The sequence below is a fragment of the Eptesicus fuscus genome, chromosome 5 (assembly GCF_027574615.1).
Source record: "Eptesicus fuscus isolate TK198812 chromosome 5, DD_ASM_mEF_20220401, whole genome shotgun sequence".
Taxonomy (NCBI): domain Eukaryota; kingdom Metazoa; phylum Chordata; class Mammalia; order Chiroptera; family Vespertilionidae; genus Eptesicus; species Eptesicus fuscus.
Window position 1 is genome coordinate 20,226,376 of NC_072477.1, and position 139,810 is coordinate 20,366,185.

Consider the following 139,810-nt stretch of genomic DNA (forward strand, 5'->3'; position numbering starts at 1 on the left):
AGATGCCAAGACCGCAGCAAAGGGCACTAAAGACTCTGAGGACGTCTTGTAGATCCTACTTGGAGGGGAAGGTACCAATCCCAGGGCAGGGATTTTAAGGACAGTAAATGAGTTAACCTGGAATGTGCATTGGAGTTGAAGAGCAGGTGTGTGTGTGTGTGTGTGTGTGTGTGTGTGTGTGTGTGTGTGTTCGGGAGGCTCAGGCAGATAGGGGTAGAGAGGTAGCCAGGGCCTGGGGAAGGAGCAGCATTAAGAGTGGGCATATCATGAGTCAGAGAAAGACAAATACCATATGGTCTCGTTTATATGTGGAATCTAATGAAGAAAATAAAATGACAAATAAAATAGAAACAGAGGCATGGATACATGAAACAGGCTGATGGCTGTCAGAGGGAGGGGGACTGGAGGCTGGATGAAAGAAGATGAAGGGATTAAGCACATATGACACAGACACAGATAACTGTATGGTGATAGCCATGGGGAAAGGGGAGTGGAGGTGGGCAAAAGCGGGGGTGGGGTGGGGTGGTGATTGGGACGGAAAGAGACTTTATTTGTGGGGATGACTGCACGATGCAATGTGCAGATGATGTTTTGTTGAGTTGTACACTTGAAACCTGTATGGCTTTGTGAACTGTCACCCCAATAAATTCAATAAAAAAGGAGTAGGTATCATATTAACAGGTTTGGGGTTAACCCCCGACATGCTCCTGGCCTGGTGTGGGGTCCTAGAGCTGGGCTGTGAGTGGCTGCAAGGGCTGTACCCGGGCCACTGTCCTCACCCTGAGGCTTCAGTTTTCTCAGCCAAGACCATGTTGCTGGTGCCAGCAGATCCCCAGCTCCCAGCCGGGCTCAGGTGGCCAGGCCTGCCGGGGGGGTGACTGCAGACAGTGGGTCTGGAGCATGTTAGGAATGCTTTTCCCACTGTGGCACCGAAAGCATTTTTTCTTCGAGCCCCACTCTCCACGGAGAGAGGGCCTCCTCCAGGTGAGATCTGATAACAGCTCAGACTCAGGCCCACGGTTCTCGAGTGTTTGACGCCCGCTCAGGTGACCGGGGTGACCTGGCTTTGGAAAGACCAAGCACTCTCCTCTGACCTGTGTCTTAAGCCATCCTAAGCATGATTGCTTTTCGCCTGTCTTAAAGGCTACCCTTCTGCTTGTGCACGTGTGCATGCATGTGTGTGTGTGTGTGGTGTGTGTGTGTGTGTGTCTGTGTGTGTGTGTGTGTGTAGTAGTTCCTTCCCTTTCTCAGCCCTGTAATCTCCTCTCTCCTGTATTCCTCCTGTTTATCATTCACATGTCCCATCTTATGCAAAGAACTGCCTCGCCCTGCACCCCTCTTCTCTCCCCAGCTCCCACCCTGTTACTTCCTTTGTAGCAAAACTCGTTAAAAGAGTTGTCTTTCTTGGCAATTTTTTATTTCCTCACTCATATGAGCAAACGGGAACCTACTTCAACCAGGCTTTCATCCCCACCCTAATCTGTTCCGGTCAAGGCCACCAACAACCTTTATCCTGTGAAATTCAGGGTCATGGCTCAGTCCTCATCTTGCTCTTCTGCTCAGCAGCACTGGGAAGAGTTGATCACTCTTTCCTTTATTTTTAAATGTTTTATTATGGAAAATTGTTCACATACACAAAAATCAGAGCCTCATGAATCTCCATGTACCCTTCACCCAGCATCCGTGGTGAGCACTCAAGATATCCCCACACCCCTTTTATTTGGCTGGAGAGTCTTACAGCAAACCCCACCTTCCTGGTCTTTCACCAGTAGAGTCTTCCATATGAACTTCTAGCTGATACATTTTTCACCTCTTAACCCATTCCATCAACACACCTACCCAGATGAACAGTATCTCCGCAACCTCACCTAATGCCCAGTGCATATTTGAAATCCCCTGATGTCTCAAAGATGTCTTTCTGCAGCTGGTTTGTTCAACCCAGGTGCAAGCAAGGGCCACCGACTGCATCTGGTTGTGTCAAACGTTTCATTCTCTACAGCCTCTCTCCCATCCCCCAGACCTTTGATTTGTGGGAGAAACCAGCTTGCTTGCCTAACGGCCTGCCCAGCATTCTAACTTGGCTGATGCTTCTCCGTGGCATCTTTGAACTCATTCTTCTGTGCCCGGTGTTTACTGTCAAGCGTGCTAGAGCTGGGGGTTCCCTCCTTCCTTTTTGAGTTCCTTCCTTTCCTGGCTCTAGGGACACAGGCTCTCCTGGTTTTCTTCCTTCCTCACTGCGACTCCTCCGGCTCAGTCTTCCTTTCGGATTCTCCTCCCGCTCCCTTGGATCTCCTCTGACCTCCACTTGCTCCCACAGAGGTCTCAGCCGATCCATGCTTTAAACTCCATCCATGCTGGTCAGAGCAGCCCACCCATCCTCGGATGCTCCAGATCTGTCCCCTGCATGCAGCCCTGTGTGCTCACATCACACCTCACTCCCAAGGAGCTTGACCCGCATCCTCCCATCTTCGTTCACTCCCCTCCCCCTATCCTGCTTTATTTTTTCTCCAAAGCACTATCCCTACCTGACGTCCACTGTATAAATTCCTTTTTAAATCCTCACCCGAGGATATTTTTCCATTGATTTTTAGAGAGAGTGGAAGAGAGAGGGAAAGACAGAAACATGGATGTGAGAGAAACACATAGATTGGTTGCCTCCTGCTGGCACCCCGACCAGGGCCCAGCCCAGGGAGGAGCCTGCAACCGATGTACATGCCCTTAACCGGAGTCGGACCCGGGACCCTTTGGTCCACAGGCCAACGCTCTCTCCACTGAGCCAAACTGGCTAGGGCTCCGCTATATAAATTTATCGTGCTGATAATCGGTTGCATTTGAAAAGGGAAGGCTGACAGTTCAGTTCGGCCACTTTGAGCTCTGCGTTTGGAGGGGCGGGGAGAGGGGATTCTTTACACCCTTGATGAGGTAGCCAGAAGTGACCCTGAGGCCTGGTGTGTGCCTGTGGCCCACACAGTAGTACTTACTGCAAAGTAAGATTACAGCAGGAGTTGTGCCCGAGCTGGGTACTAATCCCTCACCAGGCGGACAGCAAATGTTTGTTTGGGCCTAACCTTTGATTACCTACTAGGTTCTCCCTGGAGGCAGAGTGCAGGAGGTGTCCCGGCCTGAGGGCTGTAATTATTTCCAGGCTGCAGGGCCACTCCCTCCCCAGGTGAGACAGTGTGAGGTGCTGAGACCAGCTTCCCCCATTCCAGGGACTCAATTCTCCTGGCACAGGAGTCACCTGGGGGGCTTTTGTAAACTAGGCGTGCCCAGGTCCCGCCTCAGAAAGTTCAGTTTGTCCTGGACCTGGGGTTGTTGAAATCTCCAGGAGGCGCATCTGCAGCCAGGATGGAGAACCCAGCTTTGGCGGCTTGAGAGAGGCCGGGCTGGTTGTCAAGGCTGGGGGGTAGTCAAGTGTCCAGGAAACTTCCTCTGCCGAGAAAACCTGTGAACTGCCTTCCCACAAACAGGCTCCCCCAAGCCTGCCACGGAGCGGACTGAGACACCTGGAGATGGGTCTGCATGGAGGTCACTTAGGACGGACGTGAGTCGCCACCCCCCCGCCCCCTCCCCCGCCCGTGGCTTTGGGAGAGTGCTGGCCCTGGAGGGCCTCCTGGAGCCCAGGCTCTCCTGCCTCCTTCCCAGCCCCGTGGAGCTCCAGGGCCCTCTGAGGCAGAAGCCATCAACCCAGTGTCCTGGGCCTCCTTCTTGACCTGTCCCCGAGTCCCATCCCCTGCCAGCCCACCTTCCAGGCCTCCAGTCTTCACGGCCTGCTGAGGACAGAGGAGACTGACCGACCCCCCTCTCCCTTCAGGACTTAGCGCGTGAGGGACCACAGCCTCCCTCTCGAGCTTCTCTGTCTTTCTACGTCTGTCTCTGCCCGAGCAGAGTCAGTCCCCGAGAGGTCTGCTGGACCAAGGAACGGCCCTGGCGGCAGGGGGGACCCTGAGCCTGCCAGCCCCTGGAAGGAGACCCTGAGAGGCAGCTGTTGGGGTGGGGGTTCACGGGTCCCAGGAGAAGGCCCTTGTTCCCACAGCAGCCATCAGCCCCACCCCGTTTCCAGGCAGCCAGGTGGTCATCATACTTCTCCGTCCCCTGAGGCAGCCCTCATGCATTTCATCTGATTGACTTGGAAAAGATTGCTCTGAGGGGAGAAGGGTCAAGGGCATGGGCCCATGCCATGAGGGGCTTTGAGCCCAGGCCCACTGGAGGACTCTGACAGGTGCAGGAGAGAGTCCAGGGAGGGCTGGGGAACAGCCCCGTGCAGCCTGCCCGGAGGTTGTCCTCTGTCCCCAGCTGGACCTGCTGTGTTCGGTCATGAGGCAGAGCAGCCAGCCTCCTCCCTCCTGCCCCTCCTTCCTGGATGAGATGACCATCCCAGGGTCATCAAGCGGCGAGAGGAAGGCCAGAACGCTGGTGTCCTCGGCCAGGACACACGGCCCAAGGCAGGGCACTTTTCCCCTCTTTTCCATGGTTCAACAGCAGACGGAACTAGCACTGGCTAGAGCAGGGGTCCTCAAACTTTTTAAACAGGGGGCCAGTTCACTGTCCCTCAGACCGCTGGAGGGCCGGACTATAGTTTTTTAAAAAAAACTATGAACAAATTCCTATGCACACTGCACATACCTTATTTCGAAGTAAAAAAACAAAACGGCAAAAACACCCGCCTGTGGCCCGTGGGCCGTAGTTTGAGGACGCCTGGGCTAGAGGGTCTTTCTTAACCATTCAGGTCTGACCTGCCAGCCCACACACCTCCTAACACCCAACCTCTCCTCCACCTCCTCCCGCCCCCGGGTGCAGACCCGAGCCCTGCCTGCCTCGCTTTCTGGGGGCCTCCCCCTGACATCGTCATCGTGTCACCTTGGCTTCTAGTCTGGCCAACAGCCTGTCAGGGCCCAGCACTCACCCCGGGGCTCCTGCTGCCCAGGGAGGCTGCCCGAGGGCTGCCTGGGTAGGTCTCAGAACAGAGTTCTTTATGGCTCAGGGAGCTCTCAGGGGACCCAGCAGAAAGAAAGGGCAGATTCACTTCCCGTCTCTCCAGCAGACCAGGCGCACTTGTCAGGCCTTGCCTGGGAGGACGGGGGCCACTAAAGGCCTCAGGAGGAAGGGGGTCCCCAGGGGCCAGAGCCATGAAGGTGTGGTGCTCCTTCCCCTTAAGCTCATCCTTTCCAGGGGGAGGGAAGCCGCTGGGCGGGGCCCGAGGCAGAGACACAGGCAGCAGAGGTGGGAGGGCTGTTTATTCAAGGCACGGTCATAGCATTAATAACAAGAAGGTTCGGCATTCTGGCACATTCCTTCAGTGGTGGTGGCCAAGGGTAAGTCCATACCCCTCACGTGGGTCCCCAGAGGCGGCAATGCTGCTGATAGGCACTTTGCTTCCAGAAGCGTCCGAGGAAGGGGCCGGCAGGTGAGGAGCTGCTCTAGGCTGAGCGGGGCACTTCTTGGCGGCTCTATACCGAGTCCCCCACCCCAGAGGCAGCTCCCTCCAGAATGGGGCAGGTCTGAGAGGGGCGCTTCGGTGGACACATAGGGACGGGACAGCTGGGAAGTGAGCCAGTGGGGTAAGTGGAGGCCAATGCGTGAGGCAGGAGTGGGCTGAGAGCAAGCTGAGGGGGGAGGTGCCTGAATGTGGGGGGTCAGGAGCCAAAGCACACCCACACCCCACCCAGTGACGGAGGGAGGTCGAACAGCTGTGGTGGGGCCTTGCCAGTTGCCCTGGGTCTCCAGGAAGGCTAGCGAAGTGAGGACTCTGGAACTTTCCTAACATTCTTACCGCCTTCTCGCAGAACCAGTCTGCACTTGACCCCAATTCAGAGGGGGAAGCCCCCGGACATACGTCCCTGTCATCTGCTGTGACCTTTTGCATATGCAGCTTCCACAGGCTGCCAGGTGGGCAGGGGAGGAGAGAGGAGAGGTAGGTGCCCAGTGAAGGTGAGCCCGCAGGCCAGCTCTTGTCAGGGCGCCCCCCTCCCCCTGCAAAAAAAAACAAAAACCACAAACCACCACCAAGTACACACTCTGGGGGTCGGGCAGTGCCTGGAGCTCTCTGCTGAGGCCTGACCACCTGCCCTGGAAAGGACCTATGCCCTCGTGGCTGGTGGAATGCTCGGGGGAGGGGACCTTGGGTTATGAGGGACTGACTGGGTATAATTCCCTCCTTTTCCGAGCTGGAGTAGGAGGGGGAGAGACTGCTTCCTCCCTAGCAGACTCAAGCTCTCTGGAAAGATCCCTCAAGCCAAAGTCCGGGCCAAGGAGAATCTCTGGGGTGAAGCTTGAAACTTCGGGAGCTGGGATGTGGGCAAGGATGAAGCAAGGACAAAGTTGAGGGTCACCCATGAGCCTGGGCCCAGCGCGGGGACCGGGGCCGCCTTCGGCAGGTGGGCTGCAGGGATCCTGGCCTTTGGAGGAAGCAGCTCTAGGGCATGCAGAACCCATTCCACTTGGCTTGTTCTGGTCCAGCGGGGTCCCAGCTGGCTCTTCTCGGTGTGCACATCTGCTGGGCTCCCGGTAGTCCTGATGGGGACCGGTTCCCAGAGGCAGAGGCCTGCACCCCCCTGCCCGGGGCAAAGGTCCTGGGTGTCCCCAGCATTGGTTCTGCTCAGGATTTGGCTCCAGGCCTCAGGCGTGGCAGCTCTGGGAGGCAGCCTTACTCTGCCAGAAGGGGCTTCTCTGTGGAGGTCACCGCCCCGCCCCCGCCCCGCTCCTTGCTGGGCATCGGCAGTGTTGTAGCCGGGACCACCCTGGAGACCACCTGAGTGGTCTTCAGTCCAAGCATAGAGGCAAGGCCCTACCTGGAGGGCAGGGAGTGGCCAAGGGCTCCTTACCCTCAGCTGCTGCCCACCTTGGCCACACGGGGCCCAGGCACTGAGGTGGGCATGAGGCAGGAGCAGCTCCCAGTGGCCACCTCCTTGGCCTTTGGAGTCCTGTGATCAGGCCCTGGGGCTTGGGGAGGTGTGCCTGGTTTCCCACCAGCCGACGTTTTGGGAGAAGACCCCCCACTCCGTGAATTCTGCCTCTGCCCCTCCCACCTTAGAGTAACAGCCACGGTTTGCCTTTATCAAAATGCACACAGGTCCCGTTTAATGAGTCCTGAGTGATCGTGTCCCAGCTACCCTTACAGGAATAGAAAGGAGAGGGTCTCTACCCGGCCGCCCCGGGGACTCCTGTCGGGGGCAGAGGAACAGGAGGGCCTCAGTCGCCTTCTCTCTAGTCTTGGGTCTCAGCGGCCCCTTGCCCAGTGAAGGCAGAAGCGTCCTCTTTACAGAACCCCATGCAGGGAAGCCGGGGTGAGGTGGCCTCTGTCTTGCCGATGAGGCCCAGCACACGTACCTTTGCCTCCTCAGAGGGAGGGGCCGGGAGTGGGGCAGGGTAGGTGGGAGCAGCAGCAGAAGCTCCTTGGCAGGGCAGCGAGGACCCCAGGGCGTCGTCAGTGGGCTTCTTTCTGCCTCTTCCCTTAGGCACGCGTATCTCCATCTTGACCCCAGGAAGGTCCTGAGCCTTCAGGCTCTGTGTCCAGGGCTTCAGCCACTCTCCCAAGGTTTGCCTGTGTCCTCTACCCCATCCTGGGGTCCCTGTGCACTGCCCAGCACCTCCCATTCTCGCTGGTCAGCAGGCCGGGGCCGCCACGCGGCCAGTGGCCAGATGGACAGACGTCTTCCTCAGGCCTTTCCGAAGGCTGCGGGAAGTCGTGGGGAGGTCCAGGCTGCCCTCTGCCTCCCCCTGCCTGGCCCACCCCTGGCGGCCACTCCCGGCTGGAGCTGCCAGGGGGAGGCCTCGGGTCCTGGTCAGTGGTACTGGCTCGGGCCCTCCAATTCCAGGCCTTCCTGGAACTGGGCCGAGTCCAGCTCCTGTGCAAAGCCCCTCACACCGCTCTCCTCTTCTCCCTCTTCGGGCGCTCTGTTCATGGTGCCGTAGGTGTGCCGGGCGGGCGAAGAGGCTGGGGTCAGGTTCATCTCCGGCTCTTGCAGCACAGTGGCCACATACAGCTGCTCAGGACAGAGAGGGAGATCGGGGTGAGGTCACATTTGGGGCAAGGCCCTGGACATACCCTTTCTCTTACATCCTACCCCCAGAGCCTCTGGCCCCTCGAGCCACGGTCCTTCTTCACCAGCTGCCCACGTCCTGGCCATCCCCCTGCCCAGTTGCTCTTGGTCATTTAAGTCCTAGTCAGTGCACTGTCTCTCAGGCACCTGTGCCATTCATCCTGGGTGCCGGGTCAGGCTGAACCCGGGGCGAGATGCCAGTAGGCTGGCCTATGCTGTGGTCTGGGGAGACCCTCCCCCCATTCCTGAGCGAGTGCACTTTCTAATACAACTTCAAAGGCACATCCACAAGTCCCTCAGGCTGGGCCATTGGTTGGCTGGGAATCAGGATTTGAAACGGAGACTGCTAGCTGAGGTCTTGGTCATATGACCTGTCAAACCCAGGAAGACACACAGGAAGTACTAGGGGATAGCGCTTGGAACGGCTTTCAAACCAACTCCTTATTTTAAAAATAGGTAATTATGGGATAGAATGAAGCCTTTCCTGTAGGAATTCATTTCCGTGAAACCAAGCAGCCCTCGTTGATGAGGGAACAATTTCCCTACAGAAGAGTCTAGACATTTGCTTCACGCCAAAGTAAACCCCACCGATGACCTTTTGGTGGTAAGTGGGGAAATTGTAACTGAACAACAGAAGAAGCCAGCTGTCATCCCTAACCAGGGAGTCGCGCCAGCACCATTAATGGGAATAAAAGGGACATTACGTATCTCCTGGTGTGAGGCACAGCGCTGCCTGTAACGTGGTCTCGCACCTAGTGTCGAACCTGGATCTATCAAGCCTTTGGAACTAACTTCCAGTTTTTAGGAAGTGCAGGAGGCAGTGGGATTTGCTGTAAGATGTCGTGAAGAAACAGAAAAACCCAGAAGGTGGGACAATCTGCAGGACTACTGGCTTGGTTTTTCCAGCGAGCGTTAAAAAGACAAGGCGCTAGAATTAAAGGGACATGCATAAGGGCCGGATTGATGGGGCACAGAGAATGGATTCTTTTGGACAAGCTGTAAATGATATTTCTGGACCACGGAGGACAATTTGAATATGGACTGAGTATTTGAAGAGGTAAAAATTTATATGGAAAGGTGGAGATTATTTAAGAAAACACGAGTTACATATCAGTATACAGTATTATTTCACTTTAGCAAAAATTTTATATATGGAAGATTATAACTTAGGTATCACTGCTCATCTCTGGGTGGTGAAAATATGGGATTTTTGTTTTCTTATTTTTGCTTAGCTGTTTTCCCCCGTAATATCTACATATTCATATACCACTGTTGCAATGACGAAAGATTAGAAAAAATCTATTCCAGTAATTTTTATTTTTAAGCTCAATCTTTACTCTGCATTTCCCTTCCTTGTAGCACCCTGGGGTCTAAATTAATTGGCTCAGCCTCAGTTTTCCCAGCTGTAAAATGAGGATAAAAACCCTTACTGTGTGGGTTTATCATAAAGATGGAGAGCGAGAATGGCGGAGTTCTGCGCACCGGGGTGCGCACGCCCGGCACGGGTGTGTCTGCACGCCCACCCTGCTCTGCCATGACTAAAGAGCCTGCTCTCCACCGGGCCCTGCCGCCCACTCTGAACTTCCATCAGGCTGTCTTCGGCTCCCCACATGTTCCCGATCGTCTCTTCCAGGCCTTTGCACAGGCTGATCCTCTTCCTCGAATGCTCTTCCCCCACACCCTATTCCACGTGGCAACCCTGACTCCCATCCCGGGAGTTGGGTTAGATGTCCCCTCCTCCTCCGGGGAGCCTTCCCTGAGTGCCCTCTTCAGTGTTCCTTCAAGGTGCCCGGGCTTTGGCCTCGGTGGCCCTGCATCCATACTTGAGGCTGGGAGGTGGGTGAGTGCTCCTGCCCCTCTAGGCCGAGCCACCGTGTGTGAGCCAATGCTTAGCCTGCTGGACCCCGGCACTCTGAGTCCGGCCTCGTCTCTTCACATGCCGGTGGGCCCGCTCATCTGGCGCCGCCCCGGCCTCACCATTCCGTCCAGACCTGCCATAGCTCCCTGTAGCTCTGTCTGCGCACCTGTGCCCTTGGAGGCAGCCTTCGGTCCTGAGGCCGAGCCCCAGCACGTCCCTGCGTCTACACGACTGAGCTCTCTGTGGATGTGGCCGGGTTCACCCTGACCTCTCGCTTCCTCTTTGGCTTCCTTCTAGAGACTGTTGAGTTAAACATGGGTCTTCTATCTTCCCTGCTCTTCAGCCAGGGCCACGGCAGCAATTGGACCTGGGCCAAGTCCTGCTGCATCAGAGGAGGGAGCCCAGGGAGGGGGGCCCGTCTCCTCCCCAATACCCAGGGCGGGCACTAAATGCTGGTGCCCCCACAATGCCACTGGAGTAGCCCCCCTCTAGGCATCCCCTTCTGACCTGTCCCCCAGGGAGAAGGCATTGACTCACAAGGGAGGTGGGCGTGGAGGAGGTGCTGCTTGGCTCCATGTCAAACACAGTCTCCATCTCCTCTTCCGGCTGCAGCAGTGGGGAGAAACGTGGAGGGTCACAGAATGGGGGTACCTGCCCTTTGCCCTCTCCCTTCCCCACATCCAGAGGAGCCTGACCCTGCACCTGGGCCTATTGCTCCCTTTGAACTCAACTAATCTGTTTTCCCAGACCTGCAGCCCAGCTGAAGCCAGGGGAACAGAGAGGCGACTGGCATGCTAGGGTGACCCTCCAGAAGGCACCATTCCTGAGGGCCACACCAGGGGAAGAAAGTAGATTTGGGATTGGGGCTCAAAGATGATCCTGCTGTGAGTCTAGGAAATGCCTTTATTTCAACTCTCTCTTCTCTCCCCCCTCTCCCGCCCCCCGCCGGAATGAACCCCTCTATCTGGAACGCATCCTAAACCACTATGGTCTACGTTCCCTGCCACCTTCCTTCTCCAGAGGGGCCACGCGGACAACACGATCATGTGGCATCGTTGTATCGGGAAGACAGAGCCAGAGGCGTCATTCACTAGCCTGGCACTGGGGCCAGGGCAGGGAGGAGGGGGCCAGGAAGGGAGGGCAGTGAGGGCCTGTGCCCAGGGTCCCAGATACGGCAGATCCACTAGAAGCAAGAGGCTCCTCTTCCAAGAGGCTCCCTCCTCTGACTCGGCCGGTGCTAGTGCTTCAGATCAACTCACTTCTTTTCCTTACATAAGTGCATTTTAAAAGGAAACACTTCACTAGTATAAACAGAAAACTTGTGTCAGTTGCTATAAGCAGAAGAAGAAATAAATAGGAACCCGCAGAAAAATAAACGTGCGACCACGAAAAAGCATGTCAGGGTCCACTGGAAGCCATTGCAGCGCGCACACAGATGCCTTCCTTTGGGAATTGCTGGTGAGAGCACACAGCGCTGCTGGCAGGGCCCTCGGTGGGCAGGGGTTGGCTCCCTGCTCTACTGACTAGGCTGGGCCCACTGGCAGAGAGCGGAAGGAGTCACGGGGCCCGGAGAGCCAGGCGCCCCTCCAGACACCCTCAAGGTCGATATGCTGGAACTCCTAAAAGTGACGACTACCCCCGTCCCCAGGCCACTGTCCTTTGCTACCCCTGCCCTCTGGCTTTACTCCCTCCTCTTTTAGCTGTCCGTCCCCCAGGAACGATGCTGCCGGCTCAGTGCTCAGTGGATGGGCCAGAGGCCTGCTGTTGGGAGGAGGTGTCAGAGGGGAGAAGAGGAGAGGACAACTGTCTTCTAAATATCCCACCCTGTGAGGGGGGAGTGCCTGGGCCAGTGCAAAGGGCACACACACACACACACACACACACACACAGAGTTTGTGCACCCCATAATCAGAGAGAAAGGCAAGAGCCTTTCATCTATGTGGTGCTGTGGGTGCCCAGCTCAGCGCTCTGTCCCCCAGGGGCTGGGGAGAACCAGTGGAGGAAAGGCAGGCTGGCAACTCACCTCATAGTCCTGTGCCCTCGGAAGCCTCCCTATAAGAGTGCCCAGGAAGGCAATTACCATGGAAACGACAAGGGAGGTGAGGGAAAAGATGGTGATGCTGTGCAGTGAACCTGCCAAGGAGAAGGAAAGGGGTTGGTGCTTGAGGAGTGGAGCGGTGCCCATTGCACACGTCCTCCTCCACCCGTCAGTCACCTCCTCTATCACAGTCCCTGGGAAGTGCCTTTGAGTTACTCCTTTGTGCCACTGCCCCCCCTTACAGTCCGTGACCCACACCTTTCCTTGTGAGCCCTTCCCAAGTGCGCGCACACAGTGATCTGTGCTAATGGCACTGAAAAGCAACCCAGAACTCAGAAGTCACTTATGTTGCCCTGGCTGGTGTGGCTCAGTTGGTTGGAGCGTCGTCCCTTGCACCGAAAGGTTGCAGGTTTGAGCCCCAGGAGGGGCACGTGCGGGAGGCAACCGATCCGTGTTTCTCACATCGATGTTTCTCTCCCTCTTTCTTTCTCTCCTTCTCCCTCCCTCTCTCTCTTTAAAATCAATTTTAAAAAGGGAACTATTTATTAAAAATAAAATAAGTAAAAGTCATTTATGTTTTGCTTGGTGCTATTTGGTAACTTTTTTTAGGGTAGCAGTTAACTAGGTAAATATTAAAAATCAGTCTTTACGTCACTACTGCATAGTGCTTATACTTACGTTTTTATAACAGCAAAAAAATGGTAAACAACATGGATCTCCAACAACGGAGAACTGACTAAAAACTGCTGGTTTAATGCAGCCAGTGAGAGGCATGAGCTCAAACAGTATTTTAATAACACAGGAGGTTGCTCAGAACATAATGTTCAGTGAAGAAACTCGGGATACAGGACTGAATGTTATAAAGTGAATTTCAAAATTTCAAAAAGCAGCAATAAATCTATAAACTCCCTCCCACTTTGCCCCCCTTCCCCCTTCCCCCCACCCCACCCCCCCGGCTGAAAAAAAACCAAACACATGTGCACAGAATGAGGCCTGGGAGTAAGCTGCCCTCAGGCTCCAGAGGATTCAAATTATGACCTTTCTGATTTTGATCATAAACAGTCCTTCCTACTTAGAAAAAGGCATTATAAAAGTGAGATCTGTGAGGTGGCGGGAGAAGGCTAGGGGGATACGAAACTGGGGGTGACGACAAACGGGTAATGCACACGGTGAGCGAGAGCTGCGTGTTCACAGATGCCATGGCGACGGGGGAGGAAGAACCCATGTTTGTGATTCCCCCTTCTCCGTGCCACTGAGATGGTAAAGGGCAAGCGTCCCTGAGGGAAGGCCAGTGTCTGGGGAGGCAGAAAACAGTATGGGGCACGAGGAGGAAGGAGGGGAGGAGGTCAGTGTGACCTTCTTGCCACAGAGCGGATTTCCAGTCTCTGGCCCGTGGGAACAGGGACAGTAGTTGCGTGGAGCCAAAAGGAGGCAAAAGCTGGCTGCCGGGGCAGACTCGGAATCCTCCTCCGGGTTTTTGGCAACTCATAAGACCAGCCATCGTGTAGGGTCCCAGAGGGAATGTCATGGGAATTGAGCCTGAGAGCTAATATCTTATTTTCTGCCAGCCCTGAGTTAGAATGAAGGAATAAGATGTTTCTTCCCTGAGGGTGGTAAACCAAAATGCAAAGGATTGGGCTGGCAGAGGTGCAAGCCCTCCCCTTATCCTAAAGGCTCTACTAGAAGCCCCGAAGCCTAGAGAAGCCACTGGGCTTGGCCATGCTCAATGAGCAGCGCCTGCTCCTCTCGCCTTTTCTGTTCTAGCCGAGCTGTGGGGTGGGGAGGGGAGCGGGGCAGGCAGAGGCGGAGTAGCTGGGCAGGCCTGGTACCGACCTAATCGTAGGACGGAGAAGAAGAGCATCCAGAACAGACCCAGCAGCGGCGCGAAGATGGCCTGGTTGACGGCGGCCATGTGGATCTGCTCGTTGAGCTTGGTGGGCACGTAGGAGTAGTACATGTTATAGCGGTCCGTGATGTGCTTCATGCACAGGTACAGCAGCCCTGGGGCCGGAAAACAGAGCCACACTCAGTGGCTGCGCCCCCTGCCCGCCCCCCCCCCCCGCATCTCCGTCGAGGCTCATGCTATCCCAAGGCCCCTACACAACTGAGAAGTCAGAGCAGCAAGGGCCAAGGACAGGCGGTGGCAGCCCTGTGGTGCCAGCCTCTGGAACCAGCATCTTCCCATGAGCCCCAGACCCTATTCTGCCAACTCGGTGAAGAGTCATTCACTCATGCATTCACTTAACAAACGTCCCATGTCAATAGCCGTGCCACCTCCACCTCCTGACCTGGCCCTGACACCCCTGCCCGGCTGACAGGCCATCCTATCCCAGGTTTCCTCCTGTTCCTGGACGTGGCCTGATGTTGTGGGACTCGACTCCTCCTCCTTCCAGACTGAGGGTGTATAGCCCTGGGTGTGCCTGCGGGGTGACTCACCGAAAGGGACAATGACGGGGCAGGTGATGCTGTACGCCACCACCACACTGAAGACGTTCATCATCCACGCGTACTCACGCCCGTACTGGAACTCCATGGCCTGGTCCTGGGCAGGAAGCAGGAGTCACCGCAGGTGGCCCGGCTGCTCCTGGGGCTCCTTATCGGTCTGGGAGCTGGTCGGCCGCCTGCCTGCCAAGCCCAAGAAGCACCCCTTCCCCCACGCCCCCCACACTCGGGGCTTCCAGGAGGCCCCCTTCCTGACACCCTCCCAAGGGCCACGCTGAGGGCTGTGCTTAGGGGAGAGCCGGCCCTCACCCTCCTGATGTGGACTCTCGCTGGCTCCGACTGGGAGAAGAAGAGGCGGGTGGTGTACAGGACGAGGGACCCCGGGCGCAGCAGCTCCATGCCCGTGCCAAGCAGAGCCGCCGTGATCACGTAGTTGACGAAGAAGGCGCCGTTGTCTGGCAGGAACACACACCTGGGCGTGGCGAGGGTGGGAGACAGCAGCAGAGCCAGGGGAGAGGGAGAGGCAGAGGTGTGAGAGGGAGGAGGAGAGGGAGCGAAGAAAGGAACCAAAGGGGTGGGGATTACGTATTTGAAAACTGGGACTCTCAACGTTTGTAACCCTAAACTTAAAAAAAAAAACACAAAATCAAAACTGGCTGGACATCCAACATGACCTGCCTATTGCCTTGTCAAGATGGGGAGAACACGTTTCCGACACATGTGTTCCCAGCTCAATTTAAGTGACAAGGGCCCTTTGGAACAGGGATGGGGATGGTGTCCATAAAATGTGGATATGTTGGGTGATACATTGCTGGCTTTATCTAAAGCAGGCTGTTTAACCTGGACCATACACCCTGGAGAGTCCACAAGTAGAATTTGAGGGGGAGATGGGAGTTTCTGTGATTTTAAGTGGGGACAAAATAGCCCTAGCCGGTTTGGCTCGGTGGATAGAGTGTCATCGACCTGTGGACTGAAGGGTCACAGGTTCAATTCCGATCAAGGGCACATCCCTGGGTTGCTGGCTCGATCCCCAGTAGGGGGCGTACAGGAGGCAGCCGATTAATGATTCTCTCTCATCATTGATGTTTCTATCTCTCTCTCCCTCTCCCTTCCTCTCTGAAATCAATAAAAATATATTAAATGGGGAAAAATTACATCTTTATTTCCACTAACTTCTTACTGCAATTCAGCATTTCCTCCCATTAAGAACGTGAGCAAAGAACCACAGCATGTCAGCCACTGAAATCACATTGTTTCATATGACGCTGCAGCCACTGCTGACATCTTACAGTATCATTTGTGCTGATTCCCACTTCAAAAGGATGCTAGTTATCGGGAATGTCCCTAAACTCTGCCCGATTGAAAATTTCCTCTCTGCCAACGTGTATTTGAGATCACTAGCCAACTTCAGCTAGGAGTCATTCCGCCACCTAATGGCCACGCTGCCTGGTCTCACACTGGTGTCCCCATCTACACAGTTCTGCCGACTTCCTTAAAAAAGAGAAGTCAGTGAGCCCTGGACATATTTCAGAACTCCTTCTACAGCTGTCCTTCCATGGCATCAGAGTTGTCATGAACCCCCAGTGCTTTTCTTTCTCACATATAAACCGTGCTCACGATGTAAAGTAGCCAAAGATGAACTCCTTCATCTTGGGAAAACACATACAACTGATTGCAATGAGGGTTTGCAGAAAGTACAGAAACCTTGGAGAATTCCGGTGCTTGCTCTACAGAGCAAGCTATGGAAGCTTAGGTGTCATTTGCAACATTACATCTCTGAACATTGGGGTTTTCAACACTGGGAATCTTAAAAATAAAATTGAAATTGGCTGGATGTCCAATACAACCTGCCTGTTGCCTTGTCAAAGATCTCCCCAACATCCATTTAATGTTCTTCTTCCAGCTAAGTGACATCAGCTTTCACACTGATGCCGCTAAAACTATCAAGTGCCACTTTAGCTTGCCTACTTTTCAAATGCATTGTCCTGCCATTAAATGTGTTACAAAGACCGTGTTACAAATTTGATTTTTAAATTATTTGAGAACGAGACTTCAGTGCAGTTGCTATCCTTTGTAACCCAGGTATTTTGTGTATTTAAAGACATATACTTAGAGTATATGTAAAACTGGCCAAACCTGAATAAGCCCTGTGAGTTGTTTCAATGTCAATTTCCTGGTTATGATATTGTACTAGAAGTCATGCAAGATATTCCCATTGGGAGACCCAGGATGAAGGGAACACAGGGCACTTTGGGGGAGGAGGGACAATTTTCCTGTGAATCTGCAATTATTTCAAAAAATTCAGAGAAGGGGCCCTGGCTTTACCAGATTGCCCACAGCACAGGACAGGTTAAGAGGCTGCCTAATGAGGGTGCCTGCATGCATTCATGTCTACCTGTGTGAGCAAGTAAAGGGTGCACACATCCACATCCTGGTGCGAACCCACAGAGCCCCAGTGCACACTGGGAGTGCACCTGCAACATGCACTCGAGTACTCACTGGAACCTGATGGATGCCTCGTCCAGGTAGTAGATGTCAAAGAGCCAGCGGAAAAAGACATCCAAACTAGAAGCAAGAACAAGGCAGGCCCTTTAGTTAATGAATTTATGAACCAAGGCCTTGGGTTCAATTCTTCTTGGACTGACTTTCCTTGTCCAAGTCCCAAAGACTCCTGAACCCTAATATTCTAGCTGGCCAGCCCACACTGCCTCTCTTTCTTCCTAATGTTGGGCCATCCTGCCCCTAGCCCTTGGCCTTTCAGCTCAAGGCCATCTCCTTTAGCAAAATTTCTCCCACAGACATTTCTCCTACAGTGCTCTCTCCTTCTGAATTTCTACTGCGTGGTCCCCCGTTTGGGCTTTCAGTTAGCTGGTGGGCATGACTTGTCACCCCAGCTTGATGGTAAGCTCTGTGAGGGCAGAGTTTATGGCTGACACCTTAGAGTCAGCATGATACCTGGAACATGCTAGGCTCATGACAGGCCCCCTGGACTGCCAATCGAGGAAGGGATTTGCAGCAACTACAGGTAGACCTACAGTATTCGAAAGAGGAGGTTCCAACTCTAGGCTGAGCCTGACTGAGAAAGGAGAAATAATTAGAGGTGAGGTACCTGGTCAGTCCCATAGAGGGCAGAATGATCACCATGAACACGAGAAAGATGTAGCACTTATACACAATGACCAGATTCTGATTTGATCTGGAAGGGAACAGAGATTCATCGGTGAGTGAGATGTGGTAAGAACCGAAGGCTTAAAACTACAGAATGAAGAGACACAGAGAGAGACCGCTACCTGGCCTAGAAAATTGAATTACTAGCGCATACCAATGCCTTCTCCATGGAGCACTGTGAGGTGTGTTGTGACTGGCAGCAGCAGGAAAGCATCCCATGATCAACTAGTGATATCTACCCTGGGCACAGGAAGGGGAGGCATATGTGCCACATACTTGACATCTGTTGAAGGGACATTACCAATGATATTCAAAATGCCTTTGGAGTTTCAATGATCAACATAAGCCCTGTTCTTGGCCACAGGAGAGACCAGTAAGGATTTGTTAGGACAAACCTCCTGGCTTGCTGCCTGGTAGGATGGTAGGAACCTTGGTGCAGGAAATAACTTTTGAGACCCATGTAGCCCTCAGGCCAAAGCAGGTCCACCTGCCCAGGATATAAGAAATACTTTCTATCCAATTAGCCACCATAGAACTATTAGGGCTCACCAATGGGAGATCGTTCCTGATTGTTTAAAATGTGGGCCCTGTATGGGCTAGGTGGGTCCACAGTCAGTGTGAATTCACGGGCTCCTCTGCGCTGGCCATGGCAGCCTTCTGGACATTCTCCAAACCAGTCCTGCTCGTTCCTCTCTGCCCACAGCTCCACCCTGTCAGTGCATGGCTGGAAGCTCTCACCTGGTTTTGGCCCCACATCTCTTTATACAGTGGCCCTATCTCAGCATGCCTGAGGCCAAAGGCCTAGAGACAATGTAGCCCGCCCTTTACCCTTTTGGGATAGCTTTGGGTATCCAATTCCATTCCTTAGGCCAGATGGGAGGACAGAGCACCAGGCTAGTGGGTGATGGGGGGAGGGCAGGGGAAGGGCTGGGAAGAACAGGTCTTGGAGAGGAGGCCCCAGCTCACCTGGTCCAGTGGGCCTCCAGGAAGACAGAGAAGAAGACAATCAGAGGCATTATCACTGTAAAGGCCCAGAGCATCAGGGAGGGGAAGAACTGGGTTATGATGGGGCTCTGCAGGGGCGGGGCAGAAGAGGGAGAGAGACATCAGTTCAAGAAGACCCCTTCGCCTTCCAGGCCTCCTCTGCCTTCTCCCGCACACCTGGCCTCTTCTCCAGCTCGGTCCCAGCGCAGGCCTGATTTCCCTGAGCTGCACAGTGGGCCTGGCCTTTCTCACCTGCCTTCCTGGCCAGGGGTCGGCTCGGCTGGGGGCACACAGAGGCTCCCACCCTAAGGTCAAGTGGCATCCAAGGGGCATAGACCTTCTATGCTAAGGTCCCTGGAGGGGCAGCCTGGACCAGAACCAGCTGCTGTCACTCATGTGTCATACCTCGGGGAGATGACACTGTCTTTAATGTGATGCTGTGTGAGAAGTGGCAAAAAGGGGGAGGATGTGAATAAAGAATCCCCAGGGAGGCCAGCCTGCGTGGCTCAGTGGATGAACATCGACCTATGAACCAGGAGGTCACAGTTCGATTCCAGGTCAAGGCACAGGCCTGGGTTGTGGGCTTGATTCCTGGTGTGGGGTGTGCAGGAGGCAGCGATCGGTGATTCTCATCATTGATGGTTCTCTCTCTCTCCCTCTCCATTCCTCTCTGAGATCAATAATATATATAAAGAATCCCCAGGGAGAGCTGTGGAGCTCCTGCCTGGAGCCTATTGTGAAGATGAAAAAGGAGGGCCCAAGTAAGCAAGAGAGAGAGAGAGAGAGAGAGAGAGAGTGAGAGAGAGAGAGAGAGAGAGAGAGATGCTGAAATAGGGGTGAGGATAATCTGAAAAGAGGCCTTCTAGGCCCATGATAACACCCTGAGGTTACAAGTATAGAATTTGGAATGGGCCAGTTTGGTTCCTGGACCCCCTGTCAGTATGGAGCATCCTCTGACTCAGGAATGGCTCCTGTGGGCCCAGCACTCCATCTTGGAAGTGAGGGACCCAACACAGATCTGGGGTGTTCCTTCTCCCAGACAGCTGTGCTTGAGCTTACCTCACTCTTCCCACCCTCAACCCTATCCCTCAAACACGGGCCCAGCTCTAGAATGTGGGGGGAACAGAGCTGCCACACCTGCCATGCCCTCTGCTGCCCCTTCTTTACTGCTAGGCCTGGTTGGTGGATCTAAAGAAGCTCTCTGAGCCCACGATTGACTGGACCATTCTTCCCCTCCAAACTCACCCCAGAACCTCTCTGCAGCTCCCCTACTCTCCCTTTGCTTCTCAATCCCAGTCCCTAAGACGGGCAGCGGTGAGTATTCATCCCCTTTGGAACAAAGGTAACTCCATGCCACCATTTACCCTGATGCCACCTCCACCAAAGTGTTGGTGCATGGGCTCTGGATCCATGTCCCCATGGGCCCCCCATTCCATCCTCCTCTGAGTTCTTCCTTCACCTCCCTGGCACCCCAGGCTGGCCTGAGCAGAGGGGGTACCTGCAGCTTCTCGAGGGGGCGGGTGACGTTATACATGTCAATGGTGTTGATGATGATGGCGGGCGTGGTGAGGAAGAAAAAGAGGAAGAAGAGGAAGGTGTTGATTACGATGAAGCGGATCCACCATCTGAAGCGGCGGACAGACAGGTGTTTCCTGGGAGGGATGGACGAAAGAGATGCACTTAGGACCCCAGGTCCCAGCCCTTTGACAGAGCCCACGTGCCATTTCCTGCATGCCAGCTGTGGGCCGGGCTGCCCTGGTCTCATTCAGCCTCTTGGACCTAGACCTGCATGCCACTGGCCCCTGGCCCTTTCCCTCAATCACACCCTGTGTAAAAGCTCTCAATATATCACACAGGTGAGCCAAAAAAAATAGATGAGTTCTCTCTGCAGGAAAAGCCTTTTCCCCAGGAGTTGGTGCCATCCTCACTTGTGGTGGTGTGGGCTTGGGGGTGGCAGAGGCTGGGGTGCTCAGGAGAGGATATGGCCCAGCCCCAGAGGGGGCTGTAAATGGGCAACACAGTGGGCCCGATTCTTCTCCCATCCTGTTTCCCATTGCCTTCTTCAGTCTCAAAGGAGAGGGGGCAGAAGAGGGGGCTTACCAAATAATGTCTTTGGGGTGTGGGGCAAAGGCAACCCTCCAGTGGTGGGATTTGATGATGGTGGTCACCGAGGACTGTTGGGGGCGCACCCCACACTGGATGAACCTGTAGTCCTTTACGATGCTGCCGAGATGGGGGAAGGAGACAGAAGTCTAGGGGTGAAGATGAAGGGCTTGGGGGGTTTCATGCCAGGGTTCCCCAAGATACTTCCTGGGGCCTCAGACACTTCCTGGGGCCTCTTGAAGCCTTGGGTATGTCTCCCAGGCCCTTAGAGGTGGGCAGATCCTGAGGTCTAGTCGCTGGAGGAAAGGGGTGTTAGAGGGAGGGACTGCCCAGGAAGGGAGGGGACCACATGGCTCTCAGTTAATGTCTTGGCCCCTTGACAGCAGAGACAACACCAAGACATGTTCTTTCTCAGAGCTTGACAGGGGAGGCACTAATTTCACCCTCATCCGAATATCAATATCTACTAATCACGGAGTTCTTTCTGTGCACCTGGCACTGTGCTCGTGGGTGATTAACGTAATCCCAATGGCACAGATTACTAAATTGAGGTGCCTGAAGACATATGCAAAGAGGACCCCATCTCGGCCTTCTCCTCCACACTTCTGCCGTCATTAACAATGTCTCAGAACATAAGAAGCATAGTCTTATGCAGTGTTTCATAGAACACACACACTAATTAGAACATATATCCTTTCTTAAGTCCCTGGGAGCTGGACAGGGAAGATCTAAATAAGCAAATTTGACAGATAAGAAATGTGAGATTTGCGAAGTTGCACACAATTATTCGTGACTAAATGCTAGGCTATCCCACTGCTCTTTTGTAGGGCTGGGTGGGTGAGCACAGTGTTGTCCATGATCAGGGAGAGGTGGGCCCCCACGACCCTCAAGAGACTAATTCTGGGGCTCTCATCCTATGGATCTAAGGATCCTTCCAGAACATTCTAGAGTGGACATAATCTACTCCCTATCAAGGTGGGGCTGAGAGAGGAGGCTGAAGGCCAGGAGTGGGGAGGCCTGCAGCAGGAGAGGAGAAATGCAAGCTGGGCTTCTCTACCCTGACCGTCACTTGTGGTAAGGAGCGGATGATGAGTGATGAGGGAGAAAATGGGTGTCATTCTTGTCCCAGAATAGGAACCAAGAGTTCAAAGGCTACTCTGACCACCCCCATGCTGTGGAAAGGACTTAGGGGAGTGAGGTGCTCAGGGCCTGGTGTAACCAGAGACCAGCTGAGTTGGCCCCCTGGAGGGGGAGGGTGTGGCCCTCCTCTGGGCAGGAGATGGCGCTGCCTCTGAGGACAGACAGGGGCTGGGGAGGGCAGGATATTGCAAACTGGAGAGAGGCTCTCTCATCCCCCGCTTGGCTGAAATTCAGGGAAGGAGGTAGCTTCAGAGAAGCAGAGGCCCACTCCTGGGACAGGGCCCTCACCGCATCGTCATCCTGGTGTCCTGGAAGGTGACAAAGATCAGGTCCAGGCGCTTCAGCGGAACGCGGCTGAGCTCGGCGTTGAACTCATCGGTCAGCTGCTCCTCCAGCTCACTGTAATATTGCTCTGCATCTACCTGGGTGAGAGGGGCCCTCAGAGCTGGGGGCAGAGCTCCGGAGAGGCCTCGCCTGGACACGGGGCAGTGGGCCCGCGGCCTCCATTCATCCCCAGCTCCCAGGGAAGCCTGCCCCAGGACCCAGGTGGGCTCAAAGGACCCAACTCTAGAACAGGAAGAGGCTTCGACCCTAAAACTAGCTCCCTGCTTCTAAGTCTGGGGAAGGTGAGGCACAGCTGGGGGTTGGGAGTGCTTTCGGCTTTGGGTGAACTCCAGAGGAGTGAAAGAATACGTTTGCAGCATTTTCGGGAAAGGGGGTTGACTCTTTCTCTGGACTAGAGCTCAGTGCTGCCCTGAGGCAGGTGTTCGAGGCTTGAGGCTGCCTTCGAGCCACAGTGGGTGGGTGATAAGATGAAGCCCACTGCCTTCAAGTGTCCCTGCCCTATCTCTTTGAAAGCCCGAGGCCTGGCAGGCTACAGCAGCCTACTGTTTTCTTTCTGGTTCTCCCATCCAAGACTAGAAGTGGGACAGAGCAAGCCTCCCTGGTCCCTCCTCTACATTCTCTACGGGAGGCAGGAGGGGTGGGGAGGAAGGGAGGGCCTGGGGTCTGAGGGTGCAGGTTGGGCCACTTCCTGAGCCCTGGACAGAGCCTGGAGACCCAGGGCCCCAGCCCTTCCTCTGTTGTGTCCCCAGATACCTGTGCCACTTACCTCTTTGAAGCAGGTCCAACATTTGCAAAAGCACAGGCGGGAACAGGGGTGGATCCTGATCATCACCCTCCCATGCCTCTTGGCCTTGGCTGTGTAGTAGAGCCGGCCCCGCATTGCATGGCGCCTGTCAGCCGGCAGGCAATGGGGAGCGGGAGGGCCTTGTAGTCAGGGGCCAGCGGAGCCACACCCTCCCATTCTACCCCCACCCCAGATGCAGACGTCCCGCTGCAGCCTCACCTCTGATCGTCCAAGTCAATGAGGGTCCTGACGTTATAGCAGAAGTGGACTCTGGTCACTACGCACCCTGGATAGGCCTCGCTGCAGCCACAAACATGGATGCTGAGCCCGCTGTGGGGCTGAGGATGTGCCACCCCACCCTGGGCCAGAGCTACAGCCCACAGAGCTGGGGGCTCAGCTGCCTGTGGTTCCTGGGTCTTGGATGGAGAATCCACCTCTTGCTCTTAAAGCTAAACTTCGGGGTTGATCCCTGTAATCTGAGATTTGCCACCTCCTTCCCAGATGACCCAGAACAGGGCCCAGGGGCAGAGCCGGAATGGCTGCTCATGGAGAGATTATTAGCTCCTGAGGCTGGACACTTGGGTCACAAAAGATGCCCCAAGATGACCTATCCTAGGTGACTGTGGCCCAGGAACACCCTGGGCTCATAGTTGGAGCAATGAGGGAAAGGAAAACTAGCTCCCCCTGACACCCATACTAAGCAGGGAACCCCTGACTTTAGAAGCCCTGCTGTGGCTCTAGGACTCCCCCATTCTGAAAGGCTGATCCTTAGCCCAGTCCAGGGCGAGCCACCACCTGAGGTGTCTCTCACCTCACCCTCCTGTGCTGACTCACTACCCACATAAGAATCCAGGCAGGGTTACTGGGAGGAGGCAATCCATGCTCAGTCCACCCAACCCACTTACTGAAAATGCTTTATGATGATATCAGGATCTTGGATGTCTTTGGGGACATAGGTGATCATCAGTGTTCTTGTGGCCTAGGTGGGGAGGGTACATGGAGAAGGAAGACTGCTCACTCAGGACCTCGATGTCTGGGGCTTCGGGGGGCCCCGCAGCATCTGGAGCAGGCCTGCTACTTGCCATGCCTGGCAGGCAGAAGCCTTTGGGGTGACCTTTCAGGGGTATGTGGATTGGGGTTCTGGGGTGAAGTCAAGTCAATCATCAGGATGGATGGCCTCGAAGGAGCGGATTCTACTCCATTGAACCTTTGAAAGGCTGAGGGCAGGAGCCAGGGATGTTCCTCTGCACTGGTTCCCTTCCCCACCAGAGCCGCACCACTCGCACGCTCCTCCCCTTGCAGTGCCTGCCCACAGCCCCTGGGCGCTCGCCTCACACCCCAAAGATGCTCAAGCACTTCAAACACTGGCTCTTTCCTGACCTTGGCAGCTTGCCCAGCCCACGTGCAGAGCAAGAAGTGGAAAAGAGTTAAAGCCCCAAACACTGCCCTCAGCCAGCGATGGACAGGGAGTAGGTGGGAAAATGCACCCAACTGCTCCCCACTGGCTTGAGAAACTCTAGGGCACACACTCCGATTCTCAGAGTTTCCCATGGGATTAGGGGCCGATTCTCAGAGCTCCCATGGGAGTAGGGGCCGGCTCCCACAGTGGTGAATTGCCCCTTCCAGCCCTTTTAACAGAAGTCTTTCCTCCAAGTCCCACTGCCCTTGCCCACCCCCCCTTGGGTCCAGTGGTCTTTCCTGGGATCACCTCACAAATAAACCAATGCTACTCAGATCCTTGTCTCAGGGTCTGCATGGGAGATGGGGTAGGGATAACCCAAACTAAGACAGTGGGAGACACGGGGGCAGGACATAAGGCTTCTGAACTTAGGAAGACTCTGGAAGGCAAAGGAGGTTGGGTATGGCTGGAGTGGGCCAAGCTAGTGAAAATATTTACCCAGTGGTTCAGCAGGGGTCACTGGCCACTTAGGATGCCAGGCCCTGCTGGGCCAGGGGTTTCTTAACTTTGGAGTTTTCAGATGGTGAGGAAGTCCAGGGGTCCCTAGGGAGGGGACGGGCAGCAAGGGTGCAGGGGTAGGAGGCACCAGGGAGAAGCTATTTACCAACCAGTTTGGAAGTGATTCAGTGGTTTCACAACTGGGATGGCTGTGCAGTTCAGAGGGTTGGGGGAGACTTCTCCCCACAGGAGTGCAGAATGTGCCCCACTGAGAAGCCTTTGAGGCTGGGAGTGGGAGGTCCCGGTGGGGAGGGGCTCCAGCTGAAAGGGAGCCGTTCTGGCAGCTCTTTTCACTTACCCTGGAGCTCCTCCTGGGCACAAATCCTAAGCAGTGATGAGCCATGAAGAAGAGGTTGATGATGAAGTACAAGAAGGCAAAGAAGCTGTGCAGCCACAGGATCTTATTCCTGCCAGGGGAAAGACACAGGAGGGTGAGATGCCCTCTCTCACCGCAGTCTCCCCCGGGCCCCCTCTCCCACCCACAGTCTCCCCCTCTCTCACCCACAGTCTCCCCCGGACGCCCTCTCCCACCCACAGTCTCCCCAGGACGCCCCTCTCCCACCCACAGTCTCCCCAGGACCCCATCTCCCACCCACAGTCTCCCCAGGACCTCCTCTCCCACCCACAATCTCCCCAGGACGCCCCTCTTCCACCCACAGTCTCCCCAGGATACCCCTCTCCCACCTACACAGTCTCCCCAGGACCTCCTCTCCCACCCACAGTCTCCCCAGAACCCCCTCTCTCACCCACACAGTATCCCCAGGACTCCCTCTCTCACCCACACAGTCTTCCCAGGACCTCCTCTCCCACCCACAGTCTCCCCAGAACCCCCTCTCTCACCCACACAGTATCCCCAGGACTCCCTCTCTCACCCACACAGTCTTCCCAGGACCTCCTCTCTCACCCACAGTCTCCCCAGAACCCCATCTCCCACCTACAGTCTCCCCAGAACCTCATCTCCCACCCATACAGTCTCCCCAGGACCCCCTCTCCCACCCACAGTCTCCCCAGGATACCCCTCTCCCACCTACACAGTCTCCCCAGGACCTCCTCTCCCACCCACAGTCTCCCCAGAACCCCCTCTCTCACCCACACAGTCTCCCCAGGACCCCCTCTCTCACCCACACAGTCTTCCCAGGACCTCCTCTCTCACCCACAGTCTCCCCAGAACCCCATCTCCCACCCACAGTCTCCCCAGAACCCCCTCTCCCACCCATAGTCTCCCCAGGACCCCTTTTCCCACCCACAGTCTCCCCAGGACACCCCTCTATTGCTTCCAGACACTCGGCTCCTTGGAAGGGATGGCAATGGCGAGACGGGGTGTCCCGCTCCAGCTAATGAAGCCAACATTCATGGAGTGCTTACTATATGCCAGACCCAGGGTGGGACTAGATGCTTTATCTACATTTCTCACTAGACTCTCACACCAGGTGACTATCTTCGTGTCACCCTGAGGGTCAGGGTGGTACGTGATCTGCCTGAGGTTCCTCCTAGCCATTGCAGGAGCCCCTGGACTCTTCACTGCTATGTCATGCTGCCGGTGGCTGTGACTCAGATCCCCACAGCTACCCGACTTCTGGGATGAGGGAATCTGGGGTCATACGCAGGCCTGGAGGAAGGAGGACCCGCGGATTCACGACACCTCCCCTGGGGCAGGAAGAGTGGTGGCACTTGGGCTTTGGGCCCACGTGATGCTGGCCCCAGGCAACTGGCCAGGATAACTGTTCAGAAATAGGGCCCACCTTATTTGGAGCGGTTGGAGGAGAAAAAGGCTGCCTTGCTTCAAAATACATCCTCACCACTCGTCCTGGTGCCTGACATTCACCTAATATTCCCCATCTAGCTGGACGCCTCGACCCTCAGTTTCCCATGAGGAGGCAAGGTTATGTGGTCTCTAAGGAACATTCCGGCTCTCTGCCAATATGGATTTATGGATGTTGAAGAGACATTACTGCCTTATATAAAATTTCCAGGAAGGTGTAGGTTCCTCACACCAGTGATGGCTTGGGGAGAAGCTGGTAAGCTCTGCTCTGGGATTAGCGGCATCCCAGGAGGAGATGGCTGAAAGGGAGGTGGAAGGAGACCATGACCCCATTCTGCTGATTGGGGAGTTGGGTGCATTGCAGGGGTGCAGAGGCAGAGGCAGAGGGGTAGGGGAGGGGAGGTAGGGCAGGAGTTTGTGAACCCTCACTCACACCTGCTGGAACGGCTGCTTCTGCTTTCCCAGGAAGCTGGCCACACCTGGCCAAGACACCTAGTGCATCCATTTTCTCAGCATGACCAGCAGGGCTCCACTGGGCTCAGTACAAATCGATCTGGCCACCCACTGGTTTGGCTGAGGTTAAAACCCATGGTTCCTGGACCATGAGGGCTGGAGGGGGCTTAGAGATCATGTCCAACAGCCCTTCACCCACCACAAACTAGGGATGAAGCTCAGAGGGGTGGGTGCCCTGTCCCAGACCCAGGTCAGCTAGTGGCAGAGGTGGGACATGAGCCCAGGTTCCTCCATCCCTCCACTATGGGAATCAGGTCTATGCTTCACTCAACTACCTGGCCCTATTTGTGGGCAGGGAAGCAATACCTTAATTATTGGCTATTATGGGGTCTTTGCCTGTTGGGAACTGACTAAGCAAATAGGGGCATCTTTCCAAGTCTTCAGGAATGGCTGGTTTGGGCAGTTCCGCTCTTTATAGGGAACACTGAGGCACCAAGAGCTCTGCCCCACCAAGAGAATATAACTACTGGCATCTCACTTAGGGCCTGGGCTCCCAAGGAAATCAGGCCTTTCTTATCAGCAAAATGGTGCCCACGCTATGTACCTCACGTTGAACCTTCTCTCCCCACCAACACCCCCAGCCCGTAGAATGGGAGGTAAGAGGATCAGGTACCTACTCTGTGGAGACATTGACAATGGTGGTCCGACCAAAGTGACTATGCCAGTCTGCAAGAGAAGAAAGTTGCTGACCTCAAGCCTGGCTCCTTGATTGCCATGGGGAGCCAGAACTCAAGGTTCTCCAATGAGTGCCCAGGGATGCCGGCCTGCGACCTGCTATTCCTTCTAGCTCCCCAGAGCTTGTCCCCAACTTCCAACAGAAACGGCAGAGGCCTCTTCTTTTCCCTGGGCCTGCTGATGGGGGCTCCTTGGCCATCAAGCAAGACCAAGTCTTGGTGTGGCGTCCCCGGAGCACAACTGACACATAACTGACACCCTTTAATGCTTGTTGAGGGAACCAGCCATGAGTGGAATGATGAAATTAGCAACACTGCTACCAATGGCCAGGACCCGAAACTCCAGAAAATGTGATGCTCCCTCATGCGGACAGAGACAATCCTTCTGGCTAAGTGTGTTTGTCCATTTAGACATCTCCAGGCTTTGTGAGATGTGTCTAAAAACCCTGTGTTATACGCCATTGCCAACACACTAGCTTAGGATGAGGCTCTGGGAAGACAGGGTCAGAAGTTGTTTGCTCTGGTAGTGGTATTTGAAGGCATGGACACTGTGCTATGTTGAGTTCATTGAGGTCTGCCTCTGGCCCGAGGAGAAATAAGTAGAAACCTGAGCAATCAGAGTAAAGCTGGCCGTCTATTCTAGACCACCTCGTTGTACAGCCTTCCTACAGCTCTGTCCATCTTCCTATTTCTAAATGAAACACTGGCTGTTATTCACTGAGCACCTACAACATCAGGCACGTGCCAGGCACTCAGCACGCATTCTCTCCCAATCCTCACGACAGTCCAGGAAACCGAGCCCTGGGGAAATTGACTTACCAAATATAAGATCAAATAATTTGCTAGATTGGGCAAAGGTATTTTCTGGGAAGTAGAGGTGGGTCAACGTTGGGGAATCAAGGTTTTTCTGTCTTTGAAGCCTAAGCCCTCACCCACAATGTTAATTTGTCAAAAGGACTTACTCTGTTTTATAACAAGTGTGGGAAGACGCCTTATGAGACAAATTCTGCACTTAAGATCTGTCCATCCGAGTGGACACAGGAAGAACTGAGGTTCAGGAACTTTATGTCATAAAAGGGCCTCCAGGAACACCTGGCCAGGTGCAGTATGGGGTAGGTTCATTCAGTTCTAGACTGAATTACTCCTGGGTGTCTGCTAGGTGCCAGGCTCTGGGTTAAACTTGTGACGAAGGAGGTATCATGTCCAATCTCCAGGTGAGAAAACTGAAGTATAAATTGCTAGGTCACGTAACTAATTCTGAGAAGTGGAATTAAAATGTAGATTTCTAGACCCCCAGGACCTAAGTTCTGTCCCGCCTACCAGGTTGCCTCTCAGGTCTAGTGGCCCAGGCCCAGGGCCTGCTGAGCACTGCCTACCCAGCACATTCCCGTTGTAGTTGATGGGCAGAATAATGCCCAAGGAGGGGACGCAGAGGATGAGCACGTAGATGATGAGATGATACTGGAACATGATGTAAATGCGGGCATCGTCTCCACATTTGCTGATCAGATCTCTGTTCCTGGAAGAGACATAGACAAGGACACTCCTCAGGAGCCAATGTGGCCACAGCTTAAGTCGGGGGTGGGGAGAGGGAGGTAGAGGAAAGGGAGATAAGATTACTACCTTAATCTGAAGTTTGAATTTTTTTTGAAATATCACTCTTCTTTTTAAGGCCTCTGTTATGCCTGAAACGCATTTCACTGAATTTCACAGGCATAGCAAAGATAGAGGCTCTGCCACACTTAATGCAGACCACTCTTAAAATCAGGCATTCATTCGGTCTTGTGTCTTCAAGCATTTTGAGTGCTTGCTATGGTGCAGGCAACAGACAAACCACTAGTCCCATCAAGATGTGCCTACTTTTAAAAATTTGTTTCTTTTAATTCTTTACATTAAAAAGGAATACTGAAAATCACAATGAGATATCACTCCATACTGCCAGATTGGCCAAAGTTAGAAACTGAATATATGCCCACCCTACGACCTAGCAATTCCATTCCTAGGTTTATATCCAACAGAAATGCACGCACCTGTGCATCAAAAGACATGTATAAGGATTCCATAGATGCATTATTTGTAATAGTCCCAAACTGGAAACAACCTAAATGTCTATTAAAGGTGGAATGGACATAGAATTGTGAGATATACAGAGTGTCCAAAAAAATGTATACACACTTTAAGAGCTGACAGCTGTTAAATGTAATTTAATATATACTGCCTTTATAATTATTCAAAGTGTATGCATATGTTTTAAGGGATACCCTATATATGCATATATGTGAGATATACATGTAGTGATATATCTGTCTATTGTAGCCACATATACATACATACATACATACACACTGAGTGGCCAGATTATTATGATCTCTGAACGCATAATAATCTGGCCACTCAGTGTGTGTGTGTGTGTGTGTGTGTGTGTGTGTGTGTGTGTGTGTATATATATATATATATATATATATATATATATATATATATCTAATAATAGACAAATATGCAAATTGACCGCACATTCGCTACACAAGCCACGCCCACCACCCAAGCCACGCCCACCAGCCAATCAGGACGAGTATGCAAATTATCCCAACAAAGATGGCGGCTAATTTGCATATCAAGACAGCGTCGAAAGAAGCCAAGAGCTGCAGAAGGGAGTAAAGCGTTGAAGAAGCAAGCAAGCTGGGGGGGGGGGGGAGGAGAAGGGAGGAGCGAAGTCAGGGCCGGGGGCGAACGGAAAAGCAGGCGGGCTGGAGGAGAAGGCGGGGCGGGCGACAATGGCGGAGCGGAGGCGGGGCCGGGGGCGAAGGGAAACGCGGGCGGGCTGGAGGAGAAGGCGGGGCGGGCAACAAGGGCGGAGCGGAGGTGGGGCCGGGGGCAAACGGAAACACAGGGGGGCTGGAGGAGAAGGTGAGGCAGGCGACAAGGGAGGAACGGAGGCGGGGTAGAGTGCAGCAGGAAATCCTTGAGTGAAAGATGCCAGGCACAAACAATACATGCCATATGATTTTATAGACAAAGTTCAAAAACAGGCAATATTAAACTGTAGAGTTAGAAGTCAGGGTGCTGGTTACTTTGTAGAGGGGGAGGAGATAGGGGATTGATTGGGAGGGAGCAGGAGAGGACTTCTGGGATGTTGGCAATGTCCTAGTTCTTGATCAGGATGGTGGTTGCACAGGCTTTGCTCTGTGATAATTGAGCTGATTCCATCTCCCCCGTAAGCCTGGGTTATGCTCAGCAGCTTATTTTACCATTTCCAGGGGAGCCTGCATTTTGGAGTCTGTCTCTATTTCTTTACTTAATTCTTTCATCTTCCCACCACTCTTTAAAGTGCCACCACCAGCCATCACCCTTTCTCCTACCCACTATTAAATCTCATCTCTGCTCGAATCCTCTTTTCTTCTCTCCCTCTTTCTGGCGACCTACTGTATCCGGCATCCTTCTCTCTCATCTTTAAATTAACATCCACCTCTCCCTAACCCACCCACACTTCTTCCCCTGAAACCACAACCAGGTTCCAGTGCTTGTTACGCTGAAATCAAACGAGAAGCTTTTCAAGCACACCCACTCCCTGACCTGTTGCCCTCAAGTTCCACCCAATATCTTTACTTCCCTCCTCCTACCACCTCTTGAAAAACGTGACCTTCCTGCTCTGCCTGTACTTAAATATCTCCTTATCCTGGAACTGCCCTCCCAACGGAGACCAAGTAGTCAAAACCAGCGTCCTCTTCTCAGCTCTCCTTCCACTCAGCCTCCTAGCATTAGAGGCTGCCGGCCACCCCCTCACTGGAGCCTTCAGATGCTTGCCTGCTTCAACGAGCACATGGCCTGGAGGTGCCACCTCTTCCTCCTGCCCCAGCTACACTGTCCTTTTGGACTCCTTTGGTCTTGTCCCCTTGGGTGACCTATCTGCTCCCATGACTTCAACTACAGTCTCTGTGCACCCACCTAAATCTCTAGCTCCGACCTTTCTTCTAAGCCTGAATCCTCTTTTTTCAATAATTGCTGGTCAACTCACATGCTTGCCCTAGCCATATCTCATTATGTTCCCAACTCATCATATCTCATCATCTTCCAACTAGTGGCATCCCCATTCTCCCCAGAAATCAGACCTTGATTGAGAGAGAGAGAGAGAGAGAGAGAGAGAGAGAGAGAGAGAGAATCAAGGATGAGAGAGAATCATTGATCTGCTGCCTCCTGCACGCCCCCCACTGGGGACTGAGCCCACAACCCGGGCATGTGCCCTGACTAGGAGTTTAACTGTGACCTCCTGGTTCATAGGTCAACGCTCAACCTCAGAGCCTCACCGGCCAACCTCTCTCTTTTTTTCAACCAGGTGGAAGCCAGGTGGAAACCGAGATCCATGACCTATCTCCCCTATGCCTTCTCCCCATTGTTTCCCTGGTCACCACTTCCTTTCACCCGGATCCTGGAAAAGCCCCGTTAGCTGCTCACCTTGCCTTTGAACTTTCCTAGCTGCCATTCACCAACGCCCACCCCATACTCCTGTCTATAAACAGACATCATCCTGAGTTTTTTGCTCAGAAATAGTAATTAGATCGCTACTGCCTCTAGATCTCTATCATGCTGAGATTCTCAGTATGGTAGCCAAGATCCCAGCTGACCCTTCCAGCCCAAGCTTTGAGCCCCTCTCTTGCCATGTACCCCTGCTTCTAGCCACATCAGAAGAATCACCATTTCTGGACACTCCCTGCCCATCTCTGCCCCAAACCTTTGCTCACACACGTCTTTATTTTGATGGGCCTCCACATCACAGTGGTGAAATTCTTCCCATCCTGCAAGGCCTAGCTCAAAACTACGCTTCTCCTGATCCTCCTATAACTTCTTGCTCTCCTAAATGCCCTTTACACAGCAATTATAACCTTCTCATTATCAAGTATTTGTAGTAAGTCCTGTTAACCCTTTGCTTCTCCAACTGGACTGCATGGCCTTTATGCACTGGAACTCTGGCCTCCTTGTCCCTTCTTAGTAAGTGTATTAAGCTGTCTTCTAGACATTGCTCTCAAAGTCAGCAGGATGCATAGTGCACTGCCCAGCCTTCCTCCCTTCCCAAATCACGTGTTTCTGATGGAGGGGCCTTTGGGAGGGGTGAGGGAAGGGGGAAGAGGATTCTTACACAGACACACACCCCCTCTGCCCATACACACTGACTTCCCACTGACCTCCAGGTCCAGGTGTGCACACACGAACAGCTGTACACACAGATTTGCACCAACGTAGTGACCTGCATCTTTTACTTCATACTCACATGCACATCACACAGGCACCTACTACATAAGCTTTATGTTTTGCATGTATGTTCCTCCATCCCAACACAGACACTTTCTCCCCTGCCCTGTGTATATCCACTGACATGTCAGCAAACAGCAGAGAAAATCCAGAAAGTCAGCCTCAAATTAACCTTTTCTCCCAGACCTGAGGATGTGGTCAGCACGGGCAAGCCCATTCATCCAGTTTTTCCTCCCTCTTTCCCATGCAAAGGGCTGCCTGATTTGCCATCATGCCCTGCCCGTCATTCATGAATTTGCTAAACCCAGGAGCCTAGAGCCAGCCCATACAGCCTCTCAGGGTAAACAAGCTCTGAATGTTCAGATCGGTTGTTTTTAAAATGCAAAACAGTAAATACTTGTTGGAAAGAAAAGAAAATTCCCTAGAAACTCTTGACAGGGTTTGCCTCTGAGGAAGGGTTCGTGAAGAGGGGCATGAGAGACTGAAGGCAGACATGTATGTTTCTCTTAATGAAATGTATTTATGTGAGCTTGTGCATGCTTTAAAAATTAACAAAGAAAAACTAGAGGAGGTGCCAAGAAATAAAAGTCTCCCCTCTGCCCCCCCGCTCCCCCGCCCCCCCCCTCCACACACACACACCATGTGGCTAAGCTTCCTGAACCACACACAAATTTGCCACTTCACTTTCTGGGGACTCGGAGGAATCATGAAAGAGGGCTGGAGGCCAAGGCCCCGGGGAACTCCCCATCCGTGGGGTTGGGGCTCAACACCAGAGGCTGTTGGTCGTAAGCCTGGCTTGGATTCCCAAGGCCCAGCCAGGTAGCCCTGTGCTCCCACAGTCCCTGGGCCCTTCAGCAGTCTGGGAAAGAGAGCTGCCTTGGTGTGGCTCACCCAGTTGGGGCCTTGGGACAATGTGCGAATGCTCCCAGCAAAGCCCTTGAATGGTGGGTGTGGAGGCCCATGAGAAAGAAGTCCTCTGAGTCTTTGCAAAGAAGCAAATTAGCAGGCCTCCCCTTGTGTAGGTGGCCTGGGGGGCGGGCGGGGGGCGGCAGTGAGGTTGCAGCCCAGGGCAGGCATCACCAGGCAGGGAAGGGGGTTATTTAGGGAGAACCCAGGAGCATGCAGGGCTCTGAGCTGGAGTCAGAGCTGTGTGCATGTGTGCACGTGTGCATGCGTGTGTGTGCACATGCATACATATGCAGTGGGCTACAGAGCTCTGGAAAGTATTTGCTTGACTGAAGTGTTTGGCTGGAATGGGAGAATCAGGACAACAGTCACTAGGGGTCTGTCTCCTCGCCAGATGGGGTCTGGCACTAACGAGATCCCGCAGGTGAGGAGGGCGAGGGGCTGTCCCTCTGCCATCAGGCGCCGAGGTTGAGAGAGGAAGCCCACCCTTCTGCCCAGTGGGTTTTCCCCCCATTTGGACAAATTTGATGAATGATGGTCACAGAAACAAAGCAAATAGCACTGGGGAAGGCTGTCCTTTTCCTGGTGTGGAGTTCATGAAAGCATTTTTATAAGCATATGGAAGTGGCCCTTTCTTGAGGGCTGGGGCAGAGATAAAATGGGCTGTGGGCCATGTCCAGTTCCCATGTCACCAACGGCAACCCCGGAGAGCATCCTCTGCCTGAGCCATAATCGGGAGTAGGGGGTGGGGAGTGGGGATAGGGACACAGAACTCAGGCCCAGGCCAGCATGCAGGTAGGAGACTCCGCCCACCCTCCCCCAATAAGGCCGCTCTGCTGTCACAAGCTCAGGCACTTACTTCATGGTGATGGTGTTGATGAACCAGGAATAGGAGCCCTGGGGGAAAAGGAGAGGAAGCGTGAGAAGGTTCAGGCCTGGGCCAGCCCCACCCAGCTCTGGGAACCCAGGCAGCCACGGCATCCCAGGCAGCAGGCAGTGTCCATCCGGCTCTCCTTCCCAGGCAAGAGAAAGAGCCTGAGTCTTGGGGGGAGGCTGATTCGGTCTGGGGTCGGTGGTGACTGCTGAGGGAGATGTCTCCCCGTGAGTGAGTTGACATTCCTGCCGCCTGGCATCCCGTTACAGGAAATGATGCTTGGGCCAGAGGGAGAGAAGGGACTCTTTCTGGGGTGGACATCAGTTGCTTTCCATCTGCCCCTCAATGCTTCCTTCTGGGAAATGGCCCTCCCCCATGCAGGTAGCCCGGTGCCCAGGCTGTCCATCAAGTAGGCAGCTGCCAACATGGTCAGGTGACCCTCAGGAGCATGACCCAACTAGGGCCAATCAGGATTCTCCTAAGGGGATTGCTATGGGTGCTGGGAGAGAGGGTCTCTCTCCCTCTGAGTTCCTGCACTTTGGTAAATGCCATGCAGCCTGGAGTGGCTTGGTGCTCTCTTTGATGCCACATGCAGGATCTTGTCTGAGAAAAAGCCGGTTCAGAAGAGAGAGGACCAGAGAAGGGATCCTGGTGACAACACTAGACTTGCTGGATCTAGCTGTACTTAACGCAGGGGCTTCTCTTGGACCTCCCCACCTCAAGCCACACATTAGCCTTTGTTGTAACACTCGTGTGAGCTGGGCTTCTTCTCTTGCATCTGAGGGTCCTGTTCGCATGCCTTTCTCTGGGCTCTGGCTGTCTGGAGTGTCTGGGTGGTGGAGAAAGGTAGCGTTGGCCTTGGGGGTGGGACTGGGAGGGCCTAGAGCGGGAGTCCGCTTGGGAAGAGTGTTCATGAGGCTGGCTGGGGCCCAGGGCTGTAAGAGCTGCCACATCTGGCAGCTGGGTAAGTTACCCTGGTGCATCCCTCCTTCTGGGACCCCAGGGGTTTTGACAAAACCTTGGAAAAGGCTGCAGCTTTCGAATGGCCCCATTTGGGTCAGGAGCACATCTGTGACCCAGGCAGGCCCATTGGCTGCGGGTCCCTGGAGCCACACAGATTGGGAAGCGGGTGTGTCCCCAAAGGAAACAATGAGGGCAGGCAAACAAGGAATGAAGGATATTCCTTGCTCCCTTCCGCATAAGGCCCACCTTCTAAGTTCCTGTCCCTGTGCTGAGTTGATTGACAGTGGGAATGTCCACGCGGGGAGAGTGCACCTCAGGGGGCGGGGGGGACCATTTCCCCAGCAACGTCCTGGGGAACTAAGTAGGGTCAGATGCCCAGGGATGAGTCAGCGCCATGATGAGGAATAGCAGGATGAGGGCAGCAGCGACTAGGAAGGTCCCCAGGGAGGGGGGAACAGCTAGACGGGAGTTGGGCTGAGTCCTGCGGCCACTCCTTGCTGCATGGAGTCTCTCCACAGCCCACCCCTGGGCAGACAGGGCTGTGTTCACTAAGGAACAAGTAGGTTTGCTGACAGCCCCTCGTGGTTATGCACACACCTTCCCGGAACCACGTCACAGGGTACATACGTAACCTGGAGTTCACACAGCACAGGGCAGAGCTGGGAAGAAGTGTGGCCTGTGTTCCCATGGAAATCACTTCGACACAGATGGGTAAGTGAGCACGTGTGGACCCATATCTCTCTCTCTCTCTCTCTTTCTTTCCCTCCCTCTCTCCCTCTCTCTTTCTCTCTCTCTCATACACACAAACACACAAATACACACATACTTACACACACACATACACATATACACACACATGCACACACACATCGTAGCTCTGAGAGGCATTCAGAAAACTTAACAGCTGAACACTGGGCCCGAGAACCGCCTCTCATCTTCTCCCCACCCTATGCAGGAAATGGCCACAAGTTCCCAGGGGCCAGCTTAGCTGGCAAGACCCAGTGACAGTGGCCAGTTCACTGCACCCCTCTTGGTGGCCTCTTCCTCCCCACTCTGCCACACGGGGTAATGCCGCTGTCCTGACAGGCTCGGTCACCCTGGCGAGAAGGTTTGCTTCCCACACCCGTCAGCCCATCAGCCCAACTCAGACCTGTCACCCAGGCTGGGGCTCTCCCTCCTTGTCAAATGAACTTCTACTCTCTTCACTTTGACTGCCCCTTAGCTGCCATAATGATGTTTCTCTTAACACTTTAAAAAGGAAATGATTTTTGTCACTGTACAAAAATTAAAAAACCAACCCAAGTGTTGTTTCTAAAAGTAAACCCGAGAGCCACCTGGCAAGGCAGGTGTGACTGCCCTCGTTCCCATCGCGAGATCCTGGCAGGTAAAGGGACCCGCTCTCCTGGAGGGATGACCACGGAAGAAATATGGTTCTGCCAAAACCAGTTTGGCTCAGTGGATAAAGCGTCGGCCTACGGACTGAAGGGTCCTAGGTTCGATTCTGGTCAAGGGCATGTACCTTGGTTGCGGGCACATCCTCAGTAGGGGGTGTTCAGGAGGCAGCTGGTCGATGTTTCTCTCTCATCGATGTTTCTAACTATCTCTCCCTCTCCCTTCCTCTCTGTAAAAAATCAATAAAATATATATTTTTTAAAATGGTTCCTCTTACTCATTGGAGCCAACAGCTAGAGCTGTGTCAGGTCCTAATACCCCACGGGCTGGGCTGGTGCCGGGACAGCAGTGAGCTAGCCCAGGTCAGCACTGGCTCTCCCTGGGCTGCAGGTGGGTGTATCATTACAGACGGTGCTAGGGGCACTGAAGAAAAGGGGTGCTTTCCCCACCAGTATACAGCAAAGGATCTGGACCTCGATGGCGTGGGGAGTTGGAATCCAACAAGGGTGGGTATGTTGGCTCTGAGAGGGCCAGTGGAGGAGGTAGAGAGGGAAGAGCAGGGGAGGGAGGTGGCACTTCTGAGGCTCTAAAGCAGGGGTGGGGAACCTTTTTCCTGCCAAGGGCCATTTGGATACTTATAACATCATTCGGGGGCCATACAAAATTATCAACTTAAAAATCAGCCTACGACCTTTGGTCAAACATTGAATTAACTCACCCCTAATTAATGCCTTGGCAGGGCCAGACCAGATGATTCCGCAGGCCTTATACAGCCCACGGGCTGGAACGTCCCCACCCCTGATCCAAAAGATGGCCAGCGGCCAGGGGTGAAGGAGTTGGAAGGAGATAGACTGATAAGTGGGCAAGAGGCCAAACCACGAGGTCAAGGTGCACAAGAGCACGAGGAAGCCACTGAAGTTTTAGCAGGGGAACGGGTGTCCCCCATTCACGTGGGTCACTCTGGATGGGGTCCGGGGCCGGTGCGGACCTAGAGATCAGTTACAGCCACTGCAGTCACCTAAGCAAGAGGCTGGCAGAGGCCTGCACGAGGATGGGGCAGAGGTGGAGGGAAACAAAGCCGAGAAGGTCAAAGCCACACAACGTGGTCATGAACTGGTTGTGCCCAGGGGCCTGGGCAAGAGCACAGGAGGTGCAGCTGGAGGATGGTGGGGAGAGTCTGAGACCAGGGAACCAGGGAGGGAGATCGTGGCATGTGTGGACATATTAAATACAAGATGCCCTTACAATATTCATGTGGATATAGTTTTTAAAATAATGTATTGGTTGTTAGAGAGAGAGGAATGGTGAAGGACACACAGAGAGAAACATCAATGTGAGGACAGCATCAGTTGGCTGCCTCCTGCATGCCCCCCACCAGGATCGAGCTCACAACCCAGGCATGTGCCCTTGACTGGGAATCAAACTGACAACCTTTGGTGCCCGGGACGACGCCCCACCCACTGAGCCACACCGGCCAGGGCATGTGGAGATGTGTTGAAGGCCATTGGATAAATGGGGCAGGAGCCCAGAGGAAGGCTTAGAGGTGGCAACTGAAGTCATGAGTGAGGAAGACATTGCCCGTGAGAGGGGAAGGAGGAGAGGGTCTGGGGTCAGCTGTGGGAGCTCCCGGTGTGTGTGGGGGGGACAGAGAGGTAGAAGGAAAACTCAGAGAGCATGAGGTCGACAGAAGCAACCGGAAGTGCTTGCTCAAGACGGGAAGTTGGGCTACAGGGTCAGCTGCTCTGGGAGATGAGACGAGGACTGAGCAACGTCCCCTGGGCCACCTGGCCGGGGAGCACGATGACCTTGGGGCTGTCTGGACCAGGGCACCAGGGAGGGAGAGTAACCATCTGTGGAGTGATGGGGGTGGAAGCCACATTCGAGGGAGGTGAGCGGTGAATGGGAGGTGAGAAACCGGCACACACAGCTGGCTGTGGCAGGGCAGGGGGAGACAGGCCTTTTTGGAGGCTTAGGGGGTAAGGGAAGGTTTCACGGCTCCCTCCCTCTCTACATTTCAGTCCTGCTCAAATGCCACCTTATGCCCCACATCACCCTGACCCCGTCTGTGATACTGCAGCTCCGTTCCATCGAGGTTGAGTGTCTTCCTTGTCCCTTTTTCCTTCACACATGTACCACTGTCCTGTCTGCCTCTGTCTGCCTCTCACCCAGGAAGAACGTGCCGTGAGGCAAGGCTGGCTCCATGTTACTCACTGCCCAGTGCCCAGCCTCCAGACCAGTGGCTGGCCCCACAGCAGGCGCTCCCAGCAACTGGCTGAATGAACAAACAGGCCCCAGTGGGGGAACTGGCATTCGACAGGAAAGAGAAGGAAGGACGGGTGGATTGGGAGGCCCTGCCTAATATCTCAAATCTTCTATGTGAAGAAGGAGGTGAGTCCTCGGCTCCGAGTGGGAGCTTGAAGCAGGATTGGGGCTGCGAGAAGGGCTGGGGATTTGGGGAGAGTAGACATATTAGTTTCTAAAGCCCCTTTACAATATTAGCACCATCTCCTACTTCCTTGGCACCCTAGGAGGTAGGTACGGCTGCAATCTCCATTTTTCTGATTGGGAAACTGAGGCTTGGCAAAGCTGAGGAACGTGTCCACGGTCACATTGCCAGAAGTGGGTGGGTCTGGCTGACTTCAAAGCCCTTAATTAGGACCATGTTCCTTCCCGCACACAGTAGGGCTGCTGCTGAGCCAGGACCCCCACCCTGCCGGCCGGGCCTGCCCAGCACTCACCTTGTCCTTGTGCTCCACCTCCAGGGGAATATCGGAAGGAGACGTCTTCTCACTCTGCTCCCCGTAGATCAGCGAGGCCAGGCTGCCGGAGGAAAAGCATCGGGGAGGCAGGAAGGAGAGGAGAGGCCTCAGGTGCCTGCCTCGCTTCCCTCCTGCTCCCTGGGCCGAGGGCTGCAGTTACCTCCTGCCCAGTAGCAGACACACCTGAGCTGTTTGCTGAGCACACAGCTTTGGATACACACGGTGATCACCCCTCTTTCCAGGTGCCCAACACATCCTGAGAGTGGGGATCCAGGAAGCCTGAGTCTGAGAAAAAAGTGGCCTTGTGCCCAGAGATGGCTGCCCTCCAAGTCACCTTCGTGTAGGGAGGGGCAGGGCAGGGCAGGGGAGAGGATGGGGGATGAGATGCCACCCGTCGATGCGATGCCTGCTGACTGCTTGGGCACGGTCAGAGCACGTTCTCCAGGGAGCAAGCAGCTCTGGGCATAACCCCAGCGCCTCCTCACCTGTCATTGTGTATCAGCAGACCCAGGCGCCCATAGTCCCACGCGGCTTTCCGGAGGAAGGAGTAAATGAAAACGACGAGCTACAGGCCAGGAAGGGAGAGATGGGGCAAGAAGCTTGTGATGCCTTCCCCTGGGCCGGCCCCAGCATGTCCCTGCTGAGACCCTGCCCTGAGGTCCTGGGACTCCCCCAGGAGGTAGGCAGCTGTTGGGGAGGCACGCCTTTCCAACTCTGGAAGCGCAGTGCCCAGCAGCTTCTGGGTGCAGAGTGGATGCTCTGAGTTCGTTGAATGAAGGCGCTGGGGCATGTTTAGAACTACTGAGCAAGACTCCCCTTGAAGAAATCAGCAAGGGGAGAGTGCCGGCAGGCCCCAGGGCACTGCCAGGGGACCTCCGGACAATGGCACAGGGAGGGCAGCCTGTCCTTCCAGCCCCTCCTCCTCAAGGCCCACACTGTGGCTGGTGTCCATTGAACAGCCAGGGCCCCTGTGGCATCACTTGTGAAAGTGCGACTGTCCGCCCCCAGCTGAGACCTCCCGTCTGCCCACAGCCCTGCCCGGGACTCACCACCCACAAGACGATGTTGATGACCAGCACGGTGGGGATGCCGCCGAAGGGCTGCCCCTGCAGGACGGTGCTCCGAGAGCGAAAGCAATCACTCGCCGTCAAGTTCTTCGCCTTTTCCACCACATTCAGGTTGCCCGATGAGGCAGCCATCCTGGGGAACAGAGGGGTGTCCAGGTCAGACACAGGAATCTCTTTGCAAGATGCAGGAGCCTGCCGGGGAGTTGGGGGAGGTGCACCGAGTACCCAGTGCCAGCTTGGAACTGATGGAGGCAGGGGGGTTGCCCTGAGATGGCACGCAGTCCCACCCTGTAAGAGAACAACCTCCTCGAACCCGGGGCCTCGATGGCAGAGTATCCCAGCTCGCCGGGGAGCGTGTACATTGTGCACCACTTGATCCCTTTACAAAAATAATTGTGAAATGCACATCTCAATGGTCTTCTTAATTCTACTTTTGCAAAGCTTTTCTTGGATATAAATGATCAAACTTCATAAAGGTGGATCAGATCTGAGTGGAAATCTGAGTTTCAGAGGATGAAGCCACTGCATTCATGGGACCCCCAGGCAGACAGGGCTCCCTGGTGTTCTCCTCTAACATCCTACGAGTCTCAGATCCAGTTCCTAGAAGAGGCAATAGCTCCAAAGACTAAATTAGGTAAGAATGGGCTCAGTAAATGTCACTGTCTAACGTTGACCTTGAACCCGGGAGATCAGCACCTGCCAATCCAGTGAGCCTGAGCATTTTGGGAAGACTCGGTTGCAGGGGTCACGGTCACTGGATCCGTGTTCTTCAGGTATGGATAGGAGTGGAAAGCATGGGTAAAAACTGGAGGCCACTGATAGCTGCTTGGGTTTATCTGCAAAGTTGTCCTGATTTTAACAGATCATTTGTTTGGGCTCCAGACCTCATCTCACTCTTCATTTTCATTCAAGAAAAGTGGGCTCATTCATTCATTCATTCAACAAATATTTAGTGAACAACTGCCTTGCGCCAGACTAATGCTGGTGATTATCAGTGAACAAGACAAATAAAATCCCTCCCTCCTGGGATTCTGGTGGGAAGAAGCAGTGCAGGGGTGAGGGTGAGGTTAGAATTGGAAAGTGTGTAATTGGGGAAGGACACACGGAGAAGATGACATTTGAGCAAAGACTTGAAGAGAGCGAGCAAACCATGCAGCTACAGGGGACAGGGCACTGCAGGCAGGCCAATGCTGCCCGGGGTGCTGAGGCACAGCAAATAGCCCAGGTGGCTGGACAGGGGAGAACGAAGGGCACAGATGGGGCGGGGGCAGGGTGTGAGCCAGGGAGTGACATGAAATGAGTTATGTATTAACAAATTCACTTTTTTCTCTCACCTGAAGGTATTTTTTCTATTGATTTTTTTTTAAAGAGAGTGTGGAAGGGAGGGAGAGACAGAGAAACATCAATGTGAGAGAGACACATCAATTGGTTGCCTCCTGCATGTGCCCTGACCAACCAGGGCCGGGAATTGAGCCTGCAACTGAGGTACGTGCCCTTGACCAGAATCGAACTCACGACCCTCCAGTCCACTGGCCGATGCTCTATCCACTGAGGCAAACTCATTAGTCAACAGAGTGGCAAACCGCGGCTCGCGAGCCACAGTTTGCCGGCCACTGGCTAAGGCAACAGGTTTACTTTGATCCTTGTCTTGGGAATAAAAGGGTGGGGGGCAAGCAGAGAAGTAGAAGCAGAGAGGTCCGTTCGAGGGGATTGTAGTAATCCAGGCAGAAGGTAATGGCAGCTTGGACCAGGATGGAAGCAGGAGAGGCAGTGAGATGTGGTCAGGTGTTGGAGCTATTCTGAAGGTGAAGCCAACAAAGAGCGCTGATAGGTTGGATGGGGAGTGTTCCAATGCCTGGAACACAGGGAGTGCCCGTAGGTGTGTGTAAAATGAAAAGCGGACACAGAGCTCCAGGGGACAGAGTGGAATGGTTTCAGGAGCCAGGGCGAGTTAGGAGGTGGGGATGGAGAGGGAATAAAGGTGAAGGGCCTGGCATGCAGGAGATGGGCGGTAGCCTGGGAGTCTGGGCTTACTGTGCTAACTCACAAAAATAGGGAAGAAAGGGCACAGTGAGAAAAAGGAAAAAGAGCACAAAAGTCACCCTCCTCCCCTCCATATCAGCTGCTAACAGGAGCAGGGAGCCTCTTGCTTATCTCACCTTTCCCTACTTTCTGCTCCCCTCTCCTTCTGCCTAGGCTGTCCACTGTTTTATTACAACCAGGTCACTGGTTAACCCGTTTACACGAACACGGTTAGTAAAATGTAAACTTGTAGTAGTTTACATGGAACATGGTACGTTTTAGCAGCTTTCTGCCAGAGGGTCGGAGTCGCAGGGATGACATTTCTGGGGTCTCTTGGTGGATGCGACAGGCATCCATCCAGCTTATGGTCACCTGCGGCAGAAGCTACAGTTCTGCTGGTTGCCACTAGGGGGAGCCCGCGCTGAGGAAGCAGATGGGGAAAGCGGGAGGGAGGTGAATCTGGCGGGTCTGAAGGCCTTGGTGAGAATTCTTACCTGGGTCAGTTCTCCAATGAGGGTCCAACTCAGGCCTGGAGGCTCCACTCAGCTACCCGGCTGCTGCAAAGGAACAAATACAGTGGGGAGAGCAGGAGACTTAGTTACCCAGTCCTCTTCTCTGGCAGCGACATCCCTCAGGGCCCCTTTCCTCATCTCTATGCTCTGGAAGCTCGTCCTTTATCACACGCATGTTTTACAAATAGTCTTTCCCAGTCTGTTCATTTTCATCACAGTTTCTTTGGAAGCGTCAAGATTCTGAATTTTGACACAGTCCAATTCATCCAATTTTCTTTTGTGGACCATACATTTGGTAACATATCTAAGAAATCTTTGCCTGACTCAAGGTCTTGAAGATTTTTCTCCTTAAAATATTATAATTTTAGGGGGGCAGGAGCGGGGTGAATGGGGGGAGAAGGAGGGATGTTTGTAATACTTTCAAGAATAAAGATAAGTTTTAAAAAATCCTATAATGTTAGCTCTTACGTTGAAGTCTATGACCCATTTTGAGTTAATTTTTACGTATGATGTGAGATCAGAGTCCAAGTTCACCCTTTGCCATGTGGCTATCCTATGGTCCCAGCTCCATTTGTTGAATTCTCACCTTTAAAACGAGGCCAGTGGCTTATGCGCCTGTCTCGGGTCTGTCTGGGGACTGGGCCCAGGCCCAGGATGTGAGAGCACTTGGTGAACTGCTACACAACCGTAAGGACTCGGGACTGTTGTTATTATTTGCTTAATACTACGCAGGGGGAGAGGGGAGGGGTCCTGGGCTGAAGAGCTCTGGGCACCCATCTGGCTCCGAGAAGGAGGGTTGCATTCCGAATGCTGCTCTTTCCACTCAACTCCCACTCCCTCATCCTCTCCCATTCCCAAAGCATCCCTCCCCTCTCCTCCTCCCCGTTTCATCCCTTTCTCCTTTCCTTCCTTCCACAAAGAAGGTTTGAGTACCTACCCCAAGGCAGGCATCATGCCAGGCTCTGGGGGCCTGGAAGGGTGGTTCCCACCCACATCAGGCTGCGAGGCTCGCTGAGGAGACATGCAAGTGGGCAGGCAAAGGCTACCACATGCCCCCCTAGCCAATAGCTGGAGTAAAGGGAGCCATGGGAGAAGTCAGAGGAGCCTTCTGCAAGGAAGTGACCTCCAGGGGGAGCCGGGAGCAGGTGCAGAAAGCAGCACAGTGCAGTGGGGAAGTGTGGGTAGAGGGCGCCGGCCTGGCAGAGCGCAGGGGGGAGACTGAGCGTGGCACGGTAGGAAAATGGAAATGAAGACTCGGGGCCAGCGTGGGGATGGCTCACGGGTTTGTTCTTTCCTTTGCTCATTTATCCCCTAACAAGAATTCACCGAGTAGCTGCTCTTGCCAGGCCTTGGATAGACCCTGGAGGTATAAACATGAGGTCTTCTTTGTGGGGTTCACAGCCTTTGGGATTTGGGAGGAGGGTTGCTGTTGGCAGGTCTGGCCCGGGTTGCTGTTCTGCCCGGAGGCCCCCCATTACAAGGTCCCAGCGTCTGAGCTTGGAGTGGTGGAGTCCATCCAGCAGGCTGGGTCGGGCACAGGCTTCCACTCCCCTGGCCACCCAGCCTGAAGGGGAGGGAGGAAGGAGAAGAGAGAAGAGGGCTCACCCCCATCTTACCACCCTCCTCAAGCCGCAAGTGAAGACAGTAATGAGGGAGACTGTTGCCATGGAAATCTAGTAGAGCACCCCACCTTTTCTCTTTGCCCCTAAACTATGCCTGGACCTTCTTCCCTTCTGGAAGGAAAGTTAGCTTTTGAGTGTGAAGAAGAGAGACACGAAGCTTTCTGGTGATCAAAGCACCACAATGGAAAGAACGAAGCTTGACATCTGAGTCGGTTAAAGGAACATGGAGCAGAGTCACCGATCTGCCTGTTGTGGGGGTGTTGTGGGGGTGGGGGTGTAAAGAGGGGGGCATCAGGAACGCCTCTCTTTGGCGGTGAATTTCATTCACATCAGAGCTCAGGGAGGCTGTTCAGGGTGTCAGGGAGATGTGGGCTCTCTGGAACAGACCGACTGGGTTAAATCCCAGATCCATTCTTGCTAGCGCTGTGTGACCATGGACCATCAGACCTCCTGAGCCTCAGTGTCCACCTCTGGAAAGTGGGGATAATAACAGTACTGCCTCACAGGTCATTGTAAAGATGAAATAGAATAATTCCTATAAAGCCCTCTGCACTGTCCTTGAGAACTGTGTGTGTTCAGTATTAGCCCAGACTGGACCATCCCTAGTATCCTTCCACCTCCTCTGCTCTGGAACCAGCAGAGGAAAGCTGTGGAGTATGGGAAGAATCGTCCAGGACCCCACAAACTGCAGCTGGTAGGGGACTGCTGCCTCTGTTCTTGCTGTGCTTGGAGAGCAAATGGGAGGGCACACCCACCTCCTCCCCTAACCCTGTCCCCCCAGAGTTCACAACGCCAGAGCACCTGCATCCACCCACTCCCCACCCCCCGCTGCCACATGACCTTCTCAGTCTCTTCAATAATTCATCACCTTTTTGTTAACCACAGCAAAGGTTATTTCCCATGGTTCTGGACCTTGAGAACACAAACTGGAGTTCCTGGCCGTGGGCACCCCCTCCCAGCTCCCCTTCTGCTCTGGGATGCTCCTCACATCCGCTTCCATGCCCACTGCTCTCAGATCGGCCACCCCAGCCCCCTTTCCAGGACAGCAGCTCGGTGGCCCAGGTTCGCAGGTCCTTTGGAGGGGGGAGTATCACTGTAATGAGGGTTCCGGTTAATGTCCTTCCCGCCCACCATGCCAGGTGGATCGCCTCCTATCTTCACACCAAAGAATGGTTTGCCCAACTTAAACTGGGTTTGCAGAAACTGGGTTGCCAGGAGGCTGAGATTCTCCTAAGGCTGGGGTAAGTGGTGGATTTGGGATCAGAATTTGGATTTATGGCTTCCCATTCAGTGCTCTTGGGCTTGGATCAGTGAGTCCTCAGTGTGGGGTGGGGTACTGGAATGAGCTGGAAGGTGTTTAGTAGATCCAGATACTCACACCCCACTCCAGACTCTAAATGAAAATCTCCAGTCAATTCTTCTGTACAGCCAACATAGAGAAACACCAGCTTAACATTATGAGGGCTGCCGGCATCTGAATGAGTTCTTGAACATCCAAAATGTGTTCTAACTCCCCCCAAATAAGGAGGGAGAATAAGAGATTTGGGGGTAAAGGATGGTAGCTCAGTGTCCTTTAAACCAGTGGTCGCCACTTTCGGACCTCATGGACCACCAGTTGGTGACTGCTGCTTTAGACCATGTTGCGCCGGAACCGGTTTGGCTCAGTGGATAGAGCGTCGGCCTGCGGACTCAAGGGTCCCGGATTCGATTCTGGTCAAGGGCATGCACCTTGGTTGCGGGCACATCCCCAGTAGGGGGTGTGCAAGAGGCAGCTGATGGATGTTTCTCTCTCATTGATGTTTCTAACTCTCTATCCCTCTCTCTTCCTCTCTGTAAAAAATCAATAAAATATATTTTTTAAACCATGGTGCAACGGGGCACTCATGAGACCTGCCCTTATAGCCTCCTCTCAGGAGCTCTCCCCTCCCCCACTCCCAGATGAGTCTGAGGAAATCTGTCTGGAGACCTACAGAGGCCACACCCTCTCTTCACTTGAATCTGCAAACTCTTGCATTTCTCCCTGTGCCAGAGGTCACTGGCATGGCCTCTTCTTCACGGGGCACTACGCCTGCCCTCTGTCCTGTCCTCATGTCTCAGGGCTACTGGCACTGCCCTGACTGAGCTTGAGCCACTTCCTCTTGGGCTAGGCTGGAACCTTGGTCTCCTCAGCCTTTACAGCCCATGGGCCCAGCTCAAATCCTATTCCCCGGAACCTTCCTCCGCTGAGCAGCCCAGTGTGTGCCTGGTCCCCACCCTCTTTACACAGTTGGCCTTTGCTACCACTGCCTGGCACCATTCTCTCAATTTTGCAGGCACACGAACAGCCAGTTCCCCAGCAAATCTGTGGACTCCTTGATGGCAGGGCCCTTGTCACTGTGGTCCTCCCACAACGACCAGCATGTTGTAGGCCTTAAGGAAAGACAGATGCTCCTTTATCCAGGGCTACACTCAGGAGCAAGTCTTGCTCTCCAGCTCACAGCATGGAGTAGAGGGAACATATGATTTGGGATCAGGAGATTGGGTGTAAACCTGGATCTATTGTTGATTAACTGCACATTAACCTGCTGCTGCTCAGTTTTCTCTTCTATAAAATGGATATGATTATGTCCATCCTGCCTACACGAGGGTGGCTGTGAGAGTTAAAGGAGAAGATATGTGGAGACATTTCTGTAAGCTAGGAGTACCACAAATGTTGAATGTTGCCTTTGCTATCTTCTTCCTAGGACTGAGGTCAGACTTCCTTCAGACGCTCCAAATGGCCCCCTCAGATGCCCCTGAAGCCCCAGAATAGGATGAGTGGACTAGGGTTCCATCTTGCCATCCAGCCCACTACAATGATAAGGCAGCCAGCCAGCCAGCCAGCATCTGGGAGCAGCAGAAGGGCGCTCAGCACCAGGGACAGCGCCACACGCCTGCTGCAGCTACTGCTGTGGCTGCTGCTTTGATGCCCCTGGCCCAATAACATTAACCGCTAATATCTACTGAAAGATTTCTATGTGCCAGGCAGTGTGCCAGCTTTCTTAATGCACCTATCAGATGGCACGTTGGGTCTAGTCAATGGCCTTTAGCATCCATTCCCCCCTCTTTCTAACGTGCCTTGCTATCCTGCAGAAGCTGGAAAGTTAAAAACTACATTTCCAGCACTCCCTCGCAGCGGGGGTTCTGACTGCAGAGTGGGTTCCATCCATTACATGCACTGGAGGCAGATTTATAAGGCGGAAGGGAGGGGGGCCTCCTTCCTGCTGCTTGGGCTGTGTTCTGCTGACACGCAATGCCGAGGAGAGGAAGCAGTTCTCTGCAGCAGACCAGTGCCCAGCCTCTGGGTCCTGGAGGGCGAGGGGTGGATGAGGAGCCAGAGGCAATGGTGGTGCAGGCTGCAGAGGCTCCCTGACCCTGGCTTGCAGGTGAGGCTCCAGGCTGTGCTGAGGAGCTGTTTGTCTGGTGCGGCAGTTCTGCTCTGTTCTGAAGACCCGCATTTTAACTCTCCCGATGACTTTGTGAGCACAGAGTTCCCTGCATTAAATTCTGCTTTGCTTAAAGTTCTTAGAGTGGTTTTTGCTAATTAGAGTAGATTCTGCTAATATCCTATCTTATGGATGAGGAGTCTTGGGCACAGAGAGGGAAAGTAACTAGTCCAGGTAGGGCAGCCACTGGGCAGTGGGACCTGAACCTAGGACACGTGACTCCCCAGCCCCCTCCAGGAATGGTGCCCCCAGGCTGAAGACGGAAGCTAAATGGAGAATAAACACGGACAGGAAGTGCTGGGAACACATTCCAGGCCAGCGTGGGCACGGCCCCTGAGAAAGCCTCAGAGGAAGGGGGAGAAGACGTGGACATTGGCATGGGCCAGGCCTGGTACCGGGTGCCTCCTTATGGTGATCTCACTGACCATCATGGATGCCTCACAAGCAAGCTGAGAGGTCGCAGCCTAAGAGGTGGGCATCAGTATCCCCACTTCCCAGGTAGAGAAAACGAGGCTCACAGCGGTTAAACAACGGGCCTACAGTCACACAACTGGAGAGAGACAGAGGCAGGACTGGAATCTAAGTGTCTGGCTCCACTACATCATGGGGCCTCTGAGGCACCATTGGGGGTGGAGCTGCTTTGCCCATTCCAGGAGGGCTGTATTTCTGGGGTACAGATCTGTACTACCTCTAAGGGACTCCCCACTAACAGGAAGGAAAGGCTGGGGGGCAGAGGGAGCTGGAGCGCAGCAAGGGGAGACAGTGGCCATCTCGCCCTGGGCTGGAAGCTGAGAGTGTGGGCTTGCCCCTCACCCACCTCACCTCTGGGATCCCTCTCCTTGCCAGGAAGGTTCCCTTTCTTGCCCTCAAAACCCTGCACCCCCATCCAGGGGCCCATGCCTTTCTGCCCATGGCCCAGAGTCAGCAAGTAGCCATAATAGTTGCCAAATGGGGCCAGAGGCAGGAGGAAGAGGCAGCTGTGGGGACGCCATTGATGTCCACGCCCCTGGGAGCTGGGCAGTGACTCAGAGACACCAGGGGAGGGGTGACTCCCTGCTTGTGCTAAAAAGACAAGGAAGTAAGAACAGCACGATAGGATGCTGTTAAACTAGATGCTCTCAATTCTAAAAATAAAAAAGGGAAAGAAAGAGTAAAAAACTCAAAACCAAACCAAACCAAAATTATACCTGTAGGAAAAAAGACCATTTATCTCTGGGTGGTGGAAATGTGGGTTTTTTTTTTTAAACTTTTTTCTGAATTTGAAAAATTATTTAATATGAACATGCTTTACTGTTTATCATTAGAAAAAGTCATATTTAGAAAGGAAGGCTTGCCCTGACCGGTTTGGCTCAGTGGATAGAGCATTGGCCTTCGGACTCAGGGGTCCCAGGTTCGATTCCCGTCAAGGGCATGTGCCTTGGTTGCGGGCACATACCGAGTGGGGAGTGTGCAGGAGGCAGCTGGTGGATGTTTCTCTCTCATTCATGTTTCTGACTCTATTCCTCTCTGTAAAAAATCAATAAAATATATTTTTTTAAAAAAAGAAAGGAAGGCTTGATATTTCCAGGCATGCACACAATCATCTTTCCTTCTTTCTTTTGCATCAAATCTTTCTTCCCTCTTCAAGTGCCCTATTTTGACCAGCTCCTGCTCAAGCTTGTCGATGGGGTGGAGGGAGTGCAGGGGCCCGGGGGTTCTGTACAGGCTGCCTACTCAGAAAGATTCAAGGCCTAAATCTGATGCCACCCCCTCTTCCCTCCCCTCAGGGTCTGGCTGAGCCTGGTGCAGGAAGATCAAGGCTTAAACCTGCATCACGTGGGCCACCGTAACCACCACACCCCTGGGGTTCTGCTCGGAAGCCAGTGGTCCCTCCCCATTCCTCCCTCCCCAGATGTGGTATGGTGCTGGTCACAGCATCAAGACCCAGGTGCAGTGATCAGGGAGGGGGTTGTGTCCCCCAGTACAGTCCTCAGTTAGGCAAGTGGGGGCCAGCCTATCATCATGTAGTATTTCAGTCTGGGTCCCTAGGGAGACCTTGACTCTTTGGGTGCAAATTCTGCCTCTGCTATTTACTAGCCCCATGTCTTCGAGCAAGTTTCTTAACCTAAGCCTCAGTTTCCTTACCTGTAAAATGGAGTTGTTATTAGCATCTATTGGGTGAATGTGAGGATAGCATGAACCAATTCACATGAGACAGAACAGTGCTTAGCGCATAGCAAGGCCTCAGTGGGGTTAAGTATTATTTTCCATGTGAGAACCTGGAACTTTGCTGTTTATTTATGGGATGATGTAGCAAATGGCTGACTCCTCCAGTGGACGGAAAGCTCCTGATGACAGAGCCCATGGCTGTGTCTGCTCATTTTTTTCCTGCTGTGCTGGGCAGAGCTCAGTGCTTTATAAATATTTATTGAAGAAGGGAATGATGGGCAGTGGGGCTAAGGGGGTCTCATTTGGCCCCATGATCTCAAACTCAGAGTGTTATGGCAGGAGGGGCTCTTTCAAACCCTTTAACCTGAGCCCCTCCTGCCACAGATGAGCAGAGGGTGCTGCTGGCTAACACTGCCTTGGCTTCCCAGCGCACAGGGCTGGCAGCCCCTGCCCAGCTCTGTCTCCATCTCCCCCTGGCGCGCTGCTCCATCAGGGCATGGAGGACATGGTGAAATCTTGGGCAGAGGCTGCATTTCTGTCTTGATATAGAAAAAAAAATGTGGCACATCTCAGTGCTGTGGAGCAAATACATTCCCCCCAGAACCGGTGAAGCTGCAGGCTCCAGTTCAACTCTGAGTTATTGCCGTAATTCCCGTCTCCGTGGTAACAAGTCCAGACTAAGCCTTCAGCTAGCAAAGGCCTCCGGGCAAAGCTGCACTCCCCGCCCCTCACAGTGCTGTTCTCTTCCCAGCCTCTTCCCTGCCATCTCCCTACCCTGCAGGGGTCCCGAGTGGACTGAGAAGGGGCAGGGAGAGGAGATGCAGCCATGGCAGACGCCCCACGGATCTCAGAGCCAGCCCCAGCTAGAGCCGGGATGGAGGCGCTCAGCAGCAGGAGCACACAGGCAGGATGCTGCTGGTGCCACCCACCCCAGCAACGCCTGCTGCCAGGATGGGCGCTGGTGGATGGTGCCACGAGCCAGCGGAGACAGAGAGACCCAGGCTCTCGAGCCAGGATGCTGAGCCCCAGCCCACACAAATCCACCCAGCTACTGATGACTCGTCGATGTGTAGAGAGAACCAGCCTTAAATGAACACTTGCTCTTTGTGGGCACTGAGCTGGGATGTGCGGAGGAAAGATAAATCGCAGACGGCTCTGCCCTCAGTGAGAGCCCAGTAAGGTGGGGGGGAGACCCAAACGATGTGAAAGCAGCCAATCAGAATAAAGAGTAACAGATGCCTGTTCAGCGAAGCAAGCAGGGAGCAGGCGGCACACGGAGAACACAGTCTCTGCAAGCCTGCCCGCGGCCGGGTTTTCTCTGGAAGGAGACCCCGGAAACTCGACAGTGATGCCTTCTGGGAGAGAGACTGGGTAAAGGCCGAGGCAGGGTGAGGACGGCTTGCGCTCGTTATATTCTCTTTTTCACTTTTTGAGTTTTGTACTGTGTGTAGATCTAACCAAACCAAACAACAACGAGAAGCAAAGCCAACATGAAAAGCATCACCCTGTGACAGACACTATCACAGGGTGTGACCCACTTTGTGCTGGGCCCCGAGGAGAGGGCAGCTCTGGCACCGGGGGGCTCGCCCCGCCTCAGGCTCTGAGAGCTCTCCTCTGCCGGGGCTGGGTGTGTCTGTCCCTCTGTCTCTGTCCCTGTCTCTCCGTCTCTGTACCTGTGCGATTTGGGACGTGTAGAGGTACTGGGTTGAATAGTGTTCCTCCCACAGTCATGTCCATCTGGAACCACAGAATATGACCTTGTTGCTGTAACTATGCATGGTGTTGGATGTTACTATGGTGTTCAAGGTGGGAGCTATTGTGGCTGAAGAGAGATTTGAGCCCTGACAGTTTGAGTCCAGCAACCACATTCCCAGCTCTGAGTGCATATGGGGCTTTCCCCCTGAAGAGGAGCTGCCCTGTGGAGGCCAGGGGCAGGGCATTCCAGGAGGAGGCCACGTCTGCACCAAAGTGGAGGGGGAGCTGGACTCAGACTGTGTTAAGGTTTACCCCTGAGGGAGCTGGGGGTCCCCAGATGGGAACACACCACCCCTTGGGGCAGCAGAGATGGGAGGGACACCAGGCTCTGGCCCCATCTGTCTAAACAGGGCAGGAGACGCTGGCTGCCAAGGGTGGGGGCGGGAAGGGGGTTAGAGAGCGGTGGAGGGGCTCTCTCTGTGAGCTCAGCTGCTCCAGCGATGGACGGGAGCCAGAGGGCATAGGCTAGGATCTGGCTCACATGGCTTCACAGAGCCTGCAGGGCAGAGAGCCCAGAGCACATGGGCCTGAGAACCACAGGGCTCCTGTGGTGGGCGTTCTATTTATGGATTTGCTTGTCTGGAGGGTTAGCTCTGAAGAGAGGCTGAGGGGGTGACTGGCTGGCACAACCTCTGTGACCTATGGTGGCCCCCACGCTTTGGCCCCCAGGTAGTCTCTGTGTGGCCGCCTCAACTAAAGCACAAGTCCCTGGGGCCAGGGGTCAGTCTCATGGTGGCCTTGCTCCTGCCCCTTGGGCTAGGGGGTCAGGAAGGCCACTCTGATTCATGCTGAATGAGGATTCAAATAGCAGCCTGAATCCAGAGGATGGAGCCAGAGGAAATGAGCTCCAGCTGCAGCAAGAGGTATTCTAGTTAGACACAAGGAAGCACTGGCCCGAGATGCTGAAGGAAGGGAGCAATAGCCATTTCGGGGGGAGACTCATCCTTCTCTCTCTCAGTCTGCCTCTCTGGAGGACACTTGGTGTGGATTTCTCTCTCCCCTCCCTTCACTAGCTCCTTCATTTAGTTCCCTCTCTCCTTTCCTGCTGGCCTCCCACCTGCCTCTTTGTCTGAGCAGACCAGAAGCTCCCCCACCCTTCTTGTCCCAGAGTTGCTGGGGGCCTTAGAGCTCAATTCAGCCAATACCTGCAGGAGGTGAAAGACCTCCAGGCCCTGCCCAGGGCACTTCCCGCCCAGTGGAGAGATCAGACAGTTAAGCCAATGCTTACCCTCAGAGAAAGGGCCAGGCTCTAGAAAGGCACAAGCCAAGGTGATGGGGCTCAGAGACCACAGCCCCAGGGGTGTCAGGGAAGGCTTCAGAGAGGTGGCAGGTGGCATGTCAGGATTGACAGACACCAGCGGGAGCAGGCAAAGGGGACAATTGAGTGGAGGAGGGAAGCAGAGGGTGGAATATTCCAGAAATGGCCGGGTTGACCGGGTTGACTCACCCGGGTTGACTGGTAGGGTGAGAAGGATCTGCTAAGAAAACAGACAGACTGGGGCTAGACCGCGAGGTCCTGCATCTCAGGCTGAATGATCTGCACGTCACTTAAAGGGTTTTGGAGGAAGGGCGTGCCATCTGGGCTGGGACCAGGCCTTCTGGATTTTGCTCCTTTCCTAGGACCTCATGAAAGGCACTGGCCCTGATTCTGAGCCCACAGGCTTCCCAGGGGTTCCTCAGGGGAGCAGGTGATGGGCATCTCAAATGACACCTTTCTGTGAGGCCTGTCCTGATGACCCTGTTATTAACGCGAGTCCCTGTCACTCCCGATTCCCCTGTCCTTCGGTTCCATTGCTTGTACCTCCTTCTGACACACTTCACCCATAGTTTATGCCATTTATCGCCTCCACCCGCATTAGAATGAAGGCCCCATGAGGGCAGAGTCTGTGTCTGTTCTACCGGCAGCTGAATGTTCCAGTGCCAAGCGCGGTGCCTGGGATCCCAACCAATCCATTCATTTGTTGAATGAATCAAGAGAAAAACACCACCCTGCATGCACCAGCAGCAGGGTCTGTCACTTTACTTTTGGCTTCCTGAGTTTGGCACCACCCGAGTGGAAAAATCTCTGCGAAAACCAGACAGAACTACTTCTCCCCTGCTGCGCCTCTCATGCTTGCCAGGAGTCTGGGAAGATCTGGACAGTTCCTCCTCTCTTCCTCTGCCAAAACACCACCCCTTTCCTTCATCTTGGGGTGCAGGCCAGGCGAGGAAAATTTCTGCTAAGGAAAACAAGGGGCTGGCAGTCTGGAAGAACAACTGTGATGGACTGAGCAGAACATCTACAAGTTACTGAGAGCCCATGCGGGCACTGCACAGGTGCTCTGGCATTTGTTCCATTCCTACAAAATGGGTATTATCTTCCCATTTTACAGATGGAAAAATAGAGGCTTAGAGAAGCTCATTGACACGGACAAGTTCTCCCCATCAGGTGAAGAGTCTGGTTTTGAACACGGGCCTCCCTACTCCAACCCAGTGCCCCTTCCTCCACGGCACATGGCCTCCCTTCTGCCAGCTGAGATGCGGGGTGCGAAGCTTGCTGTGTTCTCTGTCCAGGGCTCCAGATCATGGGGTGTGTGTGTGGTTGGAGGGAGGGGGGGCGGCACGGTTTCTGCTGCTTTAGGCTTCCCACCTGAGCTATAGGAGCTGAGGTTTGGGCTCCCTCCAAGGGATGAATGAGAACAATGATGTCACATCTGCCACCTGGCTAACTGCAGTGACTGCCTGTTCTGGCCTTGTGGCCAGGCATCCTGTCCTCGCTCTGATGTGAATCATGAGGGTTGGAATCTGAAACCGGGCTCCCTGCTTTTGAGGCCCCAGCAAATCCAAGGGAAACCAAACCTCCCCTTGTGGGCAGACACAGCACCTGACATCCGGGCCTGTCACGGCCGGGCCACAATTGGGGAGGCAGAAGAGCCTGGATCAAACCTTCGGTTGTGGGGCCGCAGGTGGCCGCACTTCCGTTCCTGAGGGTCTCAGTTCTCCCACCTTAAGGGTGGACAGTCTCGCAGCAAACGTGAATGATTGCTTATCATGTGCAAGGAAAATGGTAGAGTTTCTGCTTTTGAGGCCCTTAGAGGGCAGGTCAGAGGACCGTCACCAAACGTGCAGTGGGAGCCGTGGGGGATTAGGTTAACGGGGCAGCAGGTGCAGTTGGGGCGAAGAGGCTTCCATCATGATCAGAACTAACATGGTAAGCACGTAGTAAGTGCTAGATGTGGTTTCAAGCACTTTACAGATCCTAACTTCAATCTCCATAGTACCCTTAGGGTACTGGCATTACCCCCATTTTACAGATGAAAGGACTGATGTACATAGAGATGACACGGCTCGTAGGTGATGAGCTGGGAATCAGACCCACCTGACTCCCGAGCCTGAGCTCTTTACTTCTATTTGATGCTGCTTCTCCCAGGAACCTAGGCTGGAGGGACAGGGTTCAGCACCGGGCTGGGCAGTGGGCATGGCCAAGGGACAGAAGTGACATTGGCCTGCGCTAAGACTCCCTGCCCTGGAGAGCTCTCACAAGGCCAGGCCAGGAAATTATAAGGGAGATGAGAACATCGACCACTTTGATCTGCACAGAAAAGACTTTACCTAAGATTACTTTTCTTGATAATAACAGCGATGGCAATGTTCTTGGCCAACAGCCCACACAGGGTAACTTCTTTCATAGAAAAGAGATTTTAGAGACATTCCCCATCAAATAAAGAAGGCGTATCACAGTTATAGCTTCTCTTGACCAGCCAATCCTTTCTTGATGTTATTAACTTGTCTACTTAATACGGAAGAAAGCCTCACTTAGATGCTAACTGCTTCATACCTTCCAGCTTTGGAGGTTTAATCACCTCCTGTCTCTTTCACAAGGGGCAGGGCGGGGAGGGGCGGGGGGGGGGGGGCGGTTGTTGCTAGGAGTCACCAGGTGGGTGGAAGGATAGGAAAGGAGGAGGGGCAGAGGCTGTGGGGGGCAGAGGCTGTGTGTGTGGGGGGGGGAGGGGAGTGGGGAGCGGCTGGGGGAGGCAGGGCAGGGAGGAGGCAGCTGAACCAGGAAGGGCTGCCTGAGACCCGGGCTTCCTGTGCTGTTCTGACCAGCTCATACCTGAGTCCTCTGAGCTGTTCAGTTACAACCTTTAAAAAAATTTTTTTGAATGTTTTAATTGATTTTTTTTTTAATATATTTTTATTGATTTCAGAGAGGAAAGGAGAGGGAGAGAGAGAGGCAGAAACATCAATGATGAGAGAATCATTGATCAGTTGCCTCTTCCACACCCCCTACTGGGGATCGAGCCCACAATCCCAGGCATGTACCCTGACCAGGGATTAAACCATGACCTCCTAGTTCATAGGTCTACACTCAACCACTGAGCCACATCTGCCAGGCCATTTTAAATGACACTAACGCTTGAGATTGAGGTTGACTGTATCACTAAGATCCCTCCCACCTCTAACGGTCTATGAAGATACCATTTGTCATAACCCTTTCTCAAGGAAAGGGGGTTGAGAGGCAGGGAACTCTCAGAACAGCCATGTCTGGCTGGGCTCTGGGCCTGTCCCAAACCAGGGCCAGCTGGGCAGGAGCTATTCTGGGGACCCAGCTGGCAGCCCTGCAGGGGGCATTTCTGTGGAGTAGGGGGCGTCCTAACCAGAGCCAGAGAGCCTTTGGCCCCCTCCCAGGCCTTGGGAGCCAGGGTCCTCTGGAATAGTGTTCTTTGGAGATGGGATGGGTCCATCTTGCACCCCCCGTCCCCCCTCATCAGGTTATGGGTTTGGGGGCTCAGGGATGGCCTTTGCCCAGCACTGACAGGAGAGCCTCAGGCCACATTTCCCAGGCTGAGGAAGGAGCTGGTGCGAGGGGCTTAGCCCTGCTGAGTGGGAGAATGGCAAGAGCACCTACCTGGGCAGCAGGGGAGGTTTGGGGCTCAGGCAGATGGGCTGTCACCAGTCGTCCCTCCTCTTGATCTGTGGTCAGGGGCTTCCGACGGGCCCAGCCACCGCCCAGCTCGACTCTTAACCACAAAGGTGGCTGGTGCAAGGCTCTGTGGCACAGGGACAATGAAGCACTGTCAGTGCCGGCGGGCATGGATCCCAGGCCTCCCCTGGCCTCCTCCCTCCACCCAAGCAGGCCAGGTCCCTCCCAGGTCCAATATGCTGGTCAGCATCTTTCCCCAAGGCCTGCTTCAGGGGAGTCCTGATGGGGTGAGGGGCACCCTAGATGCAGCTATGACTCTCAGTCTGCCCCCCACCTCCACATCCAGCTGCCCACCCCTGGGTGAGTGAGCAAGGGCCATCCTTCATCTCAGCTGAGCAGGGGCCAGAGGGGAGGGGGACCATGGATGGAGCACTGCCTTGGGGGTCCAAGCACTTCCACTGGAGCACCCTACTTTCCTCGCTGGGGTGGGGGACTTCAGCCTAGATACACAGACACTGCCAGCAGGACTGAGCTGGGGAGATCAGAGGGCCCAGAACCATCGGGTGACTGCAAGTAGGTCTTCGGAATCAGTTGGTGGGGACATTGCTAACATGCAGGTTTCAGGGCCCTGCCCTAGCCCACTGAATCAGACTCTTCAGGAAGGTGCCCGGGAATCTGCATTGTAATAGGTTCCCCTCGTAGATGCACATGGAATAAGACTCGCTGGACTATGTGCTGGGAAAAGTCCAAGGACGGAGCTTTGATCACATGCATAAAGGGGTCATCAGTCCCTCTCCTGAGAGCAGCATCATAGCAGCCCAGTCTCTGCAGACAGACCGGCCAGGGGACCTGGGCCGCTTGCTGAAACCCCTCTAGGCCTCCCTTTCCTCATGGACAAAATGAAGGTTGGAGACGGTCTCTTGGGCCCTTCCAGATGTAAAATTTTAGTGTCAAAACTGGTGAGCCCACTGAGGAAAGAATTTGAAAAGAAAGTTCAATAGTATTCTTCCTTATAATTGGCTCCTTTATAAATACTCTTTTTAAGTTCAGAAAATAATGTGCTTAAAACCATTAAAAATAATAGACATAATGAAAAGTCTGCCTACTATCCCAGACCTCTGTCCCAACCCCAGATATAAACACGGTCAAGTTCCTTAAGTTTTCTTCCCAAAGCTTTTTCATAAATATTGACAAAGACATATCTATGCCTGTGTTTTATTTTAAACCCAACCAGCGACACATTCCTGGCACTCTGTTAGTTAATATACATCACACATCTATCCATAGCAACATAGATCATTCATGTAGCAGCTCACAGAGTTCCCTTGAAGGAGGCTATAATTTACACGAATCTCTCCTGTCAATGGATGTTTCGGTTGCTTCTACATTTTTGCTGCACACACCAAGCTGCAATGAACGCCTATGACACATATCTTTGTGCATATGTGTGAGGTTAGCTGTAGAATAAATCCCGGGGTAAGGAGTCAAAATTTTGGTATATCTAAGATTCTGATAGATATTGTCAAATCGCCTTCAAAGAAGATGAACCAGTTTGTATTGCCCAGAGGTGCATGAGAGTGCCTACTGCCCTCCACCCTCGACAGCACGGTGCATTATCAAATTTCCAACATTGCCAATATGAGAGATGAAAAGTGATACCATGTTTCAATTTTTTAAAAAAGTGTTTTTATTGACTTCAGAGAGGAAGGGAGAGGGAGAGAGCAATAGAAACATCAATGATGAGAGAGAAACATTGATCAGCTGCCTCCTGCAAGCCCCACACTGAGGACTGAGCCCACAACTGGGGCATGTGCCCTGGCCAGGAATCGAACCGTGATCTCCTGGTTCATAGGTCGACTTGACCTCTGAGTCAAGTGCTAGTTCAAATTCCAAATTGAAACATGATATCACTTTTTTTTTTTAATATATAATACTTCTGCTCTCTCTTTTTTTTTTAAATATATTTTATTGAATTATTACAGTGAGGAAGAGAGAGGGATAGAGAGTTAGAAACGATGAGAGAGAAACATCGACCAGCTGCCTCTTGCACACCCCCCACTGGGGATGTGCCCGCAACCAAGGTACATGCCCTTGACCGGAATCGAACCTGGGACCTTTCAGTCCGCAGGCCGACGCTCTATCCACTGAGCCAAACCGGTTTCATCTCTCATATTGACGCCCAACCACTGAGCCATGCTGGCCGGGCTCAATGTGTAATTCTTAATTATAAGAAAGGGCAGACATTATTTTCGTGTTTATTGATTGGCCTTTGCATTTATTTTTCTGTGAACTGTCTGTTTGTATCTTTCCTACTTTATCTTACTGATTGTTAAGAGGTTTTTCTGAATGAAGGCAACTAACTTTTTGTCATGTGTATTGCAAATTGTCATTTGTCTCTTTTTTAACATTATTTATGGCATCTTTTGCTTACATGAATTTCAGATTTTTCTGTAGTCAAGAGCATTTCCTACTAGAGGATCCTAAAAATATTTGCTTGTGTTTTTCACTAGTATTGTTAGGGTTTTCTTTCTTTCTTTTAAATTTTTCCTTCCTTTTAATCTTTTCCTTCTAGAATTTACTAGTACTTTGGTGTAAAAGAGTGTGATAGGGCCCAGCTTTATTTTTTTTCCCAAGAGGCTAGGTAGTTGTTTCAAAATCATGTTTGAATAATCCATTTCCTTCCCCCACCATCAGCCTCCTTCTAGATTAAAAATCTCAATTTATCTGTGCAGTAGGATGGGTACAGAGAGCATGACCTCTGAGTCAAGTGCTAGTTCAAATTCCAATTTCATGAGATCTAGAAGTCACCAAACCTTCCTGTGTCTCTGTTTCCTCATCTAAAAGTGGGGACCACAATAGCACCCTGTGCAGAGGGTTCCTGTGAGGAGTAAATGAGTTATTTCAGGTAAAGGGTGGAGGAAGATGCAGCCAAGTGCTGTCTACAGGAGACTCGCCTCAGCTGTAAAGTCACACATAGGCTGCAAGGGAAAGGGTGGAAGAAGACATTCCATGCAAATGGTAACAAAAAGAGAGCAGGGATGGCCGCACTTATACTACAAAATAGACTTTAAGTCAAATACTGCCATGAGAGACAAAGAAGGGTAGTATCTCTCTATATAAAAGCCTAAGCGACCGGACCGACTGGAACGACTGGTTGCTATGACGCACACTGACTGCCAGAGGGCAGATGCTCAATGCAGGAGCTGCCCCTTGGTGGTCAGTGTGCTCCCATAGCCAACCTCCCCCGGCTGGCCAACCTCCCGTGGTCCCTCCCCTGGCTGGCAGGCCCCGGGAACTGGGGGTGGGGGGTGGTCGACGCAGCCCCTTTCCCAGGGGGCTGAGGGCCAGCTCCCTCCTCAGGACTGGTGGCCAACCTCCTGCACCCCATCCAGCCCCTGGCCTGCAGGCACCATTGGCACCCGCCCGCCATGGTGGCGGCATGGAGGCGAGGGAAGGAGGACGGGGGGGGGGGGGGGCTGAGGGTGAGGGGGGCACGCAAGGAACCACGATGGCGGCGTTGGCGTCCGGCATTCGTTCCTTCTGTGCCTGTCCTGGCGACCGTGGCCTCCTTTCCCAACCGTGCTGGGGCCTTCGATCCCCAGGCTGGGATGGGGAACTGGGGGTGGGTGGCAGCGGATGCCGCCCCTTTTCCAGAGGGGCCGCAGGCCACCTCCCTCCTGGGGCCAGCGGCCAACTTCCTGCAATCCCTCCCCCCTCCCTATCCTTCCCCCAGGCTGGCAGGCCACAATCGGCCCGGCCCCAATTGGCCTGGCTCCGATAGGCTCTGATTGCCGGCCAGGCCTAGGGGCCCCACCCATGCACAAATTTCGTGCACCTGGCCTCTAGTATAATTACAAAAAGTCAATTCTCCAGGAAGATATAGAAATTATGAATATATATGTAGCTAACAGCAAAGTACCAAGATATATAGTATGAAGCAAACATTGACAGAGGTAAAGGGAGAAATAGTGGTGCAAAAATAGATTTTAATAAACCACTTTGAATAATGGGTAGAACAACCAGACTGAATATCAATAAGGAAACAGAGGACTTAAATATCTTCAACACTATAGACCAACTGGACCCAAGGTGTTAGTTAGGCTGCAGGTGAGGGGTGCAGAACAGTGCCTGGCACATGGGAACCACCATAAGCTGGCGATTATCATGATCACCATTGCACTGCAAATGTGCTTTGTCTTTGTCTAAATACACTTTTCTGTTCCATTGATCTGTGAGTCAGTTCCACCACTGGACCAATATCTATAGGGTGGGGCAAAAGTAGACTTACAGTTGTTCCCATGGAAAACAATATAATAATTAATAAATAATACAAGAATAAACTGTTTCATGTACTCACAACTGTAAACCTACTTTTGCCCCACCCTGTATTTTTAACAAAATTTTTTTGGTTAATCCTCACCCGAGGATATTTTTTCCATTGATTTTTCAGAGAGAGTGAAAGGGAGGGGGAGAGAGAAAGAGAGACTGGTTGCCTCCCACACGCAGGCTGGGGTTTGAACCTGCAACCCAGGTACATGCCCTTGACCAGGGATTGAACCTGAGACCCCTAGGTCCGGTCCACAGGCCGATGCTCCCATCAACTGAGCCACACCAGCCAGGGCTACCCCACCCTGTATAGGTCTCAGGGCTGGGGAACAAGGAGTGAACAGCATTAATAAGAGCTGTTCTTGCCAACGCTGGTTAGACTTTCCGTTATGTTTAGCACTTTTACTGATATTGCAAATGCTTCTGTCCATTATATTTTAAGAGGCTAACATTTGTGCATAGAAAAGCTATACAATTTTTGTTTTAATATTTATTAGCAGTCATCTTAGTATATTTTTATTATTTCTGAAACAGTGTTTTCAATGGACTGTCTTGTTCTTTTTTATTCCAGGAGATCAATCTTATCTGCAATTTTAATTGATAAATTGGCCTCCTTTTATAACTTCTATTTTCAAAATTTGTATTTACTTGCATTTCTAGAGAAGTGTTAAAGAATAAAGGGAATGGTGGTCATTTTTTCCATGTATGTATGTATGTCTGTATACCACACATATACACATACACATACGTGCATAAAACCATATTCAGCAATACCCATCTATTTCTGCTAAATATTAGAGACATATGTTCAAGTTTATCAAATGGCTTTTAGGCATTTTTAACACTTACGGAGCTGTTTATATGATTTTTCATCTCTTTTTAACTATTACTTTGTTCAATTATATGAATAATTCTCCTATAACTGAATCTGTATTTCTGGAATATAGCCTCACTTACTTGTGGTGTATTCACTTTTTAACATAATGCTGTGTGATTCTATTTGTGCTTATTTATACTAATAAAAGGGGAATATGCTAATTAGGGCGGACATCTTCCGGACGTCCTTCCGGACAAAGCCACGGTGGCTGCGAGGGCCAAGGCTCAGGCAGCCACAGGCGGCTGTGAAGGGCCGAGGCGTGGCTGCGAAGGGCCCAAGCTCAGGCCAGCAGTGGCACCAGCAACAGGGTAATGGAGGTGGCATCTTCCCCTGATCTGCCAGGTTGCCTCCCGCAGAGGGAGGCCAGACTGTGGCTTAGGCCAGGGATCAAGGCAGAGGTGGTTAGGGGCGATCAGGCCAGCAGGGGAGCAAGTTAGGGGCAATCAGGCTGGCAGGGGAACAAGTTAGGGTTGATCTTACCAGCAGGGGGCAAGGTAGGGGTGATCAGGCTGGCAGGCAGAGGCAGTTAGCCTAAACTAGCAGTCGGACATCCTCTGAGGTGTCCCAGATTGGAGAGGGTGCAGGCCGGGCTGAGGGACGCTTGTGCATGAATTTTGTGCACCGGGCCTTTAGTTAATTCATAAAATGTGCACCAATATTCATAAATAAGATTTTTAAGAGTAATTTGTGTGTGTGTGTGTTTTGTGTGATCTTTGTCAGTGTTGTGCTGGCTTTATAAAATAATTTGGAATCTTTCCTTATCTGTGATCTGGTACTGTTGGTACAGTTTAAATGATATTGGAATGATCTCTTCCTTGAAGGTTTGATAGAAATTAAAACAGCCAAACCGGGATTTTTTTGGAGTGGAGTTTGATGAACACTCAGTTTCTTCCATGATTATTGGTCTGTTGGGGTTTTCTAGTTCTTCTGGAGCCAAACTGATGGTTTATATTTTCTCAGAAAACTATCAGTTTTGGTTGGTTTTCAACTGAATTTGCATGTGGTCAAGCATGGTATCCTCTAAGGATTCTATTTTCCCTGTAGCAGTGGCTAGTTCCCATTTTTAATGTTCGGTTTCATGTATTTGGCTATTAGATTATCTAGACTTAAAAAATCATCACATGACACATGATCCCCACGCCCCTACGAGCTGCCGGAGCCTATGCACTATGTTCACAGCCCAGAAATCGAGGAGCTGGAACCAGGGACGAGGGTGAGGAAGGTAGCGAGGGAGGGGCAGCCTGACAAACACAAGTCATTCATCAAACACGGAAAAGGGCAGAGAGCCTGCTCACAGAGTCCCTGGCCTTGAGCCCCTGCAGCTCCTTTCCCAGCTCCTCGCACCCAGTTCAACGCCAGCTCCCACCCTGCCTTCAACACCCAGCTGGTGCCTCCTTTCCAACCTCCCCTGACTTCCCAGGGAAAAGTTGGCACTTTCCTCTGACGTCCCAGGCTACTTTTTTGTTTAAGTTGGAAATAATTTCAACATAAAACAGGTAAAAATATAAAACCAACAGAATTGGCCAGTGGTAACATTCTGTCATTTGTGCTTCAGATCTTTTTTGTTAAGTGTTACTGGCAAATGAGAAGGCCTTCCTTTCCCCCTGTCCCAGCTCCCTTCCCTCTCTGAAGGTAACTAGAAGCATAAACTCGGTAGGAATGCAACAGGGCAACATGTCTGCATCCATAAATCATAAATAGTATTGTTTTGTGATTGTTATTAACATTGAATTTTCGCTAATGGCATTATTCTGCATTTCCCCTTTTTTGCAATATTGTTTTTGAGATTTATTCACGTTAATATGGAAATGTGTATGTATATACCAGCTTTATTAAGGTACTAGAGGCCCAGTGCACGGATTCGTGCACCTGTGGGATCCCTTGGCCTGGCCTACGGGGATGAGGCCGAAACTGGCTCTCTGACATCCCCCAAGGGGTCCCAGATTGTGAGAGGGCAGTTCTTTGGTGACCCACCCCAGATTCGGGCTGCCTCCTCTCTGGTTCTGGGTGCATCACCCGAGAACCACAGCTGCCAAGTCACCACAGCTCGGCAGCTCCTGCATTGAGCATCTGCCCCTTTATGGTCATTGCACATCATAGCTACTGGTCAGATGGTTGGACGGTCAGACAGTTGCTTAGGCTTTTATATATATAGATAATTACAAAACATAAAATTTCCCAAATATATATATATATGTATCCTAGAGGCCCAGTGCAAGAAATTTGTGCACTCGGAGGTGCCCCTCAGCCCATCCTGCGCCCTCTCGCAGTCTGGCAGCCCTCAGGGATGTCCAACTGACACAGTCGGACATCCTTAGCGCTGCCGCTGAGGCGGGAGAGGTTCCTGCCACCGCCACTGCGCTCACCAGCCATGAGCCTGGCTTCTGGCTGAGCGGCACTCCCCCTGTGGGAGCACACTGACCACCAGGGAACAGCTCCTGCATTGAGCGTCTGCCCCCTGGTGGTCAGTGCACATCATAGTGACCGGTTGTTCTGCTGTTCAGTTGATTTGCATATTAGCCTTTTATTATATAGGATTAACTGCTGTATAACATCACAGTTTTAGTTGTCTACTCCATTATCATAGATACTGAAGGTATTGAGGTTGAGACCTCTTTTTTGTGTTTCAAACATTGTGCCCTAGATATCCCCGGAACTGTCTCCTTATGCACACGTGTGAGTTTCTGTAGGTAATTATACTCCTAGGTTTGAAACTGTTGGTCATAAAATATGTACATTTTCAGCTTTAATTGCTATTGCCAAAATGTCCCCTGATGCTCTGTACTGCCGTTATTGTAGCATTTCTGAAGCTGTTGTCATGATCTGTTGACTTGCCTACCTGCCCCTTCCCCAGGAATTACCGGTGCACATGTGTGGGACTGGCACTCTCTGAGCACTTGATAGATGAAAGGATGAGCTCACTGTCTAGTAGAAGAGACAGATTGAAATGGGAAAAGTACATTAAAGGTTATGAGACCTCCTCTGGTTGCCATCCAAGAAAGGCTTCATGGAGGAGGTGGCATTCAAATTGGGTTTTGAAGGGCAAGGAGACTCTGAACCAATGAGGATGGAGAGGAGGACAAGGACAGGGCTGGAGGAGGAGGTGGATGAGACAGTTTGGACATGTTTGATTTGCTAGAGTAGTGGTTCTTAGCCGAGCAGGGAGTGGGCAGGGTAGAAAAGCAGGGTGTGTGTATTTTGTAAAAACTTCAAGTTGATCTGATCCACCCTGCCCACCCAGGAGAGCCCCGGAGCCAGAGCAGAGGGTGAGGGAAGGGCCAGGAAGCAGGAGGGCAGGCTTGAAACGATAGTTTGTGCTTAATCCCAGGTGAGTCTTCCACGGCAGGCTCTGGGGAGCCAGTGAGAAGTGGCCGGGTCAGAGCTGGGCTCAAAGATGATTCATCCAATAAGCAGGCAGACAGTCGAAATATCCAGCCCTGGAATAAGGCCTAGACCCGGAGCCTGCTCACCAGGCTCTGTCGGGAACAGATCTGAGCTGCCTGGGCTGGGTTTCCTTCCCGGACCCACAGGAGAGCTCTGGGACCTGGGTCCTCCTGCTCCTCCACTTCGCAGCTCTATGAGCCCAGAGTCAGGGGCTTGCACATTGCTTCCTGTCCCCTCCGTCCCCACGGCTCCATGCAGGTGCTTGATCCAGGGCCCAAGGAGCCCCTTCATGAAGCCTGGAGCCAGGGCCTGGCTGTACTGCGTCTCCTCTCCCTGCCTCGGCTCAGGCTGGGCCCCCTAAACACACCTTCAATGTGTGTGTCTCAGGGCGTGGAGTGGGGGTGGGTGAATCCAATCTTTCCATTGCCTGCTGTCCTTCCGCAGAACCCAGCTCTGGGCACCCTGCCCAGAGTGGAGAGGAAGGGGAGAAACGCACGACCTTTACTTCCAAGTCCTTTTGTCTTAAGCAACTTCAGCAAAACCACCAGCAGTGCAATAGGTGAGCTGGGGATGTGCCCGCTAGGCTCAGGGGGAGGAACACTCCCCTGGGGTCAGACTACTGTGGCGGAGGCGGGCGGGGTATGGGGGGGAGGACAGTTGGGTTCTGCCACATCTGTGCATGTGTGTGGTTGTGGCATTTACTGCCTCTCTGAGCCTCAGCTTTCTCATCTATCAAGTGGGCTACTCACACCCACTCTGCCTCCCCCTGGGGTGTGCAAAGGATTAAAAAGGGGGGATAAGGAATGTGAGGTGGCTGAGTGGCACCAGGACTCAGGCCAGTGACACTGTGCAGGCTGTTGTTCTTCTAGTACCTGGGAGGGCCTCCCCGAAGCCTGGCCTAATTCCCAGGCCTGGGCACACGAAGTCCCAGCCCAGGGATTCCTCACCCCCAACACTTGTGTGCTGTACCCCCATGCTTGCCAATTCCCCCAACACCCTCTGAGAAGATGTCCCCCTCTGCCAGGTCTCCAGGCATCTGGGGTTCATTTGAAGGGAACAGCTCAGTTCAAAGAGAGCCTGGAGGAATCAACATGTTGGTCAGCACTACCAGCCCAGCGACCCCTGGGCAGCCTGCCACTGAGCAGGTAAAGGGGCGAGCAAATAGAAAGAAAGGGGCTCTCAGTCACTAAGCACATGCTGGGCACCTTTCTGCTTCTTCCCATTCACCCGCCCCCCCCCCCCCGCCCCCGATGGTCCTGTGCTGGGATTACTTCAGCATGTTGTGAAGGAAAGATTCACAGAAGAGAAGTGAGCAGGCTTGAAGCAGGTGGGAACTCAGCTCCTCAGTGCCTCCCAGGACTTGCCTTGTCCTCCATGCCCCCATAACCCCTCCACAGCACAGCTGGTCTCCCACGGAGCCCAGGGTGAGTGTCCAGTGCCTTCTGTGGCATTTCCAGCCTATTATCAACCACTGCCACTCAAGACACCCCAGGCGATGAGGCCTCCACATCAAGAACTCAACACAGCCATCTCCCAGGCCAACCGGCCATATGTCTCTCTCCAAAGACCTCAGGATGCCTTGCTCTTTGCCAAGACCCCGTGGCCTGAGGCCAGTGTCTCTCTGACTGGACTCGATTGTGAACAGACTCAGCCAGGTTTGGGAGGAGGCTCCTGTCCCCAGGGCCACCTTCCTTCGTGAGACCACTCAGTGATGGGGAGGAAGGCTTGGCTTCCCGCTGGAAGCTGGCCTGGCCCCTCTGCTTCTGAGGATGACAGAGGCCCTGACTTGGCATGAACAAGGGTCTGCAGGCCCAGGGTGGTGTTGTATCTCCGCCACCCACAGCCCAGCTCTTCTGAGCGCGTCGTGAGGGTGCGGGTGCAAAACCGCAGAGTCGAAGGGTGGGAAAAGCAGAAGGCGAGAGTCTAGGACACTTGGATCCTGGTTTTCTAAGTAGGTTCAGGCTTTGTTCCCTTTGGGAACATTACCAATCACCAGGAGGAGGCAGGAGGTGACAAGGAGGCACCCTGGGCCATGAGCTGCCTCTACATGTTTCAGTGCCAGCCCCAAGGGTGCTGGGAAGCAACATGGCAGCTCAGGTGCCTACCCTCCCCTGGAAACAAAGGACGCAGAGTTCTGGCTGCAGGTGATCTTCTTCTAAAGAGCCACCCTCGGTTTGCCCAGAGCCATCCAGACAGATCTAGAACAAGAATACATCATACCTCTAGAGCTGCCCTCCCCACACCCCCTGTTCTCATCTCAGCTCCCTCTATGATCCTATTTTGCATGAGTTGCACCAGCCAACTCATGGGCAAGAACAAGAATCTGATCGATACCACTCATGCAGGTAGGTGTGTAAGCTGAGAAAACCATGCTCTCCCAGGACAGGGAAGAGGCATGAATGCTGGGCCGGCCTCAGGCAAACAATGCACTCAGAGCTGCTGATCTCACTTGAAGTTGAGCACTTCCCCTAAGCACTTTTGTTACAGCCATTCCCACTCGAGGCCCTGAATGCCCTGTGGGCTGCCATCTTGGACAACGTGTGCAAAGAGCTCCCAGAACCTTATGCCCATTATCTCTATGGTTCTCCCACCAGCTGCTCTTCAGGAAGAGAGTCCATGGGATTCGAGAATCAATGGGGAGGATATAGGCCTATAGGAAGGTCCGCTGTGCTGCCAGTCACCAGCATTTTATGGAAATCCTATTAAATATCACAGGCAGCGAGGAGGGGGAAAGGAGGTCCTGGGGCCAAGACACAGCTTGAAGTGGGGGTGGGGGGACAGCCTGCCTTCCAAGCCTAGAAGGGTGCTCTGGACTGGCCCTGGGGGTAGAGGGAACAGCCACCGTTCCCCCGTGGAGGCCGGGAACAGATGGCTTCAAATGAGCCCAGAGTCTCCAGGAATAACACTTCCCATCTCTAATGAGCACTTGACAGGTTTCCAAAGCCTGCCCATCCATCTGGGGACGGTGTTTGCATGCCCAGCTGTCAGGTAGGGAAACTGAGGGCAGAGTGCCAGCCTACAGGGGCTCTGGTCCAGAACGAGGCTGCAAGAGGCTGTCTTCCCACGGCCCAGAGGCCTCTGCCTCTGCCTCTGCCTCTGCTCGCTGGGAGGGACATGCCACCCCTTTCCCGGACTGTGAGGCAGTGGCCTTCCTCCTGGAGAAGAGCCGGCAGGGACCCTAGTGGCACCCCAGCAGAGGAGCCCGACACATGGCGGATCCTCTCCCCTCTCTGGCAGCCCGGTCTCATCTGGTTTCCTGGGAACCCCAACCTCTTCCACAGGCCACCCCAGTGATTACTGGGGATCCTCATGCAGCCAGGGCATGCTGTGATCCCCAGGAGCCAGCTTCCGAGCTCTGGGCTCAGAGGGTGTGTCTGAAACACACACAAGGTAACCCCCTTCCACTCAGAATAACGGGCTGGGCAGAGCCTCCGGTCCTGCGATGCCGTGGGCCCCTCCTGCTGTGGTCACCGCTGCGGGCACCAGGCAGGAGAGGTAGCTGCTCTTGGCTCCGAGAAGCCCCTAGAAATTGTGTGTCCCCTGTGGCTGCACAACGAGAAGACGACCCAGTCACTTTGGCCCCCTGTTCAATTTGCTTCTTTCCTACGTCACTTGAAAACGTATCTTAAAGGAAGAGAAAATGCTGGGGCTGTTATTGTTACTGACACCCCCTCCACTAACCAGGAGGCGCTCAGGGCCTCCTCTTACCAGGGCTGGGACTGTGGGGGGAGAGAGGAGGGAGGAGGAGGCCTTGTCCAGTCTGCCCTGTGGTGGGCAGGGAGTCAGGAGGCCTGCATGTAGGTAAGAGACCTGGAGAAACTTGCCTCATTTTCCTCATCCACCCAAGGAGGCTGGCAGGCTCCAGCCCTAAACTATCGCTCTCTCCCCACCTCAGTTTTCCTCCAAAGAAAGGCCTCTGCCCCATGGAGAGGGAGGGCAAGGTGAATTCGGGAAAAGCTCCACTCTAGGGCGAAATCCCAAGTCCATTTCTCCTGGGGACAGGAGCTGGGAGAGAGCAGGGATGAGGGGATACACCACGAGGGTGATGCTGAGAGAAGGCAGACTGGCCAATGTGGTCCTGCAGCCTCTGCCCCAGCAGGCGTGGGCTGGTCCCCATCCTTCCCCCACCGGCCTAGGAACTGCCACGTGGCTTCCATCAAGGCTGGAATCGGAGCCTGCAGCCTGGAACTGGGCACCCTCTCCCCGAGGCCCATATACCCTCGGCTCAGATGAGCATTTTTCATGAGCAATTTTTTCCTGTCCCCAGACAATTCAGATCCCTACAGTGTTCCCGTGACACCCTGGAGCCCCGTGCGGAAGTTGTAACTCCCTCCGGCCTCAGGGATGAGGAAAGGGGCGCTGCGTGGGGGAGTCCACTCCAGATTGGACTGGAGGTCTAGAGCGCAAGACTGGCCCCTGGCCCTCCCGAGAGCACTGGGTCACGGCAGTGCCTGGGAGGCCAGCTCGGTAGGACCTGCTAAGTGGTCTCCGCGAAGCCGCAGCACCCCTGAACCTCAGGCTCCCCAGGTCCATCATCCAAATGCAAACGTTCTCTCTCTAGGCCAAGGCAGGCAGGAAGCTTTCTTTGAAAGCATGGGAGAAAAGGCAGCATCCTTTGCCCCTGCGGGCCCGGGAGCCCAGCCCACCCAGCATAGAATGCGACCCCAGGCGGCGGCAGCTCAGAGGCGACGCGGTGGTACCTCCTCCAGGCGGCGGCGGCAGCGCGCACCCCTCCCAGCTCAGCCCGAGAGTGGGCGGCACAGCCCCGGGGAATCCCTGGGTGGGGGTGGTCCAAGGAGGCAACTCCCAGCTGGCTGTCAGCAGGAGGCCGGGGACCCCCAGGCAAGCCTCCCGCCCACCCTCCTCCCCCACCACCCAGTGAAGACGGTCGGCCCAGACACGGCCACCCAGCCCTCCCGAGTCGGCGGCTCATTCCATCCACCCTCCCCTGGGTCCAGGCTGGGCCACAGCCAGCGAGGCCGTGGCGTGTGGCGCAGTCGCCCCCACCCCCAACCCCTCCCACTCAGAGGTCCCTGAAAGCACAGAGCACGCAGCCCTCCCCCCATCCCCTCCCCCTCCCCTGTTGGAAAACCCGGATTCAGCGCTCCTTCTCCCAGCCGGATGGATGCCTGGCTCAAACCACCCGCGTGCTCACCACTTCTGCGCCCTCCGTGCCACGGCCCAGCCCCAGGCAAGGTGTTCAGGCCGCGGCGATGCGGTGACAGACACTCGCCCCGGATCTGGGAGGAGACTGCCAGCGGGTCCTCCTCCTCACCGGGTGGGTGAAGCCAGCCCCCCTGCCAAGGGACAGTCGGCAAATTCCCCCCTGCACCACCGCGGGAGCGGCATCCCGGCTCCGCCCGGGCAGGAGCCAACCTTGGCCCCGCCCCAGGCTGCTCTGACCCTCCGCTGGGGAAACCCGGGCGGGACCATCTGATACAGAGGCCCAGGCTCCGCCTCAGAGACCCAGACCAGGAACCGTCTGCAAATTACCACCGCAAACGCACAAGGCTACCGGCCCCTGTCTGCCGTCGCTCTGGGCCTCCCCTGCTGTCTTGCTACTCTCTGCCTACTCTCCAGCTCTCACCCCACCCCAAGCTGTCCACGGAGACATGTTCCTTACCAGCCTCCCCAACCCTGCCAGCCAAAGCGTAAGAACAGGACACCAAAAAAACGCACAACCCCACAAAGGTAGCAGCACTCGGCCCCACCCAGGGACCAGCTCCTGGCACCGGCCCAGTGGCTGTTTCCGCCTCCTTCTTCCCTAGCAAAGGGAAGATCCACACACTGGCCACAGCCCCGCTCAGGAAGTCCAAGGGAGTGGGCTGGGTCATTTCCAGTTTGCTGTGGGGCACAGTCCTGCAGGTCTCCAGTTTCATCAAAAGCCTGGCCACTCTACTAGAGGGGACTAGTTTGGAGGCAGGAGCCAGTGTTTGAACCCCCAAAGATCAGTGTGAAAAGTAAGGGGCAGTAGTCAACAGCCACTCTCGCTCTCTCCCAGGGAGGGGCCTAGGTGCGTTTATCTAACAGACATTATCCAGTACTTGCTGTACAAAACGGATGGAAGAGGAGGGGTACTAAACAGAATGTGAACGTGGCTCTCCATCGTGTTATAATGGGAAGAAATTGTTAGAGATGTGAGCAATATAATAAGAAAGTGATGGAGGAAGCAGTGTGCACACAGGGTTAAGGGGGTGGGGCTCAAAGGGTAGCTATGCTTTCAGGGGTTGGCTCCTCATAACCAGCAGCACAGCGCCCCCTGCAGGTGGGCACACCCTGATTATGTCTCTCCTTGCCATGCACCTGCCTCCCACCCCCACCTCCTACCCTCTGGTTCTTCTGATCCAGCCGCTCTATGAAAATTCAAAGTGAGCCACAAGACACATTCTGTCAAGATCTGTCCGTTTCTTCTCTCGCTCACCCACTCGTTAGTTTTTATTCTTTCATGAGACAGTAAGGCGTTTGGCCATCTATTGTACAGGAGCAAGAGGGCATCAGGGGAGTGGTTCTAGCCCTGGCTCAGCTGTTAGTGTGCTGTGCAATCTTGGGTAACTTGCTTGATATGTCTGTTTTCCCTGTCATCTACAATACAGGAAGCATTTGGGCTAGTTGGAGGTCTAAGGTCCCCCTGGTCCAAACATTTCTATTACTCTCTTCTAGGATAACAAAGATGAGCCAGATAAAAATAAGAGCAGTGTTTAAGAACTCTAGCTGCCTTGATTTGAATCACATTGGGCCACTTAAATATAGGACTTGTCCTCTCTGAGCTTCATTCTTTGCATAAATAAAATGGGGGAAATAATAATAACAACCTTAAGTCGTGAGGATTAAATGAGATGTTGTATACAAAGTAGGTGATGCTCAGTAAACATTAGTTGCTGCTGCTGTTATGGTACTGGGGGAAGAGTAGAACCTGGACAGAAGCAGTTTGTCCTCTGCCAGCTTCCTCATGACACGTGTCTGACCCCAGGGAGGAAGGACCAAGGAAGGGTCTTGTGCATGGAGGTGATTGCTGGTCCTTTAGAAAGGCTCTGTGTTAAGTGGGGAGAGCATGGTCTTTGGATACAGTTGAACCTTGATTTAAATCTGGGTTCTGCCTCTTACTTGCTGTGTGACCTTGTACTAGTTACTTAACCACTCTGAGATTAATTTTCACATCTGTAAAATGGGCACCATATGCAAATGAAAGGAGCCAAATCATAGTACCTAACTCAATGAGTGACTGGGACTAATACAACTAAGTTCTAGGCAAAGGAATGTGAATGGAAGGGATATGTTTGCTTCTGGGACACATTCTTTACTCTCTTATTTTTAATCCTCACCCAAGGACATGCTTAGAGAGAGAGGGAGGGAGGGTTGAAGGGAGGAGAGAGAGAGAGAGAGGAGAGAGAGAGAGAGAGAGAGAGAGAGAGAGAGAGAGAGAGAGAAGGAGAGAGATGTGAGAGTGAAACATCGATTGGTTGCCTTCCATACAGTCCCTGACTGTGAATCAAACCTGAAACCCAGGTATGTGCCTTGATGGGGAATCAAACTGGCAACCTTTTGGTGCATGGGACAATGCTCAACCAAGTGAGCCACTCCGGCTGGGCCACATTCTTAAAAAGAAGCTGCATGCTGTCCACTTCCCCTTGTGCAAACTGGACTGTGGGCATGGGCAGTGGTCGGCAAACCGTAGCTCACAAGCCACATGCGGCTCGTGAGCCGCGGTTTGCCACTCTGTTGACTAATGAGTTTGCCGACCACTGGACTAGACGAAATGTTACTGTGTAGTTGGAAGCTGTGAAGATTAGGCAATTGTGGCATATTGTGTGCAAAGAGGTAAAGGGTAGTATATGACAGTGGTCGGCAAACTCATTAGTCAACAGAGTGGCAAACCGACCACTGGGCATGGGGATGGAGGTGACGGGCAGCTCTGATGATGCCAACAAAGTCAACACCCTAGGGTTGGCCAATCAACAAGACATTAAGAACCTGAGTTAATGCTGACCTGGAGGAGAAGAGCCCTGGACTGATGACCACCTTGGTCTCTATGACAGCAGCTGAACCAGTAACCTCACTGATAAAACTAGCTTCCTGATTTTCAAGGCCACAGCAGATGAGCAGGGGCATACTGGAAGGAGAAAGGACATAAAATAAAAAAAATTAAAAAAGCAAGCACCATGAAATCAGCAGAAGTCAAGAGCAAGAGGAAGTAGGACAACTGTGAAAACTCAGAAGTTTGGGGCCATTTGGTTCAGAGTCACTCCATGAGGCTTGGGGACATCATTGTATTACAGGGTAATATTAGAAATATGCTACTGACAACAACCCTGAATCATTAGGAGAAATATAATGTTCTGATTGAAATTTTATTTTAAAAGGAAAGCAATTATCCTATCTAATAAAGAGGGAATATGCTAATTGACCATCACTCCATCACAAAGATGGCTGCACCCACAGCTGAGGCCAAGTTCCCTTAAGGAATCTTAACGAGCAATCAGCAGGGACCTGAGGCGACACCCTCCCCCGCCCCTGTGGGGCTTGACAGGGGACCTCAGGCTGCGACCCCCACCAGGTGGGGCTTGACAGAGGACTTCAGGCCACGCTCCCCACCCTGGCACCATACTGGGGGACCTCAGGCCGCACCCCCACCCCAGCACTGGGCCAGGGGACCTGAGGCTGTGCCCCCCTGCCTGGTGGGTCTTGACAGGGGACCTCAGGCCATGCTCCCCACCCAGCGGGGCTTGACGGGGGACCTCAAGGTGCACCCCCAGTGCTGGGTCAGGGGAACTCAGCCTGCACCCCCCGCCCAGTGGGGCTTGATGAGGGACCTGAGGCTGCTCCCCCCTGCCAGTGCCAGGCTGGGGGACCTGAGGCTGTGCCACGTGCCCTGTGGGGCTTGACAAGGGTGGGACTGGCTGGGTCTGGATCTAGCCCAATGGGGGGGGGGCGGCTGGGTCTGGGTCTCATGCGATTTTGAGGCGCATATGGGTGGGCAGGGACTTGACTCTGGGTCCCCCTTTTAATGTGCACAAATTTTGTGCACCGGGCCACTAATATATATTTAGAAAGCATTTTTGAACAAAAATGGTTAACATAAATAAAACTTGTATGCTTATGGGTAAAAATCTTCAGCATCTGAAAAACTCAGCCATCCAAGATGATACTTTTCCTCAAGGGGCAGAAAGATTTTGATTCATTGATATTTATTTTTATCTTCCAATAGATTATAAGTCCTGTGAAGGTCAGATGGTTTCTCCTTTTTCTTTTTATTCTTAGTATCCAGCACTGATACTTCTTAATGGCTATGGGAGTAAAGTCTGTGTTACCCTGGATGCCAGAGCTTGGCAGAGGCCTGCTAGCTGATTTGAAATACTGATTAATGCAATTGCTGGGGGCCCTAGACCATTCCAGTGAGAGCTGCAAAGGCACAGCCTCACTACCAAGAGCGTAATGCATGCACGGTGGTCCTGGGACCTCACCCCTGTTGTCTGGAAATCACTTCATCAGGAACTCTCCCCTGACCTCGGAAAGACCTGCATGCACAAAACTATTTATTGCAGAACGGGTTGTAATTGCTTAAAACAAACACAGCTGTGCAAAATCTACACCACTGCATGTGGCCTTTCTGCACTGCCCTGACCTGATGATCGGGAAAACTCAAAGTGAGAGGGAAAAGGTGGGAGGCTCGGCAAAGAGTCCGCAAGGCGTGTTCTCTGTTTCTCATCAGTTCAACTCCGGTGATTTAAGTTATTTTATTTTTAATGTTTTTATTGATTTCAGAGAGACGAAGGGAGAGGGAGAGAGGGATAGAAACATCAATGATGAGAGAGAATCATTGATTGGCTGCCTCCTGTACGCTCCCAATGAGCATGTACCCTGACCAGGAATTGAACTGTGAACTCCTGGTTCATGGGTTGACGCTCAACCACGGAACCACACCGGCCAGGCCAACTCTAGTGATTTTAGGCTTTGGGGCAGGAGAGTCACACTCGTGTCCTATCACTCCAGGGCCTGGTGCTTTGTGAGACTGATAGGCAGGGAGTGAGTAGGGTGAGGTGGGGGTTCCTAGTGGGGATGGGAATGAAACTTTGCAGATTTTGCTGTAGAAGTCAGAATGCCAACTATGTCACTGACAGGGACAGTATTTTCAAAGTAGAACCACATCACTGTTCACACATGAAGTGACACTCCAGACACTCTAGGGCAGTGGTCGGCAAACTCCTTAGTCAACAGAGCCAAATATCAACAGTACAACGACTGAAATTTCTTTTGAGAGCCAAATTTTTTAAACTTAAACTTTTTCTAATGCCACTTCTTCAAAATAGACTCACCGAGGCCATGGTATTTTGTGAAAGAGCCGCATGAGCCTCTCGAGCCGCGGTTTGCCGACCTCTGTCCTAGGGTATCCCCTGTCCCCAAGAGCCAGATCGAGACTCGCCAAGACAGTGGGCCCACTGGGGAGCTTGGGCTTCTGTCACACACTCTAACCTGCCTTTCCAAACGGAAGAGGATTTGACTTCCTGTAAGAAGGTAGGGGAGCAACGTATCGAAGCGGAAAACTACTTTCTAGTATCCTCTGATTAACCACACGTTGGGCTTAGGCCAGACCTCAGCTTTAGGTCCATAACACAGCACAGACCCCTGATTAGAAACTGGCATTCCCCCAGGTCGGTGGGACCAGAGTGGAGAAATCAGGGCCCTCTAACCACTTGGCCCTCCACGGCAGAGAATCTGGGCCTCCCCTCTGCCGGCACAGCCCGGCCTCCCTGTCCCCCTTGCCTCCGGCCTCGGACAGGGCCCCACTCACCAAGACCCCAGTAGGCAGACGCTCTTAGCTAGCAGAAGTCCCTTTCACCAGTACTTCTCTCCTGGAAGAGGGGAAACCCGTGATTGGTGCGAAGTCATTGTCAGCCACTCCCAACAGCCACCAGCAGTTATCAATATTGGAAACTTCTGATGGGCCAGGTCAGAGGCAAATGTTGATGACATCACAAAGGAAGTTCCACTGCTGTGTTGGAATTCTGATGACATTTGAGAGGGAGGGTTTCCCCAGGCAGAATTTACCTCAACAGCATTTCCAGATAGATCTGAGGTGGGAAGCCTGTGCCGCCTCACTTCAATTCTATCTTTCCCCTGGCTGATGCCCTGCCGGATTAGGTCATTAAAACACACTTGGGTCCAGCCTGGCCGGTGTGGCTCAGTGTGAGCATTGACCTATGAACCAGGAGGTCAGATTCCCAGTCAGGGCACATGCCCCGGTTGCAGGCTCGATCCTCAGTAGGGGGCGTGCACGGGAGGGCGACCTATGATTCTCTCTCATCATTGATGTTTCTATTTCTCTCTCTCCCTTTTCCTTTCTCTCTGAAATCAAGATATTGGGGCCCTTGTGTTGATATTTTATTGGGGTTAAAGACCCACCCCAGCAGATCCTCCTGGGACAGAACATGCCTTTCCTACTGGGTTTCCTCTGGGCTCCCTGGCCAGGGTCCTGAACGCAGCTGTGTTGTGCTCATCACTGGGCGACGTTGGCAGCTGCTTTCCGTAATGAACCCCGTCTTTGCTTTATAAACTATTAACTCTGTGAAATATAATACACAAACAGAAAAGTGTATAGGAAATGAGCACTGTAATGAATACTCATAAAGCAAGCACTTGGGTAACCACTACCCAACGCAAGAAATGGAACATCATCACCAGGTATTTCCTTATTTCCCAATCACACCCCTTTCTCCCTTTCTCCTCCACCTGTCTCCCACCCAGAGATAACCCTCTCCTGACCTTAGTGGTGTTTTTCCTTCCTTCCTTTTCTTTATCATTTTATCATCCCTCATCAATATAGTTTGGTTTGGTCTGTGTGTCTTATTAATATGTTTTTATTTATTTCAGAGAGAGAAAGAGAGAGAGAGAGAGAGAGAGAGAGGACATCAGTGATGAGAGGGAATCATTGATCAGCTGCCTCCTGGTTCATGGGTTGATGCTTAACCACTGAGCCATGCTGGCTGGGCGGTTTGGTCTGTTTTTTAAGCGGACATTCATGGAAACCATCTCTGTATACTTCATGTTGGGCTTCTTTTACTCAGCATTAACTGTTAAAGATCCGGTCATGCTGTAACATGCAGTTGTTGTTTATTCATTGCTGTTGCTGTGTGGTGCGCCCTAAGCTCCCTCCTGCGCCTGGCCTCTGTCTCTGTGCCATCAGAAGGCGAGCATGAAGGCACAGTTGTAAGCTGCCTGCCTGAGGTTTGGAGGCATGCCCCAACACAAACACAGGGCCCATCGGCACAGAGGGGAGAGATTTTTTTTCTGTTCCGGATGTTTAAAGAAATCTCTATCAAATCACTAGCTGCCCACAAAGCTAACGGAACAGGGATGTCGGTGGCCACATACAACCAAAAGTGTAGATTGTACAAAATTAGCTCAGAAAAGACTTTCAACACACAACACCTGCTACTACAACAAGCAGCAACAGCAAATCCTGAAGAGGGGAAGAATCTGATTCCCACAGAGTTGCCACATTATAATATTCAAAATTTCTAGTTTTTAACAAAAAAAATTATGAGGTATTGAAAGAAACAAAAAAATATGGCCCATATACAAGAAAGGAAGTGATTAAAAGAAATTGTTCCTGAGAAGCCCAGACATTGGACTTCCTTAAAAAGATTTTAAATCAACCATTTTAAATATGCTTAAAGAGCTCAAGAAAACTGGGAGAATGATGTCTCACCAAACAGAGAACAGCAATAAAGATACAGAAATTAAAACAACAAAAAGGCCCGGCCGACGTGGTTCAGTGGTTGAGCATCGACCTATGAACCAGAAGGTCAGGGTTCGATTCCTGGTCAGGGCACATGCCCAGATTGCAGGCTCAATCCCCAGTAGGGGGCGTTCGGGAGACAGCTGATCAATGATTCTCTCTCTCATTAATGTTTCTATCTCTCCCTCTCCCTTCCTCTCTATTTCACAGAGTTAATAGTTTATATATTTTAAAAACAACAACAACAACAACAACAACAAATAGACATTCTGAAGTTGAAAAGTATAATAACTGAAATTAAAATTTCACTAGATGAGTTCAACAGCAGAATTAGGGGGCCAGGCGTGTCGGGCATCTCTCAGCTAAAGAGAGGTGGGGATCACTGTGGAGTGTGGCACTTCCTGGGGCATTTGCAGTTCCAGAACCATAATTTGGGAGGAGGGGGCATGAAAAATAAAAATGAGTGAGCCCTTGTTAAAAAATTATGAAGAATTTCATGACAGCAGAGCATTAGACCATTAGCGTCGGGTGCTTCTGTTCATGGGGGCCTATACAACTGACTACACAGGTCAGAGGTTCCCAGGCTAGGGCAAGTGGGGGAAGGGCTACTAGAAACTTAGTCAAAGAGAGTGGGGTGCCTGTGAGGGGAGGGACTGGCATCCCATCTCTCAGCTTGGTACCTGAGGACAGGCCAACCAGTCCTGTGTCTTACAGGAAGGAGGTTGGGAAGGAGAAAGGGCCGAACCAGGGACAGTGGAGGTGACCTGTGTGCCTCCATGTGTCATTTGTCCAGGGGAGGGTGCAGGCGTTTCCTGTGGCTCAGGTAAATCCTGGGGAGGTAGCTGGGGAAGGGATTACAGTGGTGGGCCTCTGGGGTTCACGTTGCCAGGGTGTATTGGGAATAGTCTAGCCAGAGAAGCCCTTTCCCAAGAGAACTCAACCCCTCACTCCACTTGGAAGCCTGTCCCCCAAGAGACACTGATCACAGGAAGGGTTGGCCAAGAGTCTAGGCCTGTGGCTGCTCCCCTCTAGCTCTCATTTCCCTCTTACCTCCCCACCCCCATCCCGAGGTCAAACCCTGGAGGTGAAAGCACTCTGATGGGGGAGGGAGAGAAACCAGCCCCCTTCCTAGCCTTGCTTGGCACAGGGTGGGGTGGGGGGCCAAAGGGGACTTGCCCTACATTTGCATATGATGTTTAACTTTTAAATTGGCCTGGACTCACATGGATTCTTAATAACTGAAAAAAAAACAACAACAACTGGGAAATCTGATCAGAAAACTGAGAATCTACCAGGAATATTGTTCAGGGCCAGGAGAAGAGATTTGACCACGCATAGTTGAAGGCTGAGATTAGAGACAGAGCAGAAACATTTCCTGTTTGAATCCTGTCAGATTCAGACTTTTCCATAAACAGGTCCATATGAATAGAAACATGTCCAGAAGGGTGTAAAGCCAGGTGTTAGACAAGAGTCAGGTGCTGGAGTTTTGTTCTATGACAAAGAGGGATTTTTAGTGGAAGGAATCATGATGTCCCCCACGCAGCGTGCCCTCTGAGTCTCTAGCCCATCCAGAGCCTTGTCACAGGCAGACCCACCCCATGGACCCAGCACCCACCCAGCTCTGGCAGACAACTCCGTCCTCAGCCTCCTCACCCTGTACCCCCAGAGTATAAACCTCTCTGGGCACAGGGACCCAGCCTCCCTCGTCTCTGTACCCCACAGCACTAGTCTCATCAAAGTCAAAGCACCCCTCAGAGCCAGGAAGCTTCTATCACCTCCAGGGGTCATATTGGGGTGATGACAGGGGAACTGGACCAGGGGGCAGGTGCAGGATGAGGAGGGAAATGGAGAAGGGCAAGTACGGTGGCCAGCTTGTCCCCCAGGACTGTCTGTCATCCTGGGCCATCCAAGATGGTGGTCCTAGGGGCAGGGACAGGACTGGACAGTGGGTAAGAAATGGCAGCTGGGGGAGGGGACAGCTGGGGGGGGCGGCTGGGGGGGGGGCGGCGGGCAGCAGGAGCAGCCTTCCCTTTGTATCCCTGCCTTTTACATTTGATAGAGAACAAAGCCTCACTCTGCTGGGAGGGGCTCCTTCTCCTCAAGCTGGGAGGGTGGTGTGTGTGTGTGTGTGTGTGTGTGTGTGTGTGTGGTGCAAGTAAGTCTCTCTCCCCCTTCCTCCTCTCTCTCTCTCTCTCTCTCTCTCTCTCTCTCTCTCTCTCTCTCTCACACACACACACACACACACACACACACACACACACATACAGCAGGCCTGCCCCCTCCTTCAAAGCCCCAGGGGAATGACTCAGCAGGAAAGCCAGGCCTGCTCCTCACTGGGTTCCAGTGCAGCTGCTGGGCCCCCTGACACCCCCTAACTCACTCCCCTCTCTCCTCCCTGTGGCAGCCACACTGCTGGCCAGGGGCACAGATCTCTCTGGCCCAATCACAAGGGTGTGGGACTTCCCAGGCTGAGGCCCTGCGATCTAGCTTTGGTGGCCTTGAGCAGGGGAGCTGGCAGCCTCCTGCCAGGCAGCTGGGCCCTCACTGACCCCGTTCCTGGGCTTCTCCCCTCAGGAGCTGACATTTATGGTTGGTTGGGTTGGTTGTCGTGTGCTGGGCACTGTGCCAGCGCCTCCTCACCCTTTGCGGTCCATGCTGACTGTCTCCATCTACAGATTCAGAAAGGGAGGTACAAGAGGCCAAATAAGTGTCCCAGGTCACACCTTCACACCCACTCTGACAGATGTGCAGGCCCACGTGGGCTAACATGTACACACAGACGCTCCCTAGAGAGCAATACACTTCCTAGAGGACATAGGTAGCAGCAGATAAAGCACACAGCGGCGGAAACAGCCGTGCTCACCCGGTCAGGCACAGGTGCGCCTGCATGATGGGACACCAGGCCGCCACCAAAAAGGCCGAGGCGCTCTGTGTGTGCATGGACGTGAGCAGGTGCCGCGTCGCACAGCAATGGGGCTGGGAAAGGGTTTCGGCAACCTCTCAGCAGCCTGAGCCTGGCAGACACGCACAGCACTGCAGACGGCCCGGAGGGCGCATTCACACACACAGGAACTAAAGCAGAGTGCAGAGCATGTGCCAGTGGCCTACCGTGTGTGCGTGTGAGTAAGCATGTCCTGAAATAGAGGCTGTCATCTGAGACCAGCTCTGGAAGGAGACACAATGAAGTGGTGACAACAGTTGCTGCGGGGGAGGGAACAAGAGACGGGGGGAGCAGGGGGCGGGAAGTTGACCCTGCACTGACTGCATCCCCGTGTTGTTCAGATCTCACGCTGCCTTCTGAAACGAGAAGCCATGGTTTAAAAAGCTTTACTTGCAGTGTGGGCAGCACATGTCTGATCTCAGAGCTCAGACTCTGGACCACAAGTGTGTTCTGCCTTAGAAGAATCTGAACTAAAATGTGTGTGTGTGTGTGTGTGTGTGTGTGTGTGTGTGTGTGTGTGTGTGTGTGTGTGAATGTTTGGGTGAGTGAATACAAGCATGCTGGCATGTGTGTGAGTATGTGTTTGTATGTAGGAGCAGATGGATGTATATAAGCTTTCAGAACTTCCAGCTCCTGCTCCCCAAGTCCTGATTCAGGATGTAGGCTGAGCCGGCCTTAACCCCTAACTGCCCTCCCAGCCCCCCGCTTCTCTCCCTCCTAGATTGATGAATGGAGCTGCACGGGTGGTGAGCATGCTGCCCAGACAGGCCTCCAGGTGCAGGACTCTCTGGGGGACTGGCCCTTGCAGAGGGGTGAAGTTCCCAGCATGACTCTGATCTAGAAGCCCTGGGACTGGGGCGTAGGGAGGGAGGAGCCAGGTGGTGGAATAGGGAACTAAGGGCAGGGGTATGAGCCTCCCTTGCTAAGTGGAGGAATGATTGGGGGAGTGTGGGGAGAGGGGAGAGATGGCAGAGCCTGTGTCCCTGAGATCAGGGGTTGGAGCGTGGGGAAGCAGGCCAGGAAGCATGGGGCAGGCATCTCAGGGGGGCAGCCATGGTGCCTGCAGCTTTTTCTCTCTCAAGTGTCCACCCAAAGGGCAGGCCAGGTACGTGGCTTAATGCTAACATTACAGCAAGGTCGTGTTTTCTCTCCCTGCTCCAAGCTTATCCCTGAAAAGCAGAGAGTCGGGGGGAGGAGCGGGTGGGGAGGGGGGGTGTGTGGAGACAGTCACTGCTGCAAACACTTTCTTTTTTTTTTAAAGTTTTATTGAATTTATTAGGGTGACATTGATTAATAAAATTGTATAAGTTTCTCAGGTGTACAATTCTATAACACATCATCTGTGTATTGTTTTGTGTGTTCACCACCCCAAGTCAATCTCCTTCCACCACCATTTATCCCCTCTTTACCCTCTTCTACCTCCCCCACCCCACTTTCCCTCTGGTAATCACCATACTGCTGCTTGTGTCTACAATTTTTTTTTCCTTTTTTTAATCCCTTCACTTTCTGCAAACATTTTCTTGCCCCAGACATCTCCTCTGCCATCTGGCAGCCTGCTTGAAATTCTGCCATCAGAATCTTACCTGGGACAGATAACTCATGGAGGTGGTGTAGGCTTTATGGCCAGAGAGCTATTTCCATTCCCAGAGCCGCCACCTAAGATCCAGGGGAGCAGGGCCAACGGGCTAACGGCTCTCGGGCTCCGTGGCTTCATCTGTCAAATGGGGATGGAGTACCTGAGGTGCAGGGCTGGTGTGAGGGTGCAGCGGGGAACAGTGTCAATATGCAATCCTCCCTCCCACCCTAGGGTGCCTGAGGGCTTGAGGTCCCCTTCTCCCAGGAATAGGTAATGATCAGAGAAATGAGTGTTTTAAAAGTGGGAGAGGAGAGTCAAGGTGGGCCTGAAAGGCCTCGGCCCCCAAGAGATGTCTCCTAAGCAAGAAGGAGAAGACCCGTCAGGAAAATACATTTCACAGCATCCGAGGCCTCTTTGCCCAACTCACCAAGGCAACCGCCTCCCGATCCCGCTGTGCAGCAGCTGCTGTCGCTGGGCCTCCCCCTCACTGCTCCCCTGGATTTCATTCTAGAAAGGGAGGAGGGGACAGTGCTGGGTGTGTGTGGGGGTTGTGTCAGGGGTGACAGAGTGGATGCCGCAGCTGGACCGGCAGGATCAGGACTGTGGGCAGCTGAAAGCATGGGGGTTTGCAGTACTGAATGTTGGCAATGATGATAATCACAGCCAAACACAAATGTCATTTATACTCGGAGAGCACATAACCTCATTACTGTCTTTGTATAATTATTGTTTTGTGATCTTATGGTTATTAGGTTATTTTCCTGGCTAATTTAGTCTGAGGAGACTGCTAGGCTGAGGAGCCCTCTGTAGGCAGATGGAACCTCATAGGCAAGATGTGGTAGAGAATTCGCATGGTTGCTCAATAACCATTCTCCTTTTCTTCCCCAGGAATTGGACCTACCTGGAATAAAGACAAGTTTCTCAGCTTCTTTCTTTCTATACATAGTCATATAACTAAGTTCTAACCAATGGAAGTATCATGAGTAACTCCCAGGGAGTTTCCTTAAGCAGAGAGATTATGCCCTTGCTCAGCCTTCTTTCCTGCTTTATGCTACTGGAAGGTTGACCTGATGGCTGGAGCTTGAGCAGCCATTTTGGACCATGAGGTGGAAGCTACATGCTAAGAATGATGGGGAAATGATACAGAAGGAGGCTCGGTCCTGATATCACGAAGGGCTTTGCCAGCCCTAAACTGCCACCTCCCCCATAATGATGAGAACTACACCCAAGGGATGACAGAAGAGGGTGCTAGAAAGGGTTTGGGTCTTTCCTGATACTGTAGAGCGACCATATTGGCTCTGGATTGTCTGCCTCTGGACTTCATTTAGTTGAGAGGGCAATACATGTCTACCTAACTTAAGCCACCACCACTATTGGGTTTCTTGCCACTTCACAGCCAAACCAAATTCTAGGTGAACCCATAGTGAGTTTGTTCTCTGCTTCCCTGACTTGGGCATCCCCCAGTAGGAGAGGGGCAGGGAAGACCCCAGCTAAGCCACTCTTGGTCTAGACCTTAGAGGATGTTTAAAGTGGTGGGGGTCAAAGATAATGTGGTCATTAAGTGGCCTGGGAAGTAGGAAGGAAGGGGACTGGGCAAGACTGTTTTCTCCTTAGAGTCCCATAGGAATGGGATGAGGTCTGAAGATTCAGAAACAAGATGGTGACTATGCTAACTGTATTGCTCCCCTGGGACTGTAAGCAACCAGAAGACACTGGCTCAGCCCCCAGCACACAGTAGATGCTCAATGAGTATTTGTTGACTGGCTGACTTACTATACTGGACTAAGGAGTTTGGAGCAGAGACTGAAGGGGGCCAAAGCAATCCCTGGGGATGGGGTGATGGTGGAGACCAGAAGAGAGATCCCCTAGGAGAAGATGGCTGAAGGTGGCAGATGACAAAACTGGAGTCACATAATCTACAGTACGCCCCTGCCCCAATAGTGCCGAATGCCCTCCCAGGGTCACCTGGGAAATCCCGGGCAGAGGTGCTTTCCAGCCAGCGGTGCATGGCCACGTTCAGGGCAGGGATTGTTACTGCACTTTTTCCAGAAGAGGAAACTAGGTTCCAGAATTACAAGGTCATTTGCCCAAGACCACTCACTAGGACATGCTGGACTTGGACCCAGGGCTTCTGATCACAAACATTACCTTCTTTGCAACAAAGGATGTAGTTGGAGATTTCTGGCTCTAATGGCTCTTTCCCTTGACATTCCTAGGCCAACACTAAGGCCATGGGCATCGTTTAGAAAAGCCTTGAAGTGAAGAGGAGGTGGGACAAGGCTGGGAAGTGGGTATCAGGCAACCTTTCAACAGACTGGAGGGTGGCAGACGGATGCGCCCAGCACTGCAGATCGCCCAGATAGTGCATTTGCAATGGAAAGAAGTGCCCCAAACCAAGATGCTTTACTGCCATCTACTGGAAAATTGACACAATTACCATACAAATTTGTGATTACTGAGGTTTGAAAACAATGCCCCCAGGAACTGTAAAGAGCCTACCAACTGGTTAGGCAGCCCTAGATGCACCTTCTCTTACTCGAGAGAATAAAAAATGACGGGGCCCCTGCTGCCATGTCAGCTCAAGTCCTGCCCTCATCTTTCTTGCTGTGGCTCATACAGAGGATCTGTAGCAATCTGTCTCCCATAGTTTTGTCACCCAGGCCCCTGAGGAGTCCATTCATTCTTCCTTCCACTCTGTGCACATATCCTGAATAGCTTCTATGGGCCAGGTTACATGCCAGATAGTGTGGGTACCACATGGACAGAACCTAGTCCCTACTCTTCCTGAGGTCACAGTCCAATGGAGGTCAAGGGTTATAGAAATGAAGCAGGGTATACTTGCCTGTCTGGATCAAATAAAGTATGCCTATCTGTCCTGGATGATTCGGGTCCTTCACCATGTACTAGCCGTCAGCTCTTAAACATTTTCCTAAGCCTCTGGCTCCTGGCCAGTAAGATGTGGCTAATGGACCATGAGGCAACATGCTTCGTATGATGGAGCAACAAGATGGAAAGGGTCTGGGTCCCACATTATCATGAAGCCTCTACACCAGTCCCAGACAGGTGCCTTGAAACGTCTTTAATGTGAGAGTGAAGTAAGCTTCTATCTCCTTCTGCTCCTTTCTACCCTCTGGCCCCACCTGACACTTTTGCAGGTCTGTTTATGTTAACGCTACTTCCCGTCCTACCCCACTCCCAGTCTCCAGCAAAAAGCCCTTTCTCTCTTGGCCCCTCTTCACTGAGAAAAGGTTCTGACTGGCTAATTCATGCTAAAGTGTAAAAGATCAACAACAGCATCATGCGTTACCTCTCCATAAGGAAAATGGGCTCTTTATGTCTATGTCCATGTGAGGGTTGACGGGTGAGAGACACAGAAGGAAAAACACTGGGTGAGGCTTGGGCACTGAGATCAAGTGACCTGGATTTTGTTTCTACTGCCAGCAAGCTTTACAATCTTGGCCTATCTTGTAACCACTCTGGGCCTCCACTTCCCCCTCCACAAAACAGGAGGAGTCAGCCTCTCATTAGGCAGAGCTGTTGTAAGGGTTACATAAAGTAACCAAGGCGAAGGCACCTGGCCCTCTATCAACCTGGCACATGATGGGTGTCAGTAAACATGAATCTTTGCTTCGTTGAATTCTGTTTATCCACGGCTCCCTCTAGCCTATTTTTTAAAGGTCAGGTATTGAAGTCTAATTTACATACAGTAACATCCACCCTTTTGAGGGCTGTAGTTCTATAATTGGACAAACATAGTCATGTAACCACCATCACAATCAAGGTATAGATTTCCAAATAGTTCCCTCACGCCCCTTTGTCCCCCCAAACGGTTTCTTGTTTATTCTATTTTTTAAAAATATATTTCATTGATTTTTTACAGAGAGGAAGGGAGAGGGATAGAGAGTTAGAAACATCGACGAGAGAGAAACATCTATCAGTTGCCTCCTGCACACCCCCCACCGGGGATATGCCCACAACCAAGGCACATGCCCCTGACCGGAATTGAACCCGGGACCCTTCAGTCCATAGGCCGACGCTCTATCCACTGAGTCAAACCGGTTAGGGCTCTTGTTTATTCTAATATTTGTTATTGAGCACTCACTGTATGCCAAGCTCTGGGCTGGGTCTAGATTACAAAAACGAAGATGACGGGTAAATCTGTGTCCTTGGGGGTTTAGAGTCTATCAGATACAAAGGGGCAATAAACAGGCCAACAGAGGGATGAATAAACAAAGCCATCAAAGTGGCAGTAAGTGCTATTGGACAAGCAGGGTTATTTGGCAGCTGGTAGCTGGGGGTCATTTCAGTGGAAAGGGCAGGTGCTATTGAGATGGTATCTTTGTCACTTAAAATTCACGACAAATTCTACAAGTTATAGCTCTAATTAATTGATTGATTGATTAATTACACAGACAGGGAATTCGAGGCTCAGAGAGGCTAAGGAACTTGCTCAAGGTCACACAGCCAATGAATGGAAAAACAGGTCAAAGCTTACGCCAAAAGCTCATGCTTTTTTCATCACACCACACTGCCTCTCTCCTGGGCCTCGGTCACCTCTGCTGGAACAGGGCAGGAGATGGAGGCGGGGCTGTGAGCTCTGTGTGGCCTGCTGTTCTACGACCATAACACCATTTTACAGAGTCCTCTAGACAGCCAAGGGCACTGCAGTGACCTCATTCTCCTGGCCTCCCGTCCCTCCTCCTCTAATTGAGATGTTAACCTTCCATCTTGTTCCCTCCCATCCAGGACACCTGGCATTATAGGATTCTCAAGGAGACAGCTGGTCACCCCCTGCACTTCCTATGACCTTCGACCTTGGTCATGAAGACATAAACCGAGGTGTGTCAGATGAGCGTGTACTCTCTCAGCCCCCCTTTTTCTTTCCTTTCCTCTCTTCATTTCCCTCTCCTCCCGTCTGCTCCTCCTCTTTTCCCTCCCCAGGCCTCCTCTTCCTCCCTCCTGCGTGCTTGGAGATGAAAGGGCCCGTTAATCTTGCTGCCACCACCTCTGCTAAGCGGCGCACTGGTCCACAGACACAGGCCTCCCTACCAGGACTGCCTGCGAGCTCCCTGGAAACCAGTGCTAATTGGTAAAGGATCACTTTCATTCTCCTGCAGCCTGAATGCTCCAAAGGAGGCTCTGCCAAGCCAAGCCAAGATTTCCACCCTGAGGCATCAGTCACCAGGGAGACCGCTGGGGTGACCTGTCACCCAGTGGCTGGCATTCGGACTGGCTGTTGCTACCTTGACGTGTGGGTTTGGATGATGAGTGAGCACCACTGCCCCCATCACACATACACACTCGAGCGCCACAAGCCACAAAGTGCTTGAGAGCGTTTGATTAATGTGCTGTAGGCTTACTTATTTATATCATTTTACAGAAATATCTTACATAAAGAGAGATCATGCAGGTCGTTTATCCTGAGGGAGTCGATTATATATTAGTACCTGCTTCCTTGATGCAAGTGCCATGTTCTAGAAAATGTGAGTATCAATAAGATGTTTGCATGTTAAATCACATTTTCATTTGAACGTGGGCAAGGCTTGCAAATGAACGTGCAGCAAATCTTTGAACCTCAGTTTCCTCATAAGAAAAATGGGTTTAATCACTTTTGCTCCAGCTAGCTTACGGGGCTACTGAGAGACTCATGGAATGAAATTTTAATTTTTGTGGATGTATTTTGTAAGGTTACTAAAGCACTTTATTACATCAAAGTAATGTTATTGTTAACATGAAGACATGGTTGTCCAAGTAAATTATCACCTCCCAATAGAAAATCTGCGATAACCCAATTCCCATGTACTCGATTGGCTACGATGAAAATTACACTTGTATGTTGTCCACATCCAGGCAGGCCAGACAGCGTCTCACTAAGCCTTCTGAGACGTGGGGAGCACTTTGTGGTTGCCTCTGACTTGCTATCGGCAGCAAAGGGTATCCTGTCCAAGGAGGTCTATTAAAACCTTAATTTCAGGGCACTGGTTAACCTTGAGACCCAGCCTTTATCCTCCACGCCCCCTGATCAATCTGAGATAAGAGCATGAGAATGAAGGAAAGTCCCCAGAGCCTCCTTGGGAGTGGCCCCTGGCATCTCGGCATGTTCTCCACCCCAAACTCTTGGGAAGTTACAGGGCCAGACAGACATGTGTTAGGGGCTCCCCACCACGGCAGAAGTAGCTTGCTGCATAGACCGCCTCTCTTTGTGCACAACATTTTGAGACGAAATGGAATGACTGCCACTTGGGAGGGAACTCGTTTTATTCAAATAACGCCACCAAACAGCAAGATTTACGGCACGTATTTCTGGGAAAGCGCTCGCTCGACAGCAATCAGATGCCTGTCTGTGTTACTGCCCCCTCGGGACAGCCTGCAGGTAGAGCCAGAGCCTAACTATGAGAATATATGACAAAGGCAATGGAGACTGTGGTTTATAAATTACTTTCTGATGCTGTTTGTGAAGGATGAAACTACAGTTGGTGTGGGTGGCAGCGGACTGCAAGATCAATGGCAAATGTGTCCTCACCAGACATTTCAAAGACCTTGCAACACAGCTTCTCCTCTCGGTCAAAACACTTGAACTCAGTGTCTCTTCTGGGTAAGTCATCAGGCCAGGAGAGATGAAGGAGACCCCTCAAAATACTTCCAGTACAGACCAAAAGCTCTCATTTTAGTTGGAAAGATGAGACTTTCTTGTGGATAAAGATAAGGGCCAGAGAGAGAGAGAGAGGAAGAGAAAGAAGTTAACACTATCCAGTCTCCTGCTGGGCCTGTGACATTTAAATCACATCCTCCCATCGGATCATCATCACCATAAGGAAACATCTTCATCCCACTCTATGGATGAGCATACTGAGAACAGAGAGGTTAAGTGACTTGCTCAGGTCCCACAGCTGGTAAGTGGCAAGAAAGTGTTTGTTCTTAGGCTGCCTCACTCTGATGGGGCCAGAATCAAAGCGAAGTTTTTAAATTGACCTCCCTATTGCTTTTGTCAGGGGTAAGCACCAAATTTTGAAAACCAAATAGCATGAGACTGTCCTTCCTCTTACTCAATGCACTTAAGGGGAGAGGGCTACTAACTCCAGATCTGAAGCTTTAATGTCCTTTCCTGTTGATCAACTATATTTCTAAATAAATCATTGTTCCTGTCCATCCTGCAGCCAGATCTCTGTCTCTTTCCTGGCTGAATCTTCCCTTCCCCCACTGAAATCTTCCCACATTCATTTAGCTTCTCTCTCTCTCTCTCCCTCCCCTCACACACACACACCAATTCAGACACACACCTTCCCACCACACACCCATATGCAAAATAAAATTAGAAATACCACCAGAATTTCAAGGTTTTTAGGGAACAGAGATCTTCAATCAATACAGCCCAAACCAAGCCCTCCCGGCTCCTTGCCTCCCGGGCAGGTTGAGAGGCAGGCAGAGCTTGTGAAAAGGGCCCAGACAGCCATGATCTGACACAAAGAGGCTCTAAAGGAAAAAATGCCACTTGTGCTTCACCGTGACTGCCCTGCGGCCACTGGAACTCACAGGGCTCCCAGATCCTCAGAGGCCAACACCTGGCAAACGTGTCCAAGCCGAGTTTGTTTGTTTGTTTGTTTGTTTGTTTTTGCTTATACATAAAGTTTCCTGCCCCCACCTTTTTATTGTGATGCACACTGATAGAATACAGAGAGAACAGTATCTGATGAATCAAAAATATAGGCTGAGCTGATAAGCACATGGCCCTCATTTTAAGGGATTGCTCTTGTTCTAAACAACCGGTTGAGAAAGCAAGAAACAATGATTTATTTATTATGTCTGCCTTCACCCAGAGGGGTGGAACAGGGTGAGGGTAAGGGGAGGTGAGACATGACAGCCCGGGAAACTGAAGTAGTCGTGGTGGCTCCAATACTCCTGCAGTGTTTCTAAAGCCTCTGTGTCCCTCACCCCCTTTGACACACTCTGGCCAAGTGCACCCACCCTCTTGGTGTCCCTCAGCACCCACCTCAGAATAGTGGAGTCGGGAGGGGGAAGGAATGGGAACAGGGAGATGGAACAGGATGCCAGGCAGATGCTCCTGGTTCAAGCTCTGTTGTCCTCCCTTCTCCCAAATGAGCGCCGCCCTCCCCCCCCCCTTCCCCGGGTCTCAGAGTGATGCTGGGTGTGTGTAGAGGCTGAGAGAGGGTGCATTCGTTCAAACCCAGGCTCTGCCACTTACCTGCTGTGTGACTCTGGGTATGTGGCTTAGCGTCTCTGTGTCTCAACCTCCTCATCCATACAGTGGTGATCATTGAGCTTCTGCTGAGAAGGTTAACAAAGCTGCTTTATGCTAAAGGCTTAGCACAGTGCCTGGTTCTAGAGCCCAGTAAATAGTGACACCAACTAGGAGCTAATGCTCAACTAGTGCTTACCACGGGCAGGCCCCGTTGAAGGGCTTTACGTATATTGTCATGGAATCCTCACATCTCTGTTTTACAGATGAGGAGGTGGAATCTGAAGATCGCACAGTAGTGAATGGTGGATATTCAGACCCAGGGAGACAGGCTCCAGAGGCAGGGTCTCAACCCCTCTGTGACAATGACGCTGGTCTTTATGGGTGTTGCCCCTGGCGGGCTGAATTCTAAAACCCCCAGGCTTCTCTCTGCCCCAGAGTGGAGAGCAGAGAGGGCTGTCAGCCACAGCAGAAAGGCAAGAGCAGATGATGGTGAGAGCATCCACATCAGGGCTGAATCCAGATCCCAGTTGTAACCGGTGGCTGAAGTCAGGCAGGGCGCCCCAGCCCGCTCCAAGGGAACCAGGGGAGGGGAGGGGAGCCAGTCCCCGATGCTGAAAGGGGTGGTCAGAGAGCTGCCCCCCAGAAGGGGAAGAAGGGGCTGCAGAGAGAAGCCTGGGGGGTACTCAGCTGCCAACCCCGCTGCTTCCTGGCCCCCACTCGCTGGCGCCCAAGTGGGAGGACCGCAGCTGCCCGCTCCCTCCTCCCCACACCCCCGCTACCTGCCCAGTCCCCGAAGCAAATCGTGAGAAGGCTGCGAGCCAGCGGGGCCGAGCCCACAAGTTTGCAGGCTCGGAGAGGGCGAGAGCCGGCGTCCGGGGCTCCTCTTATCGGCGACCGGAGCTCGGTGAGTTCATTTCCTCACCCCTCTGCGGCGGTGCGGCGGCGGCGGCGGCCGCGCAGGGGGCGGCTTCCCGGGCGTCCGGGAGGCGCTGGCCGAGAAGCCGGCGGCCGCCCGCGCTGCCTGCCTCGCTGGGGCTCTGGCTGTGCCGCCCTCCGCAGCGGGCGAGGCAGGCTCCAGTGCTGAACGGACAGCTCCCCGAGTCCCCGGGCGGCCCCCGCGGTCTCCGCGGTCCCCTCTCGCGCGTAGGGCCCGGGCCGTGGCCGCCCGCCGAACGCCCCCCTCTCCCCCAGCCCCAGTCCTCTGCCTTCCAGGCGCCGCGGCGCATCTGGAGGCTGCTCCCGCGCCCCCCTGGCGACCGGCGTGGGGAAGACACTTGCTTCACCGGAGCCCGGGGCCGAGGGCTCTCTCTGGGGTGGGCAGCGCCGCGGCAGCGCCCAGAAGCGCATGGTCAGAGGCAGGACCGAGCCCCCAGCGACCACCCTGGGACGTGCCTGGCACTGGGTCCCTGCCGGAGAGAGACTCGCGCTCCCCACGCGGCCGCGGGTCCCCGGGGCACTGGCACCTTCAGAGGGGACTCCAAGGTGACCAGTCGCCCAGTGGGATGGGACAGCCTGGATGGTGGCCTCCTGGCATTCGCCCATCCCGGGTGCAGCAGCCTTCCCAGAACTTTTCTCGCGCCTCGGGCTCTCCCGACTCCTTAGCCCTTGGAAAAGTTCTCTCGGGCGCCCAGAATTCCATTTCCCGGTGGCCTCCGAAGCTGGGCAGGAACCCGGGCTGGGGGTGAGGGAGGTGGAGTGGGGATGCGGGTGGGGGCTGCGCTCTGCGGCCGGCGGCCGGCCGGGGTCCATCAGCCGATCAGCGGAAAGGCTGGCCACGCATCCACTCCTGCGCCCAGGGCGAGCTTGCTGGTGCTGAAAGGGTTTCGGCGCCATCGGCGTTGTTTGGGTTTCTCGCTCCAGGAGGGCGGGAGGCGGGCGGGAAGCGGGGGAATATCATCGCCTCAAATGAAAACGCTTTTTTTGCAAAGAAATAGCCAGGGCTGCCAGCGTGGAGAGGTGGGCTGGCCAAGACCGGCTGACACAGGTATTCCGGCCGCCCCCACCTCACCCCACTAGATGCCTCAGCGGCCTGTGTGAATGTATCGATTGTTTTAATTGATTTTTTAAAAAGCCAGGTGGCAGCGGCTGCGTGTGTGCACACAGACATACACAAACACAGACTCCCAGGCACACACAGATGACATGTACAGAGTCACACACACAGTCCCTCCCTACACACACACACACACACACACACACACACACACACCAAATATCACGGACCCCCAAGCACACATACCTCCAAAGAGTCACATTACCTGTGAGGTCCCCAAGATGGGGTGGGGGCAGGGGCTGAGCAAGGGGAGGTGATGCAGGACTCCCATAATTTCCCTCGGCCCCACCCCAGTCCTTTGCCTTCTCCTCCTGGGAGGTCTGAAGGAGACACCCCAAACCTGGGCTCTTTTCCACTGCCATAACGGAGCCCAACCCCCTGCCCCTCCTTTCCTTACTAACAAGCCCCAACCTCGCTCTCCTTGTGTCTGACTCCGGGGTGCCAGGGCGCGGAAGGCCCTCAAAAACCGACGGAGCCAGCACGGGGGAGTAGAGCCTGACCCCCAGAGGCCTTGGCGGTCTCGGGGTCTCCTGCCTGCTCCACCCGGGTTAGGAAAGAGAGGAGGGGCGGTCGAGGGACAAGGATGGGAGCGTGGACTGGTGCGAAGCTGGGCCGCCAGAGGACGCCTGAGGAGCGCCCTAGGGCGCCCCCTGGACACCGCAGTAAGTTCTCCTCTCTCCCTGGGCCCCTCAGGAATGTGATCGGAGATGCTGGCCCTGAGGCTGCTCAACGTGGTGGCCCCCGCCTATTTCCTGTGCATCTCCCTGGTGACCTTCGCGCTCCAGCTCTTCCTCTTCCTGCCCAGCATGCGCGAGGACCCGGCGGCCGCGCGGCTCTGCTCGCCGGCGCTGCTCCACGGGGCACTCTTCCTGTTCCTCTCCACCAACGCCCTGGGCAACTACGTCCTGGTCATCCAGAACTCCCCCGACGACCTGGACGCCTGCCAGGGGGCCTCGGCCAGGAAGGCTCTGTGCCCCCCGCCCAGCACCCACTTCTGCCGAGTGTGCGCCAGAGTCACCCTGAAGCAGGACCATCACTGTTTCTTCACCGGCAACTGCATTGGCAGCAGGAACATGCGCAACTTCGTCCTGTTCTGCCTCTACACCTCCCTGGCCTGCCTCTACTCCATGGTGGCCGGCGTGGCCTACATCTCGGCAGTCCTTTCCATCTCCTTCGCCCACCCACTGGCCTTCCTCACGCTCCTTCCCACCTCCATCAGCCAGTTCTTCTCTGGTGAGTGGGTCTTGACAGGCAGGTTGGGCCCTACACAAAGACCCCGCCCCAACCCCAACCCCAAGTTTGCCAGATTTAGCAAAAAAAAAACAAAAACAAAAAAATCCCACAACAGGATGCCCAATTAAATTATAATTTCGGATAAACAATGCATAGCTTTTAAGTGTATAAGTACCTCCTAAATATTGCACGAGACACACTTATACTAAAAAAAAAAAATGTACTGTTACCTATCTGAAATTCAGTTTAACTGAGCATGCTGTATTTTATCTGGCAACCTCTCTCCCTACCCCAATCTCGTTCATCTCCTTTTTGCTCTCCATGGTCCGTTTGCTCATAGAGATGTGGTGATCCAGGCAGTACACCTGCTCTGTGCCAGGCGGGCTGGGTGCTGGCTCTCCTTCCATGCAGCCTGTGAGGGGCACCCAGGTTTTGACCTTCCTCTGCCTGGACCCCAATGCTGCTCATGCGTCCCCTTAAGGACTTTACTTTCCAAACATCTTGCCCACCAACAGAGTGCCAGCCAGCCCCAGCAAGAGACTAAGTTCTGCCCTCCTGCCCATTATGTTTGACCTCACCAGGTGGTTCCAGCCCGTAGATGCCTCAGAGCAGGGGGCACCTTGTTGGAGATGCAGCCATGTTTAATGGTTGCATCCTTGCACCACAGTCATGGTTCTGGTGTGGGAACTGATCCTCCAGGAGGTTCGTACAGTTCCGGGAGCCAGACATGTGGGCCTTCGAAGTGGCGCTCAGCTGGGCACCCTGGTGAGGACTGTGTATAGTGTGCCCCGAGAACAGCTCCCTGATACTTGGCCCAGAGGGACCTGTGGCAGTTCTTACCACTTTACCTGGCCTTGCGATTTGTCCCTACCTCATGTTCTTCCTCTCCATCCTACCCTGGCCTTTGACTCTGATTGACCTGGTTTTTACAATTGATAGTGTGCACACATGTGTGTATGATATGGATATCTCTGTTTCTCAGATGAACAAACTGAGGCTCGAATGGGATTAAATGGCTTGCCCACAGCAGCACAGGGAACACAGCATGTTTCCTCAGCCGCTGACCTTTCAGGGACAGGGAAAGACAGGGTGCAGCTGCTTCCACTGAGAAGCCAAGATTGTCTTGATGGGCCTGGGCTGGACAGTCATAAAATTTTTGCTCTGCTCTCAGGGGAGCCATTATTTCAGCCTTGGTTGGGGCAGCAGCCTAATCCTTCGCAGGCATAGAACTGTTGTGCCATTTGGCAGAGGGAACACAGAGACCCAGGAAGGGCCCAGCTAGGGGAGATGCCTTGAGGGCTGGTGGCTGAGCTGGGCCCGGAACTCAGCGCTCTCAGGCCTTCTGGAACCTGGCGCTGGCATAGGAGGCTGCTGGGACTGAAATAACCAGGAGGAGGGAGGGTAGGTGGGCGAGCTAGGGGGTGGAGTGTGAGCACAGGCAGGTGGAGAGATGAGGAGAGCCAGAGAACCTAATTACACTTTCTTTTCCAAGTAGTTTCCTCACATAAAAATGGATGGTTTCAAAGGAAGGATCTTGAAATGGTTTGATTTGAGATAAGCCAGGCTTAGAGGCCTATCCATATGTGCTAAGTCTGGGAGGCAGGAAAGAAAAAAAGAGGGAATCTATTTATTTGCTCTGGTGGGAGAACAGAACCAGTAAGTGCCAGATCCCATTCCAGCAGAAAGATGAGTGCCATTATCTTTTACCTCCTCACCATACCCACTAGGAAAAGAAGGCCAAGGTTTGTAATCCCAAACTCTCCCCTCTCATCTTCCTCCTTTGCCATCCTTCATTGTTTCCCTTGCACGTCCTTCTCTCCCTCCCCAGTACACTCTTCAGTGCCTCCCTCCCTATCTATTCTCCCCCTATTCTCAACCCAAGTGGTTGAGGGCACTACCTACCTCATCTGCTCAGGAGGACAGGAGGGAGTCGGAAGGCCCAAGTTGTCTGATAGATTGAGCAGTTATTTTCCAGCTGTGGTACTTGTCCTCAATGGTAGTGCTCTCCTTGACTTCTATCTGCACCAGAGCATGAGATGGTCGGGAGTGTGGGCCCTGTGAGCTAGAAGTAGAAGAGATCTTCTGGTGGCTGCTGCCCACAGGCCTTTAGCTGATGCTCAAGAGGTAGGAGGCTGGCCAGGTGCATTTTAGAAGTTGTCTTTTCTTGTGGCTTCATGGGATCAGTGTTGATTGTGTCACCTCTCTGAACCTCATTCTCCTCACCTAGGAAATGGAGATGACGCCATCTGATCTGTGTCATGACATTTGTATAAGTACACCAGCATAGGGGATGCCTCCAGAAAGTCCCGTCAAAGGGGAAGGGGATTAACGTTGGTTGAGCACCTATTATGTGCTACCCACTGTGCAGGTCTCATTTCATTCAATCCTCGCCACAGTTCTGTGAGGTAGGTATTATCATATCCATCATAAAGGCTCAGGAACAAAAAGGTTAGCAAGGTTAAGTTGCTTCGAAGCCACATAACTAGTTATGATTCCAACCCAAGATTTGGACTCAGGGTTGCTAGCCTCCAGAGCTCATATTCCTTCCCCCACACCACACTGCCTCTCTGAAGCTGCTTCTTGATGAATGAGCCACTTTGGGAGGGAGGGAGCCTCTTGTCCCTGACTGTATGTTAAAGATGCCAGGCAATGATCTGTCAAAGGAGTTATAAATGCTTGGTGGGAAGCAGGGAGGGAGAGATTGGGTGGTGTGACCATTCAGGCCTTTAGAAAAACTCTTGATTTTTCTAAAAGAAGCAGAACTATTATTAGATAGTTCAGAGAGCTGAGGCAGTCAGATTAGTCAACTTCAAACATTTCAAGAAAAAGCAGGTCACCAGAAGAGCCTTTTGTAGTTGCCACAAGGGGCCAGGAGAAGGCCACAGGATCTTTTCCGCATGCCTTGCTTTAGTGCCAGAAATAAAGCCCCTGAAAAACAGCTTCCATCAGCTCAGGCTTGTCCCCGAGGCTGAGATGCAAGGCAGGCCCGCACTTGACAGCTCTCATGTTCTCAGGTCCCAGCTCGAGGGTCGTCTTTGCCTGTCAGCATTCCCGGAGCCCAACGGGAACCCTGGTCCCTGGATCCTTCATCCTCCATGTGCTGCCTGAGCTAACCTGTGCTGACAAGAAGAAGTGGGTCAGAGGGAGGGCCAGCCCAATGTGAGCCCCGTCCCCGCTGCTGCCCCCAGCCAGCTGAGGGGCTCCTCAAAATGAGCTTTCCCTCCCCGGGCGGATGGACTTATCTGTCACCAACTTTGCAAATAGAAACCTGCTATCAAGCTCCCAGGGGCTGAGGGCAAGAGGAGGCTGCTAATGAGCAAACCCAAATCCTCCTGGTGGCTGAGTCCATCACTGCTGAGACTGGACAAGTTTTAAGAGCCCAACCTTCAGGGGTCTGGAAACTGGAGCCTGGGGAGACCAGGGAAGAGGTAGACGGGGGCCAGAGGAAGCTGGAGAAGGGAGGGATATGGTTGAGGTTTGCAGAGGTCAAGCAGGTTGTAAGGTGGGGTCTGGAGCAGGTGGTGGTGGGCTTGTCCTGCAGGAAGAGCAGCTGAGGAGGGCTTTCGAATTCTCTCCTGGGTTCACTGCCCTGGCTGCTGGGCAGGTCAAGGTAGGTGTCTCTACCATGGCTGCCAAAGTTGCAGCCCAGCTAGGACTGCAAGCCCTGGGAAGAAGGAGAAAGCATGATGGTCTAAGAGGAGTTAATGTTGAGATCTTTGGGGGTCAAGTCTCTCCAGCAGGGAGCGCTGTGCTGCGTGTGTACCAGAAAGCTGGCCACTTCGCACACTATTTTCCTGAATCGTGCCACCCTATGGAACCATTTTACAGATGAGCAAACTACAACCCAGAGAGGTTAAGGAATGTGTGTGAGACCACAGACCTGGGAGATTCAAACTTAGCGTGGACTGACCACCCCTACTCTGAAGAAGAGTGTGGGATCTCTGACTCAGATGATGTTTAAAGCCTAGTCATAGAGAGTGCTTGTTTAGAGAGGTTTACAGGAGGCCCCGCCCAAGGCAAGAGGCTGGACTAGTGACCTGGGGGGCCTCTTGCAGGCGTAGCAAGCTCTGACTGACAGGAGAGCTCTGGCCAAGTGTGCCGGTGGCCACAGTGTCCTCTTGTTAACACTAATGACTGGTCTCTTCTCTCGGTTGGAGCTCTGTGCTGCCCTGGGAGCTCGTTACTTATTCTTCTTGATGACTCGGCCCTGCTCCCCATCACGCTGTCACCTTCCCGAGCCCTCCCGAGGATGCTTCCCGCTCCATGGGAGCAGGTGCTTCAGTCTAGACAGCTGCCCAGGCGCCAGCTCCCTCTCCAGCATCCTCAGCTCACCCCTCTCTCCTCCTAGAAAAAGCCCTTCTCCCTGTTTCCAGACCAGAAAGAGAAGGCAGAGAAAGACGGGCATCTCTGGCTCACGGATGTTCGTATCTAGGCGCTGCCCAGAGAAGCTTCCTTCCCTTCTCCCCGACATCCCCAGGTCTCCCCCGGCCGTCTGCACTAAGAAAAAGTTAGGGCAACTAGTTAATCCTTCCTCTCCGTCGCTGCAGCGCTGAGATTGCTATAACATATCGCGTCAATCTCATTAATCTCCCTCCCTTCCGAGCAGCGCCTGCAGTGATGGCAGGTCCCTACGTGGCCTGGGTATAAAGCGATGCTGGTGTTTCCCCGCCCCCACCCCACCCCCTGCAGGAGCTGTCCTCGGTTCTGAAATGTTCGTCATCCTCATGCTCTACCTCTGGTTTGCCATCGGCCTGGCCTGCGCTGGCTTCTGCTGCCACCAGCTGCTGTTGATCCTCCGGGGACAGACCCGCCACCAGGTGCGGAAGGGGGTAGCGGTGAGGGCCGGGCCCTGGCGCAAGAACTTGCAGGAGGTGTTCGGGAAGCGGTGGCTGCTGGGCCTGCTGGTCCCCATGTTCAACGTCGGAGGTGAGAGCTCCAAGCAGCGGGACAAGTAGCAGGCACGCCCATCATTCCTCTCGGTGTCTTGACTCCTCCTGAACTCGAGACCATGGCACCCTTGTCTCCACCCATGACCCACTACAACCTGGGTGGGTAATGTCCTAGCAGCCACCCCTGGTCTGTGACATAGAGAACAGCACTGGCTGGTGGATCAACGACAAGGCGGGAAAATGGCCACCCAGGCATGGTTACACTCTCCATGGGCCAGCCAGGCGGGAGCTAGGAGGCCTCTGCTTTTGTTTCTTTTCCTTGGGGCCCCTGCTTTGCCCCTCTGCCCACTTTATCCACTCTCTGCCGTGTCTCATGTCATCACTGCCATCTGCTAGATCTCGTCCTCTAAGCCCCATGTTGGGAGTAGGGAATGAATTCTTGCTGCTGATATGATGCTCCCTGGGACCTGGAGTCTGGCAAAAATGTTTAAAATTACAAAGTGTTTAAAATTACCAAGTCTGCTCTGCCAACTGCCAGGGAGGTTGGGAAAGGAGGGGGAGTGTCCTCGTGCCCTCTGAGGAATTGTGGGCAGTGAGAGGGAAAAAGAACTCAGTAGCTAGCTGTCCACCCCACCCCCCACGTTGCAAGGCCCTTTCTTTGGGATGCAGCAGCCAATGGCCTGGGATTTCTTTTCCAGCTGCTGTCCCCTGTGCAACCTACTCCAGCTGGCCACCCAGCCCAGTCCAGGACCTGGATGGATGCTTTCTTTCCCTGGCACTCTTCCAGTTTTTGCTAGATGCTGGGAAAGGAAGGAGAAGGGAGAAGGGAAGGGGACATACTTATAAATGAGAGGCACGTGACTACATAAACATATAGAAGGGTGTGTGTGTGTGTGTGTGTGAGAGAGAGAGAGAGAGAGAGAGAGAGAGAGAGAGAGAGAGCACTTAGGGGAGAAGAAAGAGGGTGACATAGAGGCTGAGTGCTGGGATATATGAAGAATGAGAATGAGAGAAGGAAATGGGTTCAGTTCATCCCCGTATAAAGGACATTCTGGCAGCTAAAGCTGTTCAACGTTAGGGTGGCTTCCTGGGGAGGTAGTGAGTGCCCCAAACTGGAGGTATTCCAGCAGAGACTAGGCAGTCATCTAGCAGGCACGCCGGGAAAGAATCTCTGCACAGGCTTAAGGAAGGAAACATCTCTCCCCACCCAAGATTCTGGTGCCCGCTTTGTGATCGCCAGGCCCAATGATCTGTAGAGAGTTATCTGTTTTCATGGAGGGTGTATGGGCATGGAGGCATTTTAAAATTATGATGCAAACTTTTAGGATCCCACCCAGCCACCAAGGAGAGAGTCTCTGGAGAGACAGATCTACCTGGGTGCTAATGCTAGTTAAGGCAGTTGGCATTTGAGGACAGGGAGACGGAGCAGTTCAGGGGCAGGTGGGGTCAGTGGTGGGGAGAGCTTGAAGGCCATGCTCAACTCGGAAGGGGAGATTGGGAGAGTTGAGGCTGTGGAATGAGGAGACCAGAATATAGGGGTGCAATTGCCAGACCAGCGTGGTTATCTGACTGGATCTGAATAAGGGCATGGCTGTGTGTTTTGGAACCCAGAGGACCAGACCCCTGGAGCATATGAGGGAGTAGGGACAACATATGTGCCCACTCCTGACTGGCTCCCAAGGCCAGTCTGCCATCCATGCAGGCAGTGGGGCTGAAACCCACACCCTACTGTGCTCAGCTGGTGGCCATGGCAACCCCAATTGTTGCTATACAACACCCTGAGTTCTTGGGCAGAGCTTTGAAGGACTTAACCTTGGTCCTGCCTTCATGCCCCCTAGAGGGCTAATGTAGTAATGGCTCCATCCGATTATACTTCCTCCCATATCCCTTCATTCATGCATCCTACATGTATTTATTTAGTGCCAAGTATGTGCTCTTCCAGGTACTGATATACAGTAGTGACCAAGATAATGAGATTCCTGCCATCAGGGGCAACTTGTCGCTGTCATCCAGGCACGGACTCCCACCCCCAGAAAAATGGTCACTCTGCCATCTTGGTGGTCAGCAGGGCAGGTCACTTGGAGAGGAAAGTTATGGCAGAGAGAGCTGAAGGAGTGCCCAGGCTGCTGGATGGAGAAGTCCTTGAGTGGGGGCGGGGGGGGGTGAGCATCCTCACCCTCGTTCTGGCCATACTTAGGTAGTGGGAATGGTGACCCAGGCCTTGGTTCTCTCTTGACCCCAAAGCTCAAGCTTGGAAGCCAGCCCAGCCATTTGCAGCCTCCCGGAGCCTCAGCACTGTGAGGCCGGACACTGGGGGAGGAAGCCAAAGGGAAACCTGCAGGAGGTCGGCTCCTGGTGGATTGGACAGTGGGGGGAGGGGGGATAGCGGTGGGGAAGTTGCCACTTGTGGGACTTGAGTAGCATTTGTATACATGACCCTGCATTGTCGATGAAGAACTTCAATAAATGTGGTTTTAAATTGGATTTGATGTGATCGTATGGGCACTGTGGTTGGTAGCAGGGCTGGAATGTACTGAAGCAGTCATACTAGCTATTAAAATATTTAAGGTAAGGCTCAAAAATACTTCTGTTCAAGTGGGTACATCATCTTTGTCTAGACGGCTGCTGCCCCAGATGGCTCCTGCTCCTCCCCTGGGGCCCTGGTTCACCGCACAACCCAGCGATTAAAAGGGCATCTATGCGGGACCCCCAGGACCCTGCCCCACTCACTCTTTCAGCCAGAACCCATTGTGATTGGTCAGGGTTGGGGTGTGGTCGGTAGCAGATCCACAGTGCTGGGATCTGTGAACCCATGGGACCAGGGATGGACTGTCTGACATGGGACTTACTGCCTCTTCTCCCACTCCTCCTCTCCTCCCACCTCTTTCCATGTCAGAGGACAGGTGGAGGGAGAATGAAGAATCCACCTGATCCTTCAATACAACCAGGGCTGACCACTCCTGAGGATCAGCCAGGGCCCCCTGCTGTCCCAGCCCCTACCAACAACACCTGGAGACCTAGGGCTGCCCAGCCCTGGGGACAGCAGGGAGGGGCTTGAGCCCTGCAGGGAGTGGTCCCTGAGCAGGTGAATGGGCATGACCTCGGATGCATCTTAAAGATGTGCAGGCCTGGGTTGATAGAGACACAGCTGCAAGGTGCTGATTTTATTTGGACTGTTGAACAACCTTCAGCCTAGGCTGGAGCCTGCATTCCCTGAACACACACCAATGGGCGGCAGCTCCCTGATATGCAGGGGCAGGTGGTGAGACATGAATGGAGCTGTGGCTAATCCCTAATGCTCAGCTAGTGCTCAGTACATTCTAGAGCATGGGCTGTCTACATTCCACAGGGCAGAGACACCTGTCTTGTTCACCATGGTATCCTGGATGCCTAGCAGGGGGTAGGCATCTAGTAGGTGTTCAATAAATATTGACCAGATGAATACACAGCTCAGTCTCTCACTCCGCATCTCTCATTCCCCTCATGTGCCCAGCATTGTGCTCTGCACATTGTGGGGCTAGAGATGGATGAGACAGCTCTGTACTCGAGGGGCTTACAGTGCCTCAGTATCCCCATCTGGAAAGTGGGCACTCTGCTTTGGCCCACGCCCTAGTGTCAGATTAGGCAAAGTATGAACTGCCATGTGAGAGAAGGACGAACTGAAAGAGACCTGAACCACATTCCCCTCCACTATAATGAGGAAGCCAGTCCGTAGGTCCCCGGGGCCATCTTTTAGCCAATCTCCTTCCTAAGAATATGGTTGTCTTTGTTACTTTATACATTTGGTCCTCTAAGTGCCCTGGCTCCTCACTGAACCCTCTGCCTTCCAACTGGCCTCGTTGCCCCGCATCGTCCCCCTCCTGCCCTGTCTCTGGGCATGCTCTCAGGGAGGCAGCCCCTCCTGACGGGGAGAAAAGGAGGGGATGTGTAGGGAGCAAGGATGCCTTGTCCTGCCCTGTCTGAGATGAGTTAGAAGTGAGGCAGAACCTTGGACCTGGACACCAGCCAGGGTGAGCCTACTGGTGGGGCTGGGGATGTCTGGGGTAGCTCAGCTGCCTTGATGTTGGCCTCTGCCTCTGCCCTCATTCCTCACTCTGTGGGTGGTGCTGGCCCAGCTCCTCAATTCATTCCTCAAACATTCATTGATGCCAGGCATGAGGCCAAGAACCAGGAATTCAAAGATGAATGAGACCTATTACCTGACCTCGTGGGGAAAAGGACCAGTTGTAGAGGATTTAGGCTCAGTGGCTGATGGGAGGGAGAAGGACAGGGTGCTATGGAAGCCCGGAGGGGAGCACTCCCTTGGCTGCGAGGAGGCTGGAAGACTTCCCCGAGGAGGAGACGGCAGACTCATGCAGGATGAATAGGAGTTGGCCAGGCAGAAAAGCAGGGCCGTGGGTGGGAGTGGGGGTAGGAGGGGCTGTCCGTAGGAGGGACTGTGCAGAGGCAGGGATGGCTGGTGATTTCTGGGATTGCGAGTCTCCTTTGAGGAGTGATGGGGACAGGCGTATACATGCTGCAGGCATATTCCCCATGGACCCTGCCTCCTCCTTCTTATAAAACCCTGACTCACCCTTGTTCGAGGTTGTTCCTCCTGTGTGAGTCGAGCATAGATTGTTATCTACTTTTTCTAATGGTCAGTGGAATTCTCTGGGGTGGAGATCACAGGGAGAGGGTCACGTTCATTCCCCTAGGGAGTCAGCCTGGGAACATCAGAGACCCCTAGACCTCTCTCTGGGTTCCCTAGAGGGGCCTCCGGAAACTCCCCACCAATCTTTTCTTCTCACACAGCTTCAGAGAATGGGGTTGGAAGGAAACTTTCTACCAACATGGCTTCCAGGTGTAGAGTAGAACTGAAAGGCTGGAGACTGAAACATAGGGATAACATTTTACCATGTACAGTCCCCCCATCCTGACTGGTGAGGCCCTCTGCACCCAGATGGACACCTCCAGCCCACAACCTGGTGGCCCCAACATACCTCCTCCTTCAGCCCCTCTCTCTCCCCCGTCTTTCCTCACCAGGTCCAGCCCCTGGGGGAGTCTTCCCCTACACTCGGCAGCAACCCATTGCTCTGACTCCCTGCTGTGTGGGTTCCATCTCTCTGCTCTACTGTAAACCGTGGAGGGCAGGGAAGCTGATGGTGGAATCCTCTGGTTTCCCCCATATCTAGCACATAGCGTAGAACACGATGTTGATGCTGTAATTCGACCACGAGTGATAATGACCAACATTTATGGAACTCACTCCATGCCAGGCCCTTGTCATACATACACTTCACCTGTATTATTACTTATTATTATTTATTTTTATTTTTCTTTACCTGTATTAAGTATTTATTCTCATAGCAACCCTTGAGGTATGCTTTGTTGTCACACTCCTATTTTCCAGGTGAAGAAACTGAGGCACAGAGATGTCATATAACTTGCCCAAAGCCTCATGGCTAGTGATTGGCAGAGCTGGGATTCAAACCCAGGCTGTCTGCTCCTGGATTTAGCGTTTGAACCCAGATACTAGACTATCTTTATTTCTTTTTAAAATTTTTTAGATCCTCACTCAAGGATATATTTTAAAATTTATTTTAGAGAGGGGAAAGAAGAGAGAAAGAGAGAGAAACATTGATGTGAGAGACAAACATTGATTGGTTGCCCCAACTGGAGATTGAACCCCTGGGTATGTGCCCTGACCGGGAATCAAACCCTCAACCCTTGAGTGCACAGAATGACGCTCAACCAACTGAGCCACACCAACCAGGGATAGGCTATCTTTCTGTTGTGAACTATTGCAGGCACCCAATCAATGCCCTGCTGAAAAGTAACGAGGACTCAAGTTTTCATTCATCAACTCATTGACTGGTTCATTCATTCAACATGTTTATTGAGCACCTACTATGCAGTAGGCACTGGTGGGTACAGAGAAAGGAACGAGGCTCAGCCTCTGCGGCCTTCACAGGGCTGACAGTCAGCTGCTTAAGGTGACTGACTCGGCAGAGGCAAACAGGCTGGCGTCAGGGTTTACAAGGTGTGTCTGGTCCCTCCCAGGCTGATGATAATGGGCAGGTTGCCTTGCATGAAGCAGTTTCTTCAGAGGTTGATTGTGGAGGTCTGAGGACAGTCCAGGCTGGAGACCCTACCCCAGGGCTCAAGGAGGATGCCTGGCCAGGGAAAAAGAGCTGAGCTATTTGGGGGCTGCTTCCCTCCCAGGCAGTGTAAGGGTGCCTGCAGAAGGAGATCAGACACTGCCAGAGAGCTGAGCACAGCCACCCTCCAGAAACCGGGACATGGGAGGCACCCAAGACCCTAAAATGGAGTGGGCTCAGAGGAGAAACATATCTGCCAAAGCTCCTCTAGGACATTTGAGAAAAGAGAAGCCCCTGGAGGGGCCAGAGGGCTGGCTGATGCAGCGGGATCCATGTTAGTGTCCTCCCCACTGCCGGCAGCCGCAGCACAAAGCTGTGCAGGCCGGGAGCAGGGCACTGACCTGGAACCCTGAGCCAAGAGCAGGGGAGAGGAGAGCGAGCGCTGTGAGGCCTTCCAGAGAGGAGGCAGACCCTGTGTGGGCTCCTCCCCAACTCCCTGTCCCTGAATGCCCCCTTTCTGGCTTGCTTATGATGCCTGAAATCCCCACCATTAATATCTCCTTAAAAATAGCATTGCTCCCTTCCCCCAAACTCCTCCTTTCAAATGCTGGGAGGGATTAGCTTGAGCTGCCACTTTCTCTGCCTGACAGCTGAGGGTTGGACCAGAAGTGGTCTGAATAGGAAGGTTTAGATAGAGAGGCCCCTCTGGGGGGACCTGAGGGACTCTGAGGGGAATGGGGGCCCTGCATGACTGGTGGGAGGGGTACCAGCATGGGTAACTCCTCCAGCGCGGGATAAGAACTAGCCTCTGATGGGAAGAATTGAACGTGTGTGTCGGGGGGGCGGGGGGGGTGTGTGTCACATATCCCCATCTATTAAGTGGCATTCTGGAAAGATCACCGTACTGTGAGTCCAGAGTGTCCAGTGGTTCAGCCATTGAGTCCCTGTGTGACCCTGGACAAGTCACTACCATCCTTGGATCCTAGACTCCCTCTTAGACTTACCAAGAATTGGACACTCTTGGCCTTCAATGGGGCACATTGTTTGAATAAGTCCCCAAAGGGGAAGTTCTATTTTGTTCTACTTTGCCACAGACTCCACCCCCCCCACCCCCCCCCACCCCACCCCCGCCCGCCCGACTATTGCCTACACAGAGCTACTCCCAGTTTGGTCCCTGGAGGCATCTGAGTCTGTGATCCCTGAGAGACTAAGCTTGGGGAGGTCCGAGCTCTCGTCCCCACTGTGCCCTAGAAAGGCTGTGTGGCCTTCCATAGCCACCGGGTCCCGTCTGGCAAGCAAACCTGCTGCGAGCACTGTGCTGTGGCCATAGGAGGGAAGGCAGGAATCGTGCTTAAGAGAAAAAGCAGGGAAGGGTGTGACTGGAGAGTTGGAAAGGCGGAGGAGGTGAAAGCACGGGAGTTTGGTTTTGATGGATTCCGAGCCGCAGAGGTCTCCAGCAGTGGGAGGAGGGGTGTTCCGCTTTGGCTTAGTCTTTGAGGATTGCCTGCCGGGTCCAGGTGCAGAGAGCTCCGAGACCCAAAGAGCTCCAAGACCCAAGCCAGGACGGCAGCCAGTGCAGCGGGCAGCGAGGCCCATCCACCCGAGCCGGCCTGGCAGCGGAGGCCTCGCACGTGCTGGGTAATTAATAAACAGGAGGGGGGACGCGGCTCACCGGAGAAAGGATTTAATTAGCAACGCTTTCAGGAGAGACAATTAAATTACAGGAAGCAAGGGTGCCCTCAGAGGAACACGAACCCCCTAAACCGATTCCTCAGGCCCTCGCGTGCCCCCCTGGCCGCAATTCCACTGCCAGGCCCCACCCCGCGGGACCAGGGCCGCGCGGGGCTGGGGCTCAGCCGCCTCCCCGGGGGCGTTTCCGCATCTCGCGTGGCACCGGCGCTCTCCAGGGTCCGCTGCCGTGGCTCGCTCCGCCGGAAGGGGGCGCCGCCGGGCCGCGCGCCCAGCTCTCCGGGCGCCAGCGCTCCCGCTGCAAAGGTTGGGGCGCCCTGGAGGACTTACGGGGAACCAAGCCCTGACTGAAGCGGCTGCTGGGCTTATCGTCCCACCGAGCCACAAAGGTCTTCAGGGGACAAAGGGTGAGATCTGGGTTCAGTCTCATGCTGCTAATAGTGGTCTCACCCCAGACTCATCTACGCTTCAGAAAAGTGGGGCGAACCAGCCTGTTGCGGGGTCAGGAAGTGCGAGAACAGAGCAGCCTTGTCCACACCCCGGTCTCCCCCACCAGGCTCCCGTGCATCACCCCCTTAGCGCTCACCTCACTCTCATCCCCGCCCCTCCCTCTCCACCTCTTCCCTATCACCTGGGAGTATTTTTATTTATAACAATAGCGACCATTCTTGAGCTCTTGCTAGATCCGGGCCGCGTGGAGAGTACTTAGCCTAGGGAAGTCACCGAAGCCTGTGCGTGTGGGTAGCCCAGAGCTGCAGAGGAAACTGGCGCTCCCAGAGGCCAAGGAGGTCGCCCAGCAGCACGGAGCTGGTAAGGGCTGATGCTGACACTCACACCCCCTTGGCCTCTGAGCTCTTCTCCAGCAGGGGAGCATCCCCTCTCCCCCCCAGTCTCCGGTACGGAGCGTCTCTCAGAGTAGGTGCTCAGTAAGGATTTGTCAATGAATGGCAGGTGCTTCCTTGTATGTCAGAGGGGGTGCTAATAGCTGAGAGGCTGTGAGGATGGAAGGAGACGTGTGTGTAAAACACCAGGCGCCGCACTTGGACTGCTGTGAGCATCGAGTGAAAGCTGGTGTCGGTGCTTCTCAAACTTGACCGTGTGTGGGAATCGCCGGGGATCTGGTAAAACACAGGCTCCAATCAGGTGAGCCTTCTAACAAGCTCCAAGGGCGCTGCTGATCGAAATTATTGTATTGTGCTAGCAGCTAGCTAGTCCCTCCTCTTAACCACCCAGTCCCAATCCCAATAGGGAGCCACTGCAGTGGTGGCCAGCGTTGTCTGCACATTGCAATCACCTGCAGAGCTTTAAAAACCACTGATGGGCCCTGACTGGTTTGGCTCAGTGGATAGAGCGTCGGCCTGCAGACTGAAAGGTCCCAGGTTCGATTCCGGTCAAGCACATTCCTGGTGGGGGTTGTGCAGGAGGCAGCTGATGGATGTTTCTAACTCTCTATGCCTCTTCCTTCCTCTCTGTAAGAAATCAATAAAATATATTTAAAATAAAAAATAAAAACCACTGATGGGAGTGGGGGAGGGCGAGGTCCTCCCTCCCAGAGAATCTGAGAGTTGGTCTGGGTGTGGCCTGGACATTGGGTGTGGGATTTTACGAGGTTCCCAGAGGGTTCCACTGTGCAGCCAAGGCTAGAACTTGGGTAGCAGAGGTGCCTGAGGAGGGAGGGGATTAATAAAGTTCTTCTGATACAGCTGTGGAGGACGGGTTGTATGTGCAGGAGACTGGGCAAGGAGTGACATTAAGGATCCTGGTTAGGGTGGGGCCCACAATCAATACGTTGATCCTCAGTAGCTCCCCACCCGCTGGCTGTAGAGCCCTGGAGAGGGGTGGGGCCTGGGACAGGCTGGGGAGAGCATGCTTGCCAAGTACTCCACCAGGTGTGTTCCAAGGAGGGGCTCTGCTCTGGGTGCAGCAGGGTGTGGGAGGCAGGGTGGGAACTGCGCTGGTTTGCTGCTCACTGCCTGTAAGTACAAAGTGAAAGGTTGGCCTTGGACTGAGGCCAGCTCGGCTGGCCCATCCTCGCTCCTTAAACGCCTACAGTAACAATCTTTTTTTCTTTTTTTAAAAATATGCTTATTGATTTCAGAGAAGAAGGGAGAGGGAGAGAGAGATAGAAACATCAATGATGAGAGAGAATCATTGATCGTCTGCCTCCTGCACGTCCCCTACTGGGGATCAAGCCCACAACCCAGGTATGTGCCCTGATCAGGACTTGAACCTTGACCTCCTGGTTCATAGGTCGACGCTCAACCACCGAGCCATGCTGGCTGGGCTGCAGTAACAATCTTGATGACTGTTTATGGAGCAGCCCCCATGTGAGGCCTCTGTTCTGACACTTTACACATTATGGCTCAATCAGTAACCTAACAAATGAGGAAACAAGGCCCAGAGAGGTTGTATAACTTGCTAGGATCACACACCTCCAGACCCAAAGCCATGATATTCCCATCTCACCCTGATGCTACACACGTTCCTTCCTTTGGCTAAAACGCTGTTCCCATCATCTCAACTTGCCTCGAGTTCCTTCCGAGGCTTTGGAGCGCTCTCCACTCAGGTCTGAAGTTGGCCTTGGGCACCAGGCCCTACTACCTTGAGTTTCTACTTTCCCTGTGAGTCATGTCCTCTGGCTCAGCTGTGAGGGCTCCCAGGCTGGGACCACATGTGATCTTCTGTAGGCCCTGGGCCTCGGTAAGGGTTGGTGCCGCCAGGGACAGGATTAGCATGAGACAAGCAAGGTGCCTACTTGCAAAGCTTGGGAAGGGGCTTATGCTTGGGTTGTGTGCGTGCCTCTGCTGGCAGGGGCTGGGCGAAGGCCGAGGAGAGCAGACACAGGTGCTGTTGTGGATGAGCTCAGGAGTCTGAAGGTGAGTCACCCAGCAGGATAGTCCACTTCCGAGAACTCTCTCCTAGCGTGTTTGGGTGTGGAGGTGAATCTATCAACTGATTAATGTATTGTACCTTTATCAACACTTCTGTTCTCAGCTACTAGGCATTATGGTACATTCTGGGGTGATCAGGAGTCCTTTCATGAAGGACTCTTGCCCTAATCAAAGGACGTTAAACCCAAAGGTTATCAAAGTGTTAATCTTTGAAATAAAAGAAGTGAGTAGAACATATCACTTTAACCAGGCTTACATGCCCAACTTTGGGGGTATAAGACCCAGTGAAATCCAAACTATCAAAGGGGTGACTGACTAATTGATGGTCATTGCTACCCTCCCACTAGAATATCAGCAGGGGCCACCTGTTTCTTTTCCCAGTTCATACCCTACAAGCAGGTCAGCTTCGGCAACATAAATGTGTTGAAGACTTCAAGTATTTGTTACCCTGAAGCAACAACCACAGTGACAATGTTGGATTGGTTGAGCTTCAGGAGTCATGGAAACTTTCACAACTGGAAATGATCAGGGTTTGAGAATATACAAACTTGAAGGGTGTGTGTTGAAAACGGAGTAGTAAGGACCACATATTTGGGAAGTTTAAAGGTTTCTAAAGTGGGATCTACCCTGAGGCTGACCTGTCTGTCAGGTGTCTGCTCACCTCTGACCCTGTGTGTCCCAGAGCCCTTTCTTCTCACGACTAAAAGCAAATAGTGTGATAGAGACCTTCACCACGCACTTCACCACGCTCCCTCACTTCCCAATCCCCTGCAGCTGGCGGGCCAACCTGACGAATGCAACCAGCAGCATTAGGAACTTAGTAGCTAACTACTAACTAGTTAGAGGCTTCACAGTGTAATTGAGGCTCAGAAAATGCTTTAGGAATGAAAGCAATGCATTCTTCCAAATACATCCTGACTCGACAAGCATCAACTTGGAGGCTTTAAAAAGAGACTTTCACCTTAGCTATCCTGGCCCCCTCGGCCTGCCGAGCGCCGGGACCCTAGTGAAAGCAGGCTGCCTAAACCACACTTGTGACTTTGCTGGCGGCGGTGGGTACCCAGGCTGAGCTTTGGGCAGTTCCCAGCCGTTCCCCTCCTGTGGGGTCTGCATAAGTGAACACTCCCGTGCCTCTCCGGGGCAGCAGTGACGCTCAGAAGCCCAGAAGGCTCCTGGGGAACAGAGGGCTCCGAGTTGACCGTGCACTAGGAGAACCACACCTCAGAACTGGGCTCTCCTGCATTTGTTCAATACGAGGCCGCGCCTGCTGAGGGTGCGGCGTTTTATTTGTGGGCATCTTTGAGCTTCCTCTCCTCCCTGCCTTTGGGGCAATTTATTAATTTGTATAAGGAGGAAGCAGAAATGTGATGTCAGCCCAGCTCTCTGTAGGGCAGAGGTTCTCAACCTGTGGGTCGCGACCCCTTTGGGGGTCAAAAGACCCTTTCACAGGGGTCGCCTAGGACCATTGGAAAACAGATATTTACATTACGATTCATAACTGTAGCAAAATTACAGTTTTGAAGTAGCAACGAAAATAATTTTATGGTTGGGGGTCACCACAACATGAGGAACTGTATTAAAGGGTCCAGGCATTAGGAAGGTTGAGAACCACTGCTGTAGGGTATTATGCTTTTACTGTCTCCGTAGAGTGGCAGGTTTTGTTTTTTCAGGTGCTCCCTTGGCCCCAAAGGGCAGGTTCCAGGCCAAGCTCTCCCATCTACCCACCACCGGTGGAAGTAGGGAAGTCCCTGGAGGATAGAGACCCAGGCCGCCCCTGTTAGAGACGTTTACCAGAACTATCGAGCACTCCCCCAGAACCACTGGATTCCTGAGTCTTTAGGAAAATCAGAGGCGGCTATTTTTACTCTCGGGCTCTCAAGCAGCTCTGAAGGCCTGGGGCTCGCTAATCAAGCAACCTGGCAGGGGCCCTCGCGCAGGCGGGCAGGGTCCTGCTTTCCGTTTTTATTCCCCTCCTTTCCTCAAAGCTCCCACCCACTCGCTGCGTTAACTTCAGGCTCCACAGGCTTCTCTCTCTCTTGCTCATCTCCTCCAGCTGCTGCAATCTGAGGCAGGAACCATCCAGGCTGTTCTTGCAAGCAGCTCTCTAATGTCTTGCATAACCACCCATCAGAGAGAAAGACAGGAAAGCCACGTGTTCTAAGAAAAAAAGGAGGAATTCTGAGAAGAAAAAGCCAAAGTGGTTGGACCCACAGACGAACTACTTCCAAGAAATCAGGCAGAGGATGGGTTGAGATTTGCTCTCTTCCCATTAGTTGTAAATGAGGTTTTGGTAAAAGTCTTTAATTGTCCCAAGCAAATGACAACCCTGAAGGGTAGGGAGGCTGCCTTGCTCTGTGGAGCAGCTGAAAAGCCCTTCAGAGTCATTGTTTCGCACTTCACCATGACCCTGGATGTCACGGGACATCCTTCTATGACAAAGGACACGCGGAGCATCCTTCCTGGCTGTGGGACAGAACTCAGGAAGGAAAGAAAAGCTAAATGACATACTCTCTGCAACATAAAACCAGGTCTGCCCCTCATCTCAGAGGAGAGGAAAGAGCTTTTGCAGATGACTGACTAGGAAAGACCATGATCTGATTTAACCCCAAGCTATTCTCCTTTGGGGCTAATAAGTCTTTGTTTGGGAGTAGTCTTTTATATGGGAATTAAGTGAATCCATGTTAGCTGCAAGCAGGTAATCATAAGGAAGGCAAAACCAATGAATGCAGACTGGCAAAAAGGTTCTTCCAGAGTCACCTGCAGTAAGTTAAAAGTCTGACAGCACTGTAATATAAAGCCATCCTAACAGAACACTAGGAACCTACATTGTAGGTAAAAAAAATAAAAATAAAAAATTAATCTATTAATCTTATGGCTCACCTGTAACCTAGCTAGAGGTCTGACAAATGGTTAGAGCTGAGAACTATGGAGAGAACCGGGTCCAATGCTTTATTATTCAGTGAGAAGAGTGACACCTAGGCAGGCCCAGTGACTGATCCAAAGTCACCTGGCTAATGAGTAACACGTGACAAGCATGTGCAGGTCTGTTGACCCCAGCACACCAGGCTGCTATCTGCAGTGCTGCCATGAAAGACGTGGACTAAACAGACATGTTCACGAACAGGCGTCCAGGTGGACATTGTTTCCATGCGTAGGAGTCATGCCGAGGGGGCCAGGGGCTACACACTCAAACAACGGTGCTCTCCTCCGTCTCGCAGGGTCCACGTTGGGTGCTCTCCCTTATCTGGATTCCAAGTGACAGAAAATTGTGTTGGGGAGAAATAGTGCTGTAAGCATTAAGACTATGGCATCTCTGTAAGCCTTTAAATGAGGACAAGCTTTTAATTTTCCCAATGTCTTAAAAGAGGGGTATCCTGACTGGCCTTGGTGGGCACCACACCCTTTTGAGATTCTCTAGGTGAAGCCTGAGGAGGAACAGAACATCAGGAATCAACTCTGGAAGCGTGGAGAAAGGCTTGGAGACGCCCGTCTGTTGTAGAAAGATCTTCACTTAACGTGGCTTTAGTTTATCCCGTAGTGGACAGCTGAGTTTTGTCACTTAAAAATTCTCTATGTGAAAGTGTCAGATCAGATGGAAGAAATAATTGGATTCTATTCTCCTCTCCTCCCAACCCACCCAATATAAACCTCCAAGACTCTAGGGAACACTGGGCCATTCATTTGCCTTAAGATTGCTTGCATCTCCTTAAAGTTCACACTGGTCAAAGTCTGAACAATGAATTTCTACAAGTTCAGTATCTAATCCCAAACTGCCCAAATGATGAGTACATATGTTTGAAACTTAAATCCATTCAAATATTTAATCTAGGTTTCACTTAGTATTTTTAAGCAGTTATAAAGCAAAAAGGCCAAATAATTTTCAAGTATGTGTCTTTTATTTTTCTCTGACATTTCACAGTCAATTTCTACAAAACTTCATACTTATTTCTTCAAAAGAATTCACATTTGGTAAAGAAATCTCTACCCTAAAGAACTCATAACTGGAAAAACACTTCGATATATGCACGCGTTACCTTCTGCTGAAGGAATCAGTAAAGTCAGACAATACTATAATCAATAAATGGTAATGAGAGCAATAAATTACAATGTCATTAAACTCCATTCCCATAACCAATTCAATCAGCAGCTTTTTCTAGATATTTTTTTTTAATATTGCCAACAAAATCTGCCAGAAGGACTGATTTGAACTAAGAATGGCTTCACATTCAGAAAACAGTAGCTCTGCCACGGGACATCATACCAGATCAAATCATTCATCGCTAAGACCACTGCTACTTACAGCCTTGTGCAACCAACGAGGTCTTTCTGGTCAACTCCAAGGTTCCTCCATTTGCTGATCTGGCTCCTGGCCCCAATGTCTGCTAGCTTCAATGGGCTCTCCTTCCAAGACCCAGCTTCTCTACGTGGCTTCGCCTACCCCAAGCTCCACTAGACAACAAGCGCCCATGCTAAGAGCTTAGAGACTTCCAGCACTAAGTCATAAGGCCAGACAAGAGCTGTGAGGATCAACGATGGCTTTCATCATCTTTTACTGTGACAGAAGGGAAATGCAAACCTTAATCTGGGAAGAAGATTCCAAGAGGCTTAGAGCTCCAGAAGGTTTTTCGGATGGAATAAATTTGGTTCTCAGCAATTGTGTTCAGATTTTGACACTCAGTAAGACTCATGGCTAGCGCCAGGCTGTTCCGAACGCACCTGTCTCTGTAGCTCTGCTGCCAAATGCATTCTGCCAAAAAGGAAGCTTCCTGGCATGGTGCACAGAGCAGAACTGCTGTGGTACCGCAGACTTGGGGAGGCAGAGGAGGGAGGCCCAGACAAAATACTCAAAGGAGTTGCGTCTGCTTAAAGACACACTGGCTCTGATCTCTGACACTCTTTCAGAAAGCAAATGGCAGGTAATAATTCTGCGTTAATCAGGAGTCTAGAGATTTTACCAAGTTATTTATTTCTACTAGTAAATTGGCCTTCCCTAACTCACGCACATTCGAGAATAAAGTGGAGGCGATCCAAAGCCTTGTAATTTTTTAAACTACGTTAGAGTTACCACTACCTAGCAGATATGAGCTTTAGCTTCTTTCTGGCCTTGGTAAAACTTCAAGAACATTTTCCTGTGTAAAAGCTGGTCATCCAGAAGTTGTTATTAGGTTTTCAAGAGGATAAAATTTTTAAATGAGAGGAGAAAAAGTTTGAAGCTTTACCGTTAGAATCCAGTTTACCTTGACGATGAAGCTGAAAGCATGTGTGTCTGCAAATTCTCATCACAGCCTCCATTCCCAGGTGAACCTCACATACGCACCACCACACCTCTGGGTTTGCTGCCGACACCCAACGCATGGCAGAAACACAGAAGACGCTGCTCCCGCTCGCTCCACGTCACTGTGCATCACACGAAAGCTTTGGAGGCGAAACTGATAAGACTGTTTTCCAACTTTGTGGGCTTGTATTTCATAACCTCGGGATGATTTTAATCCCAAGCCTATCGAGCTTAATAATCACATCTTTCCTCTTTTAGGAAAACAAAAGAAGAAAAAGTGGCAGCAGAGGGTTAATTTACACCACTCACTCACTCTCAGGCACCATGAAGCTATCTTTAAGATTTTCACACATAAAACAGGTTGCATTGTTTCAAAAATAGAAAGAAAAGAAGCACAAATTACTGGAATCTTCCAGCTCCTAACCAAGAGATACTGACCATGTGTTTCTTCAGACGCTAACTCAGAAAAGCAATTCATCGACTGTAACTCCAGATGGTACTGCATCCGTTCCATACTTTAAAAAGCTGAAGATATTTTGCCTACCAGTTTCAGTGAAGAGAAACCTGGTTTGTGATGGAAGTGTCAGAGTTAAATGGTACCACCCTTTCCCCTTGACTTTCAAGTTTAAGAAAACAAAGCTTTAAGTCATTAAGTGTTTGCACCCTAGGCCCAGCCTGTGCCTAAAGCATTTTAGGTTTTGGCCAAATGGCATGATGCCTTAAGGAATGCAACCACACCTCCGCTTACTTTTCTCTAAGATATTCAAGGGAAGATCTGTGAAGGGATCCTTGTCACCTACTTCCTGGCTTGACAGGTGTCATTCAGTACACTCACCCTTGTCACTGCATCTCTGATCACAGTTAGTGAGTGGGACAGTGGGAGGCGCACAGGGTTAGTGACTGGGACGGTGGGAGGTGACAGCTAGACTCCACACACTCCTCTCTTCCGCTTTGCCCCGTGACCCACCTAAGCACCTGCAGGCTAAGGAAAAGGGACTCAACGACACCCCGAATCAGAGGTCTTCAGTGGAACAGAGACATATGTAAACTGTGCACAGACCACAGGTTAAGACAGCAGCCAGGGATTGGCATGAGGCTTCATAAGTGAACTGTTGAACAGTTTAAGAGTAGGAGGAAAAGACCTTGCATAAGCTTTGGGAAACAGGAGTAAGATAACAGCAAGAGAGTTAAAAAGAACGACTCAAGTAACAGGAAAGTCTGCCTTCTGTGCTATATGTCTGGGTGATCAGAGAATGCTTCCAGGTCACCGCCAGCATGACTAGCCCCCAGTGTTAGCGATGCCTGCAGCCTGGCCCAAGCCTGAGGAGCCCTGCTCTTGGCGGCCTCTATAAACAGCTGGGTCTGCTCCTTTAGCTGGTCTAGCTCCACCTGCGTTGCCTGGTTCTGACGAATCAGCTCCTTGGTTTTCAAAGTGATCTCCAGCAAGCCGGACTTGTGCAGGACTACCAGAGTGTTCTGAAAGCGCCTGTGTTTGCTGGGCAGCTGCTCTGAGAAGAGATCTGGGCTGCGGCAGAGGTGCTCTGCGGCCCACAAAGGTGAGCTGTAATGAGCTGACAGTGGTGACAGGGGGGAGTTACTCTCTACCCCATGCAGAGTGCTGTCTGATGCGCAGACAGGACTGGCGGGGGAAGCAAAGGTCAGGCTGGGAGCTTTAGCCACGTGGCTGCTGGACACCGGCTGAAGAGTCTGTGGACTTCCGCCTGCCACGAGGGAGGGCACACCCTGCAGAGCTGAGTCCTCTGCCAGCTTGGCGCTGGGGGGTGCTGCAGTCGGGGGACTGGATGACACAGCACCCGTCTTGGTGGGCTCACTGGCGGGCAGGCTCAGCCCAGGTCTCTCAGTACAGATTTTCTTCTGCGTTCCACGTTCTCTCTCTTTTGGGCTGAGGGAGAGGCCCCTTTTGCCTGGGTGTGGGGCTATTTTGGTGTAAGAATTCAGAATGGGCAAGTAGTTCCTGGAGTCGGACCTTTTCTCGCCAGCGTGACAGGGGCTGACAGGCGAGGGCACAGGCGGGTGAAGGAACAGGAGCTGTGGCTGTGCCGAGATCACTTCCAAGGAGGGCTGGACGGTCCATGACTGGAGCTGGGATGAGCTGCTACCCTGAAAGCAGATGAAAACAGCACACTCCTTGTTAGCTGCTTCTGCTAAGGGGCAAAGCAGAGATTTACAACAATTTCATGTACAGAGCTTCTCTCACATCAGGTAGCCCTTGCTGAAGAGTGTGATTGGAGAAGTGGCTTAAAAATCCATGTGGGCCTGCCATTATAATTTTTTTTTTTAATCCTCACCTGAGGATATATTTCCATTGATTTTAGAGCGAGTGGAAGAGAGAGGGAAAGACAGAGAGAAATATCAATGTGAGAGAAACACATCGATGGGTTGCCTCCTGCACACACCCTGACCAGGGCCCGGGCTGGGGAGAAGCCTGCAACCAAGATACATGCCCTTGACCCGAATCAAACCTGGGACCCTTCGGTCCACAGGTTGACACTCTATCCACTGAGCCAAACCGGCTAGGGCTATAATTTCTTCCTTCCTTCCTTTTTTTTTTCACTTTTCCTAAGGCAAAACTGAAGAAAATACCTATTTTTATTCAAGTGCTACCACTCAGGAAAAGAAATTGTAGGTAGATGAAGTAATGACATAGTTAAGATCACAAATGAGGCAACAAAAATATGGGTAATACAATCGCTTGGCATGGTTAAAATGTGCTCATCTCAAGACTACAAATGTGACTTTACACAGAGTCTGTCTTCATTTAGTTACATCTGGACCCTCTTTTACCTGAACACAACTTTTGATTAAAGTCACATGCTGTCAGGAGTCCATAGGCCCCCTTTTTAAGGCAGTGACACCAAACAGCCATAAAACCACTCAAGGTAATAACAGTTATCAGATATTGGTACTTACTACAAGCTAGCACTATGTGTGATGTTTTACATGGATTGTTTCCATAACAACCCCGTGAGGTAGTGATCATTTCCCCTCACAAATAGAAAACTGAGGTGTAGAAAGTTGAAATAACTTGCTTTAAGTCAACAAGATACTAAGTGACCATTCCGCTACACTGCCTTTTTGTTATATTACTCCTCAGTTATGCATTTTCATTTCTCATTAAGTACTGATTCAGATGGAAAGCTAATAAAGAAGGGCATGGCTATCTTTTTCCAATATTTAAAAGCCAGTCCAGTTCCAACCTGGTCCCAAAGATATGAGTTGGTGGGCTGGTCACTGCTGAAGAGAGCTCTTTCCCACACATGCCCACCATTTTGCACACCTTTGAGCTTCCTCGGTGTGTGGCTAGAACTTCAGGCCAGCAATAGTTCATCTCCTGGGCAAAAGCTGGGATCACCTGGGGAGTTCATTCTGAAGCCCTCGTGGTATTCAGATACACGCTGGATGTACGTAAGCAAGCAATGCTAGGCCTAGCACCACTCGTCCCTGTCAGAGCAGATCCAAAAGCAGGGGTCTTTCGAAGCAGACATCAGCCTAGTCCAGCTCAGTCAGAAGCAAAACATCAGGCTATTCCCCTAGTCACTCGTGACCTAAGGGTGGACCTACTATGAGGCTAACGGATCCAGAAAATTTCTAATTCACTGCTTTCCTACGCTGATTTTACTGGATTCTTCCTAATGCTGCTATGCCCATTGCTGTAGCAGATACTTAGCTTACTGGTTCTAATTATTAGATTTTACAATATACTATTGACGTTGAAATCATCTGAGGGAATACGGGACAAGATTTTAGACTTGGCTACAATCTCAGGGTCATTTTCCATGAAGCCTTCACATTGAAGATGAGGAAACTGAAGCCCAGGTGGTTAAGTAATTGTGTGCAAGATCACACAGTCAAGTGGCAGAACTGGAATCAGACCTCCAAAAGAAAGTATCTAAAACCAAGACATTAGCCCAACCAGTGTGGCTCAGTGGTTGAGCATCGACCCATGATCCAGAAGGTCATGGTTCAATTCCCAGTCAGGGTACATGCCTGGGCTGTGGGCTCAATCCCCAGTGGGGGATGTGCAGGAGGCAGCTGATCAATGATTCTCTCTCATCATCGATGTTTCTATCCCTCTCTCCCTCTCCTTTCCTCTCTCTGAAATAATAAAAAATATCTATATATATAAAAGCCTAAGCAACTGGCTGACCAGCCGGTAGCTATGATGCGCACTGACCACCAGGGGGCAGATGCTCAATGCAGGAGTGGAAGCCACAGTCATGGAAAAATGGAACAGACTGATGAATCTCAGAGGGAAGCGGGGAGGAGAGAGGGCGGGAAGAGATTAACCAAAGATCTTATATGCATACTAGAGGCCCAGTGCACAGATTCATGCACTGGTGGGGTCCCTCAGCCTGGCCTGTGGGGATCAGGCCAAAACCGGCTCTCCGACATCCCCTGAGAAGTCCCGGATTGCGAGAAGACGCAGGCCAGGCTGAGGGACCCCACCGGTGCATGAATCCGTGCACTGGGCCTCTAATACAGCGGTCGCCAACCTTTCAGACCTCACAGACCACTGGTTGGTGACCACTGCTCTAGTATAAATATAAAATAAAATAAAACCAAGACATTACACAAAATACACATATTTTTAAAAGTATATCACTGTTTTAATCTTGGAATGTGCTGGATTCTAACGTGTGAAAAAAACAAGACGAAACTCCTAGACGACTCCATCAGGTCCGCCTGCCCCAAGCCTCCCATCTGCTGATGGAACCAGCAGCCTCCCCGGCAGGCCTTTGTCCTGGAGAATGCAGCTCTGCTGGAAAAGCCTACCCACTCCTCAGCTGGGGCTGTTCTCCACCCTGGGGAGCTGCCAGCCTGCCTACAACAAAGAAGGCATATAAACACAGACACACAGGAAGGGCTGACAAACAAGGGAGCCAGAGAGGAAGGCGGGGAGAGAAAGAGCCAGGAGAAAGGAAGCCCTGAGAAGCATCACAAACTGATGGGGTCTGGACAAACTCATCTGGGCTCCATTACGTGTCTTTATTCTCTCTCTTCGTTTCAATAAGCAGAGCTGTTTTTCCTGCTGAGGTGATTTGTCAAGCAAAAATTTTCAAATTCTTTGTCCAAACTCACCAGGTTGCCTTGTTGAAAATCCGTTTGTGTTCCTCGGAAGTAACTAGGTAATAGTTAAGACGTAAGGTTTCATGGCAGGCTACAGCCATGTATGTTCTTCTACCTGAGCTGGAAGGTCAGCAGCAAAAGCCAGTTTCAAATGTCCTAGCTTCCAGCAGCCTCATCAATGGCCCCATGGGAGAGCTGATATATTTTAGAGCAAAGCAGGGTAAGGTTAAGTGTTCTTAAACCCGGTTCATCTGATTAAGTTCTCTGTTCCAAACATGGGGGCTTAGATTTTCATCTAAATCTTTTCTTGCATATCTGGACAATAATCACCTATTATGCATAGTTATGTAATCAAGCCCCCACCAGGGTGTTTTTCAGCTCCACAGCGATGCCGTGCAGACGCTGCTGGGGCAGCCATACCTTAACCTAAGAGCTGCTTTTCCCCTAACGGCATGTCCGTGGCTGGTTACTAAGGAAAGACTCAGAATGTGACAGGAGAAACATGGGAATTGCCTCCACTTCTCAAACAAATAAATGCATCCTACATTTCTAAATTCCCAGGGCATCTCAAGTTAAAAAGAGATTCTTTTGTTTATACCCCGAATTCTGTCATCTGTTAACTGCACTATGAAAGTTATGACATTTCTGCTTGGTTCTTTTATACATGACTAAAGAATTCCGGTGTTCCTCTGGATAAACTAGGGATCCAGAAATAAAATAGTCTTGCTGTCCTGGAGTCCTTTTTAAAACACTGTCAGTAGTTGAAAGGAAACATCCTTTCCCCAGGACAGAGTGCTCGGCGGCGTGGCTCTAGTGCTCTGCTCCTAAATCCATCCCGGGCGGAGGGGAGCCTCTGCGCACAGGAAGCCCAGGCACTTGAACTTGCACCCCCTCACCTGTTTGACCAGCACGTTCTTCATGACGACCATGGGGGACAGAGTGGGGAAGGCACTGCTCGCAGCCTTGGAGTTCAGTCTTGGCCGGTCTTCCCGGCTCCAGCCTAAGGCGCTCAGCATGTCCTCGGACTCCATTTGCTCTGCTGAGCTCAGACATTCCGAACTCCCATCTGGTGGGCAGGAAAACGAACAGTTCACCCAGGCTCTCGGCGAGAGGCTGGTAACCAGGCCTCCTGGGGAGTGGCGGGACTCCTTGAAACTAAATGGAACATTTGTGAGATGGGTTTTTGTGAATTTTTTTGAGGAGAGGGTCTTTAACTTCCATTGGACTCTCAAAGGCATCCATAATTATCACCTCTGCCCCCAAAGATTGGGAATGACTGCCCGAGGACTCCTTTCTAATTCTTACAGACAAAAGCCTGCATTAATTCAGGTTCCTGTGAAAGTAATCATCATCAGTCTACAGAACTGGGTGGAAGGCTTCAAAGTTAGTTCATTTCATTACTTTCACATGTTTCTATCTCTCTCCCCTTCTTCCTTCCTCTCGGAAATAAATATACGTATATTGTAAAAAATAATAATAAATACAAAACCCTCAAAACTTACATCCATGCTGAAATTAAGAGTTTCTTCCTACGTTTTCTAATTGTAAATTCTGGACAAGTTAATCAAAGCTGAGGTTTAAAATGTGTCTGTCATTGTTGTTCCCTCTACCCGGTTAGACATCTCCTTTGTTGCTGTGTCTACTGGGACCCTGCATATTGGGTGATAGATACTCTCCAAGGCAAAGAAAATAAGAACGTCCTCCGTGAAATCCATCAAAAAGGACTTATTTAGCTATCCATGGAGCATACCCAGAGTGCTGTAATCCTGCTAGGAGTCTGGGGATACCCTAAATGCTCATCAAGAATCACAGAGTCAACTAGATGGGGCAGGCCCGGAATGTAACTTTAATTGAAATGAGTACAACTGTCAACACTTGAAGTTAAGTCAGAATCTACAGTGACGCCTTTTAGAAATTACAGATGTGGGAGTCTTCCCCTCCATCTACTGAATTGATTGATCTGGTACCCAGGCAGAAATATTTCCACAGAATACCAAGGGCAACCTCTAGTCAAGAACCAGTAGGCCAGAAACAAAGGCCTCAGGAGCTAAGTACATACCTGGTACCTGGGTCTTGGTTTCTAAATGCCATTCTGCAAGAACAGGAAACCAGGGCTCCTTGGATTCCAAGTCTTAGGCAGGGAAGGTACAGAATGAGCCTGGACATCTTATTGTCCCAGAAAGCAAGGAAGTACTCAAACACAAATGGAAGCGTGTCGAAAAGACACAGGAGCTAACTAGAAGGGACTCCCACTGGCCCAATCTGGGACAATCTGAGTATCGAAAAGAATAATGATAATGAATTGACTAACTGAATTACAAAAGAATTCCATGAGCCACAGTGATACTCAAAGAAAGGGTTGGAGGAGAGAAAGTGCTTCTTTACAGAAAAATGACAGCTAATAAAATGTACAAGGGATAACAGAACTGGATCACCATTTTTAAACCACGAGGTAGTGACTGATTTGGGCAAAGATCATCAATGGATGCCAAAGCCACAGGTCAAGAGTTTGTTGGGGAGAATAGTCACACAATCTCAAAATACCATCCCATAAATTGCTTATAATTACAAAGAAAAAAGGGTACTTTTACATTTAAAAAATCTGGTATATGCTCCCTTAACCAAGTGTAAACACCACCTTAACCAAGTGATCAACCAGAGTATCAGCAAGAATAAGACAAACTTAAGAGTCTCCTTATGTGTGCAATGAGAAGGATATAACAGAAAAAGTGTAGTAGGTTGGTAAAAAAAAAAGTTATCCTGATTCGAGTAATGGGAAAGCTATCAGAAAAATCCAGAGAGTGGGACATTCTACAAAACAACAGGCCTAACTCATTCAAAGATGTTGATGTCATTAAAAAATAAAAAGGACAGGAAAGATGAGGGAGCTGCTCTAGATTGAATAAAACTGAAAAGACAGGACAACTAAATGAAATGTACAATCTTCAATGGACCCAGGATCTAAAACAAACGGACCAAAAGACTCACAGTTAAAAAGGACAATGGGAAAACTCTATGAACTGCAGCTAATTAAAAATCGCAGATTATCTCTAGCCGGTTTGGCTCAGTGGACAGAGAGCCGGCCTGCAGACTGAAGGGTCCTGGGTTCAATTCCGGTCAAGGGCACATGCCCATGTTTCGGGCTCAATCCCCAGGAGGGGGCATGCAGGAGGCATCCAATCAATGATTCTCTCTCATCATGGATGTTTCTATCTCTCTCTCCCTCTCCCTTCCTCTCTCAAATCAATAAAAAGGTATTTTTAAAAAATCGCAGATTACATCCTTCACCAAGTGACTGAAATAATAACTCAGGCAGTGACGAAATCACTGGCACCGGGCCCAGAGGTGGCTGGAGGCATTCACTGGGGTCACTTTCTGGAGCACAACCAGTTCGATTGGTTTTACCACTGCCTGTGTCCGACTAGCACAACACTTCCTAAAGCACTTCTACAGAATAAGGAAACTATCAGAAACACCAGCCAGACTTCGGGACATACGACGTCACAACTGCCTGAAGCTGTTGGAAAGAGAGGTACCAAAATGTCAACAGTATTGAGGAAAAATAGGTGGTGGGATGATAGATAATGCTTACATTTTTCTTTCCAAGTTTCTACATTTCTGAGCTTCTACAATGAGCATGTATCACCTTTGTGATATGAAAAACGGATGAAAACAAACTTGACCTTAAAAAACGAGAGACAGTAAAGCCTGCAGTGTTTCCCAAACCTGTCTGATTACACAATCACCAGACACAAAAAATAACCCCCACATTCCAGGCCCTCCCCCAAGACCCTCAACATCACAACGTCCAGGAGTGGGGTCTGGCGAGCAGTATTTTTAACAAATGGCTCAGATGGGCCTTGTGAGGAGGCAACCTTAGGAAACAACGCTATGCGACAGAGAAGAAAAACCGAAGGGCTACACGTGGGCCCTCGCTTCCCGACTGTCCTTATTCCAATCCCTCCGTCAGCAGGTGCTCGGTTCTTCTCTGAGCAACAGTCTATTTATAATTTGGCTTCTCACACAGCCTCCCGACTGAGAGGAAATATAATATACCAATCTGAGGATGAGGCATATCTAGCATTCCTAACAGCTGTATTTCTCAGTGTAAGTTAATAAATCAGTAGCATGGACTGATTAGTCTCTCTGAGGCTGGATAACATAAGTCTTCTTCTAGGTCCTAGAATCTAGGAGAAGGCTCCATCCCAGGGTGCTAACCCAGCCAGAATTCCCTAGCATCACCTTTCTGCATCCCCTGGGCCAAAATGTTGACACTGGAGCCATGGTATAATGTCAAGCCACTACTCTCAGACCCGGAATAAAGGTCCTCAGCACAAAACTGAAAGGTTCGCTGGGCATGCAGCTAGCCCTTTCAGGTAAGGTTTGGACAAACTCGTAAGGAAAACTGATCTCTTTCTCGTCTCAAATAGATACTCAACTTTGGAATTGGGCCAGAAGGCTCACAGTCCAAATGCGAAATGCATAGATATGGGGAGGATGGGTTGTAGAGGGGAAAGATTTTTAAACAAAGCAAAATTACTTTCTTAGCAAAAAAGTTATTTTAACAAATTATATACTCTTTTAATTTGTTACATGGTGACAACATGCAGTATTTTTTCCTGCAATGTAACTATTCCTATGGAAAAGGAGCGAAAAAACCCAAATTATGAGGACTTAAATATTTTTCCAGTAACCACTTGCAACAGTTGTAAGATTTAAAAATTGAGTTGAAAAAAGATGTCAAATCCCCTGGCCAGTGTGGCTTAATGGTTAAGCTTCGACCTATGAACCAGGAGGTCCCGGTTCGATTCCCAGTTGGGGCACATGCCTGGGTTGCAGGCTCGATACTCAGTGCGGGGCATGCAGTAAGCAGCCGAACAATGATTCTTTCTCATCATTGATGTTTCTCTCTCTCTCTCCCTCTCCCTTCCTCTCTGAAATAAATACAAAAATATATTTTTAAAAATGTTAAATCACTCCTTCCGAACTAACCCCGTGGTGACTCTGATGGGGTCCCTGCCATATGGCACCAGAATTGTCATTTTAAGAGATCAGATATTTATTTATTCTGTACGTGAAAGTGTCCCATCCCTACCACACAGAGGAGTTTGAGCGAGGACCTCTTTCAGGCAAATCATTCATTACAATGTAGAAAGAACAAGGTATTTTAACCTGAAAATCCAGAGTCCTTGTCTGACTCGGCCGCTGCCATGCCGAGTTGCCGAGCCACTTTTTTCATCTCTGTGCCTTTGCCTAGTTTGGCCGAGAGTCTTCTGGGGCTCTCTCTGGACGGGTTTTTCCTCTCCATGTTTTACTGGGCTGGAAGTGAGTTCACCTGGACTCTTTTCATCTGGGTTGCCCTGTGAAAAACAACAATTACATAAGAAGTCACTGCCTAGACAGCTGAAACAGGTGACTGAAATGGTGAGTAAAGAAAGGGCAAAGAACACTGGCCTCACCCACTCCCTCTGCATTTTCTCAGAGGTCTCAACCGAAAAGGAGTCCAGTTTATTGAGCAGTAGGAGGGTTTCCACCCAAAAGAGGTCCACTGTCCTCTCCCTGCCCTGTACATCTATTACAAATTCAAGGCACACACACCACAGTCAGTGGAGGCTTTGAAACGGCTAACAAAGGCACATTTGATTAGGTTTCTGGACTGGGCAACTCACCCTGCTCCCTGAGGGAGGAGAGCAGGGGGAATGCCCATCTGGGACAGGGCTTGCTTTCCCCGGTTACATCTGCCACGCCCGACTTACTGCCACCTCCCATAGGGTGCTTCTCAAATTAACCTTTCACTTCTTTGGATGTTTTACTGAACAGAGTAAAAACAACTCCATTTATATGCATGCTACTTTTTGGCTTAAAAAGCACTTTTATGCACAAATAAGATCATATGGAATAGTGCTTTGCTTCTATAAAAGCCCACAACATTATTGCTGTTAATTTTATCTCACTCGACTCTCACGTCCTCCTCTCTTGCTATCCCATTTTACAGAGGAGGAGGTTGAGGTTCAGATAAGTTACATTCAGTCCTTGAAAAATCTTTATCATGTGCCCACTATAAACCAGGAATCATGCTAGGACTGGGGATACAGGGTGAATGAGACAGACATGGTCTACCTTCCTGGAGCTTACATTCTAGAGGGAGATAGACATTAATCAAGTAAGCACACAATGAATTACTATGTTGGTAACAGCTATAAAGGGGAGGGGCTAAGAGTCTGGGGGGACAGGGAAGGGAAGGCTTTCCCAGGAAGTGACATGTAGCTGGGATCTGGAGGGAGAGACAGAAGGTGGGAAGTTAGCTGGGGAAGGGAGCGGGTGGGTGTGGAAGTCTGAAAGCCCTAAGGGAGAAAGGAGCCTGACACATTCACAGAGCTGGAAGGCCCGGGAGGCCAGGGCACAGTGCAGGGGGTAGAAGGCCATGTGACAGGAGAAGGGTTGGTGTGGGCCAGACAGGCAGTGCCTTGTAAGCAATGTTGTAAAGACTTTGGGTATTAAGAGCAAAGAGAAGGCACAGAGGGATTTTAACCAGAAAAGTGACAAGATCAGATCTGCATTTTCAAAGCATTTGGATGCTGGAAACTAAATTTAGGGAGAGGCCAGAGCGGCATTGAGACCATCTATATACTACTATGTAGTCCCAGTGACTTAAGGTGGTGGCAGTGGACAGGAGAGAAGTGAACAGACTGGAGACATTTATTTAGAAGGCTGACCTGATGGGGCTTGGTGATTGTATGTTGGGGGATAGATGGTGGAGCCCAGAAGAGCCCAGAAGAGATATGGTGGGGTGGCTAGGCAGGTTCAGTTTAGGCCATGAGAGAGAAGCGACTGTGGGTCATCCAAGTGGAGATGCTTGGTAAGCTGTCACAGGTACATGCTGAGAGCCCAGGAGGAAGCCTAGATTTGCCCCAGTGATAGCTAGTCCACTGCAGATCCATAACTAAGCCAACAGTGCAAAGAATTAGATGAATGAGCCCTTCCAAGGGCTGGGAGAAGCTGAAAGCATTCCAGATATTCTAACAAGGCCATTTGAGGCAAAGAGGAATGGCAGCGAGATAAGAACACAAGGGCTATCACAGGGCTCACGACAACAGGAGGCCAACAAGGAAAACGACAATAATAAGACTGCCTGAGTGCTGATCTCAATGTCTGTGTTCCCCTCCAATCCATACGTTGAAATCCTAACCCCCCAAAATGATGGTATTAGGAGGCGGACCCTTTGGAAGGTGCTTAAATCATGAGGGTGGAGCCCTCATAAGTAGGATTAGTGCCTCATAAAAGAGGCTCCAGACAGCTTAGTCCCTTCCACCATGCAAGCACCCTGATCTCAGACTTCCAGCCTCTAGAATCACTAGCAATAAATTCCTGCTGTCTGCAAGCCAGCCAGGCTGAGATATTTTGTTATAGCAGCCCACGTTGACTAAGACAGTAGGTGTAAACAAAGCCTGGCAGCATTGTCATTCACAGTCCACTCGCAGCTCCATCCACTTGTCCTGAGAGCAGAGAAACACGAGCCCCCCGCCCAACAGCGCTGCATCTGGAACACCCTGAAAGGCCAAGGCTGAACATGTCTGCCCATCAGGATCTCGTGGAGAACATCAACTACTCCGGAAGCAGAGGAGGGATTCAAAATAAAGTAAAATTAAATAGAAGACGAGGATGCTTTACAAGTGTCCCTGAGCAGCCCTCTTGTTCATACGTTTGCATACAGTGTAAGTGGGCAAAAGGGAACACACACAGATCTGAATGAGACTGAATCTTCAACACAATTCCAAGTAAAGACTACTTTGTACCATACATACTGAGTTCATTTAAAGGAACTGGTCTCCCCAGGTCAAACTAAGCACTCCTTCACAGGTCACAGGTTTAGTCCTCGGTGCACAGAAGATAAACAATGGCACTGTCACATCTTGTCCAGCACTATGCAAAAACATCTCTCTACTGGACGGCCAGGAAGTTCGACAGTGCAGCCTAAAAAAAAATAGACTAAACTGTATAAGTGTATCTCTAATTAAATCAGAATCCCTTTGTATGAAAATCAAGAAAGGTGCATGGAACGTGAATAGGAGGTTTCTTCAAAATGGAAGTAGATGTCGCTTATGGATGAACAATCAGATGTATCATTCAAGTCTGACCCCACTGTTGATTTAGATTAGGAAAGCAGCTCATGTTAGTTGCAACTGAGTAAGAACTTGACAAAGTTTCAAATTATCTTACAAAATACGGATTATTTTACGGGTATTTTAGATAGGGCATCCCAATTTAGCCTTCTACAATCCTTGTGACAGGAGGAGAAAGGTCTTGCTGTTGTTATTAAAATGTATTCAATGGAGCTCCAAAAAGATACACAGGAATTTATTCTGGCCAGTCAAGAATATGCAGGACAACACTGAGTGTGAAATAAAAAAAATAAAAAAACTGAAACATTGACAAATTGGTTAAAAGGAGAACAGATGCCAAAATTTTAGATCCTGGGGAACTGGCGGCAGTTGGAGGTAAAAAGCACTTTATATAGTAAATTAACTACGCTGGATGTGACCGTGACTGAAAGTGTGAAAGCCTCTGTCCTAAGTTCTCCTTATGCAGCGGGAAGCCTGAGTGCCCAGGGACGTTCAAAAAAGACGCAGAATGAAGGACTACATCCAACTCTGACCTCTCTGCTCTGAGAGCAGAGGCGCTTCCTCCCCAGACGTGGTACTGAGGGCATCAATTAAACAGGCCCCCTCTGCACAGCACCGATGAGGTTGTCCCCACAGGAGAGAAGCAGGCGGACGGCACTGACTGCGGCGGCTCTCAGACCCAGGGCCACACAAATGGCAAAGCCTGAACACCTCAAGATTTTCTTCTTCCTCGGCATTATTTTACTCATAAGCTGGCTAGGGGTTGAAAATGGGTTACGGGGACTCTTTCCCCCTCCCCACGTGGGAGTCTGTGCTGTGAGATTCTTTCTCCTTCCCCACGTGGGAATCTGTACTTGTTCTTTAATAAATTTCCACCTTTGCTATAAAAAAGGGGAAGAAAAAAAAAAAGAAAAGAAAAGAAAATGGGTTCCCATGCTCTTACCCACTGTGCCATCTCTGCTTCCTGGCACAGACTGGAAACTACTACCACCACCTACAAACATCTCAGATGCTCATGAGCCTGACCGCCCTAAAAGGACTCCCACTTAAGCTGCCCAAGCTGTCAGAATCGATCCCGACTGGGCCTCTTAGTAAGTAATAGGTAACACAGTGTCCAAAGGTTCCCGGAGAGAACAGTACGTACTAAAACTTATCATGGAAAGTGAACATAAACACAGAGGCTTATATAAACAGGCATAAGATAAAGTTCTAACAAGTGCTCCGCAGCACTTGGCTCTTGCTTCTATTTTTGCACTTCTAACATTAGACTCTAATTATCTGTCTCTTCAACCTCAACAGTTTTGTTTTTTTTTTATCTTTGCAACCTCAGCTCCCAACAATATGTGTGAGATACTCAACAGAATAATAAATGCCTACAAATCCCCTCTCCTGCTGAGCTTGCTGACAGCCCTAGCAGCTTAGCTGTCACTGAAATACCTGAACAGCTTGAAGGTCAAGAGTCGGCATTTCCAAACACCACGGTTACCTCAAGACTTAACTCCCAGCTCTGGTCTCCTGCAGGAAGATCTCTCATCTACCCCTTATTCTAAGATGGAAAGAAAACTCAGGGATAAATCCATCAACCAAATTAAAGGTTGGCCTAATCCAAAAACAATCTCTATGATGATTTAGGCTTATGAATAAAAAAAAAGGACACCCCAGGTTTACAAGGAAAGGATCTGAAATGTTGCTCTCAGATCATTCCTTTTATAGATACTTGGCAACTTCCCCGAGAGCTCAAGTTTCCTTTAAAATGTGTCACGTGTCTAACACCCATGCATGGACAGAGCTGTGAAGAGAAAGCCCAAGCAGAGACTTAAACACAACCAAGTAACAAGGCCATAAAAAATTAAGACCTGACAGCCCAGAAAACCATGAGTAATCCCAGTTTGAATTATGAATGCATTACAGAAGTCGTTTTCTCTTGGCCTGCATATTTAGAGATACCATTCTGAAGAAATGTCTGAGTATTTTAACAGGGAACAAACCCTTTTACTTCCCGGTTATACCTAAATCTCTAACATTCATCTTTCCCTTCACATCCATTTTTATTCTTCAACCTGGCTGCAAAAACTCATGTCAAAGATCCCAAACCCCAATCCCATACAATGTCCTGTTTGGCACCTGGTATGGCTCACTCCATTCTCCTCTTCCCAAGAGCAGATGATTAGAGAACTTCCCTCAAGCTCCCCGCTTCCAGAAGGGTTCACAGCAACAGTACCCACTCCCCATTCGCGCCAGCCCACGCGCATCTGTGCCAGACAGCAGGCGTACCCTCCAGGCACCCGAGCCTGCCAGCTCAGCAGGGCAGAACTGGGCAGACCCTAGGCCTGTGCTGTGACTGGCATACCACCAGCCTCCCAGGGCAAACGCCCAGGCCATGCAACCTGCCAGGACTTGGGCAATAACAGGGAGCCTGATTTCGGCCTGGATCAGAGCTTCCCCCCAACTCACCCAGTAACTCCTTGGCACTTCTTTCCCATCTCCCCAACCCCTGGCACCATGCCTGGCCACCTGGCCACCCAGGAGAAATCACCAGCCAAGTGAGTGACAACACGCCTCTGGAAAAGACAGCACACCTGTGCCTCGGACCCAACCCCAGACTGGAGTCCCAGGACCCTCACCAGGTTACCAGCTCCCGCACCCACTCACCTGCCCCTCAGTTCACAGCCTGGCCGGAGGCCTCCAGCTCGCCCCTGCCCCGAAGCCCACAGGCTGTTACCTCCTGGGCTAGACCAGGGCCCACCTGCCCTAAGGTCTTCCCCCACTGGCACCCCACACCAGCCCCCTCTCGGTACTCAGCCCCCTCCTCACTCTGGATTCCCTGTCCCACCAAGTCCCGCCCCTCAAAACTAAACCCACCCATTAACTGGGGGAGGGACGCACACCCTCTGCTCCCACCATTCGGCCCTCTGTCCCCCCAAAGTCCTGATTCTCCCTCTTGCCTACCTCGCGACCCTTCTTCTTTCCCCTACTCCCACCTCCTTTCCCACGCTCCTCGCCCAAACCCTCTCCCCGTGCGCCCAGTCCTTCCTCTCTCACCTCGGGCCGGGGTCGCGGTCGCCACTCCAAGTACAGCCTGCGGGTCAGGTGGCGCATGCGCCAGGCCGGGCCCGCGGCTCCATGACAACCCAGTCGTCGCCGGGTCTGGAGCAATCAATCCCCTCGGCCTCCCGCCCCTTTCTCCTCCCCCCGCCTCCCGGACGGCTTCCGCCGGCCACGTGACCGGCTCGGAGGACCCGGCACCATGGAGACTGCTTGCTGTTCTCCTAGAGGGGCCCTTAGAGGAGCACCCTGTTCCCGCCTCCGCCGGAACGCGAGCCCCTCCAGCCTCTCAGGGGGCGCGGACGTCCCGAAGAGGCCGGCGCTCTCTCCGCGGAGGGCGGGCGTCTCTATGGTTTCCTCCCAGGCCCCGTCGCCATTTTGTGCGGGGGACCTTGAGCCCCAAGCGGCTGGGGTACGGTTTGGGGACAAGGTTTGGAGAAGTTTCTGGCAGACACGGCAGGAGGCACGATTCTCCTGCGGGAGCGGGTGGAGGCTGGCTCTCGTTTTGTACGCTGGGACACCGCTAGGGTCGGGGCCCAGGACAGGCCATGCTGACGGGCACGCGCGCCCCAGCTGGCGGCGCCCCGCGTGGGAGGACATGCGGCCCGCCTCCCGCCCCCTCGCCGGCGGAGGCGTGCCCAACCGCCCTGCGCCGCTCACGTGTTTGCCACGCCTGCCTGGGCTGTTGGTGAGCCTTCCCCTTCTGCCCTGCAGACCAGGCGGGGACGCAGTCGGTGTTTCTGTTGGGTGACTTCCTGTCACTTGGTGTATAAGTTACTTTGTCTCGGGACTGCCGAGATAGTGGGTTTTAAATGGATACTGTTCTCCGGCCAGCTCTCAGTGAAGCGACATAACAAAGACACTACAATCGCTAAAGAATAAAAGGGTTGCCCTCGCCGGTTTGGCTCAGTGGATAGAGCATCGGCCTGCGGCCTCGCCAGGCTCAGCTCCCAGGTTCAGTTACGGCTCGGGGCACGTGCCTGGGGTGCAGACTCGACCCCCAGTAGGGGGCGTACAGGGGGCAGCCGATCAGTGATTTTCTCCCATCATGCTTCTCTCTCTAATCCTCTCCCTTCCTCTCTGAAATCAATAAAAATATATTTTAAAAAAAGAATAAAAGGGGTTGTGATCCGTTGAAGTGATGCTTTGAATCAGCGTTGCTTTTCATTTAGAAAATATTCCTTTACTGGTGAAAAGGAGGGGACACGATTTAAAGAGACTGACAGGAGGCAAGTTCTAGAGCTGCCCTGTCCAATAGGGTAATGCTAATCTTCAGAGGGTATTGAACTAATTAAAAAGTGGTGGTGGTGGTGGTGAGCTGCTTAGATACACTAGTCACATTTCAAGCCCTCAATAACCACATTATTGAACAGCTCAGATGCTAGTACATGGCCAGCATGGGAGAAAGTTGTATTGGACAGCATGATCTGGATAATAAAGCTGGGGGACTGGCCCTATGTAGGTAGTACAAGCCTTTCTTAGGGCTGCTAGGTCACAATCATGTTAGTCCTCCAGACACAGATAATGCTCATGTATTACTAGGCATGGCTGTATTAGCATGAACTCTACCAACAATAATTGAAAGCCCGTGTATACTAGTATATAGTAAGGCTTGTAGGGAACACAAATGATAGTTAGCAATTATCAAATAATTAAGAGCCAGTCAACTTTACATCCATTCTCTGATGATGCCTCAACAAATTTATGAGATTGGTGCTATTATTATTTTCAGATGAGGGCACTGAAGTTTATACCCAAGAAATCACAACTGCTAAGCCTGGGATCCTAACCATTAAGCCACATTGCCTCTTTTTGAGACAGAATAAATGTCTTTGACTTCAAATACCTTAGAGTTTGAGGACTTTCAAGATGACGGTGTTGTAGGTGGAAGCTACACATACCTCCACCCAGGACCAACCTGGAATTACAACTGAAATGTAGAGCAATCAACCTGAATAACCAACTGAAGACTAGCTGAAGAGATGTCTTATAAGCAAGGATTTACAGAAGCCATATCAAGACTAGTAGGAAGGGGAGAGACGTGAAAAAGGCTGGCCCTGCTCCCTCGTGTGGGAACTAAGATTCTGGAGGGATATCTCCGCTACAAAGGTTTCTCCTAAGAATGGGATTTCAACCCTAAGCCATGCTCCCCAGTCCAGAGCACCAGAGGCAGGAAGAGATGCCCACATAACATCTGGCTGTGAAAATCAGCAGGGATTCTGTCTGCCAGGAAGAGAGAGGAGTCTGCTAGACACACACAGGCACCCTATTAAAGGGCCAACAAACAAAACCTTTGTAGCCATTCACCCTGGGCTCTGGCAGAGGGAGGGTGGAGTAGACTAGAATTGCATGAAGAGAGACTGGGATTGTGGCTCTGCAGAGAGAGCTGAAGGGACAGCTGTCAGGATCCCTGTGCTGAGTCACTCTCCCACCCTGTCTACTCCATCTTTCTTGGTGGGGCACTCCCCTCCATACAGCATCAGCCTGGGGCAGTGGTCGGCAAACTCATTAGTCAACAGAGCCAAATATCAACAGTACAACGATTGAAATTTCTTTTGAGAGCCAAATTTTTTAAACTTAAACTTCTTCTAACGCCACTTCTTCAAAACAGACTCGCCCAGCCATGGTGTTTTGTGGAAGAGCCACATTCAAGGGGCCAAAGAGCCTGCATGTGGCTCGCGAGCCGCAGTTTGCCGACCACGGGCCTGGGGGAATGCAATAGCCCCACCCTCTGGACTCCCTTTTGCCTCACCCTGTGGAGCTTGCGCTCTGCTGATGAGTCAGCTGCCTGGGTTAGGGTGTAGAGGTCTAGGCAGGCTCAGAGGGCATCAGTGATTGAGTTGTGTGGCTTTGGGACAGGGGCCATTCCTTCCACTTTCCCACGAAGCTGACTGGCACCTCCCCCTCACAAGAGATGCACTAGCCCCACCCTCCACCTAATTTCCAGTGGCCTTCTCACCCTGCTGAGGTCAGGCTCCTGGCAGAGTCGGACAGACTGAGTAGTGTGGCTCTAGAACAGGGGCCATTTCCCCCTCGCATACCTGACTGGTGCCAAGCCCTCCTTTCGCAACTCTTGGTCTGTTTGGGCCTGATAAATTGCTGGCCTCACCCTGATGACTCCCTGAGACCCCCACCCTCACCCCACCTTACCACAAAGGTGTGCAAGCACCCTGAGAGTAGCAGCTAGACCTGGCAAACCTGGGACATTTGCTGAGTGGCCTCAGACCCAGCTCTGGCACCGAGTTTGAACCTGTATCAATCTGTAGAAGCTGTATCAAACTTGCCCCTACCTGGTGACTCACTGGGAACCTGAGTGCCACCAGTGACTGAGCCTAACCAGCAGCCAGCAGGCAGAGGCAGATGTTGGGGTGCATTGGGACTTTAGCTGACCTGCTTCTGGGCCCAGTGCTGGTAAAAGCCAGCCTTGGTGCACAGCTTGGTCCTTCCCACACACACCCAGGCCCAGCAGAGGCACCCACAAACTGTGAATCACTTTGTAGCTCCAAACAGGTTGCCGAGAGCCAGTCACAGGCAGCATCTGACATTGGGCTGCACCAGAGTCCCTCCCAAGAGGCCCAAGAACCAACACACCCAGTGGCCAGCTTCAGACCAGGATGCAATTAGTTTCACAAGTGGCATATCCAAAGGGAGATCTTGGCAGGCACTAGACCCTGCTGAGGCAAATTGCACTTCATGTGGTCAGCACCACTTACACAGTAGCTCGTACACTGTGGGCAGGGCTTATCTTCACAGTCAGCCAGCCTGAGGGTTGACCCCAGACACTAATGGGTCAATAGCAATCAAGACTAAATTACAACAGGAGGGCCCACATAACCCACACGAGGGACATTCGTGGAGCACTCAGCTCAGGTGATCAGGAGACTGCGCCACTGGGTCACACAGGAAACCTACTACTTAAGGCCACCCTACCAAGACTGGGAGGCATAGCAGATCTACCTAATATATAGAAACAAACATAAAGAGGCAGCCAAAATAGTGAGACAAAGAAACATGTCCCAAATGAAAGAACAGAAAAAATTCTCTGGAGAAATAGCTAAATGAAGTGGAGGCAAGCAACTTATTAGATATAGAGTTTTTAAAAATGGTTATAAGGATATTCAAGGAACTTATAACTACAACAGCATAAAAATAGGACATAGAAACGGATCAGTCAGAAATGAAGAATACAATATTTGAAGTGAAGAATACGCCAGAAGAAATAAACAGTAGATTGGATGAAGCAGAGGATAGAATCAGCGATTTGGAAGACGAGGTAGCAGAAAACAATTAGAGCAGCAAAAAGGAAAAAAATATTGTTTAATCCTTACCTGAGGATATGTTTTTATTGATTTTAGAGAGAGGAAGTGGGCGGGGGGGAGGTTTGAAATAAATACGTTGCCTCCCGTACGTGCCTCAACCAGGTATTGAACTTGCAATCTAAGTATGTACCCTGATGGGGAATTGAACCTACAACCTTTTGGTATACAGGGTGATGCTCCAACCAACTGAGCTACCTGGAGAAGGTGAAAAAAAATAATTTTAAAAAATGAGGATAGCTTAAGGGACCTTTGGGACAACGTGAGGCATAGCTAACATATCTGCATCACAGGGTACCATAAGGAGAAGCGAGAGAGCAAGGGATCAAGAACCTATTTGAAGAACTAATGACTGAAAACTTCCCTAACCTGGTGAAGGAAAAAGACACACAAGTCCAGGAAGTGCTGAGTCCCAAACAAGATGAACTCAAAGAGGCCCACACCAGGACACATCATAATCAAAATGCCAAATACCTTAGAATAATGGCAAATAGCTTAGAGTCTGATATAGGAAATAAAGACATGCTATAATAAACACTATGAGAGAGAATGTGATAAATGCCAGAGGAGTCTGAAAGTCTAATTAATAAAATCAAGGGAGCTGAAACCGGTTTGGCTCAGTGGATAGAGCGTCGGTCTGCGGACTGAAAGGTCCCAGGTTCGACTCCGGTCAAGGGCATGTACATTGGTTGCGGGCACGTCCCCAGTAGGGGATGTGCAGGAGGCAGCTGGTCGATGTATCTCTCTCATCGATGTTTCTAACTCTTTATCCCTCTCCCTTTCTCTCTGTAAAAAATCAATAAAATATATTTAAAAATAAAATAAAATAAAATAAAATCAAGGGAGTAAAAATAGCCTTCAGCTTGTTTTTTGTTGTTGGAAGATGAAGAGACCAGGAGGTAAAGCTTTAAGAAGGACAGATAAAAATTGGATTTACAGTAATGGAAGTGGGTGAGATCATAATTCATATCAGGCAAAAGAGAATAAATTAAGCAAAAGCACGAGGATTATTTTAGTCCTTGAAAGGTGCAACTAAGTCAAACTCCCCTGATTTTACCTAACTCGTGAGCACACAGCAATTCTATATCAATAACTTGAATTTCAAAGACAGTTTTGGTAATGGAACCAGTTGCATCAGACCAATTTACTGATAGGCATGATCATGATTTTTATTTAGCCATTTTATGGTTCTATATGATTACACATACACAATAAGTAATTCATGAAAATGGATAGCCAAACCAATGTAAAAAAAAAAAAAAAAAGTCTTCCTTTGTTGATTCAGCAGGATTTGAAATCAGCTTCTTTGTTGATCGTTTCCTGGTGCCATGAGCTCTGTAATCTCTGCTGTCACACTCTTGTTCAGGCAGAGGTTCCTGTGATGGAGGGTGGGTTTCGAAGCACCATTTCTTCTTGCTGCAGAGGCCTTTCCAATTTGAGAGCTCAATACCAGGTGTGGTTCAAGACTCATTCTACCACCACCACTACCAGCAGGGGGAGACCTGCTCCCTTCAGTGCCACGCACAGGGGTTTCTTTTCCCTTCTCCTGTCATGCAGTGCCACAGCGTAGGACAGAAACTGCACCTCCACCCAGCCTGCTTCCTTCAGCTGTTACCTGCCCTGTCCCTGTCAGGATGTGGATTTTCAGTCCTGCATAGGATGTCATGAAAAGTTAACCTTGTGCTGAGCTTTATTCAAAGACATTTTAAAGTATACACTATAGTATATAGTTTAAAATATTTTAAAATATTGTTTTAATATTTAAGGTTGAATTTAAAGCAAGTTATTTTAAAATTATTTAAAAGGAATTAAAATAGTGTAATAGCAGTGAATGTATCCAAAAGATCTAGTTTTAAATCCTAACTCTTTATCAATATCATGTTGTAAAAGAAGGAGCATTTCAACATGTTCCCCCATATATACCCAGGAGGGAAGATGAACCATCACCTCAATTTAAAAGTGGAATAATTTCTGCTTGGTGAAAAATTCATTGCATTATTTTTTTTTTCAATTTTGCTGAGGACCAGTGGAAGCATCACTACAGGGTTGGCATCAGTTCTTGGACCAGCATCTGAGAAGCATTATTTTATTTTTTCTGAACCTTTGTTTGGCCATCTATAAAATAATTATCTTCTAGCCTGCATCAAGTATTATAGTGCTAACCACATTACAGTGTTTAAAGAGGATCTGATGGCACGGTAAGTGTGTGTATGCTCCAGTGTCCAAGAACCATGAGTCAGTGGGAGAAGAGGCGAGGGGTCCAGTCTGGCAGAGGCAGAGGCAGGGGATAGCAAGATGCATGACCTTTTGTTCCTTAGCAGTCAGGTGACTAGACCCCCACTGACCAGGTTGGTTCTTGGCTCGTATTCTTAGGGGATACCTGGAAGAGCAGGAACAGGAATGGGTAACTTTCAGGTTCCAGTCAGGATGTTAACATATCGGCACAGGTTTGATTTCAGGAGCAATGGACACCCCTCCCAAAAAAACGATCTTCTTGCCAATACCCGAAATTCCTGTAACTGTAATTGCTTGACATGCAAATACTCTCAAACCCACCCTCTGTCATTGGAGGGTCATTACCTTCAGAGCATTCGCTCAAGAATGCCCTTGAACCCTCCTCCCTAACATTTGATTCAACTCCTGGCTGACTCTATTTGGAATTCCATGAAGAACTTTATAAATAAAACCTAGTGTCAGTAGAGATGATAGATGCAGTGGCTTTCCTTTGTGCGCGCGCACACACACACACACACACACACACACACACACACAGAATCTTCACACCCCAGCTCGGGATAGGCAGGGCAGACGCTTTTGACAGGCTTCACTCCGAGGGGCTGGCCAGCGTCTTTAAATCAACATCACAACAGGTTGGATAAATGGGCGCCAGATGTTGGGTTGAAGCCTTGCCCAGTTGTTCATCAAAACTACTTGGTTTAGCTCTGGCCTGTGTGGCTCAGTTGGTTTAGCATCATCCCATGCACCAAGAGGTTGCCAGTTTGATTGCCAGTCAGGGCACCTGCCAGGGTTGCAGGCTCCATCCCTAGGAGGGGGCATGCAGGAGGCAGCTAATCCATGTTTCTCTCTTTCCCTCTCCCTTCCTCTCTCTCTAAAATCAATTTAAAAAAAACTAAAAAACAACAACAAACAAACAAAAACACACATACCACAGACAAAAAACTACCTGGTTGATTTTAGCTTGATTCAGAATCTGCTTTCTCTATAACTGACTGCCTGATCCCAGAATCCAAGATCTCAAAGTTAAATCTCAAACAGGGGACTGAAAAGAAAGCAACTCCCCAAGATGATGTTCATGGGAGTAGGGGGCCGGGCAAATATTCTTTATTTTAAAAAAAAAATTCAGGGGAGATGGTCCTTTTGGAAATTTATGTGAAAAAGATGAATCCTCTTAGCCTCCCAAATTTGAAATGGCATTTAAATTTTTCTCTTTTTCTTACTTAATGTCAGAGAAGCTTAGAGACCGCCTTTATTCATTCTCCAGTGCTTCATTGTGTTTTCAGCCTATTGCAAAGACAACGGTGCCAATACCTAAAGCGGAGTGGGGTCTTTACAAGGCAGCTCACGTGCCTAAAATGCCTGGGGAATCACTTCCAAACAAACAAATTACAAGGAGCGTTTCCTTCAGG

The 139,810-nt window shown here is 51.8% G+C and overlaps 3 protein-coding genes across 7 annotated transcripts; 1 reads left to right on the plus strand and 2 right to left on the minus strand.

The window, feature by feature from the left end:
- Positions 1-6,498: 6,498 nt before the first annotated feature.
- TMEM63C (transmembrane protein 63C) lies at positions 6,499-74,097 on the minus strand. 2 transcript variants are annotated; one of them, XM_054715880.1, is made up of 25 exons: positions 74,019-74,097; positions 57,430-57,571; positions 43,535-43,597; positions 41,001-41,151; positions 40,437-40,516; positions 39,931-40,012; positions 34,823-34,860; positions 29,187-29,329; positions 27,754-27,802; positions 25,160-25,268; positions 23,810-23,883; positions 23,124-23,204; positions 22,887-23,010; positions 22,064-22,197; positions 20,633-20,755; positions 20,031-20,184; positions 18,515-18,621; positions 17,490-17,576; positions 16,880-16,945; positions 14,690-14,852; positions 14,375-14,480; positions 13,772-13,939; positions 11,924-12,033; positions 10,438-10,506; positions 6,499-7,985 (listed from the first exon to the last, which is right to left on the minus strand). In XM_054715880.1, exons 4-25 carry the CDS (start codon positions 41,148-41,150, stop codon positions 7,785-7,787), a joined length of 2,418 nt encoding a protein of 805 aa, XP_054571855.1. In that variant the 5' UTR covers position 41,151; positions 43,535-43,597; positions 57,430-57,571; positions 74,019-74,097; the 3' UTR covers positions 6,499-7,784. The 2 variants fall into 2 exon arrangements, with proteins under 2 accessions (XP_054571855.1, XP_054571857.1); XM_054715882.1 differs by lacking the exon at positions 74,019-74,097 and adding an exon at positions 71,187-71,241.
- A 20,147-nt stretch (positions 74,098-94,244) lies between these two features.
- ZDHHC22 (zinc finger DHHC-type palmitoyltransferase 22) lies at positions 94,245-99,725 on the plus strand. The gene is made up of 2 exons (XM_008138796.3): positions 94,245-94,770; positions 99,460-99,725. The coding sequence occupies exons 1-2, from the start codon at positions 94,245-94,247 to the stop codon at positions 99,723-99,725; spliced, it is 792 nt and encodes a 263-aa protein (XP_008137018.1).
- Positions 99,726-114,190: 14,465 nt separating this feature from the next.
- CIPC (CLOCK interacting pacemaker) lies at positions 114,191-132,197 on the minus strand. 4 transcript variants are annotated; one of them, XM_054715884.1, is made up of 5 exons: positions 131,845-132,197; positions 128,485-128,653; positions 125,852-126,039; positions 121,576-121,745; positions 114,191-117,712 (listed from the first exon to the last, which is right to left on the minus strand). In XM_054715884.1, exons 3-5 carry the CDS (start codon positions 125,985-125,987, stop codon positions 116,822-116,824), a joined length of 1,197 nt encoding a protein of 398 aa, XP_054571859.1. In that variant the 5' UTR covers positions 125,988-126,039; positions 128,485-128,653; positions 131,845-132,197; the 3' UTR covers positions 114,191-116,821. The 4 variants fall into 4 exon arrangements, with proteins under 4 accessions (XP_054571859.1, XP_008137019.2, XP_054571858.1 ...); XM_008138797.3 differs by lacking the exon at positions 128,485-128,653; XM_054715883.1 differs by lacking the exons at positions 128,485-128,653; positions 131,845-132,197 and adding an exon at positions 131,257-131,330.
- Positions 132,198-139,810: the final 7,613 nt, after the last annotated feature.

Bases quoted from the DNA above. Each gene is read 5' to 3' on its own strand.
- TMEM63C (XM_054715880.1), bottom strand. From the start codon at position 41,150: ATGGCTGCCTCATCGGGCAACCTGAATGTGGTGGAAAAGGCGAAGAAC. The intron at 40,517-41,000 runs GTGAGTCCCGGG...CCTGGCCTGTAG, and splicing joins TCAACATCGTCTTGTGGGTG to CTCGTCGTTTTCATTTACTC. The intron at 40,013-40,436 runs GTGAGGAGGCGC...TTCCTCCGGCAG, and splicing joins CTGCTGATACACAATGACAG to CCTGGCCTCGCTGATCTACG.
- ZDHHC22 (XM_008138796.3), top strand. From the start codon at position 94,245: ATGCTGGCCCTGAGGCTGCTCAACGTGGTGGCCCCCGCCTATTTCCTG. The intron at 94,771-99,459 runs GTGAGTGGGTCT...CACCCCCTGCAG, and splicing joins CATCAGCCAGTTCTTCTCTG to GAGCTGTCCTCGGTTCTGAA.
- CIPC (XM_008138797.3), bottom strand. From the start codon at position 125,987: ATGGAGAGGAAAAACCCGTCCAGAGAGAGCCCCAGAAGACTCTCGGCC. The intron at 121,746-125,851 runs GTTAAAATACCT...CCTGCCCACCAG, and splicing joins CAAGGACTCTGGATTTTCAG to ATGGGAGTTCGGAATGTCTG. The intron at 117,713-121,575 runs GTGAGGGGGTGC...ATCTGCTTTCAG, and splicing joins AGAACGTGCTGGTCAAACAG to GGTAGCAGCTCATCCCAGCT.